The sequence below is a fragment of the Stegodyphus dumicola genome, chromosome 4, assembly GCF_044657685.1.
Source record: "Stegodyphus dumicola isolate Sdum_Otavi_A_Nest chromosome 4, ASM4465768v1".
Lineage (NCBI taxonomy): Eukaryota > Metazoa > Arthropoda > Arachnida > Araneae > Eresidae > Stegodyphus > Stegodyphus dumicola.
In genome coordinates this window covers 213,402,337-213,546,515 of record NC_140771.1, presented here as the reverse complement: position 1 = coordinate 213,546,515, position 144,179 = coordinate 213,402,337, and the positions used below count along the sequence as shown (strand labels likewise).

Sequence of the window (144,179 nt, the reverse complement as noted above, 5' to 3'; positions counted from 1 at the left end):
TAAGAAATGAATACTTGTATACAAAATACATAACCATAAACTCAGTTACGCAGAGATATACTCGAAAACTAATATCCTAAATGAAATAAATAAATAAATAAAACAATTCTCATTATTACAAAAATAGATAAAAATAACAATGTAATAAAATAAATTAAAATATTTAGAGAAATTTACGTACATTTTTTTTTCCGATAGGCTAGACATTATCAGCGTCCAACAGAAATTTTATTTACTCCAGGGTCTATATTATCACATTTTTTCCTATTTCAAAGTCTCATAACTTCAAACTTAAAGTTTATAACAGAACTACTTCAGTAAATTCAATGATTGAAAAACAGTGACAGGAAATTTTTAACGATAAAAATGTTACGAAAACTGAAACTCCAAACAGTGTTTCATGTGTAGCTAATATATTATTGCTGTGCTATCCAGTTAATAGCTAGTTGATCGTAGTTTTGCTTCAGTAAACAAGAAAATTAGAGAGAAGAAATCTAAGCTATTTGTCGGAGTTTCCTGAAACATTCAAATTATACAGCCGTTTAAAGTAAAGGATTTTTAAATTATATCTTTCAATTTTCCAAAATTTAAATCAGACTTCTTCCTTGATGTTCCCACTGTCATATTAGTATAAGTAATTAAGTTTGAGTTTTAGTATCTGTCTTCACGCTGTGGTGTTTTTTTTTAACAAGGTACTATGCTTTAAAAATTAAAATCTTTAAACGTAATTTCATTGCAACGATATTCTGCTCACAAAATTGAGGAAAAAATAGTTAAATTTGTTTTCGAGATTATTTTCTCGTTAACTTCATTGATGTTTAACCTATTATTTGATTTTCCCTCAGTGATAAGCATCATATTTGTCAAAAATTGCAAACCAGTCTACGTGCAAGGTTACATTCATATAAATTAAGAACAAGTTTTTTAAGAATATGTACGAAATTTATCATACTGAACTTATGTTATTTAAATTAATAAAAATGTTAAAGAAATAAAAATGAATTTAAAAAAAGCCTTATTTCTCTTGCCTAGAAAGTAGAGATAAAAATAATTGGAAGTTAAGCTGTTTGAAATTCGAATAATTAGAACTTTACTCTGAAAATTATAAATGTTTTTACATGGTACATATAGTCTAATCTTGTATCATGCACTTTATGGTATTACATAAATTAGTTTCCCTTGGACGTACCTTAATTGTTTGTATAAATTAGGAAAATTTTAATTAATTTCTTCAACACACTGGATATTTAAAATCACTAATATTTTTCAATAGTCCTAAAATGTTTTCTTTCTAGAAGATCACTGTTGATAATGCAATTTAAAAAGATGTTCCAGCAGGGAGATAAAAAGCCTTACATGACTACCTTTGCGTCACTATTAAGCCGTTATCAATTTAGGAAAATCAACTCGAGGGTTGTCAGCCTATGGGAAGGATGCTTTTGTGGAAGACTTTCTAAGGGAAACTGGCTCGTATCTATATTACACATCGAGGAAACAACAAAAACGTCATGCAGCCAGCCCGTTCGCCAGGGCTACCCATGTTTAGCGACTTTATCGCTTGTCCGCTAGAGAGCCCATTAAGGAGCCGGAGCAGGCATTCTTCAAGGCTCTATTATCTCATTTATAAATTTCAAAATCTGAAAACAAAAAGTTTCAATAAGTAATTATTATAAATATTTTACGCCTTAATAAGGAGTTCTTTACAAAAAAACTTAGAGAGATGCAGAGTTCAATTATTCTTTGAATCACAATACAACCATCTATGGTCGAGTTTCCTAGTAAAATTGAGTTCCTTGATCACTTTTATATTTCGTGCAACAGAAGTCCTTTTAAATACAATGTATAAAACATGAATACGCGACAAAGACAATATTTGTTTAGTTAGTTGTCTATAAATTGTAGTTTTCAAGAAAAGATTATACGATATTCTGTTATTTTAAGCAGATCACACAATTTTCGTCTTACATTTCTGACACAGAAGAGAAACACTTGAGAAAAATAACATTTGTAGAGAAAGGGAGGACCGTGATCACAATACCGTTGCCAAACCATTCACATAAGACCATCATTATAGTACCCTCTGATGTATCCTGTTCCATATACAAGTTACAGGGGGTTTCAACAACTTAAACTAAAACACAGTTGTACAAGATAAGTACCTAAAATTAATTTCTCAGTTTTCTACTTAGTTCTTCTTTACTATATAATTTCACTTAAGAGAAAAAAAAGTGACAGTTTCTAAACTATTTCTGATTGTTATCTTTCAAGTCATTATTGTCGCGTTATTGGAAACCATGCACATGTTCGTATTGCGATGCTTTAGATCAGTTCATGTGCTTCAGGTTTCGAAATAAAAAAAGTCTTTTAGGGTCCAGCTCAAGTGAATATTGTGCATAGGAAAAATCAAAATCCGCATTGCTGAATAGCAGTTTGGAAATTTGAGGCTTATGTATTGTAGCGCTGTCATGCCAAAGCAACACTTGTTTGCTGAGTGAGTTATGACATTTAACTTTTGTGGGCTTGTCAAAATTCACTCAACAAGTTATTGTAACAAACACGCGTGCTATCGCGGCATTATGCAACTTATGATCAATAATCAGTCGCTCATTTCACCTTCCAAAAACGGTGCTCAATCTACTCCACATAGTTCTGAACTTGTGAAGTAGTGACGATACTCTGGATTTCCACATTATGCTCTCTTGTCACGTTTCTGGGCCAACAAAGCAATGCTTCACCTCCAGTTACAATGGGAAATGAAATCTTTCATCAGTATCTATCATGAATAACAGCTAGAACATTCTACCCAATGTTTCTTCAAATTTCATTTCAAATTACACATCAAGGAGCTGAGTGAAAGAGGCTTCAGATGTGTTATTGAGGAATTGCAACCTATGATGCCTCCACAGTAGCCAAAGTTCATGGTATACCGCGCGTGCGGCATGCTGGGCTAGGTCTTCTCCAATCGTTGACTAGATATGTTATGCATGACACAACAGACGAGCAGCCTTTCTCCACGGTGACTGCAACTCTAATCCGACCATCATGGTATTGCAGGCAAAACTGTGATTCGTCCGAAAACACAAAGTTATGCCATACGGATGTCCATTTTCTTCGTTCAGTGCGCTGTTGTAAACGCAAAGACCTATGGCTTAAAGTTAACGGTAAGTGAAGCAATGGACGCCTAGCGGACGGTCCATTGTACTGTATTCGACGCCGAATTGTTCATGTGCTACAGACTGCTGTGTTACACACTACATTCGTTGTCATATGGCTGCGGATGCGGCAGTGTGATTCATCAGTGCGTTGAGCACAATATGTCTGTCTTCCCATGAAGTGATGCCACGAGAAGTTGCTTCTGTCCCTCAGTTATTCCCTCCTGCGTCTATCGATTCCATATTTGCTTGGCTATTGCTTGGCTACGTCCGATACAATGGCCGATTTCCCGGAAGGATAATCCGTAGTTTCTGTATGCAACGATTCTACCACGGTTGAATTTAGAAACATATTCGAATGATGCTAGTGTTTTTCTACGAGGCATACTGAGGAACAAAAGAGAACAATTTACAGTATTCAAAATGGCATCCTTTCTCCCTTTTTACACGGATTGCAAGGAGCGCTGCAGTAGCCCATTATGTGCGGGTTTGCATATTCTTTCACTGTATACCGATGAAAGTTTCATGCTGTTTGGATTCTTCCTTCATGTTGTTGTATTTTGGATAGCCAGCAGTTTATCATAATATTTTGGAAATAGTAACGCTGCTTTTGGAAATAGTAAAAAAATGTGAGCAAATCATTTTAATTACGTTTGTATAAACTTAAAAATGTTTATGTCCATTTTGAAAAAGCAAAATTTACTTCAGTTCAAGGATTTTTAATTTTTGTTGATTTGAAAATTGCTTGTATATTTTTGAACAAATTTATAAAATAAATTAGTTAAGAATTAAAGAGCTTTATTATTAGCAATATTTCCCTTTGTTTTCTATTTCAAATGGAATGCGAGTGGTTCATCTGATGCTGAATTTATCAGATTCTTTTCATAAATAATCTTCAGAGACTTTATTCAGGATAAATTTGGGGAATTTTTTTTCGTCAATATTATGTTCTATTCTTATTTTTAAGAAATCTCTTTTAAAAAAGAAAAATATTAGACCTCCTCTTTTGACAGTTGTTTTTCTTTTGTCTACGACTTTTAAAATTTCGTTGATTTCTAGAATAATGTTTTATCATAAGATTATCACTATTATTCGAGTTTAGATTCATTATAAAAAGAATAAAACAAAACTTCTACGAGTAAATACAGTACGAGATTTTCTGAACTCAAGTTGATAGGAAAAGTGGACAGCTATTAAAGAAATTTCAACAAGCAAGCCACCATTAATTAGTCTAAAGAGGCAATTTTGCCCTGAAGGATTATTAATTTCGTTTTGAAATTTTGCCTTGAAAACTTTAAAAGGCTGCATCACTTTTCAAATCGTTGCTGCCATATACTATTATCGTCATGTCTTATATTTAAATAATGAAGAATCTGGATAAATGTATGTATGTTTGTCTCATTGACGATAAAACAACGGTACCTAGAGCCATCAAAATTTGAATAACATAATCTTCTATAGAATATGGGCATCTGGAAGCCCTAATTTGAATTTGAAATTTGTTTTATTATCGATTTCCTATTTGTAAACTTTAACGAATTTTTGATTAACAAACTAAAGGAGTTCACAGCGAGCAATGGCAACGTTGTAGAGAAAAAAAAAATTTTATCTCCGCGCGCGAGGATCTGTATCGGAAATTCTAAAGATATGCTCATTTAAAAATTAATTTGCGATATTGCTGTTGACTGACTTTTATGGTTTGAGTGCGAAGAACATGATATTTAATAAATAAAGGTAACACACAAAAAGTTAAAAAAAAAAAAAAAAAAAAAAAACCGCCCCTTTGGACGTATTTAAAATCTGAAACCTTTCAGATTTTTTGCCTTTTTTTATTATTCGTTGTTATTTCTGTTCCAGGTTTCAATAAACAAAAAAATAAACTCCAGAAGAAAATAGAGAAAAATAATATTTTTTCTAAAGAGATAGCTGTTTTACTCATACACCATTGTTATTAAGATCAATTTCGTTGATGAATAGAAAATACCGATCAGATTATCAATCCTGTCATTTAAATTGTGTCTGCATTTTTCCATGATAACTATCAATGGCATCACGAAGCTACTGCTATTACATTTGATAAATGTCATATATGTCTGTGGGTGAAGGTCATAAGAAGAAAGAAAGAAAAGAAACCAGTCACTAGTAATTCTCCTTTTTAAGACTAGGGAAAGCGGAAGAGACAGAATGACGCAAGGAAACGGGAAGTTGTACTTCTGATTATGATGAGGATTTTACCTGTTCGCAGGAAACAAAATACAAGAAAACCGATGTCGGTTTAAGTAGAATTTGTTTCGTCTGATGTTAGTGTAATGGTCTCTGCAGTGTATGATTGCCGTTATTTACGCTCGATTAAAAAAGTCCATGGTCTGTGTACTATAACTTCAAACTCACATTAAAAAATTGCAACGCGAAATGGAAGAGCGAGAAAAACTACATTTGTGAGTTTATAACTACAGCTCAGTTCGGTCTACTTTATCTTTCAAATAATTAGAAAAACACTTGGATAAACAATAATTTGATGTTTAAAATATTGTATTTTAAAAAATTACTTTGGCATCCACAGAAAACAAGAAATTTCTTGCATGATAGCAGAGAACATTAAAATGTATTCTTGATTACTGAAATGCTGCTTTATCATTCTGAAAAAAAAAAAAAAAAAAGTTTACTGATTTTTTTAAAATTTTGCATAATCTTAGAATCTACATTAAAAATAAAAATTTATTTTCTGTGAAAAGCAAAGAAACAATAGATCAGTTCAGCCATGCGGCACAAAGGCATAATACATAGGCCTTTGCTGCGATATCGTTAGGCTACCGAAGATGAACCTGGCTTTGATAAACTGCTTTACTAAGTCCAATTTCTTGTATAAAAATAACACCAACTTGTTCTTCGGATGCAATAAAGACTCCCAGTTAAATATAAGAGGCTTTCTACAATGAACTGCTGCATCAACTCAGTCCACTGCGGTATACTGGAAATCCAGGGTCCTACACAGTCCACTGTGGCTTCTGGTACAAAGCCTTGCTGTCTCTGCTGCGTTAAAGACAGAAGTACACAGGAAATTTTGTGAAACATCTTTAATTCAAGAACACAAGCAATCTAAAAGTCTCTTTTGCCCTCCAAGATCTATTCATTATAAACTCTTTTGCAAAAAACTGAAGCACCATGAAGGAAGTGGTTGTTTTTGATGAAATTGAATATGTTTATAGCTCGTACACAAATAATAAAATGATTAAAAAATCAAGGTCATAGTACCTATTCGCGGCTCCTAATCACGCATTGAGTGTAAAAATTAGTAGTTGGTCGAACCGCCCCTGGTGGCAATACATGCTTGAATTCATCGAGGCAAGGAGTGGTAGAAGTTCTTAATGTCATCGTGCGACACATTCTGCCAGGCATCCATCGGTTGTCGCTCCGAATTTGCGATATTCTGTGGTGCCCGAATGGCGGCCTACCATGCCCCAGACATGCTCGATTGGTGAAAAGTCTGGTGAACTTGCTGGTCAAGGAAGAGTATCAACCTCACAGAGACAGTCCAGAGATATGAGAACGGTATGTGGCCTGGCATTATCTTGTTGTAAAATGGCCCCAGAATGACGTGCCATGAAGGGTAATGTAACCGGCCGTAGGATGTATCAACCTACCAACGATGGTATCAACCTATCGTTGAGCTGTTAAAGCTGTTCGGAGGATGTCTAAAGATGACCTTCTGTCATAAGAACTAGCGCCCCACATCATCCCACCAGGGGTTATGGCTGCATGCCTTTGTGAAACAAAGGCTGACTGGGATCGCTGGCCCGTCCCCTTTAGACACGAACACGGTAGTCATTTGCTTCAAGAGTGAAGCGGAATTCATCGCTGAACACTATACGATGCCAGTCTGACGGCAGCCATGATGATCGGCTGCGACACCACTCCAGATGACTGTGGGGTCAAAGGCAAACGTCTTAAAGGCCTCTGTAAGCGTAACTCCGCCTCAGACAAGTGCTGTGAGATTGTGGACGGTACCATGGGAGGTATAGACGTGCCTGTATTTCGTTGAATACTCGACAATGATACCGTTGGGCCGGTTCGGGCCTGGCGAACAATCATCCTATCTTGCCTCGCATTTGTGCTCCTTGGCCATCCAGAGCCTTCATTTTGTCGGCAATTTCCTTGCAGCAATCCTTGCAGCCAACATCTATGCACAGCAATGTCTATACGCTGCAGGTGGCGAACTATTGTTCGGTATGACCACCCAGCTTCACGCAACCCTACAATGTGACAACTTTCAAAGTCGTTTAGTTGTCTGTAAGGTCTTCGATATCGTCGTAATGGCATCTTTAGTTTCTTCTTTATGGAATTACAATGGCAGCAACAAAAAAAGATATAATTTTCCGCCTCTGTTACTAGTTTTAAACTTTGCGAATTGCGCACTAGAAATGCGCGCTATAATCGCAATTCCTGTTCATTTGCCTTGAAACTTTCATCATTTGCATGTTCGATCAAGATTTTTTGCATACCAAATTTCATCACGATTGCAAAAATCCTTCTTGGTGCTTCGATTTTTTTGCAAAAAAAGTGTACTTCAAAATGCAAGATTTCGAACCGTAGCCCGAAACAGGTGTTATACGCATCGCAAGTCCGGTGAGTTGCTTTCACTATGTACTTTTTGCTGTTAGATTAATAAATCTGCCGTAGGTGCCTCATTTTGCCGTAGCAAAATGAGTCTCCTAGATACTTACAGTTTAAAGATATATTTTTCACAAAGCACTGCTATATGTTTTTCGTAGGCTTCTCGTAATGAAATAAAATGAGAGAACAAGTACCTGATCAACATATTGTTGCGTGCGTACGGGTTCGTTACGAAATGAATGCACAAGTCCGATGAAAAATGAACAAAAATTTATTATTATCACAAGAAATATGCTTAAATTTCCTCAAATTATCGTGCACTATTACAATATCTCACAGTAGTTATTTTTTAACTACTCAAACATTCAATAGACCTTAATTCCAAAACAGCTAAAGAAAGCTAATCCGCGAATTCACGATAATCAACAAGAGCAGTTTTCTAAACAACAAACTAAGCAACTACTACTACGAACTGAGAGGTTTTCCTCCTTTTATAAGATTTTTAAATCGCGTGTGAGAATTTTCTGGTACTTTCTCGAAATCAAAAAGACATATTTATTTATTTAATGTTAAATGCACGTGCTCTTGTATTTTTAATTTTCCGGTTTAGCTTTCTTCTTTTAATATTCGTCACGCGCTGCACTGCGCGAGAAATAAAACCATTTAATTTATAATTGAACTAACATTAGCTTTTTAAATACCAAATTCGTAATACTGCCCCCTTCCCAAGGATTGCACGTCCCGGGCAGTACAATCCCTGGTCAGGAAGCTAAACTTACGACTGTGGCATAAATGCATTAATAAGCATTACATTACAATAATAAACAACATGAACAATAAATGCAATAAATAAAACAAATCAAATGCTATCAAATACTAAATACAAATCAAATCAAATACACATTTAAAAACAAAAAGGACCATGGTCTTATACTATTTACAATTATTTACATTACGTACTATGGCCATAGTAATGAGCTAACCTGTCGTAATGAACGACTTTAGGTTTAGAGTTCGAAGACTTACGAATCCGAACCACGACGTCATTCAGCCTGTTTAGGACTGTGTACGGGCCATCCCAAGGTGACTGTAATTTCGGACAGAGTCCTTTCCGTCGATTCGGATTCCACAACCACACCTTGTCTTCTTTGTTGGATCTATGTCCAGCTCTCGTGTTGTATCTGGTCTTCACTTTCTCCGTCGCCAAGTTCACTCGCTTTCGTGCGGAACGGTGCATCACTTCAAAACGGGCCTGGATATCTTGGATGTGTTCCTCAGGCGATGAAGGCGCATCCGTATGGCGATCAAACAGGCGGTCCCAAGGCAGACGAAGGTCTCGACCAAACAGCATCTGGGCTGAATAATAGCTGGTAGTCTTGGGTTTCTTTTCAACCCTAGTATGATTTCGGCAGCTTCCCGAGCTGGATCTTTCGGACAAAGCGTCGACATTTCCAGGTGAGGATCCCTTTTGAGGATGTATAGTCATGCCGCCAGATGCTGAAAGCAGTTTGTTGTTTTTCAAGTCTAAGGAAAAATTGTATTTCCTTAAAAAGTCCAATCCGAGTATGCATGGATCTGTGATATCCGCCACATAAGCCGTGTGATGGTAGGCGGCACTTCCAAACGTGATGCTTACGTTTAAGTTCCCAGTTATGTCGATCTTATCACCAGACGCAGTCTGAAGGGTAACACAGGATGGCATCCAAATAAGTTTATCTTTAAACTGTTCAGCTAAATCTTTCCTAATGATGGTAACATTAGCTCCTGTGTCAATGATCATATTGCAAGGAACACCATCGATATTCCCATTAATGGACAGTCCGTTACTGTTGCCACTCACTGTATAAATTTTAAGCGCTTTAAAACAAGGTTTTTCATTATCTGGCAACCTCCGTTCCTCGATTTGGTCACTAATTTGTTTACTGCTTCGTTGCTGGGAAATGGTCTTATTTTCCGTACCTCGTGGTGTTCTGCAATTTCTTCGTATGTGGCTTTCAACTCTGCAGTTCCAGCACTTTAGAACTAGTTTCTTTTCACTTCTGTTCTGTCTCAAGCCCCTGACTTGTCTGGTAAAATCATCTGCTTTATATTCCGTACCCTGGGGTGTTCTGCAATTCCGCCTTAGGTGACCTTCACTACCACATCTCCAACACCTTAGAGCCACTTTCTTCTCGCTCCTACTCCGTATCAAAGCGTCGACTTGTCTGGCTAAATCATCTAAACGAGCCATCAGTTGATCCACTGGCTCATGGACTCGCACAGCTCTAAGTGGGTGCTCATTATCTAGCAGTACTAGTTGCTTGCTGGCTCTACTAGTTGCTTGCGGGGCTGCCTCGAACTTCATGGCGTACACTAAAGCGCTTTTCAAATCCTTCACATCCGCCATTCGTATAGCTTTCTGTATTTCAGGATCCCGGATGCCATCGATAAAGTATTGCAAAGACAGGATTTCCCTTGTTTCTGTCGGGCATTCCAAAAAGGCAAGATGGGACAGCCTTTCAACATCCGTGGCGAGCTCCTGAAGTATTTCGGTAGGCTTCTGTTGACGAGATTTTAATTGGAGCCTGCTGTAGTCTTTTAAACACTTCTCGCGTTATAGTAAACAAATATAGTGAATTTTAAAGAGTGCATTTATTCTATTGTGGTTTATGCGCTGTCGACGAAGTAGATTTAATTCAATCCAATCAGTTTAAATGAAATTCAAGAAAAACTGCGTATGATTTAATATTCCGTACAAGTAAGTCATGTGGTGTACAAATCAGATTTATTTATTTATTCATTTATTTATTTATTTTTTGTTGCTAATTTTAGTCCCAGAAAAACCATTCATATCAAATTCGAAGTTCAATTTTTCTCACTTTTTTATACGTACTAGCCATGTAATAACTACTGAAATAAAATAAATAAAAATAAACGCAAAAATGCGCTTTTCTTTGATTTTATATAATTTAACTCCATTAAAGTATGAAAGTGATGCATAATGATGCAGCACCTGATAAAATAATAAAATTAATATTTACATCCATAATTTTTTGTACGAAATATTTTCATGTAAACCTGCATTCGGGGTTAACTTCTTAAGTATTTAATAATTAAGGGTTAAAATGATGTAATCTAATAATTAACACATATTCCATTCATTTGATTAAAGAAACAGGTGTTATATAGGCAATATAATAATTAGGCTAGTATGATTTGTTAATTCCATAAATCATTCACTGATCAACTGCAATAAAAAACTTTTTTTTCTAAAAATAGAAAAAATAAATGTTGAGGCATTTCACCTTTTTTCGTGAAAGAAATACTTTCGTTACAATAGAAAGTTACTTCATGTAATCCAATAAGAGTAGGTCTTCCAACAAGTGTACACTTTAATTGCCTTTGTAAAAAAACAAAAACAAAACATATGCTTTGCACTTTTTTTTCAGAATGATATATTTTTTATTCATTAACATTTGCTGAAATGAAATATAAACAAAAAATAAAAAGCCCTCTCAACGATTATGGTATATAGTATGTATTTTGCCTACAGATAATAGAAAAACAGACAAAGCAATTCCAGATTTCTATATGAGGATGGATAATTATCCCAAATGTTTGTCATTTTTGGATTTATGCTGTGACCACAGTTTTTTTTTCATTGCAAGAATCACTAAAGAACTTTATATAGTTATAATTTTAAAACGCTATAAGTAATCAACTTATTTGGCAAAATTAACAGCTCATTTTCTGCATTCTATTAATTACGCAAAGCTTAAAAATTAAGTTTCTAATTCTTCTCCTCTCCTTACACTGAGTTTGGAAAGGACATTAATAGAAGAAAACCTTTGTCTTAACATTTCTTTTCTGACATTATACCCATGGTTAAAATGTAATTATCCCACCTAGAAACAAACGATTTTTCTACCGGCAATGAAATATGCTTCCCGAGAACATGATTTCATTCTTAATCGACTTTTCACACGAAAAGTAATTCTTTTTGCTTCGTAGAAACTGCATTTGGACTTGATGTAAATTAAAAGAATAGCAATGATTTCATCTTTCTTTCGTTTAATTTAATCTAACGAAGATTGTTTCCAGCTGCGAAATATTTTCTCTTTTATTAATGTAATGCAAAAATAAAGAAAAATTGCTTTATGAAAAGCATGTGCTATCACTTTTCTCATGTAAAAATCTTTATTTATAACATTCTCCACAAAGAAAAAAAGAAACACATCAAAGATATAGACATGATATAAAAGTACTGTGCTTTTGTACCAGATTTTAAACTAAAATACGAAGTATTTATTCACTTGTATACAAGATTTGTTGATTTGAAATAAATTCGATGCTTCCAAAAATATTATTAAACATTTATATAATTCATGTATTTAATAGGTTCATTATTTTTAGAATTCTGAAATTTTTTGTTATCAGTGTTACGGAGTTCATTTTCAATCTTCAGTACTGAAAATACTAAAAATTTAAATACATAATGTATCTCAATCCGTAAATTAAAAATTCTAAAATTACATTTGAACTGTATCACTACGCTAAATCTAAATGTAAATAAATACTGATTCTTCTTTAAAAATTTTACTAATGATGGTTTTTTTTTTCTGTGATAGTAGAACAATGGACGGAAACACATCATAAATTAAATAAACACATTAAATATTAGCCAAAACTTTAGCTATGATAAACTTAAATATGATGAATATATTTTAATTATACAGACATATATATAAATAAAAAAAACATTGAAAATACATTATACAGATAAAATAGAAAATTATATTTAAAAATATAATATTAGAAATATGTTATAAAATAGAGCATTATATTTTAAAATATAACAGTTTAAAGCAAACAAGTAATATTGAAATTAACTTATCAAAATGAAACTCAAAAAGTGCTTATAGAAATTTATATTCTTCTTTAATAAGCATAAAATAACGATGCATTTTATTTAAAATACGGTAAATTTAAGCTTAAAATTTTACTTTTTAAAGATATGCTAGTGAAAAAACTGTTATTAATTATCTTAAATACTAATTAAATCTTTCATAGCTTGTTTTACAATGCAAATATAAGCTTCTGTTAAGGAATGTTAGAACTCTCTGGGGTAATTTGAATTAAGTTTCAGCTATAACAAATTTTTTTAAGATCGATAAGTTAATTTTTCATTAAACATCATCAACGCAGTTTGTGCTAGAAAGAAGAAGATGCAAATTCATGCTATTAATTTTGATATTATCAAGAAATGATGTTTGAAAGAACTCTAATTTTCTCAAGTATTTTCAGATATCTGTGTTCAAACAAATCGCAGAAATTCTTTTCTTTAAATTATATCTCGGTAAAGGGCTTTCTTATGCGCTGGAAAGTTAGAAAGAATGTTGGCATTTCTTATTTTCTTGCATTCTAGCAACTTAGCCAAGAAAGCTTCACATCTGTAATGGTGATATTATGATTTTGAATGGAAAGCTATGTCTAGCTCGAAGGGTGAAAAATAACTGCCCAGTAAATCAACTCATAGACAAAATTTTCTGAAAGTCAATTTGCAAAGAATAAAAGGCATTTTTCCCATCTGTTATTGTCATATAGTTCATCTAGCTAGCTACTGAAAGACTCGAGATCAATGCTCAGTTGTTTCACATTTGATTTCAAAAGATTTCCTGAAAAGTCTAATTCTACATTTTTTTTAAAATTTCAAAAGAAAGTAAAATTCTTGTACTTAATTTGAAGTGGTTCTTTAACACTTGTCCATTTGAAAGCTAGCCCACCGTTGTATTTTTCATTTTCTTCTCCAATTTCTTGGCAAATCTTTAAAAAGTACTAATGATTCAAAAAACTGCTTTTGTCAATGTTGGTAAATTTCATACCATGATTTTTGAGATATATATCTAGCCAGTACATATTTGAGTAATTTGCTATTAGTGGAGATGACTTCTTAATAAGAGTCGCAGGAACTCTATTAATTTATAGAAAATGAAGTATTCCTTTCAAATTTTGTTTTCTTAAAAAATTTTTACATTTCAACGGCTACAAAAAAGAATGCTATGATAGTATCAACATACATACAGTGAACATAGAGAGTTAGCTACATTAAGAGATGCTTATAATATCATCTAGTTTCATATTGAAGGGAAAAGAAAAGGCTGCGTTTCTATACATTATATGTAACATAAAAAGCGACGCACCAAGAAAGTGTTCTTCGAATGGAGTGAAATTGTGCATGCCATACCTTATGACAGAATACGCAACTAACTTTTGGCGACCAGTAACTGATTAACTTGATTGAGCGCATTGCAGCAAAACATCCGGATGCTTTATAAAACAGAGGATCTTCCAATGTCAAGGCATAACTTCCATACGAATATTGTTGCCAACGGAGACTGTACTAGTGTCTCGTAGACGGGTTTTCGAACAGTATGAGCTGATGTCATCATTTGAGAAGAAGATGTGCAATAAGGCTAAAAGTATCAAGATGGTCGTAGACTTGAACTTTGTAAGAACGATGCTACCATTCGACGACGCTAGCATTCGACGACGACCATACAGAGAATCAAAAAGGTAGCAGCGGTACGAGAGCGAAGACAGAACGAGAGGAGAGAGAGTAGCTTCTTCGTTATGCGGGGCTTACGCTTCACGCATGCGCAGTGATATGCTTCGCTAGCGTAATAGGCTGGCATCTACTATACACTATTGGCAACGTATCATAAGACTGGCGATTAAACACATGTTGTTCCGCTAAATATTGTCACGCTACGAAGTTAACCCTCACTTACCAGTTTACTTGTGTCTTATATTTAGTGTGATTATTACGGAAGAAATTTTTTTTTTGTTTGGAATGTTAGAAGTCCTATTCATTCCGACGAAATCTATGGACGCATATTATTAAGTGCCATCCTTCGAAATTAGAGGAATTAGCTTCTACATTAAGAACTGCTCGCAAATTTACACGTGATGATTGTGAGGAATTTTTTTTTTTCAAAACAAAACCTGTTTCGTGCACATAAACGCACAGAACATGGTAAAAATGAACGCCTCTGAAAAAATAAGTTTCATATTAGAAAATAATAGACCTATTAATATCAATACAACCCTACAAGAATTTACAACCTTTTCGATTGATGTTTTTCTTATACTGAGCTTTGGGAAAACAGTTTTGGTGAGGTGGCATCTTTTACCTGAATAGACAACAGGAAATTAAAATGGTCTGAAATTGAAGCTTCAAATGAAAAATTAATTAAACTGTCACAAATTATACAATAAATATGGATCAAGTTTTTGATGAATTAATGATTTCAAAAGGTTTGGTCAGCTAATTATGAAATTTAGAAAAAAAATTGTGAAAAGAAATCGATACAAAATTTCAGTCATTTCAAAGAAAAACACATTTCATAGCACAGTGCCATTTAAATGATAGAATACATTTTCAAGCATGCGAGCCACACTGGCAGCAATCAAAAGAATATTGTCGATTATAAGCATCATAAAAAAAGGGTTTGAAGAAAGATGTAAACTGGCTGAATCGACATTAAAAGCTTTACTAAGCTGCAAAATTAATAGTCAACTAAATTGCAGTGAATTTTTCGATGCTGTTAAAAGTAACAAAAAATTTTTAAACAAAGTTAACACTAGTGATGAAAACACAAGTTTAAACACTAATGCTACATACTAATGAATTGATTTACTATTGAGTTACTAAAAATTAATTTAACTCCTTGTTGTTTTTTGTTAATAATTTCTTTATTTAGCCTTTTCAATCTTTCTTTATTTTCATTTCTTCTTAATAGTTGCTTTTCAGGTTTTATTTTGTTTGTGAGTATTTTCCCAAAATTCTTCCGGTTTGAGTAAAAAAAAAATATGGTAAGCCTAGTCATTAGAGGATCGATTACGAATAAAGTGTATGTCTTTTGGATTACAAATAGATAAGATAATGTAATCAACAACAAGAGAATATAGACACATAATATAGAAAGATGTCCATAATATAATATATATATATATATAAGATATATAATATATAAGAAAATAATAGATAAATACAAAAACTGCATTAAAAATTGTAAAATGAATTTAAATTAATTGATTATGGCAAAGCACTCAATTATTTGGATGAGAGATGCCTTTGTGGAAAATATGAATTCAAATAAATTTAAAAAGAAATTTTATAACAGTAAATATAGGACGGAATATCAAACAAAAGTGCATTAGGAAATAAATATGAAATAAGGTTAAGTAAATTGATTATTAACCGTTACAGAAACCTACAGTGTTAATTCATCAGTATTAACATCAACACGGTATCTACAGTATTAACATCAACACGTCAATAAAGACCAACGTCTATTTTAAAGAAAGAACAACGTCTGTTTCCGCATAAGCTTTTAAGCAAAGAATCTGTAAGGAGTAGAGATTCTTTGCTTTTAAGTCCCGAGTAAATAAATTCCGCATTTCTGGTTTTATCTGAATAGCAAATCAGTAATTCTTAATGCAAACAGTACTGAATATTTATGAATACTTTAGGACTATGAAAACTTCTAAACATTTATTTTTGTATATGGAAAAAAGGACAGCAATTGATAATGCGTGCCTGAAGTCTACATTGCCAATCGACGAAGGTTGCCGTGTTGAAAAAATATGTATTGCGCGTGCGTGAAGCGTAAGCCCCGCAGGGCGGAGACGCTACTGGATTACCCAATCGGCGCTCGCAGCCCCTTATGCCTCCTTATACCCCTTATGCGTCTGATGTGTAACCGGTGCACCATTAATTGCAATGACAATTGACAGGCGACTTAGCGAAATAGGATTGAGATCACAGGGCACTGATTGCCCCTCACCGCCTTCACGCTGCCAGGCACATTTGCAATGGTACCAGACGTATTCGAACTAGGATTACACATATTGAAGCAGAACTGCTTTCAGCGATGTGTTCCGCTTTGAGATGAGCCCCGATGACCAGCGAAGATGTGTCTGGAGACGTCCAGAACAGCGGTTTGGTACTCACTTGATTGTCTTTCTTTCGCCACATAGTCAGACAACCGAGAATTATGGAAGCAATTCCATTTAATATCTGGGTCCCTGTAGTTGTCATGCGTGACACCCTTACAGCACGGCGATACGTCGACGGGTTTCTAGCATGGAGGTAGGAAAGGAAGGAGGGGCCAGCCGGCACTAGAAGTGAAGCACTGCTTTGAAGCTTGGGTCACCAGATGGGGTGTTCTTTGTTTACATTCAGAAGCTCGCTTGACGGAGTTCTGATAGTATTTCGACACACGACAGTTTCATACAAATCGAAAAAGGGACACTTTCGCATGAAAGAAACATTCATAGTGTAACGGATAATAGCAGTTTGTATAGTTTAGTGACATTTACGCAAAAATCACATCTTGGTTATTTTTCGATAACTAACAACAGCGATTTTGATTATGAATTTGTTTTATAAAATTCTAAGCTGTTGAACTATTCATGAATTCTAAGCTGTTGATGGGGTGTTCTTTGTTTACATTCAAAAGCTCGCTTGACGGGGTTCTGATAGTATTTCGACACACGACAGTTCCATACAAATCGAAAAAGGGACACTTTCGCATGAAAGAAACATTCATAGTGTAACGGATAATAGCAATTTGTATAGTTTAGTGACATTTACGCAAAAATCACATCTTGGTTATTTTTCGATAACTAACAACAGTGATTTTGATTATGAATTTGTTTTATAAAATTCTAAGCTGTTGAACTACAAAAATATAGATTTTAAGAAAAATGTTATGCTTAAAGAATGAAAAATACCTTACGGTACATTTAAAATTGTATACGTCTTTCGATACCCTTGATAGAGTATTCGCTACTTATATTTTATTTTCCAAACGCCAAAATGTTTTAAATAAAACAAATTTTTTTTTTCACATTCATATATTATTGTTGCATATTATTGCAAAAAGCATGTATCTGCTTTTGACAAAATACATAAATATTCATTAAATTATTTATAAATGTATTTGAAATGAAGAATTTATTCACTTATAAACAACTGTGAAAGTACTGTGAAGAAATCTAATTATTAAATGTATCTAATTTATAATGATTATAAATGTTATCTAAATATATAATAACCTTAATATTGAATTGTAAACATAAATATTGAAATCCTGTTGACAAATACGTTATAAAACTATTTAAGCAAGAATTGTTCGTATTGGAAAGCAATCTGTTAAAAGGTATTGTAAAGCAAATGCTATGAGATTCGCACTCAAGACCATAATAAAGAGTTTTGGATTATGTATTGTTGAAATGAAGGGTAAAAAAATCTGATAAGTATAATTAAAAGAATTATTCCCCTTACATTTTATAATAACTCAGTTACAAGTTTTAAATAATACTTAAAAAAAAAAAACTTATTTTATTCCCTTTCAGAAATGTTCATAGAAAGTCAAGTACTATTTAAAGTATTTCGCTAATTCCTAATAATTCTCTAATTTAAAATGAACCGAATAGAGCATTAATTATAAATTGACTTACATTTTTCGATTTAAAAGATGCCTCAGGAGCCAAAAAATCATGTCATATTTAAGAAAGTATTTTAGGAAGAAGCTCTATAAATAGAAAAGAAATAATGCATAATTTTAATATTAATAATACAATAAACTTTGATCTTAATTTTTGTACCTTAACCGAATAAAATCGAATTACCTTAATTTTTTTTTCTAATGTAATTAACGAAAACTTGTGAAAATATTTCAGTCAAATTAAACCAGTCTGAGAAAACTGTCCTGTGAAAAGTATAGCATTTAATTCCGTTCAGAATGAAATGTTTAAAAATATGTTGTTTTCATATACTTAGGACTCTGAAGTGTTGTAGAAAAAGAAAATATATACATTTATATGTATATTTACGACGTAATTACAAAATATTTACATCCGAACGCGTCAAATCCCATTGAACTCAATGGTATATGACCCAATGTTTTGGTCACCACGTAGGGATCGCCGGTGCTTCAGAGCAGGGTACGGGAGAAACTTGTTTAGGGCTACTCCATCTTACTTCCTACCTCCATGGTTTCTAGCCTCGAAGTGTTGCTCTTCCTCTCAAGGACATTTCAACAGGTTAATGCTTGCAGGGCTTACATTTCATCAGGTAAATGCTCACGTTCGGGCTTCTCCAGCACATCCTTGCCGGCGAGATCGCTAGATCTTTTCTCAGTATAGCATGTTTGGGATATTATCAGCAAGCGTCTCCAACTGATACATGGATCGCGCAGATAAACCTCGTCACTTGAAATATGTATAGCAAGCAATCTCGCAAGAGGACATCCACCAACTCTACGAGTTAACACCCAGCCGGATAACAGCTTGCATCAAGGTCACAGTATTATTGATTTTTGTTTTTGCTCTTGTAACAGTATTTTCTGAGTAAAACTTTCAATCCTTATGTTACTGTTCGCGTTTTGTTTTCAATGCATGTACCGATTTTCCTTCCATTCGGCTAACTCCTTCTTGAAGAGTTGCTTTTGTGTTATAGAGTGTATTACAAGGCATATCAGCCTACTCTGAAAGCTATTCCATTATTTAACAATAGTACTACTTTTAAATTTTTCTTGTGTTCCATTTCACAAGGCAGTTCAAACATTCAGTGCGTATGATTTTATTAAAGCTACGTCTTAATGCTATCAGGTGTGTGTTTAATTTACTCTCCAAAAATATAACTTGAATATTCCCTCCAACGTGCGAGGCTTCTTCATGCTCTGCAGTCCAGTAAAGCAGGAATGCTTTAGAAAAATGACTTCAAAAAAAGAAAATCGAGGTTTTGAAAGAATGCCTGTTTTTCAAACTGAGATTCCCCCTTTGCTCGAAGAATAAGAAATTCCCATCTTTAAATGAATTTTTAGTGTGGATGACCTGACCCAGCGTTTTTCTAGAATGGTTTTCTAGTTTCTAATTTCCTAGTTTTCTTCACACTTTCTCTTTTAATATCATTTTCATTTAGAAGACTTTGCAGTTTTTAAATATGTCGTATTTCACATGTTCACTTTCATTTAAACACCGTCATTCATTAAAGCAAATGATATCAAAATAAAAAACAGTATTTTCCTTTCCACTTCTTTTTCTTCTACATTGTCAATTAAACTGAATCTGTATAAAATGTAAAACATTTTAAATAAATATATGATTTAATTGATAGATTTTTAATACTCCTTTAGAAGTTCGTAAAATTCACTAAAATTTTAAATCTAAAATGATAAAATAATAATAAAATAATAATTACAAAATACTGCTGTAAACATATCCTTACATTTTTGTACCGCTACTCAAATACGGTTTTGTTTTTATTCTGATTAAAAAGCATAACGAAAATCTGGATTGCATAGCGAAGCTATGGCATAAAGGTGACCGGCGTTATGATAAAGAAGTCAGTCCCTTTGAAACAAATGAAAGTATGAAAAAATTATGATTAGGTACATCACCTTGAAAAAAAAATGGTGTGTCGAAAATTTTATCTATCATCGCATTAAGTGTTTGCGATTTTGACTCTACAAGTCAGTAAACTTCCTACTTTTTAAATATCGTCATTATATTTGCCCGTTTGATATGTTCTATGAGATATTTAACGCCACTTATTATTAGATTTTTCATACCTTCACAATTCCCACTTCTATTTCAACGAAGAGAAAATTGTTAACTGTGCAGTTTTCTTATGAATGCAGTACGAAGTATATACTTCTTTCAGGGATCTTCTTCTGTGATTTATGCAAAAGTTAACTAGTAAGCGTTTTCATTCTCTTTCGGTATTTGGCATTACCAGACATCATCACTGTGCAAATGAAATTGTATTTACAGAGTTTTACTGTATTATTTCAGCCCGGAACCAGTATTCACATGTCTCACGTTTAACTCGCAAAAATGAATATTTGGATGTATTGAATAAAACCAGAACATAGTCCCACTACAATGTATTACACGAATAATGAGAGTACAACACAGGAAAAACTGTTATTGTTGTTCAGCCCAAAAGAATTCTTACAGCAGTTTTTTATGAAAGATGTTAAAGAGGTGTCGATAATCAGCATTCGAACTATTGTGAAATACTTGTGTTTTATGGTTCAAGAAGTAGTTAGAAATTAAATATCTATCACGACATTCTGTAAAAATTTGATTGCTTCAATAACACAGCTCGCGGGTGAAACAATTCTTACTCAGATTATTCCAGATTTATTCACATACTTGGAAGGGGGGTGAACACGCATAATTAGAAAACACTACTGTAAAAATTTATAACGAAAACGTTCATCAAAAAACAACGGGGGGGGGGACTAGAAAAGTCGTGACATTTTATAATACATGAGAAGCCGAACCCATGTATGTTTACAATGTTTCAATAAATTACATTAAAAATGTAAGAAAGCTTTTTATATGATATGAATAGCTAAGTTCATAAACTGCATAACATTGGTCCTCAGGGACCCATGCCAGCTGAAAAATATGCGCCATTTTCTGGGAACTCAAGCCGCCCAAATGGAATTTTCAATGTTGGTCTTTAAGGAATAACGACCGAACGTGTCAACCGAACACGTCACGGAAGAAGTTAATAAACAATTACTGGATGATTTTAAGCTTGATATAAGGTAATTTAGAGCTCAGAATTTTCCCTTTATTTATTTCCATAGGAAAGGACAGTTATTAATAAAATTGGTATGACGTAAGTCAAACTTTAAAGCATTTATTCCGATTGTTTTTATTGTAAAAGCAAACTTAGTTAAATACGAAAAGCAGTAACCCATCTCTAAAATTCAAGAATATTTTGCATTAATCTTGGATATTTGTTATCGGTTTCTGTGAGACGATAAAATTTCAAAGCACAAACGAAACGGATTTGCTTTACAATTTATCATACTTTCCGTGCGTTAGTCTTTTATCTCAGCAGAAAATTCGGTTGAATTCTATTATCTGTCTGCTTGTCTGTCTATCTGTACAAAGTATTATTTGTCTATTTGTCTGCTTCTACATATCCTCTGTTTTCAACTTATGTCACATTACTTTTCGGAAAGCTTTAATTACTTCAAACAGATTAGTTCTACTATCTTAATGTAAATAATATCCTGATATTATTCGTTAAGACGAAACAATCATCTTGAAAAGTAACTGTTTTCGCCCCTTATATAAATATTGTGGATGTGAGAATATGCGTCTTAAAATAATACCATATTTTTACACAGTAACTAAATTCAGTTATAGCTAAATTCAGTTATATAGTTATATGATTTGATTGAAACGCTAACCTCGCAAAACTGGGCCATCGAACAAATAAAATATATGATTATTAATAGTTTAGTTCAGGATTCGATTAGTAATGATTGCGGGAATGTTTCCATTTTCTCTTCATGCATAATATAAATATGAAAAAGCCTTCCCGAGAGAAGTCTTCCATAAAAGACTCTTCTCTGCTCACACAAACACATTTTTGTCGATCCTAATCCAGAATATTTTTTCGAAATGATTAATTATCTTTATTTCAGGTTATAATTATTGTATAACAACTTATACATTTACTCACAAGCTGTAGAAATGTTTTTTTTAAGTAATTTATTTCAAAGAAAACTAATAATTTAATTTAAAACAAATTATAAACATATTTAATCGAGTCCCTCTAATTTCTTTTTTTAAGTGCGGGACATAATTTCATGAAAATTAAAACGAATTAACTAAAAGAAATCGAGATAATTATTTGTAATTACTTAATGATCCTCCTGTAATTAATTTTGGAAACATGTATTACACTTGAGCCAGATGACTGACTCATTGGTTTACTGAATGGAAATAAGCTGAAAAATTGCATAATATTTATTTTTCTTCTTATCTTTATAATACCTTTTATCTTATATCTTCTCTCTTCATACTTTTACCCTATATTTTCTTTCTTTCTCTTTATCCTATATTTTCTCTCTAACTTTTTATACCTTGCATCCTATATTTGCTCTCTTATTTTTTATAATACCTTGTATCCTATGTTTTCTCTCTTACTGTTTGACAGAAGAATGGATGAATAGCTTGACAGATGCTTTAAAAGATGAACAAATGATAAATTCGCAGAAAATTATAATATTTAATGCATTTCAAAACAGTATAAAATTAATTCTGTTAGCAACTGAAAAAAATCTAATGTGGGCACTTATTACTTCTTTGTGCATCTACTTAATTGTATATATTTTTTGCAGCATTTTAAATTTATTTCCTTGAATTATTCTAACTTAATTAACCAGTTCCTGAAGGCAAGTTAAAAATGATATCGTAAATTGCAAATTTTGAAAGTAAATATCTCGGTCAGTTTTTGTTGTAGGGGAGTCAAATTTTTAATAATTTTATTTTTTCATAAGGAGTATGAAACTTTTCGTTATAAGGACTGGATGATAAGAACTGGGTGTCGCATTTAAAGCTAATTTAATAAAAGTCTGGTTTGGGCTGAAAATAAAAATAAATAAATAAATAAAAATTCTGAACGCTTTCAGATTTTACATTACGCCCAAAGGGGCGCTTTTTTCACTTACATACACATACACGTTTCGAGAGCATTTAGGGTAATGTTCCTTTGGGCTAAATAAAACTAATTAAAAACTACATATCGTTAGAATTTCCGATACATACTCTCGTGCGCTGGAGATAAAAATGCTTTTTCCGTACAGTGTTGCCATTGCTTGCTTTACAATCATTGAGTTTCAAAATCAAAAATTCGTTAAAGTTTCACAAAAAAATAAATACACAATAAAACAAATTCGAAACTCTTATTTCGGGCTTCCAGGTATCCAAACTCGAGTGGAGGACTACGTTGTTTAAAATTTGACGGCTATAAATACCGTTGTTTTTTCACAAAGAATGCTACATTCATGCAAATTCTTCATCATTTAATTTCTTTAAATATAATACAGGGCGCTAATATTTAATGGCAACAGTTTAAAAAGTTAATCAGACTTTTACAGTGATTCAAAGCAAAATCCCGTTCTGAAACTATTAGCCATTCTGGGCTAACGCTCCTTTGAGCTGAAAAAAGAAAAGGGAAGAGTAATTAAAACGAAATTTACTTTGCCTAAAAAGAACGATTGATCCATTTAATATTAGTTCCGGATAATTCGACCGTGTAAAACTATATTTCTATTGTGTAAAAGTAATACGCACTATTACTTTTTCAAAGGTCTTGCGAAAATACTTCCTTCGAAGCGCAGAAAGTATCATAAAACTGTATTAATGACTTGAATATGACCATGAAGTTAAGCGTGTTAGGGAAATGTCAAGTGATATCATCGCGAAAAAAAATATTTAATTTTTATTTCCTTTGAATGATTATAAAATATAGGGATTAAAAGAAGAAATGTAACTTTTAGAGCTATTTTCTCCATATAAGTTCAAAGAGTGCAATCAGTGTAATCTGATTGGAGAGATTATTATCAAAAGTTTTCACGCAGTCCATATAAAGCTATAAGATTTTTATCTCTCTTGTTATTTACGTTTATACTCTGGATATCTCTAAGCGCAATGCGTAATTATCTAGCATATGTTCGAAAACAACATATTTCTATTTTTAGAATTACGAAAGTATCTATCAGATTTTGACTTTTGTGTGATAACAGTATTTTGTGTTCCTTATTCAGTGGTTTCCATTTCTTTATTTTATTTCAAGACTTCACATCAACAACATACAATACGTTTATCTCTGAAAAACAAAATTTGAATTCCTATGAATTGCCGACTTTCGACAAACGGGTTGGCCGCATGTAATTTTCAAAGTTTACCCATATGTAACATTAATACATTCTAGTTTAGGCCTTCCACGAAGGTATCTGTCCATTAATTCAGAATATTAACGCAAATACTCTTAACTATACTTCATTAGGCAGATAGCCCTCGAGAGCTATCTGCCTAAGGAAGTCGATTAAATACGGAAAGCTAATGAATACCTACCTGATGTGAACCGAGCCGAAAGAGTCTTCTGATTTGTCATTTATCTTATGCCTGTAACAAAATAACTTAATACTTCTTCTTCGATGTTTTGCGCGCTGCACTTTTATTTTAATTTAAGGGGACACAAAGAAAGCGTTTTATATATTGGGCTATATAAAAAGTCTCCGCGTTTTTTTGCCACTAGATGGTTTTGATGCCTATATATAAGGCAACACTCACCCGATTGTCTCAAACGAACATGTGCTTAAAAGGTGACATTCAGCTTCCATTGTTTGTGGAAACAGTTTTCTAATTCGTTGCTTTTGTAAAAAGTTATCATGATTTGAAAATGAGTGAAATATCTAACGAAATACGTTAAGTGATGCTTTTTTATTATAAAAAAGGTAAAAAGGTTAAAAAAACATGCTGAAAAATTTGTAAAGTGAAAGGGGAGAATTCTGTGAGTGAACAAAGGACCGAGGAGTGGTTTGCTCGATTCCGTTCCGGAAATTTCGATATCAAGATACATGTCGCTCTGGTCGGCAAGTCACTGAAAAAGTCGAGACAATTTTGCAACTGGTGGAGCAAGACCGGCACGTAAGCTGTACAGGAAATAGCAGAGGCACCAAACATCAACCACATAACAGTTTGGAATCATTTGAAAAGAGCAGGTTACAAAAAGAAGCTCAATGTTTGGGTGCCACATAAATTGCAACCTAGTGCAACCTGGCGAAACCATCAATTCGGACCTGTAGTGTACACAACTCGACCGTTTGAAAGGAGCAATACAGAAAGAGCGACCCGAATTGGCCAAAAAAAAAAAGAAAGGGCGTTCCATCATGACAACGAAGGTCACACACATCTTTGATGACTTGGAACAAATTAACGGAACTTGGTTGAAAAGCTTTGATGCATCCACCATATAGCTCGAACCTTGCACCGTCTGACTACTATTTTCTTCGGTCTCTGCAAAACTCTCTTGATGGTAAAAAATTGGCCGACCAAAGAGCCGCTGAAAATTACTCGCTCAAGCTTTTCGACGATAAACCACAAAAGTTCTACATCGATGGAATTATGAAGCTATCCGAAAAGCTGGCAAAAAGATAACAGATAATAATCGTCAATATGTACTTGATTAAAATTGATTTTCAATAAAGAAAATTTTTGTTCAAAAATGCGTGGAGACTTTTTATATGACCCAATAAAATATATTCTTTCAATGAAACACAGCAAATAAATCAATGTCTTTGAAAGAACAATTTCTCCAGAAAAAATATTCTTCTCCAGCTTGCAGTTTCTGTTTTTGGATGTCTCATTTGACCTTCTGAATTAAGCTAAAAATTTGCTTTTCTGTAGGCGTTCGTATAATGCGGTATCATGCAAAATAACGCCTTAATTTCATTGATTCAATATTCACAATTTATCATTCCCAAACAAGCTCTTGAAAATTAGAAACGGTTTATAAGTTAACTTGAAAACGGTTTATAAGATATAAAATGCGTACCAATTAAGATATGGACCAAAACGCGGTAGAACGTAGCACCCAAAGGCTCCGTTTATTGTCTTCCCACGAATTCCTAACTTGAGCTCAAGCAGGATATGCAGGATACTTTATTAATGCGTACTTTAATGTCAGTAAACCCTTCTTGTGCGCAGCTTATCGATTAAGCTTCTCCGAATGTTACACAAATATGGTATTATAATAATGTATAATATTTTGTATTGTAAGTGATTTCAATATCTGCGGTTTGTCACTGAAAGTATTACCAACAAATAAAGTGGTATTATCATAGATAAGTTTAAATCGCAAACAGTGGTAACAAGCAAACTAAGCTTTCAGAAATTTCTAGAAAACATGTAACGCTAAAAATATTTATTAATGAAGGCTTTATGTGCAAAACAGTCATATATTATGAAAATTTCTGACACTAGAAATATAAATAAAGGAGAAGATCTTCGATTGAGTAAACAGTAATTTTATTTGTTAGTTTTTCTTTTATTTTATAGACAAACAGACATTTATTAGGACTTTAAAAAAGATTTTTAACCAAACAAAGGAACACGAGAATTCATTTTAACTTTGTACGAATGTGAGAAGAAAAGAAATCAGTTAGATGAAAGGAAAAAGACTAAGCACGATAACATTAACAACTAAGTAAAAATAGACTCACATGGAAGATTATTAGGCTATTACTAAGAGCAAACATAACTTATTTGAATCTCATCCGCCGAAGGTAAAGATCTTAGAGATGATACTTAGTAGATAAATACCTAAGTATTTGATAAGCATTACCATCTAGAGACATTAGGATATTTTGTAAGCAGGAGAGATGAAAAATGAGCAATGCCCTCGCCGGAACTCGAACCACGGAATACGCGTCGAGCGTGCGGACCACCACACCATGAAGGTATGCTAAGAAGGTGGAAGAAATACCTTACATACTTCCCCTGTTAAAGGGCGACTGGGGATTAGGGAATCCAATCGCCAAATCCTGGTGGTGGAAAAGCATCATCCACCAACCTTTTAATTCCGGCGCCACTGTAGAGTCATTAGGAATTTTTGGAAGCAGAAGATTTGAAAAAATGCAGTGCCCTCGCCGGGACTCTAACCACGGACCTCTAGAATACGCGTCGAGCGTGCTGACCACTACACCACGAAGGCATGCTAAGAAGGCGGGAGAAATACCTTATAATCAGACTGATATCAAACATTAAATTTTGAAAGCTACTTTGAGCTAAAATTAAATCAATAATTTTTTGGAAAATACATGTGTTTGAAAACTTAAGTATATATTTAAAACAGTAAATTATATAAACGTGGTAGCTTTAAAAACTTAACTCAAAGTTTTGCCCACTGTCATTTAGTACCGCGAACATTAATGCAATTGTTCCAAATACTAGTGGAAAACTTTTGTTAACACTCAATCTAGAGGATATTTTGAATCTAACCACAGCACTTTTAAACATTCTGCCTTCATCCTTACCAAAATTTACGAGTGGACAAGTAAGTGAACAATTATATATGCAAGGAGATTTATAATTCTTCCAGGATTTCGAGTGATTGTAGTAAATAATTATATCAAATACAATAAGAAAATTACTTGTAAAAGTATCTTCAAGTTTTCACTCGTATTAAGCCCCGTCATTGTTTAAGCTCTTCTATCTCTTGATTTTAGCTCTTCGATGTCATTACTATTATTTAGCAAGAGTTACTCAATTTTTAGACTCCTTACGTAAAATAATTACGTGATTCTCCGTTTAACATGTGCAAGTGCCCCTTTTTTACCTTATCATTATATAAAAATAAATTTCTATGAACGAATTGTTTCCAAATGAAAATCTCTCGTGTGTTAATTTTTAATTTCTATCAGTCCATTCAGAATAATTTCCCCTGCTAGAGGTAATGGAGATTTCCACATGGAAGGCTGACAGGTCATAGAGAAAACATGTTCGTCATCCTTGACGATTTTATTCTAACTACATCAGCGAATATCACAGGCACTTATTCTCTATTAACATTGAAAAGCCGTAAGTACAGAAATGTTTTGTTTACCTATGGAATGCTGTTTCTCTTGGCCACGGGGGTATATAAGTTGACTTCACAGGAGTAGAGCCCTCGTTATTTCGATGGTTGTTCGGGCTTGGCAGGGACCATACTGGTATTGTTGTGTCCGTGCCTCTGGCTGGGTGGAGCTGTATGGTTTGATAAATTTGGTTGTCCGGGGGAGAAACACCCTCGTTGGTGGAGTCGGTGAGTTTAGCGAGCCTGGTGGATCGCTTGAGGTTGCCAGCGGGCGTCTGGAGCCTCAATATTGGGTTGTTCATATCCTTCCTCGAGGCTCTGTCCGGGAGACGCCTGGATGTACAAATGACATTGTTTCTCGGCGGAGTGGTGACCCGTGCCGTGTGACGACGTATGATCTTCGACTTAAGTTTTCCTCTTCCCCTCTTGATGGGGTCGTGGAATGTGAGTTTCTGCTCGCCCCGTCGACTTGGATTGCGGTGGCTCGCCGGCTTCACCGATTGGTTAGCGGCCCCATCGAGAGCCTCTGGTGGCTTTAATCTGTGTAAGGCGGTTTAGTGGAGATCGCCAGGAAACAGAGTCCTTGTTCTCTGTTGTTCCTGTGAATACACCATCGAATAATATGATGGAAGAGGGACCTAAGAAGAAATCCAGATTAGAACAACTGACCTATTAGGTGTTTTAATCTGGATTTCTTCTTAGGTTCCTCTTCCATCTATTTGAACATGGGAAAGCACACTGCGTAAGGGTCATCTGCATAAGGGATATCGTAGAGGATGTATTCACGTTAGTATGAGGAAAAACACTAAAATCAACCATGCATCAACCAGCCAGCCTCTTCATTTAGGATCAAACACTAGTCTAACTGCCAGCATTCAGTGGTCTTAACTACTCGGCTACTAGGGTCGAATTCATGCAATTATAAATTAGTACCTATTTAAAATCCTACTATAACCATGACACACCCCACAGTTTGGTACACTTAAAAAAAATATTCAACTTCTAAAATGCAACTAAAATATTTATATGGAAAGTCATGTTTTAATGAATTGCGCTATTGGTGTTGGATCAATCACTTGGATTCGACGATTTGATGTTTCACAACTGGCCTCCAAGATCACCTTAAACCACGCAATAGTTCCTTTTTGAGAGTATATTAATAAAACTCTGCTTCCTCTTCAGGCAAGACAACATCAAACCATTGTACCAGTGTTAGTGTTGTTAAGGCTGTAAATTTGTCCAATTTATTTGAATAGATCAAGAATCCGAGATCTGTCTTAAACTGAAATTTATTGAAATTTGAATCCATATTTTACCATTTTTTTGGGGGGAGGGGGGAATTGCTTACAAAGGTGTAACCGAAAAAAACCGGAAAATAAGTGTTATGTATTGCTTGCCAATATCTTCAAAAGCTAAAAAGCATAGCTTGGATGTACATTGGTACATAAAATGAAATCTAAAATATAGCTTTCAAATCTGACGAAACAGGCAGAAAAAATGGATTATAGGTGAAATATGCATTTTGTATTGTTAAAGAAATATGTCGTTCAAAAATAATAGCTAATTTCTATAACTTAATATTTTTCAAGTTCATTGTTTTTTTATGCAAAGTACGGATCATTCCATGTGATAAAGATTTTTATGTAAGTTTTAAAACAACTCAAGATATAAAAGAAAACTCTGAGATACATGTATTGTTATTGTGTACAATTTATTCCTATATTAATTTAAAAGTTTTCAGTACGCTGGCGATAGAGGCTTTTGCTTTTTACCCAGGAAAACGAATTGAGCCCTCTTCGTATGTCATACTCCGAATTCAATAATCCATTAATGTGGTTTCGAGAATCTCGAAAAAGAGAGTGAGTAATCTGATGGTAAAAAGTTCAATTTACAGCAGTTTAAAATCAGTTTTCACTTCATACTATCTTAATTTTTGTAACGTATCCCATGTTATGTATTATTATCCAAAAAATTCAAAATCTACTGTTAAATAACGCTGGCTATTGTTTTGCCAGAATTTGCTTTAAGCGTGTAAGTATTGGCAGTACAACTCTAAAATAAGGAATATATGAAAATACGCAAAGAAAAATACGGAACAGTATAACTCATTCGTTTTATATACGCTGGTCTGAATATCTTTGCATACGTTATCTCCGCATTGTCGCATTGATTCCTGTAAAGGGTATAAGTATGCTTGCATACGCCTGTGAGTATGGAAGTCTAGCCTCAAAGGCTGCAGAATTTGTTGAATATTGGTCGCAGCTGCAGTTTGTGGCTTCCGAAATGTTGATAGTTTATGTACATGCACCTTCTATTCCACCTCCTTTCCCAATACAAAGCCAAGTGGTGTCAGATCAGATAAGCAAGTCCGATCTTACCTATATAGCAATTATTTACATCACCATTACTATTCCTACTACCCGTTCATGGAGACTTTCTTCCCTTATGTTAAATTATGATTGATAAAAGTAATTTATATATATATATACGTGTGAAAAATTAAGAGAACATTCACATTATGTAATATTTCTGAAAACTTTAAGAGACAGATGTTAATGAAATTTGGTATAAATATACATTTATACCTGAGAAAGAGATGTACCATTCAAAAGTCATTTTAAGTACGTATGATTATCAATGAAGTTCATAGTGCAGGGATATCCGAAATTCAAGCTATGATATCGAATTGAAAATGAGTCTGCTCTATTATCTCCTTTCACAGCCAGACAGATCGCACAGCGTGATGGCGTGAGCGTCCCAAATATGCTCTATAGGATAACGTTCAGAAGGTCTGGCTGGCCATACCATACAACAAATATCCTCACTTTCCAAATAATCGTCGAGCTAAATCCTATGTGGACGAACGTTGTCATCCATTAACAGGAACTCAGGACTAACTGAAAAACTGAATAGTCGAACATAGGACTCTAAGATCTTCTCTCTGTATCTCATAGCAGACAAACACATGCCTTTGACAAACACATGCAGGGGTGCGCGGCCATTCAACAGAATGTCTTCCCAAACCATTACACCTCCACCACAATAATGATTCTTTTCCCTGATGAGGGAAGGATGGTATCGTATTCCGAGCTCTCTCCAGATATAATTAAGAATCAGTGCCCAAGCTGAATCTCGATTCATCTGCGAGAAGCACGGTTTTCTACTGTAGTCTAGTCCAAGGCGCATACGGTCAGTGCCATGCTAAACGCGCTTTCTTATGTACTGCAATGAGCGTGACGCAAACAGCGGGTCTTCTAGCATACAGCCCTATCTTATGAAGTCTTCGGGCAACTGTAGGCACTGAAACTCGGGTTCTAGTGGCAGCATACAGCTCACGCGAGAGCTGTGAAGCTGTAGCAGTCTTCTACCATCGCGCTATTTTGGTCGACCTTGTTCAGGACTGACTGCTCGCTATGGATACAGCGTCTTGAAACTGCTTCCATAAATTACAGACAACACGTAAGTGTTACATTGAGCACTGTAGCCACCTGCGCGTGTGATGGCTTGCATCCAATCTACTGACTGTTTGCCACCTAATTCCGTCATCCATACGTTCGTGGCTACTTACTTTACCTGGAAGCTTACGCTTATGTGTTCGACTCTGAATATTTGCATAATTCTTCGGCTGCACAATTAGAGCCTTTGGGTTGAATACTCTTCGTTAAAAATAGACATAATTTGCAAATTCTCTTAATTTTGCACAAGAGTATATAACATTTAGTTTTGAATTTTATTTGTAAATATTCTAGTGTTAATATTGTTTATTTAATGTTTACACTTTTCATAGCACTTTATTTTATTTATGCTAAAATTGTCACTGGAATAACAGTATATAAGCTACTTTTTAGCGTAAGCATTAAGAATTTTTTTTTAACTTATTTTCTAAATTTTGCAGCTCAATGCGCAAAGTTCTTGATCAAGGTCTTTTTTAGTTTGTTCTCTTTTCTTTAATTATATATATATATATATATCGATATATCGTATAACCTTTTCTTAACAATAATTATAATGTTATCACTTCCTCCCCTACGCTGCGCTGTAAACCAAAACTAGCATACTAATTTGCGTTAGAATTTTTCGAAATCACATAGGTCACGAAACGTTAGTCTTTATCTTTCTAAATATTTATTACATTTATTTCTCACTTTTGAATGCAACTTATAAATCGTTAACCCTTGTTCTTAGTACAACAACCTCACAAACTACTAAATATTTTAACAGAAAGGGGGAGAAGCATTACAGAAAATGCACGAAAGTGCATTGTATTAATAGAAGAAATAAGTTTTATTGTATTATTTTTCTTATTTTACTAATTTATATTTTAATTTCATTATGCATACGTGCAAAACTTCTATTTGACGGGTTATAATTATTGGTCTGAATAATATCTACGCGCGGATTTTAAGAATTTTGTTTTACATGTGAAAAGCAGTGTTGAACTTTAAATGCCTTGAATATGTTTTATAAACTTAAATATTTGTTTAAGATAAGCAAAAGGGATATGCGGTCACACGGATACGAAATATATGCAAAAATCTGCATTTTTCAAAGCGAATCAGAATGGCACATCTTTGAATGTATAAATCAACCTAGACACAGCAACATAAATGATTTTATACGCATATGACAAAGATACAGCAATCAAACAAAGAATAGCCTTGTGTGGGCTATTCTTTGTTTTATTTGTAGTCTTGTAGGGGTTTATTTTAATTTCCTAATAATATTTTTTTATTTTCAAACATACCTTTCTCATTACCAGAATGAGTTTTCAGGATCGCGTTTTACGTAAATGAGGTAGAACCAGTATTTAAGTGGAAGCCTCGGTTACTTCAGTAGAAGAGCTTAGAAATTAGAGCGTGTTCTGCTATCTAGCCACGTCGTTGCTTTAAGCCTAATCTTACTTCGTTCGACTGTATTGTAACGTGACAGCTAGTATTCGCCGGTGAGCTTAAAATAAAGGCCAACTCTGTTAGTTGCTTCTGTGGAGCTTCGGGTAGTTTTACTTTAGTTAATACTAGATTAGTTTCTTATTTTACGTCCTTAGTTAAAGCCCAAGTGGTGGCTTCCTGTAAGACCAAGAGGGGCCATCTATTAATCATTACTGTGTTGAATAAAAGGGTAATTTAACACTTCTTTGAACTTGTCTTTTTCATGTAAACTCAGAGAAAATTCGCTACACAGTTCATAAGCGTTGTAGCTGTCAAAGATTACAAATTTAACTAGAAAATTATAAACTTAAATCTAATCATACAGTCCAAATGAATGTCTTGTAGTTGTAAGACATCTTATTGAAAACAGAAAAAAATATAGTAGGTTAATTAATAAGTGTTAGAGAAGTATGGGAGTTTCACCTCGTTTGTTTAAGCGAATGCAATAAAGGACGCCAAAAACTGGCTGCTAAAGCAGGATACTTTCGTGAATTTTTCTATGAGAAACTGACTCGTATGCACGCACACAGAAGGAAAAACACCTCTAGAGGCAGTCTGTTTGCAGGCCTTTTTCTATCCCGCGCTAAATTAGTGGTCTTGTATGGCTACTGATGGGCAACGTGCAACATCACTTTAATATTCAACTTTAGATAATATTCAACTTTAGACCTGTTGTCCGAAAACACATTTTAAAAACTCTAATACATATCTCTTTCCATCAAAATCAAAATTATTATACGAGTAAAAAACAGAAGTGTTATTACTAGAACAGTCTTGAAGTTTTGAAGAAGAGGGTCTATCCAGGTTTATTTAACATTATCTGGCAAAAAAGTAAAGGTTGATAGAAAGTGTTTAAATAAGCAGATTTTGCAATGGAATGCGTGTGCAAAATTGACACTTGTAAGTGTTGACAGGTAAAGAAAGTATAAACGATATTTAAGTAAGAAGCGCAGGCAAAGTCAAAAGAATCATTTTAATGATTCAAATTTTTACACCCAGATGCTCAAAAGTGCACTACCAACAGTAACAGAAAATTCACAGTGCCCGTGCATGGTCTGGCATACATTAGCAAAGATCGTAGGCATTTCATGCACGTTTTTAGTAGAAAATGACAATTTGACCACTTGGTCTTCATCGGACTCAAGGTCTGTAGGTAAATAAAGTTTGGCTCTTTCCAACGCTGACATTGTTTACTTGACGTTGATTCTGTTGTGACAGAAGTGATAAAAACGAAGGCACAAATGAGTGGCTGTCTTTGAGCATGTGGCGTCGTTGTAGAGTAGTAACCTTGATCGAACTCAGTGGAACTTTCGCAGATCGTGCTCTTCATGTACCGTCAGAAGAATAAACTCACACATATCAAATATGTTGACTGTGGTGGCCAACGAACATGTCCGCCTAATACAATCTAATGGGGCAGTTCTGCGATATCTTCTCCTCATATCATGCTTGAAAGCTCGGAAAGATCTACTTTCACTCAGCTATCGGTTAATAAGCTCTAGCTATCGGTTAATAAGCTTTTGGCGATTGATTCGGTGATTGTCTACTTCTAGAGACATTAGGTATTTTTTGGAAGCAGGCATAATGAAAAATTAGCAATGCCTGTGCCGGAAATCGAACCGCGGACCTCTCAATTACGTGCTGAGCATGCAGACACTACACCACAAAGGCTCGCTAAGAAGGCGGGAGTAATACCTTATACACTCCCCCTTTTAAAGGGCGACTAGTTTTTTTTAGAGGACCCAATCGCCAAATCCTGGGTGAGGATAATCATCATCCAACACCCTTTTAGTTCGGGCGCCAAAAAACCATTTCATTAAATGCATCACTTCCGAACAATAAGATGCACTTCATATTTACCCAGGAAAATTCCAACTTAAAGAAGAATGGTAGTCTTATGTAAGAAGGAAAACAAGGGAAGTTTAAGTGAGATTTAAATAATGATTTCCTTTCTTTGAGAAAATTTCAAACTGCAGGACGTTAAATTTAATAAATTCATGTTTCTTAACAATTTTTCGCATTTTGCCATTCACATTGACAAACAGTTTCAGAAGAGACTAAGTAATACAATTAGAGCGTCAATCAGTATTCCCAACAACAGAACAAGAACAACTTACTGAAAACTTATCGGCTAAAATCTTAAAATCTCTGTTGTATTCTCTGCCATGGTTTCCAACATTACTAAAGAAGGAGTATTCCTACATCATTAACAGACCCTTAACAGCTTTGATTCCCTTTTCGACATTATTTATGTCGGCAAGATTTCAGTAGTGACAGGTATTAAACCCAAAAGTCAAAGAGACAGGATTATAGTTTTCAAACTAAAGCCAATATTCAAAGATATAATGAAGAAGTAAGAAGTAACCGTTCTACTGACTACATACTTTAATATGAAATATCTTAGAATTGTTGAAAAAATGTTTTAATAATAATTTTTATCTTCTTTAATAAGTATTTCTGATCAACTTCTTTCTCTCTCCCAAATTTTTTTAAAAATTTCAGACAATTTTTCAGCACATTTGAGAATCCGTCAGTGAAAATATGCATGTATGAAAAGATTTATTGTATCTGATTTCTAATCTTTTTGAAACCGATAGTCATATTAAGACGTAGTGGAAAAAGAAACAGTGGCTCAGAAAAGTTTGAAAATCCATAACCATATCCTTATCTTTAAAAATTCCTCGTTAAGTACGTCGAGGTAACACATTGGCTTATGGAAGTGCATGCATATGTGGCTCCAAACGGAAATAGTTCATAGACATTTTACGTGCTTGTTTATATCCATACGGAAAATATGGATATTTTCGTATACTCATGTTAACCGCACCCAAAACACTTTTATCGACTAAAGGGCAAATTTTTCCATAAATTATTTAGGTTAAAAATAATGCACGCAACATCATAAAAAAGTTAAATTCATTTCTATAGCAACAAGTTCCATAGTAGTAAACTGAAAATAATGACCGGTTTTAATTCAACCAATATCTTTGAGTGAATCAAATAACGGACACTTTCTCAAATTAGCCTTATCTGTTAAAAATTAGCAAGATGTCTTAAAAGCTTGCCTTAGGAAAATTTCCATTTTTCTAAGATATGGCAATTTTATGAATATAAAAGAGGTTAAATTCAAAGTTTTGTTTTATTTTGACCTTAAATAAATCAAGATTTTTTATAAATAAATAAATTAGATATACTATAAATTATTGCTACAAATAAATAAATTAGATTACTATATATATATTTGTATTACTATATATCTATATATAGAGAGTATAATTACAAAATAATTTTTTAAAAACAAGTTTTTGTGGAAGAGAGATTTCAATTGATTTCAGTGTTCCTCCTCCTGACGAAGTGATATTGAAGTTGAGTGAATTCCTCTTCTATTTTTTTTTCTCGTTTTTCTTTAAACTTCTTTAATTTTTTGAATTGGGGTATTGCTTGTTTGAAAAGCTTTGGTTTTTAACATTTTTTTAAAAAATCTTTATTGCATTTATTTGAATTTATTTTTTATGAATTTCCATTTTTGGTCTTTGAGAAAAATTAGTTCTAAATTTCTTATTTTATGTCTTTACTGATGTATATATATATATATATATATATATATATATATATATATATCACAGTATATATATATATATATGTATAAAGAATGGTATCCGTTTGTTTGTTTGTGTACGTGCAATTCACAGAAATCTACAGTTTTTTTCTGACCTCCATTAAAATTTGCATATTGATTTGCTACACAAGAGGAAGGTCACTATCTCATCATGTCACCCATAGCCACAATTAAGTTCCCGCTATTAGTGGAAACCATACGTGATAAGCAAGAATTTGTAATTATGTTTTTACAAACTACAATTAATATTAATGTTTCTACACAGTTTCAATTTCGCAATTACATCACCCATCTTAGTTTCTTATTATTTTTAAGAAGTGCATCTTTTGCTTTTAAATAACTTAGTTTTTAATCAATAACAGACAGATTAAATTTTGAAGTTAAATAACTTATATTTTTTCATATGGCAACCGATTCGAATGAAAAGTGAAACACTGTATTTCCAATTAACGACATTTAAGGATTAAACACACATTTCGTGCTTCGAGACTAATAGCCTTTTTGGGCTAACAAAAATAAAATAACAACATAATTCATCTTTGCATATATAGTGGATAAATTTTAAATGTGAAAAGAAATTCAACACAAAAAAGTGGAAAAAGAGAAAAGTTTTGCATCGATTTTTTTCAGTTCGTAAGCCTAAAGCCAGTTAGCTAATTTATCAGTTTCATCGGAAGCGCTTTGACTGAGATTCAGAAATTGCTTTTTATCAGAAGAAACTTAATCTTAACTGTTCTAAGTTTTATTTACTTTTTCTTTTCAACAGCTGTTTTAGGAAAAGTTAGTTATAGGGCTAATTTTCATACAATTGAAGCCATAAGCTGCTTTTTTAGAAGGTGAAACAGTAGAAGGAACATGCAAACAGAATTTCCTTCTGCTGTTATTCTGCATTTCATTAGCCCAAAGGAACGTTAGTTCAGAAGGGCTATTAATTTCGTTTTGGCATTTTGCGTTGATTCACTTTTCAAACTGCTGCCACCAAATGTTACAGCCATTTAAAGAAATTAAATAATGAAGAATCTACATAAATGTATGTATGTTTCTCACATTGTGATAAAACAACGGTATCTAGAACCGTCAAATTTTGAATAACGTAATCCTCCTTCGGATAGGGGCATCTGGAAACCCAAATTTGGAATTTGGAATTTGTTTTATTATAGATTTCCTATTTTGTAACACTTTAACGAATTTTTGATTAAGAAACTCTACGATTTCAAAGCGAATTATGGTAATACTGTACCGGAAAAAAAATTATCTCCAGCACGCGAGACTGTGCACCGGAAATTCTAAAGATATGCACATTTTTAAAATTATTTTGCGATATTGCTTTTGAATCGAGTTTTATGGTTTAAGCGAAGAACATGACATTTAATAACTATAGGTAACACAGAACACGTTAAAAAAAGCCTGGCTTTCAGATTTTCATTTTATTTTATTTTATTTTAAAGAACAATATAATTTTTCTGAAGTTTTGTCTAATTTATTTTTGTAGACGAATTAATTCCGCTCCTGTAGCGGTTTTAAAATATACTTTGGTTTTGTTATTATCTGAAAAAATAAAAACTGATATTGCATATTTATAGACGCAAATGGTTATTATCTAGCTGAGATGCATATTATATGGCGTTGGAAAAATTATTTACTAACTTTTGAGAATTAAATTCTCTCTCTTGTTCTAGATAACTGTTAACAAGAGTAGGAAAAAATTAATTCACTTGATTTTGATTGGATTTATAATTCCTTTTGAAACTTGTGGCAACAGGGAAATTGTGTTCTCGTTCTTCTTTTATCTTTTAGAGTTGGTCTTCGATTTTCCACTTTTGTTTTAAAAAAATAAGACCTTATGACGTATTTATATGAGTCTTCTTCAATAGATATTTTTAAGAAAACAAGTATTATATTGAAACAGTTTTCTTACACTGTTCTTATGTATGAATTATGAGAAAAATTATGAAATTTTGTCTAAATTTAAAAAATAAGTACATTGAACTGTATATATATATATAGAGAGAGAGAGTTATCTATATATAAATCTGAAAGTTCATTATATATGTTTATTATGTGATATAAATGAAGAAGAAAATAAAAACTGATTTGAAATCGGTGATTTAACATCAACAGCAAAATTGATGTAAATAATAATAAAATTTTTTTAAAGTTTTCAGGTTTATATTACGCCCAAAGCGACGTTTTTTTAACATTTTATGTGTTACCTTTATCAAGTTCTTTGTACGCAAACCATAAAAAATTCAACAACAATATCGCAGAATAAATTTAAAATTAGCATATTTTTAGAATTTCCGATACACAGTTTCGCACGCTGGAGATAAAAATATTTTTTTTTCGTATAATGTTGCCATTGCTTGGTTTGAAATCACTGAGTTTGTTAATCAAAAATTAGTTAAAGTTTTACAAAATATGAAATCGATAATAAAACAAATTTCAAATTCAAATTAGGGCTTCCACGTGCCCATATTTTATAGAAGATAGAAGATTACGTTATTCAAATTTTGATGGCTCTAGGTACCGTAGTTTTATCGCCAATGCGAGAAACATATATACATTTATGCCAGTTCTTCATTATTTAATTTCTTTAATGTAGGGCGATAATATTTGGTGACAACAATTTGAAGGGTGATTCGCCGTTTATAGTGAATCGACGCAAAATGCCAAAACGAAATTAATAGCCTTTCTGGGCTAACCCCCTTTAGGGTAAAAATTGTAAGTTAACTGCATTATATAACTTTCGTAATTACTTCAAGATTTGTTTAAAGGTCAGCATACTTTATTACTGACCTTTAAACAAATTTTGAAGAGACACACTCTTCTTAAATTGCTCATGTTTTACATTGATAAGTAGTGTACTGAGAGCATTTGAACACAGGAAATGACATAAAAATGTAAAGAAAAATTACATATATTACTTTATTCTCCCAGTTTGGTACATTGATAAGCTGTAATTTTAAAAATAAAAATTCTTGGAATGGTTTAGTATCACAGAAATGAAAATATGGAATGCACTGTGGATTATTAATGCTATGGTAGCTTAACATCCTTAATGTAATAGGATATGAAAATACGAATAAATTATAGATGTTTGTAATCTCAGTATTTTTTACTCTTATAATTCAAATGATGGAACTTTCACTTTCTAGCATTAAAGTTTACATTATGTTTTTATCATAGAACTGAGAAAGGAGATTGGTTCACGCGTTAAACTAAGACTTAAAAAAGACTTAAAAAACTAAGACTTAAAAAACATCGGTACTATTTTTTTCTTATGAGAAACAGGCAAGTGAATAAGGAATTATTCGAACATTATGGAAATGTTATTTATTAATATTACGCAAAAACATAAAACGTGATCAGGCAAATTTTTAGTTTTCAAAGGCTTAACAACAGAACTATTTTTAAACGCCTGTTGCAGTTAAAACAGTTAAAAGAAGAAAATCAAATTATCTTACGAAAAAAAATAGATAAAATTATAGATTCGCTGTTTTTTCCATGGACGGAACTTTTGGCCTTATCTAAATTTTCAAACTATATATAGTGTTTCAAGAGTTTTAAGGAGTTTGTATAATAAAGCAAGTTTCTTTAATTATTATTAATTTTAACGGCTTTCTCGGTTTCAAGTTTTTCGGCACTTATGTCCTTTCTTTCTCAGAAAATTACTTTTATAACCTTTCATAAATATATTTTAAATCTAATAATGTGTATAAACATTTATCAACTTATACAAAAATATATTTCCAAAAATCAAACTCTAAAAAGATTGGTGTGTAGAGAAGAGGAGAGAGAAAGAGAGTAGAAAATTATTTTTTATTTCTTTAAGTAAAATTTAGTTAATTATGATTTAAATCAGCTAATTTTAGCGAATAAAACTTATTTTATTTAATTATTTACAGCTTAACGTGAACGTTTACTGCAAAAATATTAATCTTGAAGCGATAATAGTAAGAGCAAACAAAGAAGTAATACGCTGAAGGTGTTTACATTCTTAAAATATTAAATGAGATATGCATCAAATTTGGCTACATTTTTTTCATTTAAAAAAGAAGAACGGCATGTTTTAAGGTCTTTAGAAATTAGCAAAGGAGTGCGTTATATAGAAATTAGCAAAGGACTGCGTTATATAGAAATTAGCAAAGGAGTGCGTTATATGAGTTCCTTCCTTAACTGAACTTTTCTGAGAACTTGCCATGCTTGCTGGAAAGTATACTTTACGAGTAATGTTAATCCATCTTAACAACGCATGTTTGGAATGCATGAAAAATTCACTGTGTCTACTCCAGAATGGGAAACAAATTTTCAGTTAAGCCGCAGTGTTATATTGGCCACTACACCATACAGGAACAATGTGTTTTAATTCTTTACGTTTTCCCCATCAGAACATAAGGGCGACTATTGGAAGGAAGCAGCACCCAGTCAACTAATCCAAGCTAATGACTAGTACTTTCTACATCGTTTTTAGCTCGATCTTACAGGGGCATAAGAATTTTTGGAGCAGTGAATTCTTGAAAACATTCTTAGTCTCTTTCTGAGAATCGAACCTAATATTTCAGTAAAAATATTTCTTATACTGAGCATTACTTCACAATAGCACACAAAAAGAAACTTCCTGATTCCTTACATTCTCCTTAACACCACCTAAATGACTGCGGAAAGGAAAAGGTATCCGAAATTGACTAAGTTCATAAAGGATTATTATCAATCCTTGTTTTAGTTCCGGATCCCTTGTAGACATTTCAAGATTTTAGAAACGAAGTCTTAAACAGTCTGAGGGGGATGAGATCCGCTGCCGCCCTATTTAAGTTCATGAATAATTATTGTCCACCACCTTTTTTGGGTTCGGGTCACATTCAGAATTTCTAAAAATAAAAAAATTGTTGTACCCTTACTTGGAATCGAAACTATGTCTTCAGTAGAGCACAAGGGTATGCTGCTAATTAAACCGTGCCTTTAATTCCTTACAAAATTAAGTAAAATCTCGCATACATTTGTAAAACATATGAGTGTTTAGAAAAATTGTAAGGAAATGCACAGTGTTTGCTACTTTATGTTATTCTATTAAAACAATCTTAAATTTGATTAGTTTTTGACTTATTAGCATTTTATTCCACTCAACGATTAATTTTTAATAACTTTAAGAGTTCCATATCCTATTTTTCTCCACTATTAAAATTATTCAGAATGATCAGAGAGCTCTAGAAACCTATTTCTACATTCGCTGTCATTTCAGCAAAGATTTTATTGTCTCATCTTGTAAAGCAGAAAAAAATATTACTCCTAATTCTATATAACACCCTACTTTATAAGCGACAAATCTACCATTTTATTATCTGGAGACCAAGGCCTCAAGAGACTCTCTTGTATAAAAGAGACTTAGTCCGGTGTACCATTTTGTTAGCGTATATTTCCATTGATTCGAAGTTTGGTAATTGCCATAATCAACTTCCAAGGGCGTGTCAAGCGATGCACCCCACCTACACACACTTCTCCCCTGTATTCGACGATCATGTCATGAAGTTTCGTGAATCAAGGGCTGGTAGCCATGGAAACGTCAGAATTTGCCTTTTTTTATGTATGCCTTGCATAAAACTCCAGCGAATTGTTTTGCGAATGCGAGTTAGTTAGAATCGTTAGTTTGAAGAACCGAAACTGTCAGACTTTTTTGTCGAAATAATCTCACAGTTGCAGCTGCTACCAAGTTGAAAAGCTGTTGGTGATGTTACTGACTTAATGTGAGTATGGGAAAAATTATTTTTGATCTAATCATTTAAATTTTAGTTCTTATTAATTTGTTAATTTTTTATTCAATGCATGCACTTTCTCTTTAGGTAACTTATTCTTCTTTTTATTTAAATAGATTGCCAGTTAATTATTTTTTATTGTGGAGATATTTAGCTTCATATACGTAAGAAACTTCTCAAAAACTTTAATAAAGTAAGACAAATGTGGAGCCGTGAAATCAAGTGTTACTGTACTAAAAAAGGTATACTCTAAATCTGAGTGCAAATAATTCTAAAAATAAAATAATTTCAGTTAATTTAAAAATCGGTGTTAATTATATTTTATGAAACGCATGAAACTGAAAAATCTGTAAAAAAGAATATTATACATTACTTTTACTTTAATTAATTTTATAGTAGCGTTTTTATTTTTTGCTGATGATACTCAAACTTTTCTTGAAGATTTAAATACAGAGCTATGCAATAGATCACAATAAGTCGAAACTGAAGAAAGCATAAAAAAAATCACTCTTCAAGAATTCGAGCTGATGAAGCAACTAACAAATTCTGCTTAAAAAATCATATATCCCTAAGATATCTATATACTATATTAACAAAACAAGCTAGAAATTACTACGCACAAAAATGATAAAAGGATTTTGTTGCATAAGAATTACTGAGAATAAAGCAATTTACTTTTTAAGATCGTATTTGCATTTAGAAAATGCTGTAAAAATGGTTCAGTATCACGTGGTCCTATTGTAGATGCCATGCGTTCATCTGTAAGCATTTATGAAAATTAATGAAATGTTTCCTTTGTTTTCTTAGCATAAACTTTTCTTCAATAACAGTGAGCAATACAACGAAAACAATATGATAAAACCCAGAGCAGATTACTTTCAGATTTCTTAAGAGAATGCGTTAAATAATCCAAAATGTAAAATAAAATTACAGAATGTCGAAAAATCTAATGAGGATCTCATATATCCGAATTATTTAAGAACATGGTTTGCATTTATAAAATAATTTTCAAAAAGTACATTTTAAAATGCTCCGAAGGGCAAGAGTGCAGATGCTTAAGGAGATGGCTTAATGATTTAATAAAACCACGAAAGTATGGATTTCCTTTCATTTAACGTCCTTACGTCCTTATTAAAAATGCTGGTGCTAAACTTGATTTAATAATTTTGGAAGGACTGATCAAGAAATCGAGATACCACACTAATCGAGAAAAAAAATGTAAAGAAACCTGTTTCAGCATCTTTCGAAATTTTATTCTTAAAATTTACAATTATCGAATATTTCCATTCAAGGAATACAGAAGTTAATAAAATTAAACTTATCGAAAAAAATTATCTCTAATTTGAAATACATTTCACCTCGGGGAAACTTCGACTGAGCAATATTTTCGAATCATCGGAGTTCATCTAATAAGGAAGAGAAATTGGTTTTCCAAAATTTAAATGTACACATTAAACTCGGTTAATTAACTGTTACAGATAATGTAATTCCACCCCAAATTCACCTAAATTTAATTTATTATAAATATTTATAGCTGAAAAAATCATTAATAACCAATCGTATTTTAGAAAATATCTTGAAATAAGTGAAATATATTTTCTTTAGAAATGTGTGGCATAAAATAGGGCATAAAATAGTCTATGGTATACATAACATATTCGTATACATATATATTATTCTTGTTTTGTATACATACATTTTCGGAAGTATCAAGGTATTATCGTTACAATAACATTGAATTATGTCACCTTAATCGCACAAAGAGGTTTCAACAAAATAAAGTTCATTAAGGAATTTCGTTCATAATTCTCTTTTTCCTGCAGAATTGGGAATACTTAACACTTCCAAAAACTGAAATATATAATAAATTTTCTTCGTAAAATACATTCAGCTGTTTTTCCACGAAATCTTATACATAAAAGAAAAAAAAATCAACAATTTAAATTAAATAAACGGAAATTTAAATAATTGAAAAACAAAGATTTAATTTTTTTTTTTGGTGAAGTACATATCCATTCTATGCAAGGAAAAAATAGGTATAAATATTACTAACACCAAAAAAAGTCAATATTAAGGGAAAATTCCTCTCTGGAAATTTATAAGTAATCAGAACGTATTTAAATATAATAAGAAAATTAAGTAAAATACATTTATTAATAAAAATTCGTTGATTTTTCACATTTAGTTTTCTAGAATATTTAAAAAATCAGTGAAATAAAATTAAGTTTTGAAAAATGTTTCCTAAATTATTATTATTATTATCATTTCTTTTTGTAATAACTGTGATACCGTTACAAGTTTACTGAAGAGATAAAAGCAGTCATTACATGCTATTAGTTTATTGGAATTAATTATTTTTATTTATTATTATCATCTTTTTGCCAGCATTAATTTTTGCTTTTTAAAACAGTAGTCTATATTGACTAAAAAACTGTTATTAACGTAAACTCTTAGGTTTTTCTTTATAGTTTCAAAATTACCCAAACAGTAAATCTGTAGTTTACAACTGCATCAGAATTAGAACTAAAATTACTAAATCATTAGATTATCATAATTAAATATTTTTGGAGTTCGTCCTGGTTATTAATTAACAATGATTGATCTAAATTTCATAAAACCAAAGTTTAGATATACTCGCATTTATGGTTTTTTATGTTTCATTATAAAATTAACCCCTTCGAGCCGGGTAGCGAAAACGCTCGCTTATCGCTGAGGCCGGCAGTGGAGCGTCTCTCCAGGGCCGGGGGCTTTTTTGCTACTAAGCCTAAATCCATGAAATTTCCGAAGTATCAATTCATTGTTTATTAATGCTCTATAGAGTATTTAAACGGCTTATGCTTTATAAATATTTTTATATATATACTTTAATTACCTTATTTCTTGTTTAAATGCATATTTTACACATTTTATTTTAATTACTCACCATTTTATGAATTTTAACATTATACATCTGAAAACTAAATATATTACTTAAAATTCTCTTTTCGTATGAAAAATTTGAAAACAGAGATCTACACACAGTCCTACGTTACATTCCTTGCACTCGTAATAACTCATTTGCCGTTTTGGAGGATTTTTCCGGGAATGTGAACAAACGAAGCATCGTCGTCACATTTTCTTATCAGTCTCTTCTGAACAAAGTTTTGGAAAATGTCTTTCAGTTAATCTTTCAAAATCAATATCAGAATATCAGAATTTCAGAATCAATATCTGAAATATTTTGCATCATTTCTGCTATTTCATGCTCTGTTAAACATTTTCGACGCTTCAACATTGCAACGGTAAAAACAAAGAATTCACGTCTAACAAGATCTAATTATTTTCTAAAACCTGAACTGCAAACCGAAATACCCAACGCTTTAGAGCAGATAAAACTTCTCTACTTACAGTAAACAACTACCACGTGCGAATAAAGTGCGATTTAAAGAGACGTCATAAATCACGCCATTCGGAAACATTTATTTCCCCGTTTGTTTATATAATCAAAAACATGTGTATGTGAGTCATGCTTCTCTCATTTCGAGTAGAAGGTCTAATTTACATGTATCTGAAACCATATGGACATACAGTGCCATCTTGTGGCAGAAATTATAGTTTGAAAAACGTTCCAAAGTACTGGCACAAATACGTGACAGTCGGTAGAGAATGGAACAATCCTCTGGCACGCCTGCGTGTCGGCCGGTAGGTAAGTGCGTTCGTTGCTGGCACGTATACGTGACAGTCGGCGCGAAGGGGTTAAAGAAGCACATAGTTCCGTAACTTAAACTTTCAATTATTCCCATTTCATTTGCCTAATCAAACTTTACGACCAGTTCAATTTTGTTAAAAGAATTATTAATAGCAAAATGTTTGATATATGCTAATATTTAAGAAAACAAATCAAGTGATTGAAGATAAAATATGAATTTACGATACAATTATATTATTCAAGTATTAGAATTATTCAGTCTTAATATTTAATTTATGTCCAGGCATTTTTTAACCATTAGCATTACCATTTTTGACGTTTATTTCATTTTCTATCTTTTAAGGAAAAATTTGGATGACTTTTCACAAGGCTAAATTTTTACATTTGTCAAATTTTTATCACAAAATATGATTATAAGCTAATTAAAGTGCTCTTATTTTGATTAAACCTCATACTCAAAGCCGTATTTTTTTAAACTTTTGATGCTATAGTCCTTACCATATATATGAAAGAAGAAATGATGCTAGTTAAAGAGCAAGCAATAGGACATATTGCGTACTACATTTTGTCTCAACAACAGTATTTGCACTGATTTTAAAAGAGCCACTTTGACAACCGATATACATTTCATGTGGTACAAAAACAAGTCTTCTATTAGTATTCATTAGCTGCATATTTGTTATACAGGTAGAAATATATAGTATATATTTCATCTACACATAATTCAGAAATAGGGCTCTGTTGAAAACTTTTTTCAACTTTTATTTCAGTTTTGCTTTAAAAGTGTTTGGAGTATTTAAATTATTTTATATTTTACTATTGGTAAGTTTACTAGTATAAAAAGATACTAATTTTGTATAATTTAACACTATCTTGATTATGCAATTATAGTGTCCAAGAATTTTATGCGTCATTAATAATAATTATTAATTAATTGTTTCAAGTTTCTGATCTATAATATATATATACATATATATATAGTGGCATGTTGTAAATGTATGACGATATGCTCTTCAATTTAATAACATAAAAGTATATGGTATGCTTAAAATCTTACGTAAAGTATTTAAGTCACTAATTCATATCATGCCCATTCATCTAGAGTACTTTAAGCTTCGTAAAAATAAATTTATGCAGTCCTTAAGTTCAGTAAAATCTCAATTACCCGAAGTAACTGGGATAGTAACAATCTCACGTAATCGAAACTAGGTAAAAACTAAATTTTAAATCATTGCAGTTTTGCTTTTGACAAGATTTCATAAATTTTTTTGTTTGAAATTCTAAAAAAAAGTGCATAAAAGCTAATATTTAATGATAATTTTATTAATTAGTAAATAAAATTTATTTCTTTCAATAATCTACACAAAATTTTATTTCGGAACAAGAATATTCATGAAACAAAAAAGAATAAATAATATCCATCAAAATTCACGAATTTGAAATCTTGCGAAGTTCGTGCACGCTTCTTATGAGACAATTTTGTTTTTGGATAAAGTCTGTTACCCTTTCCTGTGGCAACCTCATAATTCTATTAGCTACTGTATCATCCCTTCGCATTTCTATCCACAAAAAATCCATGGCAGCGTAAGGACGTTGCTCTAAAAATCCAACGGCTTTGCCGAAGGTTTTGTCATAGCTAATTTTCTCACTGTCCGTTTCCGTTTCATTGTCATCCTCAACATCATTCGCATCATTTCAGTTTTTATTGTTCTCCAGATCTACAGCAGGAATAATTTCTTCGTCACTCTAAACTTGAAAACTTGATTTGTAGTTTTCTACATTTATTCATTCTGAAACGTCATCTTGAGAGATGCCTTCGGATCTTTTTTATCTTTTAAAATGTGCTTACGAATTAATTGTCACTTAGAGTCTCACTGCTGCTGCTTTCGTCTTTAACTCGTGTAAACCACATCTTTTATGGTTACGCACAATAAATTACAGAATAATAGGAATGAATAGGAAGCTGTTGCACAATAGGAAGCCGTTGAATGATTCATCGGTGATTTAAAAAGAAAAGGCCAACAAGTAAAAGAATTCACGAATATTACAGAATTTAATTGCATCCATTTTCTGCTACTACATTGTAACAATAATTTCTTTAAATTGACTGCTTGTTCGGTTAGTAGAAATTTCGGTTGGTATAGACCTGGTTAATAAAGATTCTGCTGTATGTATTAATGTATTATTTAAATAATGCCGTATCTATACTATTATTGTAATAATGCTGTATTTATTATGCTGCGTGCATTATTTTACCAAAAGTAGTATTTTTATTATCTTGATATTGTGACTCAAATTAGATAAAAAAATAATAAATCTAATGTGCTTTATATATATTCTTATATATAAATATATATAAGAAGAGAAAAGATTTAGACTTTTGACTTTAAGCCTTGTGTGTATTCTATTCAATTATCAATTGAGCATAAATACATATTTTAATATAAATTTGAGAAAATAATTGGTAAAGGGATTATGGTCACATCGAAGTTATTTTACTGCTCCGAAAAGTATTCCAACTTCAAAATTTTTAATTTATATTATTCCTCTTAATTACCATGAAGGAATTTAAACAGCCCTTTTGCAAAAAAGTAATTAAAATAAAGGCGAAGCTTGAAAGTTGAAACTCATTTATTGCTGCACTTTCACTGGGAAACATTTTATTAAATTGTCGGAACGTTTGAAATGTAATATTACTTAAGAAAAGCCAATATTTTGAACTAATTTATTGCAAGAAAAATATGATAATATATATATTTTTGTAGCGAATTAGTATTCTCGAGTCCGAAAGAATTCGGAAATATAGCAATAAACCTCAACAAAACTCACAAACTTTCCAATTAAAAAGATAAAAAAAAAAGAAAGAAAGGAACAGTTTCAAGGAAAGAAAAACGAATTCAGGGAAGTTCCTCCCTCCTAATTTCATGTGGAATGAAAACTAAACCTACATTTCACGAATATAGGAAGTGAAAACAATATCATGAACGCTGTGGGTAATATTAAAAGGGGTACTTAATGAAGCGAATTAAAGTTATTATTCACAACAGAGTGATTACACAGGAGAAAATACCGTCAGCTTAAAATAAATATATAATAAAATAGACTGACAGTTCCCAATTAAAATGAGCAAAGTAAACAAAAATGAGCTCAAGTTATTTAAGGTAGGATCTTCAGGCAAAGTTATTTTAATAAAAGAATGCTTTGGCATTATTTCATACTTCTGAGTTCCACGTGTCAACATAATTTCGCTGATTCTACCTCAGTATAACAGAACGACAGTTTTCAGTTATAATACCAAACTAAAAATTAATAACTTTAAATAAGCTGTAGTCTTTATGAATACCATTGTATAAAACGAACGTGGAAAAATTTCAAAATGTAAATGAAATAAAAAGAATTTTGCGAAAGGATCATGATCTAGAATCATAATTTTTCTTCGCATTAAACTGTTTGAAAGATACGTTAATTTAGCAGATGTAGAGACTTATTTCTTCCAGTTTATTTGCAAATAAAACAAGTATGAAGTGCTAATGAATAAATTCGATATAATATTGTAACTCAAATATACAAGAAGACATACACCTTAAGAGAAGCAGTAACTTATCTTACAATATTAATGGGTATGTTATAAATTAAAAGTTCTACATCATTCTCCCAAGAGAATAAGATATTATCGTATCGTAGCACTGATGCTGTAATCAATGAAATTGGTATATGCAGTGGCAAGATGCACTTAATAAAAATTCGAAATTCAAATCTTCATTCATCCCTATGAGTTATTTCTCGTCACAGTGAGCGTAAGATTACTTTCATCTTAATAAACCTCAACTGGCTATTTACTTAAACTCCTTATATTTTTAATACTAATTTAATTTCGATTATCAAATGAAAAGTTTCAAAATCTTTGCTCAGTAAATGCTATGAAATTCATTTTCGTAATATTTAAACTTTTGCGCACTAAGCAAAAATTTTAAAAGTATTTATGGACATCATTTTTCTTAATGTTAATTAAGTGTCTCCTACTGCTAAAAAAAGTCCATTATTTAATTTATTTTTGACAAGCAGCGGAATGCACTATCCAAAAATGGATCGGAATTTCATGCTCTTAATCCCATTTAGGTCAATGACGTTACTCTACTTGCTTGGCCCGAGGGAAATGAAAGAAATTTGGGGTCACGAAACGGAAAAGGAGAAATCATCTTGCGTGTTTTTGATTTTACTTCTTTTCAACTTGTTTCACTTATGCATAGTAAGAGTGTATTTGAATTGTTTTACGCATTCCAAATACCGTAGATAAAGGATTACTGCGTTTGTTCAATATGACACTGATACCGTTAACTTCGGTGGCATATCATAATTTGAGGAATTAGCGCAAATATTTCCCGAAAATCTATACCTCTTTCCGTCTCCCTTTTATTGCTATTATTACCTGCATTTTCTTCTTTTGTATTATCTTCACCAGAAAGCTATGCCGAAACTGTTCTGATAATATAGATGTATAGATTGGGTTAAATACACATTGCAAATAAGGATTTTCCTTTTCTATGGAACACGAAGTGTGACTTCCTTTATATTAGGCAGTAATTAAAGGTTAAGCGAAGTCATAAAAGTTTCATTTTCATCAAAATTAACAAGAAAAATTGTTATTGCATTGGTTTTTTTGCATTGGTTGCATTGGTTGGCAAAATTGCATTGGTTTTTTTGTCTAAACGGTTATAAGGTATTTCTCCCACCTTCTTGGCATGCCTTCGTGGTGTGGTGGTCTGCACGCTGGTCGGTATTCCAGAGGTCCGTGGTTCGATTCCCGGCAAAAGCGTTTGCTAATTTTTCATCTCTCTTGCTTCCAAAAAATACCTAATGTCTCTACACGGTAAATGCTAGAATGAATTTTTAATGAAAAGTTAATAAACCGATTATAACTTTCTTGCAGTTTTAGCCCAAAAGGGCTATTAATTTCCTTTTGGAATTTCTACGTTGCTTCACTATAAGTGGCGAATCACCTTTTTAAATTGTTGCCACTAAATATTGCCCTGGATTATATTAAAAGAAATTAAATAATGAAGAATCTGCATAAATGGTTGTATGTTTCTGGAATTGTGATAAAACAAAGGTACCTAGAGCTATCAAATTTCGAATAACGTACGTCTCCACCCGAATATGGGCATCTGGAAGACCAAATTTGGAATTTTGAATTTGTTTTATTATCTATTTCATTTTTGTAAAACATTTATGAGTTTTCGATTAAGAAACTCGAAGATTTCAAAGCGAGCAATGGCAATACTGTAGGGGGGGACATTGTTATCTACAGCGCGCGAGAATGTGAATGGGAAATTTTAAAGATATGCTCTTTTAAATATTTTGTGATATTGCTGTGGAATTTTATGGTTTAATTGCGAAGAACATGATATTTAATAAATAAAGGTAACACACAAAACGTTAAAAAAACGCCCCTTTAGGAGTAATATAAAAACTGAAAGCTTTCAGACTTTTCTTTTATTTTTATTTATTTATTTTTTCCTGTGAAAAAATATCCTGATAATAACAAAGTCATTTGTTTCTTATTGTATATGCTGGTGGAAATAAAACTTATTATCGAAACAAATTTTCTCCTTAAGTGAAAGCGTTTTCTTTTTTTGTCGTGTAGTTTAAATTGTACGTATCTTTCTTGAATCTAAATACATAATGTGAGTTAAACATTTTTACCTTTATGAACACGTGGTACTTTGAATAAATAATTTTATTTAATTGTTTGTTTATATATTATTTAATACTATGGGACTTTAAATGCTAAAATTAATTGAGTTAGCGTTATTCTTTAAAAGGGTCTCATGAATACATATATTGCACTGCTTCTCAGCAATCAGATATAGCCCATATTTTAAATCTTGTATTATATGTACAACTCTGAAATGTTTAGACGGTAGGAAAAGTATTTCATAAATAAATAAATATGGACCAAATTCTGTCATAAATATGTGGATGAAAGGGAAAGCTAGTCCCAAAATTTCAACAAATTATGAATTGAATATCTTTTTTTTATAATTACTGTTTTTGTACTGAACATTTTTAGTTTTTCACTTATCAGTTTGTTGATTTACCTTTCCGAATGATTAGCTATTTTTAAACATGTTTGGTACATATATTTTGCTTTAATAATCAAGAACGTTAAGACAGTTGCTTTGACTTCAAATACACAGATACTCTAAATTCCCATTATATGGTATTCCAAATATTTTTCTAATTCTCCTCAAACTATACGTATTTTCACTGACATTGTTAGTTTTTCACTTATCAGTTTGTTGATTTACCTTTCCGAATGATTAGCTATTTTTAAACATGTTTGGTACATATATTTTGCTTTAATAATCAAGAACGTTAAGACAGTTGCTTTGACTTCAAATACACAGATACTCTAAATTCCCATTATATGGTATTCCAAATATTTTTCTAATTCTCCTCAAACTATACGTATTTTCACTGACATTGTTAGTTTTTCACTTATCAGTTTGTTGATTTACCTTTCCGAATGATTAGCTATTTTTAAACATGTTTGGTACATATATTTTGCTTTAATAATCAAGAACGTTAAGACAGTTGCTTTGACTTCAAATACACAGATACTCTAAATTCCCATTATACGGTATTCCAAATATTTTTCTAATTCTCCTCAAACTATACGTATTTTCACTGACATTGTTAGTTTTTCACTTATCAGTTTGTTGATTTACCTTTCCGAATGATTAGCTATTTTTAAACATGTTTGGTACATATATTTTGCTTTAATAATCAAGAACGTTAAGACAGTTGCTTTGACTTCAAATACACAGATACTCTAAATTCCCATTATATGGTATTCCAAATATTTTTCTAATTCTCCTCAAACTATACGTATTTTCACTGACATTGTTAGTTTTTCACTTATCAGTTTGTTGATTTACCTTTCCGAATGATTAGCTATTTTTAAACATGTTTGGTACATATATTTTGCTTTAATAATCAAGAACGTTAAGACAGTTGCTTTGACTTCAAATACACAGATACTCTAAATTCCCATTATACGGTATTCCAAATATTTTTCTAATTCTCCTCAAACTATACGTATTTTCACTGACATTGTTAGTTTTTCACTTATCAGTTTGTTGATTTACCTTTCCGAATGATTAGCTATTTTTAAACATGTTTGGTACATATATTTTGCTTTAATAATCAAGAACGTTAAGACAGTTGCTTTGACTTCAAATACACAGATACTCTAAATTCCCATTATATGGTATTCCAAATATTTTTCTAATTCTCCTCAAACTATACGTATTTTCACTGACATTGTTAGTTTTTCACTTATCAGTTTGTTGATTTACCTTTCCGAATGATTAGCTATTTTTAAACATGTTTGGTACATATATTTTGCTTTAATAATCAAGAACGTTAAGACAGTTGCTTTGACTTCAAATACACAGATACTCTAAATTCCCATTATATGGTATTCCAAATATTTTTCTAATTCTCCTCAAACTATACGTATTTTCACTGACATTGTTAGTTTTTCACTTATCAGTTTGTTGATTTACCTTTCCGAATGATTAGCTATTTTTAAACATGTTTGGTACATATATTTTGCTTTAATAATCAAGAACGTTAAGACAGTTGCTTTGCCTTCAAATACACAGATACTCTAAATTCCCATTATATGGTATTCCAAATATTTTTCTAATTCTCCTCAAACTATACGTATTTTCACTGACATTGTTAGTTTTTCACTTATCAGTTTGTTGATTTACCTTTCCGAATGATTAGCTATTTTTAAACATGTTTGGTACATATATTTTGCTTTAATAATCAAGAACGTTAAGACAGTTGCTTTGCCTTCAAATACACAGATACTCTAAATTCCCATTATATGGTATTCCAAATATTTTTCTAATTCTCCTCAAACTATACGTATTTTCACTGACATTGTTAGTTTTTCACTTATCAGTTTGTTGATTTACCTTTCCGAATGATTAGCTATTTTTAAACATGTTTGGTACATATATTTTGCTTTAATAATCAAGAACGTTAAGACAGTTGCTTTGACTTCAAATACACAGATACTCTAAATTCCCATTATATGGTATTCCAAATATTTTTCTAATTCTCCTCAAACTATACGTATTTTCACTGACATTGTTAGTTTTTCACTTATCAGTTTGTTGATTTACCTTTCCGAATGATTAGCTATTTTTAAACATGTTTGGTACATATATTTTGCTTTAATAATCAAGAACGTTAAGACAGTTGCTTTGCCTTCAAATACACAGATACTCTAAATTCCCATTATATGGTATTCCAAATATTTTTCTAATTCTCCTCAAACTATACGTATTTTCACTGACATTGTTAGTTTTTCACTTATCAGTTTGTTGATTTACCTTTCCGAATGATTAGCTATTTTTAAACATGTTTGGTACATATATTTTGCTTTAATAATCAAGAACGTTAAGACAGTTGCTTTGACTTCAAATACACAGATACTCTAAATTCCCATTATATGGTATTCCAAATATTTTTCTAATTCTCCTCAAACTATACGTATTTTCACTGACATTGTTAGTTTTTCACTTATCAGTTTGTTGATTTACCTTTCCGAATGATTAGCTATTTTTAAACATGTTTGGTACATATATTTTGCTTTAATAATCAAGAACGTTAAGACAGTTGCTTTGACTTCAAATACACAGATACTCTAAATTCCCATTATATGGTATTCCAAATATTTTTCTAATTCTCCTCAAACTATACGTATTTTCACTGACATTGTTAGTTTTTCACTTATCAGTTTGTTGATTTACCTTTCCGAATGATTAGCTATTTTTAAACATGTTTGGTACATATATTTTGCTTTAATAATCAAGAACGTTAAGACAGTTGCTTTGACTTCAAATACACAGATACTCTAAATTCCCATTATATGGTATTCCAAATATTTTTCTAATTCTCCTCAAACTATACGTATTTTCACTGACATTGTTAGTTTTTCACTTATCAGTTTGTTGATTTACCTTTCCGAATGATTAGCTATTTTTAAACATGTTTGGTACATATATTTTGCTTTAATAATCAAGAACGTTAAGACAGTTGCTTTGACTTCAAATACACAGATACTCTAAATTCCCATTATATGGTATTCCAAATATTTTTCTAATTCTCCTCAAACTATACGTATTTTCACTGACATTGTTAGTTTTTCACTTATCAGTTTGTTGATTTACCTTTCCGAATGATTAGCTATTTTTAAACATGTTTGGTACATATATTTTGCTTTAATAATCAAGAACGTTAAGACAGTTGCTTTGCCTTCAAATACACAGATACTCTAAATTCCCATTATATGGTATTCCAAATATTTTTCTAATTCTCCTCAAACTATACGTATTTTCACTGACATTGTTAGTTTTTCACTTATCAGTTTGTTGATTTACCTTTCCGAATGATTAGCTATTTTTAAACATGTTTGGTACATATATTTTGCTTTAATAATCAAGAACGTTAAGACAGTTGCTTTGACTTCAAATACACAGATACTCTAAATTCCCATTATATGGTATTCCAAATATTTTTCTAATTCTCCTCAAACTATACGTATTTTCACTGACATTGTTAGTTTTTCACTTATCAGTTTGTTGATTTACCTTTCCGAATGATTAGCTATTTTTAAACATGTTTGGTACATATATTTTGCTTTAATAATCAAGAACGTTAAGACAGTTGCTTTGACTTCAAATACACAGATACTCTAAATTCCCATTATATGGTATTCCAAATATTTTTCTAATTCTCCTCAAACTATACGTATTTTCACTGACATTGTTAGTTTTTCACTTATCAGTTTGTTGATTTACCTTTCCGAATGATTAGCTATTTTTAAACATGTTTGGTACATATATTTTGCTTTAATAATCAAGAACGTTAAGACAGTTGCTTTGCCTTCAAATACACAGATACTCTAAATTCCCATTATATGGTATTCCAAATATTTTTCTAATTCTCCTCAAACTATACGTATTTTCACTGACATTGTTAAAAGTCATTACATAAGTCTTAACCTTTTAACTGTCATGCCCGAGATATGGTGTTCGAAAATGTCACGCCCGAGTATTTCTCGGGGTAATTATTTTTTTTTTTTTTTTGTTTTTTTTTTTTGAGTGCATCGTATTGTCATACCCGAATATATATCGGGAGATGTTTATTTCGGCTACATTTGGTTTTTCCAATAAAAAAATTTAACAATTTGTGTACTCAAATCATCAAAATAACTTGACAGTTAAAGGGTTAAATGACTATACTCTGTTACTTTAAAATAGGCATTTCAAGGTTGTAACTACTCTGTCTCATTCAGCATTATAACGTGCGTTGCCATCACCGATAAAAGGGAATTAGATTACTTAAGCAAATTAGAAGGCCGAACCTTTTGTCCGCAGCAGTCGTTACCATAGTTATGAGCCATGTTCTGGGGAGAAATGACCTTGAAATATCTGTTCTGAAGCAACAGACTATAGTGGTTTCGATATCTTGTGAATTCATGCGTAAAAAGTAAGACATGCAAGTTTTAACAAAAATTGAGACATTGTTACTTCGTATTTGAAAAATGGGAACATCCGTTTCGAACACTGCCTATCAGTGGTTGACTGGCTAAAGTCGAGATTGATATTTCTTCTCAATATCAGATCCCAGTAACCAAACATAAAAGATACTTAGGTTACACAATTTTTCTCGAGAGTAATAAAAATATAAGCCACTTCGGTTAGGAAAAAACAACTACCAAGGCATCGTTTATTAATGAGTAAACAGCCCTCGGAAGGGAAGTTTTACCGTAATAAGGTTATCTAACTACATTCGGATATTGTCCTCAGGTTTATTTTCTTTGGATCTATCATTTGGATTTTTGTCCCAGTTCATTGCAATCAATAACTCATAAAACTTAGCTAGCTTCCATTTCTCATGAATTTTTATCTCTTTTCCAGCATGATGAACCTCATTCCATCAAGATGAACTCGATACCGATCTCGATTACAGTATGAAATATATTTAATATAAAAAAGGACTAATAATCCTTCAGAATGTAGAATAAATTAATTTTTTTATATCACAGACAAAACCCTTGTTTTCTCTTCTTTTCCTTTTCACACTTATCTGCCTGAGTTCAGTATCCAAGGCAGTCTTCCAGAAAAGATAAAATTGAAATTATCGGACATAAAAACAATTTTGTTTTTCTCTTAAAAAATCGATTCTTCGCTATACAAAGCTTAGGTTTCTGACTACTGTTTCAAAAGATTGTAGCTTTGATTCAGCCTTTTTTTTCTTTCGCGTTTATTAATGTTTTGTTCTTATCACAGTTCTTCCATACGAAATGCTTAAATTATTTATACCATTTCTCAGGAAAAGCTCACTGCTTTATTTCCATTTACGGCTCTACATGTACCAGAATTCTCTTTCATAAAAAAGAACTGAGAATATAATATATATTCATCGCTGTGACGAACTCAACGATTGCCTATCTGTTCCGTGACAGAACAGAGGAAACGCCTACGGAGATGTTGGCACTACTCCAACGACCTTTCTTTAAATTAACGGCTTGTGGTCTCGACAAATGGGATCAAGATCATGCTTGAGACCATTGGCCGACATACGTTCGGTTCCTATGCTTTTCAAGGTGATTCACTAAGCTGAGGTCGATTTGCCCGCCTACGCAGAGAATGCAGATTCCGACCGTTTCCTGACGCAACGGTAGTCAAATCTATCATCTACAGTGAAAGTTGTTATAATCTAGGTGTGCGTGAAAATAGTTCCTGTAAATGATGATTATTGAGCTAATGATGCCAAAGAAACTTTTCACGTTACACCAGCTCGTTATGTTTTATTTGGGTTATATTAACAATTTGATTCGAAATCTTGGTAAACTGAAATGGATATTGCTATGTCTGCTCATTTTTAATTTAAACTGTACTGCAAGAAATTCCTGTATTAAGGTCAGAGTCACACCTCATTTTAAATGACGATTAATTTGTATCTATTAAATAAGCAAGAACTAAAATTATTTGTCTACACATTATGCCCTTTACATAAGGCATAATACATTCGCCTTTCATAATATATTGATTAGGCCTGGTAAAGATTGCGCCAATTCTACTTCAGCCATTTCTGCGAAAGACTGCAAAAAGCGGTAAATTATTGAAATTAAAGATAAATATTTTTGAAATTAAAGATTTTTTGAAATTAAAAAAATAATTTTAAAATCATGAAATAGGCTTAAGTTTTGACTTGAAATCTTTGAAAGTTCTGATGAATTCTAGAAAATCTGCATTTAATATCGGTGGAAGGACGGGGGAAAAAGAAAGCAAAGCTTTCATAAGATTTTGATAGATAAAATTCTTTTATCTGATTACCATTTTTAAAATTTAAGAAGTAATTTGATTCTCGTATTTCAGATACTTTAAATCATATATACAGTAAGCTTATGGTCTTTTTTTTCCACCCGTGTACAGGTAGACACTTGAATCACTTGTAGTGGAACATAATTTAATGTTTTATATAATTATTAAGATTTTTTAATTGGCAACATGACGTAATGTTTTTGCATAGTTATTAAGATTCGTTGTGTGAGAGCAACGAATTGACTTAAAAACGTTTTTACTCGGAGTGTTCCATGATAAGCTTATTTCTTGAAAAGCTTGCTGTGTTATTTTTATCTCAAAACAGTAACTAATATGTTGCAAATAAGTATGAAAATTATAAAAATAAATATCTTATTTCTTTTTAAACCAAAATGAGCATTTATTTAAATTATGAAATGCTCTGGGTGTTTAGTTTCGATTTCGTTTTTCCATCAATACCCACATTGAAAGACTGGTGACCCCGGTATTCTGCTACAAATCTATTAAACATAAAATTCTCTGCTTGATGGTACACATGCAGTACAATTTGTAGTAGCACTTTCTAATCTTTGGAACTCATTCCGTTTCTTGCCCACCATAATTCCATAAGAAAGATATTTCGAAATGAAAACTTTGCTTTTACCCCTGAATCTTAAACCCTGTTCCAGTTTCCGCGGTTTCTTTTAACGATGGTTTAACATAATTAAAACTATATTGAAAATTAAAGAAATAAATGATTAATATATACGACAAGTGTGGGCAAAAGCTTTCCGGCGGACCAAATGCGGCTTAATCCGTAATGAAATCCTATATTACGACATATTCATCTCTTTTTTTCCTCGATTTTGTACGCAAACTAGCTAAATCAGGAATACGAGTGAGCATCTATTATTACACTGTGCATGGGTATACACATACATGACTATACTAACGGCAATCTATGTTGAGAACACCAAATATCCAAAAAAAGCATACACATCCTCCGAAGAATATAGCTCTATCATTTCTAGTAAATTTAATTCAAAAATTACCTCAATGAAATATTAATATTGATGAGATAAAAAGATTGCTCAGAAAAGAGAGCTTAGGAAAAGAACATTTCCACTTTCACTAAATTTTTATTGAATTTTTCTTACTGTTGTTGTTTTGCTTTAGATGAGATACAATGCAATTGAAACAAGGCAGAATTAATATTTATTGGTGGCATAGGCAATAAATTATAAACTAACGAGGAAGTGTTGTTGTTTGACTTCTAAATTAATAACGAGGAACTGATTAATATGTAGTCAAAAATCATAACATTTATGACAATACTTAATTTATATGTTAAAAATTTAAAAGAGAAACAGTTAAATCGCTTTCCAGCATTGGAATCACGACAAGAGAATTTGAGAAATTATTATTTTGTTCAGTGTAGAAAAACAATGGAAAAGTTACATGCTAAATCTGGTAAATGATTTTAAGATTTTGAAAATATTGAAAAATATTGTCATTTATAAATATGCCATTTAATTTTAATTTGCAGTATGTTCCAGTTCAGATTTTACTAGAACTTATTGATTTGCAGCCAGATAATTAATTGTTAAAATGAATTAATGGTCATTCAAGTGACTTAACGATATTTTACGGTTCCTTGAACGCGGATAAATTGAAAAATAATTTTCTGGATTATAACAAAAAGTATTTAGCTTTTTTTTTGGCTCCACATATTCACGTGGAACAACGTTTTCGTTAATGAAGCACACGACAAATAAATATCGATAACAAATTAATGATGAAAATTTACATTCCATATTAGATTGCTGCAAGTGAGTCGTCACCAAAATTTGACTGAAATAATCGCGAACGAACAGTCAAGATTTCAAATCTCACATTAAGTATGCATTAATTAATTACTGTTTTGATAAAACAGTACTCGCAATAAAAATAAAAATGCATAAAAATGTATGCTTAGTTATAAATCAATATGTTTTTTTCTTAATATTCTCTGAATATGTAGAAAAGTACCTGCATATTTTATATTCATTGGTTGGCCTTCATACAAACCCGTTGCGACCTCGTGTTCTTTGTCTATGGCTTATTTAAAGTAAAAAAATACGAAATAAACTGTAAAAGATATTTTAAATTTCAATTTGTTAAAAAATTTCCCTTAATCCCATCGCATGCTGATAAACAATATGGGTACCATCACACAAGCACCATCGCATCTTGCGAAGGCACTGCCGGCATCATGAGCTTAACAAATCCTTTCCGGCCTGTTATTAAAGTATTTGCTCATCTTTGACACATGATAACTATAACACAATGAAATACAACGATGCCCACTAATAATAACCTTGGAGTGATTCAAGATCGTTATGCAGGAATCGCGCGAATAACGGAAAGAATCGAAAGAGCAATGGGATCGGAAGAATCAATTCAACTGAACCGCTAGAATACTGAACTGATTTCTTTTAGCTGTAGTTCTGAAATTCCCCAAAATCTCCTTTCTACACAGAACCAACTATAAAATTTTAGAATAAAGGAATGTTAAACAACTTGGGAAGTGATAAATATTAAACTCGCTCTTAAGATAGGAAAACAAAGATTTTTTTTCTCTCCAAAAACAGGAACTGAACTTTCAAGGCGAGTTTTCAATAGCAGCTCTCGCGGGGTGAGTTCTAAAACAGCTGCCGCTCTTTTTTGACAAATCAGCATCTATTCGCTCAGAAAAGTGAATCTGTTCTTTTAACGAGTTCGCTAATGAATAGGTCACCTTTAATCCGGACCATGAAAACGTATACGCATGGGCAAATTAGTATAATGTTTTATTGCTTATACAGACCTATGAAAAAAACGTGTGATCCCTTCTTTCTCCGCAAAAGTGCTCATGATACTACAAACCACAACTACGCTACTTTTGTGTACTTGCACGTCCGTTGAGACCTAAGCTGAAACGTCAAAATTCTTTCATTTCATAATATGAAAAGACAAAGGAAACGTACCTTGCATATTAATTTACAAAGCAACACTTTATTATAACATATTATTAATGACAATAACATTGTAATTTGTGCGATTTATCAATTATATTATATAATATTTACTTATGCATATTTCACGAATATCGTTTGAATATCCTGTATCATTCTTGAATTCCCATAACCACAATAGGTAGGGAAGATCCAGATACGGGAGCACTGTTTTACTTTTTAAGCAATTTATTATAACGCATTGCTCTCACCAGGCTCTAACATTCCCCGCATCATGTCAGAAACACTTTAAAATTAAGTTCACCACACACATGATAACTATAACACAATGAAATACAACGATGCCCACTAATAATAACCTTGGAGTGATTCAAGATCGTTATGCAGGAATCGCGCGAATAACGGAAAGAATCGAAAGAGCAATGGGATCGGAAGAATCAATTCAACTGAACCGCTAGAATACTGAACTGATTTCTTTTAGCTGTAGTTCTGAAATTCCCCAAAATCTCCTTTCTACACAGAACCAACTATAAAATTTTAGAATAAAGGAATGTTAAACAACTTGGGAAGTGATAAATATTAAACTCGCTCTTAAGATAGGAAAACAAAGAATAAGTGTATGTATGCATGCTAAATAAGTGTATCTAAATCGAAAGAAATTTAAATCGTTAAGTAAAACGACTTGTTTAATATAAACCTGTTTCAGGTTTAAAAATTAAACATGAACAAATTGACGCACTGCAGGTTGTAATTAAATCACACACGGAAACAGAAACAACTATTCTTAAAATTATAATATTAAGAATCACCTAGAAATTTAAAAGCTATATTGCTGTCTTTATACAAAGTTAAATCCTTAACACTTAACTGAATATAAGTTGCAGGAAAGAAACCAAATTGTTAATCGTGATCGAAACTACTTTCTTCAAGTCTGGCTTACCAGCAGCTGGAAAAGAAATCGATAGCCTCAAACCTCATATTAGTTCTTCTATTCACTATATCTGGCGTTTTTTCAGTTAGAATGAGGTACAGAATCGAAAATGGACAGAAAGGAAACATGAATGATTAATTAATAAGAAAAATTAATATTAACATTACAAGCTAGAAACCAGAAAATATTCATTAATAACTGTATTTTAAGTGTTTAAAAGGTAACATTAAACAGCATAAGTTATTTCAGAATATTTGAAAAATCTCATAAATATTGTTCCGTGTGTACGGGTTCGTAATAAATTGAATACGCAAGTCCGATGAAAAGTGAATAAAATTTATTCTTATCACAGCGAATATAAACAAAATGCTGAAATTTCCTCAGAGATATTAATTAGTACAATATCGCAATATCTCACAGTAGTTATATTTTAAACTACTAAAACGTCATATAGAATTCAATTCAAAACGGAGAAACTGAGAAAGCTAATACGATCTCATCGCGAATTCGCTACAGTAAATAACAACAGTTTTCTAAACAACTGAACAGAGATGTTTTCCTCCAGCTTTTATAAGCTTTTTAATCCTGCACGAGAATATTCTCGTATTTTCTCGATTTTTCTGGATAGCAAAAGGGTACAATTACGAGATATCTATTTATTAAAATGTTAAATGCGCGTGCTCCTGTATTTTAATTTTTCCGGCGTAGCTTTCTCTTCGAATAAGTCTCGTGCTGCATTGCACGGGAATATAAAAGAATTTTAATTACAAATTCTACTAAAAATAGCTAAATAAATATAAAAACCGTAACAATATAATTAAATAGATATAGAAAATTAAATATATTACGAGTCATGCAGTTTTTCAGACTTCAAATTTTATATAACATCTGGTAGCATTTTCACCCGTTTTATGCCGACGTTTTCTTTTCAGGGTAAGCCCCCCTTTTTTTTTGTTTCCCTATTACGCTTACCTCGCATACTCTAAATTTTGTGTTGTGTGATAAGAACGTTCTAATTTTCACAAAATAGAAAAAAGGAAAATATTTTGCAGTGAAAAAAAAATCTTAATTTATTTTCGTAGATTTAAACCAATATCTAATAATATTTTCAAGACTACCGCCTCATTTCGAGATATTAAATCCTCAGTCTATTCTTCTTTATTCCCTCTCGCAAAGTGATCGCCATCGTTCAGAGCATTTTTGTAACAAAATTTTAAAGTACAAACGAACTAATATTAGTTTTCTGTGCTTTACTACAGCTGTTCGATTAACATTTTAGAAACAAATATGGAAATGCTGTCAACTTGAATTACAGCTATCTCGATCATTTATATCAAAAATGCGTGTGAAATACACATCAAACAAATTCATCATCAGTGACTGTAAATCGTAAATTTTAGTAATCATCATCAGTGACTGTAATCGTAAGTAAGTAGGATTTGTCACTGATTTCAAGTGAAAGAATTGACTACATTTCAAAATACAACTGATGATCTTTCAAAATGCCGTTTAGGTTTTAAATTACTATAAAAAAAAGAATAAAATTTTACCATTTTAACAGTTACCTCACAATTTTTTTCAAACACTTCTTTGAAAATAAAAATTTCTTTAAGAGCGACTGATGATTTTTCAATGATTTCTTTTCGAAAGCAATTTGTTTTTACGTCTAACATTAAGGGGACTCATACACCTTAAAACCCATAAGATGTTCGAATAGGTGACTGTTGCAAGAATTGGGATAATTTATTTATTTTAAAAGCAATTACTACCAACTTTTTACAGCTGTTTACATAATATAGCTGCTTTCTGAAATAGTCATCAGAAAGTTTGTGTTGCCACAAATATTTTTATAATTTAATCCTCTTTGTGACAACATTTTTCATCATGTTTCCAACTTGCGCGCACGGTTTAAAACATTATGTTTCGTAATTTAATTCCATATTTAATATATAGCTTTTATAACATTTGGAAACTACTGTGAACCTAAAATTCTAAAAATTTCATGTTAAATTTTTATTTTATTTTGAGTTGAGTTTATAAAATGTATTTTATTAAAAGAATTTGTAATGTTTTCGTTCATAAAATTTATTTTTCTATATTAAAATATTCATCAGATTGTCGGTTCAGTTAGAAAATAGTGCCCCTATAAAGAATTCCATCATCAAATTTCAAGTATGTACCATTAGCCATTTTTAAAATATCATGCGCGCAAGGTGGAAACATGGCGAAATATTTTGTCACAAAGAGGATTAAATTACAAAAATATTTGTGGCAACACAAACTTTCTGGTTACTAGTTTCCAAAGCAGCTATATTATGTTGTCAGCTGTAAAAAGTTGGAAGTAATTGCTTTTAAAATAAATAAAACATCCCAATTTTTGCAACAGGCACATATTCGAAGATCATGAGGTGTTTAAGGTGTATGAGTCCTCTTAAGCACACACATCAAAAGCATCTGCATAAATTATAAAACTTGAGAAAAATACAAGTATAAGCAAAAAAATTCTAAAAATTCCAGTTTTCAATGCGAAATTGTTTCGTTGCTTTTGAAATGTATCCATATTATACACGGATTGCATGTAAAATACTTCTTCCTCCTATGTTATCCAGTGCATCTGCATTTCAAAAGGATTACGTCATCTTACTGGTTGCTTTAAGCGACATTCAAATGCACAATGTTACTGATGCATGTCATGGATCATTTGCTTTCTGGCAATGAGAGTGCATGGGAAATGTTTCACCATGAGCCATCCTGTTACACATTAAAAGTGCAGGGGCGGCGAATTTGTGTCATTACACTTCGTTGTATTTCTCACAATCAAATGCTTTTACTTTTTCAAAGACGCTTGAACGTAACATTTTTAGGGTAATTCGAATACCTATTTTTGGAAAGAAACTAAATATATATATATATATATTTTTTTTTTTTGTTTGTTTGTTTTTGTTTTACGTTTTACAAGTTAAACTCGGTAACAGCTTGGAGTAGCTAGCTGACTTCGTATTGATTTGAAGATCACTCATAAAGCTATTAATAAAAGAATAATACTCTTGACTATAACTGGCAGAACTGAGTTATTGTCCTTGTAGAACTGAGTTATTGTAGCTGTTATTTTTTCAAATGGCCGCACACCTGCAACTTAATGCATTCGTCGAAAAAGGCCAACATTCATTCGTCATTTTCGCCTTAATTTCTAAAAGTAGAAGTGCCGGAGTCTTATGGAAGACCACCAGGAAAGAGGAACAACAGTTAAATAAATAAATAAAATGACTATTAAAATCATTAATAATTTTAAAATCCTATAGTTAATGAGTATCAAATTAATAATTAATTACTTAATTAGTATTATTAATTATTAATTAATATTTTTAATTATTATTTATTTAATTAATTAATTGTTATTTATTGAATAATTAAAGATTAAACTCATTAAATGATTAAAAATTAAATAAAATATAAAGAGATAAGTTAAAATATAATAAGCGATTTTTAATATATCGTAATTTTATTGCTAAAAATAAGATTTTCGAGATCAAATTTTTACTCAAATAATTGTTCAGTTACATAAAAGAAGTGCTGGAGCTTTCTTATTCAGGACTCCGGTGCGCTCCGGCTAGATTTGAATATGTCCCAGAAACCAAAAAGTACCAGAGCCGGGCTCCGGCGCAATTTAAGTTCTGGGAAGTTCCATTCCAATTTGGGTGCATGAGAAGAATCCGAAGATCTCCAACCCTCTTTCATAATCAACAAAACTCTTGAGAAGGCTTTTGGTTCACCAGTGTTTGGTTCTCCAAAGACACTATGCACTTATAAATAACCAACGCCTTCTGCGGGATTCAAACCCAAGTTCAGTGATACAAGAGCCAGAAGTGCTAACCACTATACGCTCAAGGCGGTAATGACCTCAGTGTTCTCAAACTACTAACCAATAATTTACCATTAAATTTGAAGAATATGTTAGTGTGGAAATTACAAGAAAAAAATTAATAGGCTACATTTTTCATCAGTAAACATTCATTCCTAAATTAAATTTAGAAAATCATTATTCATCAGATACTGGAGATTATCAGTTCACAGACAATTAATCTTTATTTTACTACTCTGCATATTTCACTCTTTTCTTTACGTTCTTTGAAGTACATTAAGGTTTACACCTTTTCACTATTGAGCTTATAGAGACATTAGGTATTTTTTCAAAGCAGGAGAGATGAAAAAGGAGCAATCCCCTCGCTGGGACTCGAATCACGGAGCTCTGGAATACGCACCAAGTGTGCTGGCCATTACACCACGAAGGCATGCTAAGAAGGCAGCAGAAATACCTTGTAAGCTTATTATCCATAAAATACAACATAATTACTCAAACGTTTTTCAAAAACGCAGCAAAATTATTCCAAGCATTTTAAGTTCTTTTTCAAATGAATCCGACAGAGTTTGAGTCAATTTATGTGTAGAAATTTGACCAAGCCACATATAGAATACGAACTTTAGTTTAAGAGTAAGAGATCCTAAAAAGCACGTTGTTTGTTTATCTGATTGAATGCAGTAAAATACATGACAACTGTCTACATAAAGGAAAGGATGTTTTCGTCGGGGAAATGGTGAACTTTCTAAGAAAACTAGCTCTAATTTACGTTACGCATGAAGAAAACCAGAAAACTGTACAGAAAGAATAACCCAAAATGTTAGTAGCTACAACAGAATTGAAAGATTATAAATCTAGGTAACTTTGATAACAAAGTATACCAGCTATATCTGCCTTTTAAAACGCAATATGTATTTTAATTTTTTTCATAAATCAAACATGCTCAAAAAATAATTTAGTTTCAAAACAGAAGAGAAACACACTAAAATGAAATACAAAATTAGCAAAGCGGAAACCTTGTGTTTGGCGTAGACTTAGTCAAGAACTTAATCGATTTCGAATGCTAACAGGTACAGGTCCCCCTTCATCAGGATCAAAAAAATTTGCAAGGCTGAGTCTTGCAAAAATAAATAACAAATAAAAGTTTTATAAAATGAGCTTCAACTAACTAAAACTCAAAGAATAATTAACGAACTAAAAAGGAGAAAAATAATTTAGCAGATAGTTTAATAGAAATAAGAGATTTAATAATTCTCTTTAAAAAATTCGTTTAAAATTTTATATCAAGAATAAAACAGGAGGCGCCTTTGATAAATTTATAAAGATTATAGCTAATAGTTTCTATAAAGCAATTCAATTATTAGATCTTGTTATTTAGGCGGCCAGGTGTTTATTATTCATGATTTAAAATTTTAGATGAAGATTTTGCAAAGAGAATTATTAAATCTTTTGTTCCCACTAAACTATATAATAAAAATTTTTTCTCCTTATTTTCTCCTTCTTCCCTCTTTTATGCATGCCTTCGCGGTGTAATGGTTAACACAGTCGGCGCGTATTCGAGAGGTCAAGGTTCGAGTCCTGGCCAGGGTATTGCATATTTTTCGCCTCTTTGCCAGGTTCATTAATTATTTCATGATTTGTACTTAAAATTTTATTTTATAAAAACTTTAACCGTTTGCTTATTTATTTATACATGTTCTTCCTTTTATTATCGACGAAACGTTGCGAATAAAATTATTCAATTGAAGAATAGTTTTTTTCAGCAAAACATAATCACTCTTTTACTTCTAACAATTCTATTATTATTGTCAAGCTCATAATAAAGTGTATTATTTCTAATTTTAAACTAATTTTTTTTTTGTATATTACCTGCGATATGTAAGTTCGTGTATTTGACTTAACTGTAAACTGTTTTAGCCTAAAAATCAGATATTATATTGAAATTTTCATTTAAACTTCATTTATTAGATTCTTTTCCTCTATGCAATACTTCAAAAAGTTAAGTTCTGATGTTTTAATTTATTATTAATTAAACTAAGCTATGTGAGAGAAATCGTTTCAACATTAAATTTATAATATCTCAAACAGAATTTTAAAAATATCTCTTCACCGCATTGTATTGTCAGCACAAATAGCGTAAAGTTTGAGCTTGTTTATTTATTAGGATATTACTTAAAAATCGATGGAAAAGTTTTGACTGATACGACAAATACCATGAGCGAATTAACTAAGAGCTTATTAAAATATTCCTGCAGAAGCTATTACATATACAATTCGCACTTGTTTTACGAGGCACGTTATTTATACAAATTTATTCTTTTCTAAATTTTCATAAATAAACCTTACTTTTTTCCCCTCATCGACAGAACATCTGGTCCACTGGGTTAGGTGCTCGTCAGCCTTTTGGATCCCGTCGAACGAATTAAAAAAAAAAGAGGGAGAGAAATGTTGTTGTTGCTTACGTTCAAAATGTCTGACGTAGTCAGCTCAAACCCACGAAATTCCTCGCGGAGAGGGTTAGATTACGTCTTGTCGTTGGCAACAGCCTTGAGCATCTAACAGCTGACAGTGCGATTTGGCTCAGTGCAGCCTCCAATTTTGATGGAGGGGGGGACGGATCTGAGGGTCGCTCACCCCTCTTCCCTTCCACCAAACAACACGAGAGGACTTTCGCCTCGCCGTATATTTAGAGTGCCGCCATGCCGCGCCGACACTACGCATTTACAAACATCCATGCCTTCTCCGGGATTCGAACCCGAACCCTTCAGCACGGCAGTCAGTAACGTTAACCACTATACCGTTTGGGTTTAATGTTTATGACTGTATAACATCTGTGACTGTTTTAAATTTGGAAAAATTGTTAAATTTTGCTAAATTTAGTAAATTAAAAATTTCAAAGGAACATTTGGAAAAATGTTTTCCAGTCTATCAGATGTTGTAAAATTCTAATTTCCATGACGATTAATTCCATCGTTTAGCAAAAATATGTGAGAAAAATCTGCAAACTACTGCTTCGAATTTAAGAAAAATTAACAAATCTGTGTTACGGTTTAATAATTCGTATTTTCACCGATAATTCCTTGTGGAATAATTATTTTTAATGAATAATGCCTATAAAACATGAATAAAAGAAAATGAGGCAGTGAAAACTGACATTCGAAAGCATCTTGCCATTATTAAGACCTCCTTTCGCAGGCATTTTCCTTACTAGGGAACCCATACTTGTGCCATTCGATGGCTTAAAAGGAAAAGTTATTCAAAGATGCTAATAAGCTATTCGTCATAAAAAAAAAGGTGCAGAATTATTTGTAGAATATTTTCCGGCTTCCTACGCGTGCATAACTTTTATGCCCTTCAAGGACACGTGAAAGGATATGCATATTGAAATATGGATTAAGTATTATAAGGTTATTCTTAACTGAATTAAAAGCTGAAAGAAAAATTTAAACTGTGTAACGAAGTTGCGCAATATATGAACATAGATACATTTTTTATTACTTATAGTATAAGGTTTAATGAAACCTTTTGGTAACGAAGAGTTTCAATTATGTATTATAGAAGCGTTTACTACTTTTAAAATACCTCATTTTGTCACTGTTGATACTTTGATACCTTCTAAAAGATATCTGGAAGACCTTACATCGCATGTATTTGAAATCTGTAGGGATGGGAATGAAAGTCTGAGAGTACATGAGTTGGCAATTCGCTAGACTGCATAAATAATTAATGTAGTGACCAAAAATAACTGGATGATTATGTGGTAGCGTAACAAGGCAACGTGTAACTGGTGAGAAAAATGGGAAGATCAGGCTATAAATAATCAGGCTAATAACTTCAAAATAAAATTCGAATAGTATGATATATTTAGGAGAAAGTTGATTTATTTGATTGTATAGAAATTCCTTCCATTAACTGAAATTCAATTTAATTGCGTAATATATGTTACTGATATAAAAAATTAAAAGCCTTTCTAAATATAATAAAGAGATTTTATATTTCTTCTTTAATAAGATTAGAAGATTATTTCTTCTTTAATAAGATAATAAGATTAGAAGATTCGTGTGGTAATACACTCTCACCTTTATGTTCCTAATCGAAATTAATTTTTCCTACTTCAGAAACACGTCTAGTCTTATCGTTTTTAGCGTCATGTCACGTGCCACTGCTTCATAATAACACTAATCATCCACTAGGCCTTGTGAATTATCAGTACTAAGAGTTGTAATTATCTTGCGGTATATCTTTAATTTGTCTTTTACAGCAAACTACTAGCTCAGCAGCTCTGAAATTTGTTGCCAGTCTTGTTCTAAAAGATTTATAGTTGTACCTGCACCTGGTGTAGCAATTTTAATGGCTCGCAGTGTACCTTTTGATGGGGAGTTAGTTCATTTAATTTTGAAAATATATCTGAAAGTTATGTCAATGCACTTAGCCACATGTCATCGGCAAGAAATAATGTAAAATCTTTGTTAGCATTGCTTACAAATATTAAAACTTATTTTAAGGAGCCTTGTGAGTATCCTAACACGTGAAAGTGAGCAAACTTATAAAGAAGCAGTTTGTGCTCACTACCATGTTCTCACGAAGTAATAATATTTTGTTGTTCAGAGGCACAATTTCAAAGTTAGATGACATGCATTTGGCCACCAAGGCTTTCCTGTGAGAAAAACCATGGCTTCAGGTAATAATAATTGCCACAACTTTAGCTGCAACACCACTATGCATACCATTGAGCGCAAGAGCAAAAGCATAAAAAAAACTGCAAATTTTTTCCAGTGAATTTCATGCTCTTTCTAGTACTTATATAGGACTAAAGATTTGTTATCCACTGTACAAATTAGTAAATTCTTCGAAATTAACATGTCTTCATGAATATCACTGTAAAATTGGGATGATCTCCGGTTGGATTACGTATGCGCACCAAATGCGCAACGAAAGAATGGCATTTTGAAGCACCAAAGTCTTCCTTAAATTCCTCTTTTGTTGCTAAGACTAGAATGGAAAGTCGCAGGATTAACTTCGGGATTGAGGAAAAATCTGAATTTAGAATCGACTACAGTTCTTATATTTAACAGCTTGCTACATTGTATCAACTTTTACTGTGTATAACTAGCTTCATAATAAAGGTCTTTGTTCTAAAATTGTCAGAAATTTTTATAGTCTTGATATTTCGTCACACTAGAAAGAGATTGAACTGCAGCTCTTGAAACAATGTAAACCAATTGAAGGCTCCATAGCTGAGTTCAAATGTTTGCTGTGAAGTATTTTTGGGGACATTGAATATAGTACAGTACTAGGCATCCGTTAATTATCTCAGCAACATATTCTACAGATAGCTTCTCGACAAGTTACACTTACATCTTAGAAGACATTTCTTTAATTGGATTCTTAGTCTCTTCCTATCATAAGAGTACCACCAGACAGAATATCCACAGCTATCTGTCGTCGTTGGAAGAAGAACTAACCTACATTCATGGGGTGTCTTGGAAAAGTGCATTTAAATTCATATTTTTATGCACTTAATAAGGAATTGACGATATAACGTTTTGATTTTTGCTTTACGATTAAGATACACTTTATAATATAATTTTGCTTTGTCGTTCCCGCTGCAAACGTTCACCAAAAACAAAATTACAATAAATCTTTCACCTAATTATACGTGAAATATATACGGATTGCTGTATAGTGACCACCTCCAGTTTGACATCTTGAGACATAAAGTAATCTCGTGTTAGACAATCATTATACCAATATGTGATGACAAATGGAAACCTTATCGCTGTCACATAGACGATAACATAAATCACAGGGCGAGTCAAATAGTCTTGTCGCCAGATTACATCTATCATACATAAAACTCGTCTAGCATAGCCCCCTAGCTTTATATATAGAGGAGAGAATACTATGTAAAGGAAAACCATTGTATGCATGGATAGAGTAAATTAATTTCTGGATTTAAAAAAGTTTGAGTTAGGTGGTGCATTCTAAATAAGGAAATGCACGCTCGAGAAAAAATGACAAATGAAATGGACAATTTTCATTGATGTTTGACTATCGATAGTTTATAATTAAACGGAGGATATTGTTAACAAGTTTTGCTAAGATAATTATTAAAAATATATGTAACTTTATAACTGCACGGTAACCAAATCAATTCGTTACGTTGCAACAATCTAGGCTTCCTCTAAGAATCCTACATAATACCTCCCTGGCACCTCAACTATGCAGAGCTGATGGCTATCTATAATTCTTTCTTCCTTCGACATTAAGGGATAAAAAAGCTAAAGCCCTATCAACTAGCTTTTGTTTTCAAAATCTATTAGCTGCTACAATATTTACAAGACCCGTCTCTTAAACCCACTTAACTTCTAAAATTAAAAAACAGTGTAATTATTATCCTAATTCTAGTGCTTCAGTCAATGATCTCTCCCATTTAGGTGGATCTACCAACAACTAAGCTACTTCTGTCACATGAATAGGTTCTAGTTACTCCTCAGTTTCATGACAGTTGACCTGGACTGATTAAAAATACATCATTTTGTGTTTGCATGCGCCTGTCATTCTCTCACTTTTGTTGAGACAGAAGGTGTCTTGACCATTTAATGAAAGCTTCCTATAATTTTCCAAGTGTTGCTACTATTTAGAATACAACTATAACGACATGAGATAACTAGGATTTGAACCTAGAACTTCCTTTTCTCTGATATTTACTTTTGCTATTACAGTCATATCCGGATAATTAACGATAATATCAGTGTGATTTGATCTTGATTGACTGATTTGATCACGATGCGACAATAGAAGTAACTGCTTCTTCCCGTAAACTTTTCTTGTATAACTAGTAGCACTTTCGGCTAGCAGTTGCGGCAGTCCATGGCTCGAATCCTGGCGAATACGTAGCTAATATTTCGGGCTTGTCACTCCTTGGAAATTAATAATAATAAAAATAATACAACAAAATTACAACAAAATCTGCTTTTTGTAGGAGTTAAAGAAACAAGAATTAGAGTAATATTCATAAATTTGCAGGACTTATTTCGAAGGTTTAAATATAGGAACTTCTTCAGCTGTAGAAGTGCAAATGACGAAAGAGAAGTCAGTGGATAAGACAAGGCCTAAGAATAAGAGGACGGAAGTTTAACTCCTTCATTAATCGTTATTCGGCGTGGTATTTTAAGTGGAACAAAGTCTGCTGTTTATGATGTACTCAATGGATTAATAAATGTTTCATACGTGAAATAAAAGCTGTATTTCAGTAAACAAATAGATAGCTATATATAATCAATGCTGAGATTACTTTTGTATTCAAAGTAACAATGTGAAAAGAATGATGACAAGAAGACTTCTCGAGTATCACGAGTGATAGAAAACTAAGCTTCTTGCGTCAAATAAGCGGAGTTGTGAACAAAGGAAACATTTTCTGGAACGAAATCAAAAACGCGACTTAGCAAACATACACTTGATGACAAACAGAAACAGACTTGTTGCTTTAAGTATGTGCCATATAAAAGTAACTTTTATATAAACTGTGCAACTAAAATACGAGTATTACAGGGATTCATTTGATAGCATCGAATGAATCCGACGAACATGCGATATTTCGAAGTATGCCTAAATGCAGTTATGAAATAGAACTTCATATTTTGTTTTGCGCAACCAATGTACTGAAATGAATTAATGAATTTGTCTTAATTAACGTTAATTACAAAATTAGTTCAAAGATGTGGAGTAAATCAAACGATTCTCTCTCTCCCAAATACATAATATACGACTTCAAAAATGTCTCTTCTTAATTATAATAATATATTGTAATGCAAGTGAATTTATATCAATTACATATGCCATCAAAAGTAAAATAAGGATTTAAACTGCAAAAGGAAGCTTTTGTTATTTTTAATCGTTCAGTTTAAGTAATTAGAGATGGGAATAAGAACGATAATTAATTATCTTGTCTCTCGAGGTTCTTCGGCGTTTGAAGCCTATGCAGTGAAGCTACGCAGTCTGTGCGCTGATGGTTCCTTTATTCAATGGTTATCGGAATTGAGATTTTGTGTCACGGTAATATATGGCCGAGTCTTCCGAGATAACGATCATTCAAGGCTCTTTATCCTTTGCAGTTTGTCTCATTTTTCTTTGAATTATTTTCAGTCTGTACATGCAAACTGTATTTATATGCAATCTACAAGTAATGTAGGTATATTTATTGAAATGTACAGCTAAAAACTGTAACTGTACACAAAAGTAATTCAACGCAATGTAAGATTAATGTAATTTAGGTAATGCATATGCATTGTATGCCGGAAATGAGAGACAAAATCAGTATGTAACTCTGTAAATCACGTTATCCATAGAATATGTTAACCAGCAAACAAGAATGTAATACTAAATATTAACAGCCCTTGTATGGCCATGTAATTGCTCTTTTGAAAGACTCAAGGTTCAACTCTAGATATTGGTGGACGTGGCGCTACACCAATTAACCGACGGTAAAGGGGTGGTGCCCACATCCCCCCGTCGCATGTCGCATGTACTTTGGCTACTAACGCTGTAGAATGAGAGAACTCCAGTTCTTGAACTATTTCTGAAATTAATGACCCATGCATGGAGCTCCTATTATTTGACTTAGATCGTAGGTGTTTAAATAGCAAGTTTTACCTATTACGTTGCTTTTATAAATTCCATAGAAAGAGCAACCTTCCAGTTATATATAATATATATATAGGCCGCCCAGACGGTATAATGGTTAGGGGAGGTAAACCGCTGAGTTGGCTTCCGACCCAGGTATAGATATATCCATGCAGAATTGGTTACTAACTCGGCGGGAGTCAACCACTAGCTACCAGGCCACAGCCCTGGGCAGCCCCGCGATACCAAAGGGCCCGAGTTCGAATCCCGGAGAAGGCATGGATGCAAAATTGTCTGTCCCTTCATAAGAGGTAACGGTGACTACCTATTAGGTGCCTCCACAATAAAATGGTCACTTCTGGCGTAAGTAGTGGCCAATGCCGATATAGGCAAGTGCCCGCCATTTGTAAAATAATAATAATAATAATAATAATAATATATCTTACAGTAGCTTCCTCTCACGTGGAGAAATACAACAGCAGCACCGCAATACTTGCATACGCCGTGAATCCTTAATTCAATTATACTTCAGTGTATATAATAATATATATGCACACATACACGCATAGTTTTAAGTAGCTAACCTGACTTAAACATCTCAGCTTTAAGAAAAACGCCATCGTCAAGGACATAACATGCACACAACTACTTCGTTCCAGTACTGGAATTCAAATTTAGGCCCTAACTAACTGCATTCAATCATGATGTTTAACGCTTAGCGGTTTCAGTGAGACATCTCACCTACTAAAGTAGCTTTCAAACCAGTGGTCTGTAACTCCACAATTTGCTGAATCTGTGCTGTTAGATTCTAAGCGGTTTTCATATCTTTTGCAGCCTATCGAAGCATTGTCTATATAATCACAGAAGTAGTGTCTATTTTGTCAACATAAAAACTTACATTTCACCCTCTTGCGCAGCGGCAGAATTATTTTGGTGTGATTTAAGACCTGTAATGGTGCTTCGTCACAATTCGGTTTTGTAAATAAAGTCTCCATGTCATTCTTCCACAGCTGTTACTTCGGGGTTTGGGATATATTTTAACTTGGAGTATGAAATGTTATTTCGTGTTCCATTCGGAACAATAAAATTCAGACTATTACGTAAAGTAAGGCGATCCAGACAAATTTTCAGACAAATCTAAGTAGAATCTCAACTCTCTTGATTGCATGACCAAATTTGGTGTGCAGCAATTTTTCTGTTTTTTTTAATTAATAAAAGCTAAGCATTCAGTTTAAGAAGCGTAATGAATATGCAATCTTGATCTTTGAAGATGGATTTCCCCCATCTGCTAAGTGACAGATATATATTTATGTATCTGTATCATCATATTTTTATATAAGAATTACGCATGTGATTTACATAGATTAATCTGTTTTTTTCTTTAGAAAGTTCATAAATTCTTCTTTTTCAGATGCTAAATCATCTATTTCCTGTTGTTTACGTTTTCGAAATCTGCCATTTTGTAAATGGCATAAATGGCATGAATCCTAACTTAACAGGCGGAAAGCAGACACACTTTGTTTTTTTTGGGGGGGAGGAGGGAGAAATTTTATTGCGTGTCTGGTGTTTATCAAGACTGATTTGCATGCCACGCACATTTAAGCGTTTTGTCGATTACCAAATCAATTGAGTGGACTCTAGATAATTTGCTTTCGTAATTCAACATCTAAGGATCTTTGCATAAAATAAATGAATTGACAAGCTTTCCGTGCTATTCTTAGAAAGAATTTTCAAAAGGTGAGCAATATTTTGCATAGCTGATTATATGTTCTATCGTGTTGTAAATGCATGTTTTAATTTTTCATTACTTCTTTCATTGAAGTCACTGAATTACGAATTATTCTTTTGCTTCAAGTGATAAAAATAGGAGTAGAAACCAACTTTATATGAAACGTAATTTTGTGTTTATATCCAATCGGCGTAGCACATTTAATCTAAGAATACTGAAAATAAAAATAGACGAAGTCTTTGAACCTTATATCGAATTTTAGAATAATAATATTTATAAATTTACAGTTTTCCTGCCTGGTTGGAAATGAAGATCATTGCAAATTTGCTTTGAATCTCAAGAATGAATATGATAAACTTACCATTATTTAATTACTACAATAAAGAAGATAAGTTACTATTAAAAGTTTTATTATTATTATTATATATACATGTAAGATATAACAAAATACGATAGCTGCTTTAAGAATATTTGCCGACCTCAAAATTAACTACTCTAGATTTTATGTTCTCCCCGCCCCTTAAATTCATCTGTTCTCCTAAATTCGAGATCTTTCCCAGTTACATACCACTGCTTGAAAAAGGTAACTAAAACTAAAATTAACCAATCACAGCTTAGAGTAAGCATCTACCTGGTATAAATACTATTTGCAAAATAACTACATCATCTTCCTTTTCCTAGCTTCTACCCTGCAAACAACTCTGCACCGCTTATGCTGTCCTGTCCAAAATGCTTACGTCGTACTTTTAAAACCCGTGTACAGTGTTAGTGGAAAGTATTGTGTTTTCATTATGATTAAAAAATATCTTGTCCGCAAAAGAATGATTTTTGATTTATGCGCGAAAATAAAGATTGGTGATATCCAGTTTTGTTACCTTCGTCTGCATGCCTTTAACCATTAGCCATGACGGATATCGAAAGCTGCTGAAAGTACCATTGGCATCTACGCACTTAAAATACTACATACATATGACCACTGTAATATCATAAATCGAAAATATTATAGCATTTCTTTAGAAGACTGATTCGGTTTGGTTAATTAATTACACAGAAAATTTACACAGAAAAGCTGTTTGTTAAGAAAGAGACGCCTTCACGGATGAGCGCTCATAGTTAAGTTCCACGAAGAATAAAACCATCTAAGTAGTCAGCTCACTGAATCGTGGGAATTCGATCTCACAATAAATTATCACTGTTCCGCAACTTTAGCAATTGGCTATCATATTCCAGGATGACAACTAAAAATGATTTATCTATTACCTAATATTGCTTTACCTTATCTGTTGGTCTGGTTATGACTCAATCACTTATAGATTTATTTTGCAGCAGGAAACATAAAAAAGCAGCAATGACCTCAGCGAAATCCGAACTGTGGAACTTACAATTACTAACCGGACGAGTTTCCGACTATGTTACAAAGGCACGCGATGATGAAGGAGAAAGCTCCTTATAAGATGAAATAAATAACAAAATGTTATTCCAAAAACTTCTGTCATACATCATTAATTAATGTTGATGGAGATAAAAGGACCTTAATTAATCTTTCCTAGCTGTTCAATAAATCCCGTTTGGGTTAAGATTTGAAAGTGATTGATGGATGATTGAGTATTACAGATTCATTTGACTGCTTCTCTACCCACGTTATTGCCATATAGGAAAATCGTCATACGATATTAGAGTATATGTTTGTCATTGAGCAGGAATTTGCATTGTAACCTCTGAAGGTGTCTAGCTACTTAATTAAACTACTTATTCCTAACGGATAACCTTTAGAAGTAAACTTTTTAGTTGGCAAGTTTTTGACTTTCTTACTGCTTCCCATGAGCACAAGGTACAACTCTAAAATTAAATTTAATGTAGAATTTTATTTCTCGCAACTAGCAGGATTTGCACTTAACATCAAGTTATTGAATTTTTTATTGATAGCTAATAGCTGAAACTCAAAAATATATTGTCTGGGTCACAATTATAGCAACTCTGTGGGAAGCTACAACTTGTGTGTGGTTGGACGGAAGGCTGAATCGACTTTCGCACCTAACCAATGTGGCAACATCAGATATTAATATCAACTCGGACGAACTGCTCTCTAGGCAAGCAGCAGAACCAACAGTCAAATGTCTACAAGGAGTCATATCAGTTATGATTTTCTTCTAGCTTTAGCCTACCCCGTTTGGTTGTCTCCTAGCTTAAACTTTTGGAGTAAAATTTGCATAAACCCGTTGACTGAGCGAGTATGTGACGAAACGAGACATAAAACTGACTGTTAGGAAAACTTAAATCAAATGTCACAAGAGTAGTTTTAGCTGTAAGGGATATTTTTTTTCATAAACTTAATTACAGGTACATCTTTGACCAATCACGTACCATTTCCTTCCTCCCCCGCGAGACAGACAAACGATATAATAACTAACTATCAGCTTTCATAATCCCTCCAGCAGAAATACATATCTCTTCGTTAATAACTCTGAATCCAATATAACGCATTATGATACAAATGCAATACAGTATAAAACCTCACTGTATATATTATGTCTACAACAGCGAAAGCAGAGCGGAAATGCAATAACTCCTTGTAAAGTCTTGAGCACACACAATGGGGGGGGGAGGAAGGTATGCGCATTGTATCGTTTTTTTGATATCGCAAAATAATGCGGCGATGCTGCATTTAGCTAAAACATAAATGTAATTCAAAAAGCCTAATTTTGGGGGAACATGATAGAAAGTAAAGAATTATGGCATATATTTAAATGTATAACAGAAAGAAGAACATTAATTGGCAAAGAGGAGGGGGCATTTTTTCTGATGTCTCTTCATCGGCAATGAGTTAAAATAATTGGAGAGAAGATAAATTTTTTCGGATGTGGGAGGAGCAGTTAAAAAATTCTCTTCTGCTGAAGATCCATCTTCACTCCACTTCCCTTCTGGAAATTACACCTCAAGAAGTATGCTGCATAGAAACCCAACAAGCCGTATAAAACGTCTCCTAATCAATAATTTTCTGCTTGTTTATTAAAAGTTTTTCGCCTTATCATCCTCCATCGATCACATAAATAATACCTGTCTAGCCCTATTCATATCAAAATTCTGCCTTCTCATCTATTTAGCCTCAGAAGCCGCACTTTTCTCCTTCTTTAAGAACATACCACTTTCATGTGACGTTTCTCTTCTTTTGTCTTTCTTGAACATTCTTCGCAAAACAATGAAACATCGTTTCTCCTGTCAGTTGGAAAGTTTAACAAAGTGTCTTGGATCTTCTAGCTGTAACTTGATCTTTAAACTCGTTTGCAAATTGTTACTCTTTTTGTTAAGGGCAGAGAAATCCACTGGTGAGAAGGTTCCTAAATTTGATATATGTATAAAAATACATTTTAATAATTTTTGTGATGTGTTCGTGCGCATGTATTGTTATGCATACATTTAGTTGTTAAAGCTCTTTTCCATTGTATGAACGATGTTAAAAAATGGGACAAAGAAAGACGAAGGAAAATGTGTGAATTCAACATTTTAATTGAAATACGTTTCTACCCTGACTGATAATTAATAATTCACATAATTATGCATATATCTGTTATTCCATGCGAAACAATCCATAGTAGTCTATCCATAGTATACTATCGATAGTCGATTATAAAAAAAAATGCATTCTCCATCCATAGCCTGTTATTCCACATGAAAACATTTAAGTACATGCGAGTGAAAATGAACACAATATATAGCAGATACTTCTTAAAAGAGCTGCCGGTTATTTATAATCTACTTATCTATCTTTTATTAATGACATGCAATATATATGCATGAGTATAATTATTTGAAAAACTCTTTGTTCATTGAGTTAACGTTTTTTTACTTGGATTAGTTTGCTTAACTGAAATTGAAAGTTTTTTTTCTTACTGTCATTAAAATTAATTGCCAAATCTGTCACTGTTGATCTAGTTGTTAAAAAGTAGTATTTTACGTATTTCATCATTAAAATTACTTTTTCACTGGGCTAATAACTGATATAAGAACACTCCAGCACATGAATTTAGTGGAGTATAAACAAAGCTTAATTTCTAAAATTTAGAAGTGTTGTAACTATGTAAGAACCAGTTATAAATAATGAGAGATTAAATAAATAAATAAATAAGTGATAATAAATTTATGGTAATGATAAACTTCCTTACAACACTGGAAATTAATTATATAACAAAACACCGGAGCTTATATTATTTGGGACGCCGGATGGAATGATGATTTCTGAGAAGTGCTGAAGCCGGGCTATGATGGACTCATGATGAAGTCTTGAGTATAAATAATACCTGAAATGCAATGATAAAACTCCGTTGCATTTTTCACTCAATATTTGCTTGATACACATTTGCAATTAAAGGTTAAGCAGAAATTCTTCCACTGCATAATTAAACAGCTTTTCATATACGAAAAATTCTTTTAGCCTGGGGTTAAGGCTTCAAAAATGCTGCTAAAATTTTGGTTTTGATTCGAAAAATATACCTACTGAAAATGCATTTTAGATTGGATCTACACAGGAAATATATGATAGAGCTTGTTGCTATTTGAGATTTAAATAATGTGGTATGGTGTATTTAATTATGGCATAAGGTGTATTTAATTATGGCAAAGCACACTAGGACTATCTGCCTAAGAGGAGGGATGCCTTCGTGGAGGACTTTCTAAGGGAAACTGGTTCGTATACACGTTACACATGGGGAAAAGCAAGAAAACACCCATGCAGCCCGCCCGGTCGCGGGAATCGAACCTCGGACCGAACTACCAGTGTTCAGCGACTTTACCGCTCGGCCGCTGGTGGGCTTAATGACTTAAAGAAAGTGTAACTTTCTCAGACAAAAGCTCTTTTCGTAGTGGGGCTGAATTTGTTTAAATTGCATTCGCAAGCGCGCCGTAAAAACTGATTTCCAAAGCTATTTACTTTCAGAAAACAGTAGCTGATGAAAATTATTTTCGCCCATAGAAAGAAAAATAAACTGAAATTTGAGGTTTACTATTAAAGTTTCAATATATTAGAAGATTATAATTAAAAAATAGAAAAATCATAGGATTAAAAAGAAATGCAATCTGACCTTCCCAAGTGGATTTCAGCTAAGCACTTGAAATAATTCCAATCTACACACTAATAGCAAGCCTAATATTCATTATGGAAGCCATTTCATTATGGAAGCACCTGATAGGTGGCCACTGTTGCCTTCTATGAAGGGACGGACAGTTGCAACCATGCCTTCTGCGGGATTCGAACCCAAGCTACGGCAGTCAACCAGTCAATTTGTATAGACTGGAATTGTATAACAAATCTGTCGTTTTTCACAATTTAGAATTGTTTTGAAAAAATTTAAGAATTAGTTTTCTTTCCTTCTTTTTTTTTTTTTTTTTAATCATCTGGGAGCCAAGTTATTGTTTTATTTACAAAACATTTGATCCTGTGGATAATAGTAAAATAGTGTACATATTTCTATGAGCTTCCCAACTGCAATTTCTTGATTACTTTGTGGATAACTGCAACACAGCGTGCAAATTGCTATGGACACACATAATGATTTGTGCAAACTGCTAAGGACACAAAGTTATGATGTATCGAAGTGGACAAGTGTTTATGTGAACAATGAACTTAATGAAAGTGTACTTTGAATTTATCAAAAGTTAACTCCGAATCCAGTTTATATAAACATAGAATAATCTACACAACATCATAAACTTTGGGCTATGGAACTATCAACAGTCTGAACTGATGTGACTGGCCTACTCTGTGGGTAACTGGAGGTGTGTAACTGATAAGAATATGAAGTTATGACGTATTGAAGTAGACATATGTTTAGAGACTGGTTAGTTCCTGGTTAGTTTAGAGACTGGTTAGAATATAAGTTCCACACTCCACAGCATAGATCCTATTCATGACAATGTAATGATTGATTGATTGTATATTTATTTTTCATACGGATTAATATATAACAATTATTGTAAAGATGACATTGTCAATTTGGCATTGTAATATTATTATCATTGATTCGGTGAATGCCACCGGCGGTGGATGGTAGATTCTTTTCCGTCGCATGGACATAACTCTGATTGCTGTAGAACCTTAGGTCGGAGGTCCATGCAACGGCGTTTCGGTCACTAACCATTATACAGGCTGTGCGGCATTTCGATAAGAATTAGTCTCCCAGAAATTAAAAACGTAGAATAAAAAAGTGTTATATTTTAAGTATGCTGTTCGAAATCACAAAGTCAAATGGTTGACGAAACAATAGAAATTGTCTGCCAATAAATTCACGTCATATGAACACTTCGGCACTTATTTAAAAAAAAACTTATTTATTCAAAACGTTACTCTACAATTAGCTTATACAAAGTTTGCAAAAATATTTCTCTTAAAGGATAATACTTTCAACTGCTTACTTTCCCTCGAAGAAGTTTTACTCTGAGGTGTTTAAAAGCATTTCATCTAATATCAAATTAACTCTTCTTCCTACCTGTCACTAGAACACTTCATTGAATATCAAAAATGATATTATTCACTAATTGTAAACCAGGAACATAACGGCGAAGCACATAAAGCTTTCCTGGAAGCAATTTTGCTTAAAAGCAACATTAGTGTACATTCATCAAGTAAATTTAGTACTTATTTAATACTAAACTTACATTTCGAAATTGTTTTGGCTTTATTTTAAACGGGTCGCATTAAAGCCTCTTAGGGCCAACAAAAGTTCCGTTTAAAAATTGCAACATATATCAGAGGTGCTTGATTGGAAAATCAAAACTTGTAAGATATTTTCGCCGAATGGATTACAAAAGATATATTATCTGAAAATTTAGAAATTTCAAAAACTACTTTTTATAGAGCCCGCTCAAGAAATATGTCACGAGGCATATTTAGCCAGGGAGTTACAGTTTCTCATTCTCTGAAACAAAGCCTTACATCATTGTTTTGATGCCTGCTAAAATACGAACGTTCAGAACCGTTAAACATAATTTAATAATTGATACTATACTTACTTTTTATCACTTAAAACTGAATGAACTGAACGTATTAGTTTGAAAAGTTTTCTCGAGATAAGGAAAATATACCATATTTTACAGAGTAAACACTAGTGTATAATTTGGACAATTTACGCAGTTTGTAACTTCCAAAATTCTTCTTCTCCCTTTTGCATCTATCTGTGAAATAAAAAACTGCAGTCTGTCATGCACTGTTAAATACATTAAACAGCTGTCAACTGTAAATACGCTACTTTGGCGCACCTGAATTCCACTTTATGTGAAAAAAACATTTTCTGCTTTGTTTACCGAACGAGACAGATGAGAAGTTTACACTCCTTTAAACAACGTTGAATATTGCTTTTCTTTTCCATCCTTCATTCCACCTACAACAAAATGGGAATTTTAGTGCATTTCTCAAACTGGGAGTGATTTTCCCAGATTTGTGGATTTTAATTCATCTCTCGCTTGAATAACTTAACTTTCTTCGTAAACTTCCTGCTTATAGAATCAATCTTCCTGCCACATTTTATTCACCTACATTGGCCTCAGAATATATGATCTTGATACGTAGATAGACCTGTGTATTGAAATTTTGAAACCACAGAACAACAAAATTCAAAAAATTATTTTTACTTTTACATTTTTTTTTTACTTTATTTATTTAATTTTGGTAGTGTAATTTGAAAAATATTTCAATTGTTTTTATGTTTATTTGATGCTTTATTATTTTTTATCCTGTCTGACTCTTTTATATTTATTCTTTCTCCCTGTGTTTAGAAGCAATACGAGTAAATTTAGACAAAGAACTGAATTGTGGAAATTTTCTTATAAATTACGACCAGTGTCAGGGTGAGCAAAAGTCCGCTAATGGGTGGAATCAACAGAAGCCCAACCACCAGGTTGCCTTAAGAAGGTGTTGGTAGAGAGCAGTCTTTAAAATTTCTTAATCCTGTCCGTTATGAAATCATGCGCAATTCATCTCTCTCATTTTGTACACAAACTACCCAAAATCAGTAGCACAAATGCGCTTCTACACTGAAGGTCTTTACACAGATTTAGGACGAATTCTGCGTCGTTTAATTAAAGTTTAATATATAAAAAGTATTTCTTTTAATGTTCAATCTAATACCTATTTTCTGGACTATGTAGTTTTCATCGTGATTTTCATCATGGAAGGGCTTTTCCCAAAATTTCCAAGGGCATTCATTTCCATTCCTCTTCCACTACTTTCCAAAGTTCTTTGCAAGAATACGTTGAAAAGGTAAGAAGGCGAAAGGGTCAACCATTTTCAGAAACTGATAATTCTCTAATTTTCTCAGCTTTTAGCAAAGTAAATAGCAAAACTATACGAATACTACTGACAACTTTAGAGGAAAGTATTGTAGAGACATTATGTATTTTTTTAGAAGCAAGCAAGATGAAAAATTAGCAACGCCTTCGCTAGGAATCGAACCGCGGACATCTGAAATACGCGCCCAGCGTGCAGACCACCACACCACGAAGGCATGCCAAGAAGGTAGGAGAAACACCTTATATACTCCCTCTTTAAAGAGCGACTGGAGTTTTTAGGGGACCCAATCGCCAAATCCCGGGTGTGGAGAACATCATCCAACAACCTTTTAGTTTGGGCGTCACTGTAGAGATATTAGGTATTTTTGGAAGCAGGCAATAGGAAAAATGAGCAACGCTTCGCCGGGAATCAAACCGCGGACCTCTGGAACACGCGCCCAGCGTGCAGAACACCACAGCACGAAGGCATCCAAGAAGGTGGGAGAAATACCTTATACTATAAAGGCTAACGTAAATAAAAATTTAAAATTAAAAAAAAAAAAAAAAAAAAATGAAAATTTTCAGATTTTATATTAGGTCTAAAGGAATTTTTTTTAACGTTTTGTGTTTTGCCTTTACCTATTTAATATCATGTTTTTCGCACTTAAACCATGAAATTAAATTCAACAGTAATATCACGAAATAATTTAAAAAGAGCACATCTTTAGAATTTCCGATACACAGTCTCGCGCGCTAGCGATAATTTTTTTTTCCATACAGTGTTGCCATTGCTCGCTTTGAAATCGTTGAGTTTCTTAATCAAAAACTCATAAATGCTTTACAGAATATGAAATAGATAATAGAACAAATTCCAACTTCCAAATTTGGGCTTCCAGATGCCCATATTTGGGTGGAGACGTAAGTTATTCAGAATTTGATGGCTATAGGTACCGTTGTTTTGTCACAATGCGAGAAATATACATACATTTATGCAGATTCTTCATTATTTAATTTCTTTAAATATTATACAGGGCTCTAATATTTGGTGGTAACAATTTGAAAAGTGAAGCGCCACAAAATGCCGAAACGACATTAATAGCTCTTCTCGACTAACGCCCTTTGAGCTAAAAATTCTGATGAAGCGATTTCTGATATTTGGGCAAGAGGTTCTTAGGAAATTTTTGAAATAGAAAGAAATTTCCCAGCAACACAATACAAAAAAGTCAAGATTTTTTAAACAAGGTGGCCAAACTCAGCCAGTTTCCTACAAAATGAGAAATACCATTGCTCACCAACCTCTCCCGTAGTTCATTCTTTGTTACAATCGTTACTCAGCAATTTTTCATTCAACTTAGTCCCATTTAATAACAGAAGCACAAAACATCTGTTATCTATCACTCTCAGCATATATGTAAGATGCATAAATGATGAAGATACTGCTTAATTTTGGTACAGAATGCCAAATCAAAAATGGTAGTTCACATCAGAATTAGCTTATGCTAGAAGCCTTAAAGCTATATGTGAAAGAACAACTATAATCTTGTCCTTAAAGAATTGCCATCCGCCATCCTGATAACATTACCGTATTCTATTTTGATGTTTCCAGATAAAGGAAAAGAAATGTCCCAACACTTTTGCCTGCTGTAACAGAGACTGTTCGCATAATTTTTAGACGGTTTTGCTATAAAGAAAAATCGCCTGCTTGAAAAAAAAAATTAACTGTAACTATATTTTTGAAATTGTAAATTACTTTTTGCTGATTGACAATTCTGTTTTCATGCAATTGGCGTTTTTAAAGAAGCAATAAACGGAAGGCTAAGTTTGCGTTCTTTCCGAAGAAAATTATTAGTATCTAGTTATTAAAAATGCTGTGAAAGCTATGATTTTTCGGTATGTAATGTAATGATAGATAATATTGTCAAAACGAAAGGAAAACAACGTCAAAATTTGGCTTCAACAAGAAAAATTGTTGAAAATACATATCCAAGGAGAAAACAGAATGTTTTGAATATTGCAAAAGTAAGAAATTAATGTTTTAAAGAAAATCAGCGAAGTCAAAGGACAGTTGCATAATCATCAAAATGCTCAGTATCCACTGAAAATGATTAATGCTGATTTGAATCTTAAAAACGGCGAAAAAACATAATATGCATCGTCTTTCTAAATGGCATACCTCCGAAAGCAGAAAGCCCTACAGAATGCTCTATGAGAAACAATTATTCGGAAAATAATGGAAAAAATGTTGTTGCAAGAGATAAATTTTATTTAAATGAGATTAAATGATTATAATGTATATTTAAATGACCACAATAAAAAAGATGCATTTATTATTATCAAAGAGCAGAAAAAAATCTGAGAACATGGTTCAAGGAATTTAAAGAAAGTTTTCCAAAGGAATTTATGATTGTTGCTTATATATATATATATATATATACAACGGCAAATAAAAATTAAAGAGAGTGAAGAAAAATATTAAGATCAACTTCACATATTATCAGTAACATATTTTATACCCACTTTTCAAATATTAAATGCCTTCTGTTTACCCACAGTGCTAACAATCAGTAGAACTGAATGAAGACTAAACAAGAAGCCGCGTATTAGAATCCACTGTTAATTTCCTAGAAAAAATGGAACAAGAAACGGGTGTCAAAGCCATACTCTTCACTCATATGCCTACTAAATCTTCTGATGTGGTGTCATCCACGGATGTTTGGCTTTTGAAATTTTATAAAGCGAATTGTCCAAACCTCGACCTACAACTCTCCTTGAACTCTGGAAAGCTTTTCAGGCTTTCCTTTTTTTCCTTTTTTTTTAGTGTCTTAGAAAAGATAGTGAAGATAGTGTGGAAAGAAAGTGAAGATTAAGGGTCATCAAATGGAACATTTAAAACGCAAAAACTTTAGGTTAAATATTTCTGTAAATACAATGAAAATCGTCTAAAATATGTGCAAGGCAGCCTCTGTATGTTTTCTTCCTAATTCGTATTCAAAAGAATGTCCCATCATATAATGATTTTTGACGCTTGTACTGCTTCCGAAACCTGTAAAATCCAGTTGTCTCTTGGGTCTCGACCCTGTGTGCCACATTAACTAAATGGAATTACTTACATATCTTTCCATTTGAAATAATGTACCCGGAAGCAAACACGACGTGTTCCGAACGACCAAACAAAAATCTTTTTTCACTTAAATGCCTAACAACTCTTCTATGCAAACTATGCTATCGTCTCTTCTATTTAATTTGAACGTAGTCAGAGCTGAGAGAATCCCTTGTGTAAATTAGGAAATTAATGACCTCAAAAAAGAGTTTCTCCTCTGAAAGCTCGTATGGGGAAGACCAAAAACCTCATTATGATTCAGTCCTACTGGTCCCCAAATATGGCCCCTACCTCTTTTTGTTCCCGCCTTTCTTTGCATACTTTTTTAATTATTTTTTTTAATGAAAGAATTGTTTGCCTTTCATAACTTGCTGTTCCTGAATCCTTAGTGAAGGATTCCGAGTATGCTTATCTGTATAATCATCATTTTCCTTAATTTTGAATATCCTGCATAAGCAATTTAATTTCACTAGCATTTATATGCATGTGTGTCATCACCAAAGAGGCAGAGTAAAGTGTTTATTTGACGTTGCTATGCGTATTGATTCGTAAAATAGGACTTGGCAACGGTGTGAAGCGTCACGGGACCTGACAAAAGATGGTACAATGAAAAGGGAATCGGGTTTTCAGCTAAATAAATGAAGGGCTTTCGTCGCTGTTTATTGCAGATCAACAAAATAACCTTCAAGGACGCCTTCGATAACTGGTTATTCCGAAAACATTTCGTGCTGTTGGGGATAAAAAATTAATAGAACTTTTTTGCAAGTTTATAGCTTGTTGATGCAATAATAATAGCATTGTATTAGAATACAGCCTACTAAAAATGAAAAAAATCTTGTCAAAACAGTGGGTTGAGATTACGTCTTTTATTCAATCATTTCTACTTCTTCGAATATCTAAAAGAAAACTGTAGTTTTTGCATTAAAAATTATACCGATATGAAAGCGAAATTATGTGTATTTGGCAGACTTCTTTCAATATCTAATTCTATGTAAATACTTCCACAAATATGAATGAATTACAAGCTAAAAGTGCTCTCGAAAGAGTTTATACAAATTCATTACACATATATAATTTACTCATATAAAGGTATATTATATAACTTCTTTTGTGAAAAATGCTTATAAATTTTTATTTAAAGATATAGTATATATCCTAGCAAAAATGCATTTATTTTTATCTGTTTATCTAAAAGACTTGGACAGAATGACTGTTATGTATAATATGCTCATTAAAACCGAAGAGAATTATTACAATGTTGGCAGGAAAATCATGCCCAAGCAAAATAAGGAGCTACTGACAATTCAAGTGGCATAAAGTCCGCCCTCTGTCTTTAAATTGTAACGGTACAATGCTTACCAATGTAACAAACTGATCCTTTAAAACAAAGAGCATATTAAATCTTTGAAATACGCGAGAAAAAGTTGTAGCTCCAAAGCCACGTATATTTTTTTACTTTTCAACACTTAATAATTAATAACCGGCAGATAAATAGAAGCATAAATATAGATTAATGCATATAATGTGTGTTTATACGCACTACAAGTTGCATAATTAATAAAAATTAAGGTAAAGAAAGAGAGGCCCAGGGCGTAATGGGCTAGCGCGTTGCGTAGCAGCACCACAGGTCCGGGGTTCGATCCCAGACCCGGACTGGGCAAGATTGTCTCAGCCTTTCATCCCTGGAGTGGGTCGACAAATTGAGCATCAAGTTCGCTGGGGTACTAAACATCGGGAGTTCTGCGACAAGCTGACCACTTGTCCAGGCTGAGATGCACAAGCACCCCCGGAGTCCACGGTCTAGATAGCAGATGAGGGCATTGCCGGCCATGACTCTCTAAGGGCTGTTTGTGCAGCCGAGTTGAGTTTAGTTTAGTTTAGGGAAAAGAAAATATGCATGAGAAATAGCATCGTAAGAAATGGAATATCCATCTATATAAATACTGCAATGCATTCATTCGTATCGTTAAGCTTAGATCATGTTTTTAAGATGAATGCCTCCGTTACCACTTATATTAATATTATCCTGGCACCAAAAGTGGTCGAGTAATTAACACCACTCAATACTGGATTTCGACCTCGGTTCCATTCCAGATGAACGAGATTGGTTGCATGGTTGGTTTTCGTGTTTCATTTCTTCCATGTGTAACGAGAATACAAGCTAGTTTCCATTAAATAGTCCTTTACAGAGGTATTTATTCCTGCAGAGAATTATCGAGTGCTTTGTCATATACAAAAAAACTAACATAATATTATCTTACAGGTTGTAAGAAATTATTACTGAACTAGGTATCAAAAATGAAAAATGCTGTAACAAACAAAACGCTTAAAAATTTATGGTACATAATAAGAAATTCAACTCTCCCTTCGGAATGGCGCAAACTTTTCTCTGCTTCTCTAGAGTAATGTCAATATAATGCTTTTCGGATATTAATTGTTGTGTTATTTAAGACTTACAGTAATATACTACTTCATACAAAAAAATTCATGAAAATTAAACGAGAATTAATGTAGTTTTATTGAAATGGTTCAGTTTACGGAAATATGACGTTTCAAGCGCAGGTGACGAGCGTAACAGAGAGCATTTTAAACAGATACTCAAAATGTTTAAGCAAACCTTAGTATTATAGTCCGTTACTTCAGAACAAGAACTTCAAGGCCGTTTCTTTTTAAAACAATAGATTATAACAGCAGAAGATATGCTTCAGAATTATTTCAATATAAAAACGTAGTGAATGTTTCTCTTCCGTTTACTTGTATTTCATTCATCGCCAGAAGCCAAATATGCTGCACATATGCTAATATGTTCTGAACTTTTTAACTCTTTATAATAAATTTGAGTTTATTTTAAGAATAAAATAGTCAAAGAATGTCTATGTGTCATGCATTCATGACAGAGTTGACTATCTCAAGTTTTTTGTTGAATAAATATATATATGCGTGTGTGTAAAATATAAAAAAATAGGACGGCTTTGCTCTATGCGAACCAGCAACCTTTAATTAATTTTCTGCAATTCAGAATCTTTTCCCTAGACCAGTACTTTTCAGAACATTCGAGCTTATTACGTAACCGCTTTTTTAAACAGAGAATTCGCGCCATTTTGCATTAGAAGCTCCTCTCTCCCTCTAGTAAGATCTATGCTGCTGCGCTTCTCATCTTCCCTTTGTTGGAATAAGTTATGACGTCAAAAGCCTACATTTTATCGTATTCAGTTTAAAACACTATTTGATATGTAATTTGGAGAAGTTAATATAAAAGAATAACAATCTGCCGCTCAAATGGAATAAAGATGTGGAATTAAAAGCTAAATCCTTCTGTGTCATCATTTTTGCTGTATTCCACAGCCACAGCAATGCCCGGACTTTGATGCCAAGCCTCGTCATTCATGTCCACGACTGCTAAAATATCACACACACGCATATATATATATATATTTGTAAACTACGTTATTTATCAGTTAGTTTTTCAAATACTTCTAAGCCTCCAAAACATTTTGCGGTACATTTACTGAAAAAAATTCCGCGTGTAAACAAAATTAGCAGTTTAAATCCATGCAATTCAAAAGTCTGTCAATACAAACCAGATAATTAATATAGAACGGTTGTTGTCTGAACAGTTAGTTCCATGCTGTGATTTCACGGTAATCTACAAAAGAATGTTTATATTTCATGAGGATCATTATTTTATAAACATTTATACATTAACATTACATTACGCATTCTTGGTTATATGCTGTTTCGTTTTCTCACTTCTACACTTTGGGTTGCATTATGAATAAAATATGTCAATAGGAATGGAGTTCTGCATACTACAGAGGGGGTTCACACATTTTTGTAACGATTTTGATTTTCTCCATGAATTTAAATTTATTAATTTAAAATACAAACGTGACTGGCTTTCAATTGGAATAAGATTTAGTTATCGTCTGCAGTATTAAAAATACTCTTGTCTTTAAAATGTTGCTGAGGAATAAACAATGAATTGAAGGCTATATTTTTGCGCTGTGCGAAGAGAAATACTCTTATTCAATTATTAAAAAAAGATTCAAAAAGCGTGGTTTTTATATTTCTACACGTAAAATAAGTGACATAATTAATATGAAAAGAACAAAACGTCAAAGTTCATATCTGACTGGGGAAAAAGGCAAAAAATGCATATCCAACAAAGGTACCTACAGCTCTTACTAAATCTAAAATCATATCTCATGTTTTAAAGGATAATCGAGCCCTAAAAATAGCTATTTTAAAATCTTTAAATATCTATGTATTAACTGTGAACGAAATTATAAAATCTGATTTAAAGCTAATCAAAACAAAAAAAAAAAAAAAAAAAAAAAACCTGATGCTCATCGCCTAACGTCGAGTTATTGGGTTATTCAGTTACGGCAAAGCACACGAGAGCTATCTGCCTAAAGGGAGGGATGCCTTCGTGGAGGACTTTCTAAGGGAAACTGGCTCGTATACACGTTACACATGGGGAAAACCACGAAAACGCCCATGCAGCTAGCACGTTCGCAGGATTCGAAACTTGGACCGAACTACCAGTGTTCAGCGTCTTTAACGGTCGGCCACTGGTGGGCGCCTAACGTCGAAACATGTTTCTTAGGGTAAGACTATATGCAGATTGTTGTATGAAAATTATTTGGCAGGTGAAAAATGGAAATAGATAGTCACAACTGATAAAGCTTGGATATACGAGTACTTATCTGACTGCAATAGAAAAACATAGATTTACTAACGAAAAATATGAGAAAAAGACTTAACATGTTGGTTTAGAGAAAAGAATGAAAGTTTTTTTAAAGGTTTTATTGCTATTACTGGATTCTCTTACAACGGAAAACTTGAAATAAGGAAAGTAGAAAAAAATGCCAAAACTAATTTGGATTACTATCAGAAATATGTTTCAACACCTTTTTTAAAAGAAGAAATTCTATCTCTTTATCCAAACAATCTCCACTACGTTAAGTTCCATCAGGATAAGGCTCCAAGCCATACCTCTAAATCTACTACTCTATTTGTTTTAAAAAAAATGAGAAATGAAACGGGAATTGGAGGTATTCCCTTTACACTAATCCCACCCAAGTCCTCTGATGTGTCTCCTATGGATTACTGTGCATTTGGACTTTTAAAACAAGCTCTTTATAAGTGGCTTTTCAAAAGAGAAGTGAAATAAAATCAACTTTGACGTTTTAAGAAAAGGACTTTTATCTCGGAAATCATGATGTAATATGGTAGCTCAACAAAAGGGCTACCAGACTGAACATATTAGAAAATAAATTCTAAGGTTTGCTTACATATAAATCTTGGCAAAATCGTTAAAATATATGTAAACACCCTCTGTATACTGAATACAACTTCTCGTACTGTTCTTTCTTCACCTATAGGCTATCACTGGTGGAATGGATAAGAGAGTTAACCTTCATTAATCTGACTCAGATTCGAAACCTGAAGAACAGGGTGACTAGATAAGCCTTTTACAGTTTTTTCCCTATGTAATAATTTAATATCAGCCAGTTTCTTCCAGAAACATTTCTATAGAAGCATCCCTCATCTTAGACAATAACTCGCTTGCTTTGCCATATTTGATTAATTTTAATAAAAAGCAGATGTTTGGTTTCGTTGCACAGCAATAATCCGCATTGTTTATGTTTACAAAATACAAGAGAAGCGTTCGTATCGTTTCTTACCATTTTATGTTTTAATAAAATTTAGATTATAATATTATAAATGGAACCGCCAAAAGAACTCGTTCCCATAGAGGGCAAAAATTAACAAGAGTTATTGTAATGTAAGTAAAAGGTATAGTACTATAGTTTTGAAATCAAACTGTACCTTCCCTTCTTCAGCAGTGAGTGCGAAACTATACTAGCGTACATCTTATTTGCTGTTGATGGAATGAATTCCTCTATACTTAATCTAGGTCAGGTCCACCAATCTGCAATGTCCTAAAAGACCAAAGGGTTACACTTTAGTTGGGCAAGGTCTTGTGCAACTTATAGATAACAGAACTACGAGTGTGACAGCTTTGTTATAATTTTGATGGAGTACATCCTGGAAGGCAAATCCAATGGTCTCCTATCTTTCTTCCCCTAATGCCAGCTTCTCAAAGGGCTTTTGCTTTAAGACAGTTCAAGTTGCTGCCCCAACGGAAAAACGTTATACGTTTACTAATACCCATGCTTTCACCGGGAGATTCGAACCTGAACCTAACGTTACGGCGGCCAGCACCTCTAACCATTAGATCTAGCAAAGGTGGCTCACATTTTTACTGACGCAACAGTAATATATGTCAGTTATTTTTATCCTCAATAGTTTCCCGTTTTGGAACTATAAAATTTATTTAACTTACATACCCCATATCACCACGAGTAAATATTCCTAGCTTTTAAGTTACATTTCGATTTAGATAGACTCGGACGTTTTATAGTGCAAGGATGTGCCATCAGCCTGTTGTTGCTTATATGCCTTCAGGCTCCAGTTAAACACCTGAAGAGTTAAGCCTAGTATCTGAATGAAGATACGGAGCTTCTTTCTTCCTCAACGCCCTTTAAATGTTCCGTAGCATTTAAACAGAAAAATTCTTCTATAAAATAAGTAAACAAATAGGCATTTATTGTCTTCTTGGGAGATTAGAATATACAAATGGAAGTAGAAACTGAGCGAAATTTATAATATTCGTTGTTTTTATCCCAGTGTTACGGTTGGGCGCCTGCAATAAATGAAATGCACGCTCTGTATGCAGTTGTGGTAAATATAAAAAAAGGCTCAAATTTAAAAAAAAAAAAAAAAAAAAAAAAAAAAAAATTAAGCTCTTAACAAATTTTACTTTTTCCGTCGCATATATGGAGAACTTATTTTTTTTTAAAATTCCTTTTTGAAGAGCTTGTATTTTTTGAAACAGTCAATTTAAAGACATAAAAGTTGAGCATGATTGGAGCGTTGAGAAGTTTTACTCAGGCTTGACTTAATATGTCTAAATTGACCTTCATGACGAAAATCTTCTTTAGCGACCGACAAAAATCTTTGCGTCGAATTTATTTTCCCTCAGTTTTTTATTTAGAAAATATTTTCATTTTTAAATTAGACTGAACAACACTTTGTACAAAATCCTAATAAGAAATGAAGATAACATAGTTTTTAAAATAAAATACCTTTTATACTTATGAGAAACAGCCTTAGTATTTAGTACCTTACGGATATATTATATGTGTGTAAAACCTATGGCCTAATTGAGTCACCACTCCCTCAGTAAAGATTTGCCTGAAAAGCTACGACTCTGAAGTTCGATGAGATGAATGCTCCAAAAACACCGTAATGAAAGATAAATGGAATTTTAGAACTTTGATTTGGGAACAGCTTCTGATCTGTATTTGTGTCGAACAAAATCTGCTAAAAGAAAACAATAACACCCCATCGAGGTATTACTCAAGATAACAACATCCTTTCGAGGGGTTAACTAATTTCTTCTGAAGCAAACGTCTATTTTGATTTATTGAAAACTTCGAATAATCGAAGTTATACTGAATTAGATTATTTAGTTGATTACGGCAAAGCATAGTAGAGCTATCTGCTTAAGGGTAGAGATACCTTCGTGGAGGACTTTCTAAGAGAAAGTGGCTCTTACATACGTTACGTATAGGGAGAAACAAGAAAACGCCCATGCAGCCAGCCCGTTTGTCTGGAATCGAACCTAGAGCGAAACTATCAGTGTTCAGCAATTTTACCACTCGGCCGCTGGTGTGCCTATTATTGATTTAGAAACATACTGTGCTGCACTTACATGTTTCTTTCTGACTAGACACAAAAGCTGTGATACTGCTATTTTTTATTTTTAGCGCAAAGGAGCGTTAGCTCAGAAGGGCTATTAATTTCGCTTTGGCATTTTGCGCAGATTCACTGTAAATCTCCGTATCATTTTTCAAAATGTTGCCATCAAATATCATCGCCCTGTGTTATATTTAAAGAAATTAAATAATGAAGAACCTTGCAATGTGATAAAACAACGGCGCCATCAAATTTTGATATACTACGCGATATGAGCATTTGGAATTTGGAATTTGTTTTATTATCGATTTCAGATTTCGAATTTTTTATTAACAAACTCAACTATTTCAAAGCGAGCAATGGCAACACTGTACGAAGAAAAGAATTTTGTCTTTAGCGCGCGAGACTGTATATCTCAAATTCTAAAGATACGCTCTTTTTAAAGATTTTGTGATATTGTTTTCGAACTGAATTTTATGGTTTAAGTGGGAAAAACATGATATTTAAAAAATAAATGTAACACAGAAAACGTTAAAAAACCGCCCCTTTGGGTGGAATGTAAAATCTGAAAGATTTCAGATTTTTTATTTATTTATGTATTTTTTGTTTGCATTGAAGCAAAGAAATTACAGCATTCTCATAATTGTTTGTGATAATTAATGGGAAAATATTCGTAATAATAAAATAATAATGAAACTTCGTGGTGTAATAAGAGATAGAAAACGATTTCTGTTTACAAATTTATGCTCATAAATTGAAATTCTCTATATCCAGAACACGTGGACATCCGAAAAATTACAAAAAATTCCAAATAACAAGACTGTTTTTTTATTTATCTTTTTTTATTTTATTTAGCTTGTATTTCTTTATTTATTGGCGTTAGGTACGTTTTTCGCAGATAACATTATTAACTTTCGAAAATTTGAGAAAAATGTATCTCAAAATTTCGAAATTTTTTTGACGATTGCCAAAATTTCCGACGGTACGTTACTGTATATATATGATATGATTCTTTCGCTATGGAAACTACCACTACACGGAGCATAAGGTTTTTAATCTATCTTGTGCGGGACTTTTCTCGTGATCAATTCTCAGAGAGGGGGCTGCCATTCGACAAAATAAATAAATCTTTTTTCATGTTTAATCAGCTTTGTAGTTACTTAGCAAATCAAGGGATTTAAAGCATTAAATGTATTTCTTGTTAAGATGAGTATTTTACTACTTTAGTAAGGTACTCAAATGATAAAAATTAAAATACTGTAGTTAGTTTACAATATATCCAACTGATAATTTTAATGAATGTTTCCAGAATCACTGTAATAACACTTCAGGAACGGGGTACACCAACTGGTGTCTTAAACAAAACTTACGTTATCTACGGAAAACGCCAGTTGACATTTCATGTTAACGGGGGCATTTTTTAGGACAGGAAGGAAAACGGAAAATCTCAGTTTTTTATAAGCTTTTATTCAAATTTCGCTCACATACCACTGTTTGTGAATGAAAATACAATGTGATAAAATGGCATTTTCGAAATTAGTTTTAGATTTTTTTAAATTCAATATTGAAACTATTTCTTGCACGTATCTTCATTTAATGAACAAATTAAAGCTCTAAGAGTTTTACTGTTTGTGCCCTCTGATAGAGCAGAGAAAATATTTTAAATGAAATACGTATGAGTTTTGCCTGCCAACAGCAGAGCGGTGAAGTTGCTGAACACTGGTAGTTGGATGCGAGGTTCGAAACCCGGAGTACCGGCTGGTTGCATGGGCGTTTTAATGTTTTTCCCTATCAGCAGCGTATATACGAGCAAGTTTCCCTGAAAACGTCCTCTGGGAAGGCAACCCTTCTGTTAAGCAGATAGCCTTCGAATGAATTGTGATAAGTAAATAAACCAAACTAATCATATGAGATTTTTAACGTAATTTTTGAACACGTAATGAACAACGTAATTTTGCGAACTTGTACAACGTAATTTTGCGAATTTTCGAAAACTGGTCTGTAGGGTTTATATTTATTTTAACTAACATTTATTTTAAGTTATCTTTCCTGTCAAGCCTTTACTTTCCCTTGGAACTGCCAATGCCAGAGTATGTAAATTTTAGTAGAACGCGCAGAGTATTCAAATTTTTAGCAGAAGTAATTTTGAGTTAAATAGAAGGCAAACGAGTTTATAAGTGTGCTTTCTTGATTCACGAGCGTGAAGGTTGCTAGGTAGAAATTTAAGAACCGCGCGTTTCGACCTGTGTGCCTACTCCGGCAGTTAGTTGAATCTTTCAACTTCTTATTCAGAAAGATTGCTGAAATCTCAGCTGTATCTTAGAACGCGGTTAAGTTAGTCACGTTTATAGAGCCTCGTAGATAGTGACTTCGTTAGTTATGCATCTTGTTATTTATTTTTAGTTGTACTTTTCTATTTTTATTTAACCGCCGGGTCGGCGTAGTTTGTGAGCGTCAAGTGAACGCATCTGTAACTTCTAAAGTGGAATTAAACGGGAGTTAAACCCTTCTTAAGAGTTTGTGTAATTTCCAGTTCTTAGCAGTCACTACTACTGTTGCGGGCAAGTTGGGGGCCACGCAACACCACAGGTCTATTTTTCGAGCATCTGATATATCAGAATTCTTGGAAGCGAAGGAGAAAAAATACTTATATTGTGGAAAAACAGAGCGATTTTTCAATTGAATAATTTTAATGGTAATGCGTAACTGAGACTGAAAAAAAGAAAATAAAAGATTTAAAAAACCTATTTTAAAGTTTCTTATAAATTAAGGTTTTGTTTAAAAACCACAAAATAATTAACGATTTTAAAGGAGAAAACTAATTTATCATGTACATGTACGACATTAAATATTTTTTTAAAAAAATTCATCACATTCTTATCAATAATAATAAATGTGTGGGTGCCTAAATAACGAAATCCAATAACCGAGTTGCAAATGACCCGGTTTTGTCAAAATTATAATCCATTATTTTTATAGGTTTATCAAGGCCATTTTTTTATTTCGGATATAAAATTACAGATGTATTTTGTCAAGACTATTATTTAATCTCTCGTTATCATTAAAATATATAATAAATTATTGACAACAATGGTACCATTATTTTCGCAACTTTTTTTTTTTTTCGTATCACGTTTGTGCGCGAATCGCTTTTCAAATTATTGCCACCAAATGTTGTCGCGATATGTTACTTAAGAAAAAAATTAAATAATGAGGAGTATGTGTGTGTGTATGTATGTTTCTCGCATTGTGGAAAAACGACGGAACGTAGAGACACCAAATTTTTAATACACATAGTCCTCCACCCGAATATGGGCACCTCGAAACCCGAATATGAATTTCGAAAAGGTTTTCGATTTATTTCATACTTTGTACAAATTTAAAGAATTTTTGTTTAGCAAACTCAGCGATAAGAAAGCAAAAATTGGCAACACTGCTCGAAACAAAACATTTTGTAACCAGGGCTCCAGACTGTTACCATTCGGCAAAATGTATGGTATTTACATTTCAATTTTAACCAACAAATTCGGCTGTTTGAAAGCTATGTGTTGCCACTTCATCAAATGGAAAACTTAGTATTATCTCCACGCACCAGCGTGTTGCCGTTCAGTAAATCGTAAGATATTTAACTTTCAGATTTAAATTCTCGGTTACAGAGTAGCAAACTAAATGATTGAACATAGCGAATAGAAAAAAGTGTATGGCAACCCTTGGGAATACTAAATGCATGCTGTTTTTAAATATTTTGTGATTTTGCTCTTGAATTGTATGCGGCGTAAGAGCGAAGAAATAACTGCATAATAATAAAGCTAAAAAGACAAAAATCATTTACGTTTGCGGGAGTGAATCCAAAAGCAGTAGGTAATTTGCGATGATGAGAGTACAAAAACTTTAACAAATACTATGATTCGACGTTAAAATCTGAATCTTTTCGGATTTTCGTTTTTTCTTTTAATTACTTTTTTCTGAGTTCATTAATTATTTCATAAGTTTTAAACAAAAGCTTATTTTATAAAAACTTTATTTATTTATTTATTTCACTTATTGTAGATGTTATATTAAGCGAAATATTGATTTAAATACGGAAAAGCACATTTCTGAAAAAGCGAAAGCGCTTTCAATGTTTATATGCCATAATTTCATTTTTCCACAAAAAACTCTTAGTGTTCCTCATTGCTAAAGTTTAATTTTTTATTTAGGACTCCACTTGACGTGCCATATTGTTAAAATGAAAATGAAAAGTACTTTCTACTGATATATACTATTATATATGACTATTAGATATGAACTGCTTTAGATCTCTGTGCAATCGCATAGATTCCTGCACAGGAGCCCTGGAAACACCCTCGTTCTTGATATGGTGAGAACGGTATTATTTGCTACAATGAGAGATCTCTTCTTCAAGTAGCGGTAGACGTTGACAAGGGAGAGAGCCACTGAGAGCCTGCTTTATGGCTGGCCACCAAACAGTATCGAATATGCTGGATATCAATGGAAATGAAGGCGGTATGTAGCTGTTGATTTTTGTTGTTGTGCTGAATTTCTGCGCCTGCGCTTTTGTTGTTGATGTGCCGGCGTACTTCCTACAGAACATGTAATCTAAATAGACCAGAACGAAATCCAAATTGTTGACGGCTAAAGTGTCCACTTGTAGGGGGTGATTAAGTTGCTGTACAAGGATTTTTTCATATATTTTTCCCAGGCTGAGAGAAGGAAGATGGGATGGAGTGATTGCGGATTCTGTTCGTCTCTGTTCCTTTTGGCAAGGAAGATTACTTGACCATTTTTGGAAACCTTTAGAAAAAGTTAATGTTTGAACAGAAGATTAAAATATTGTAGAAAGAAATTAGAGCGCGAGTTGACGGCTAGTTTAAGGTTGTTATAATCTAATCCGCCAGTACCAGAGGTATTTTTCTTGGGAAGTGGGCGAAGACCTGGTTGATTCCTTGAACATTAAAAGGAAAATCATTATTGATGGTAGGAGCAGAACTGTCCTCTAGGATGGCTGTCTGCTGAGGATTATCATATGCTTTATATTCTGCTGAAAAAATGGTGCTCATGATAATTGTCGTCGTACGAGATGCATGGTCGGCATAGAGACTTGAAATATCATATTTAAAAATAAAATTGGTTTGGCCGGAAAGTTTTGTTGTTGAAGTTCTGTGGAGGATTCTGCAGTGAGGTGGTAGTTATTCGGGTTACCATTAAAGGTGCAGAAGGTTTTTTACCTTGTGATTTTGACTGTTATTATGCTTATAATTCGCTCTCTCTTATCTATAAGCCGACAGAAAATCAGCCTTCTCTATATCAGATATTACATTAGCGAGTCTCCTTCGCAGTGTTCTGCACTTCTGCCTCTGTTGACAGAGGTCTTTGGTCCATCACGAGATCCATTTCAGTGTTTTGGCAGTAGGTATGGAAAAGCTGAAGTCGCAGCAATGCTTTAGTTTTTTGGTTAGCCGGATGGTGAAATTTTTTAAATCCGTTTCATCTTCACAACTGTTCAGGCATCTCTCTTCGACAGTCAAAAGGTTAGTTAGCTGTCTTTCAGCGGACTTATTTTATTGCCCGGGAGCTTATAACGTCTAAGGATAGTCATGGAGGTGCGTTTATTGATGATAAAGTGAATGTACTTATAATCAGAAGAGCTTTCAGCATCAGATACTTCCCAATTCTGAAGAAATTGGGTTGCGTTACAGCTGAAGATTTTGAGGTCCGGCCAACCGATGTTGAAAGTGTTGTAGAAGGTGAGCGATGCGTCTGTTGGATTGTGAATACGTAGGTTGCGGGACCAACACACCCTGGTCTTATTCTTTGTTGTTGGTGGTGGGGTAAATCCAGATACTATGGTGATCATTGATGTCTCCTTCTTTAATGTGAGGCGTGGAGGGACATTTAGAGTTTAGATTAACCAAGGTTATAGTAGTATCTGCAATAGGATCACTAGGAGGGGAGTAGAATGAGCTGAACATTATTGTGAAGTTGTTAATGTTTAGTAGGATGGTTATTTGATCTCGATCAGTGGTGATATTAATGGGAAATAACACTGGTTGCAGGAAACTATGGCAGTTCGAGGGATATGTTCATTGCTGAGGTTTCGAGCCTGTGTAATTAATTCTCCATGAGAAGAAGAAGCTACCACTTCTCCTTCTGTGCAGTATGGTTCTTGCCCTAGAAGAAAATCTGCTTCCTGTTGTACGGTATGCGTTACTGCTTGTGTTGTCGCTGCCTATCCCAGCTGGAAATTAATTTGAATGCATCGTATCGAACAACCCCAGTGTTTTACTGAGATGTTGATATCTTGTGAATAGAAAGACGAGGAAGTTGAAGAGTTAGCAGAATGTTGTGCTTAGTCGTACTCGTTCGACGTATTTGGCGTGTATTAGGCACATTACGTTGTATGCTGAGTGATTGCAAGGGGTATTGGCATCTGTACGGTGATTGTAGTCTGCGCAGTTGTTAAATGTGGGACGTCTTGCATTATAGTCTTTCATATTGTATACTTCTCAGAACGGGCAGGCAGTGACATAGTCATCTGGATGGCCGCATTACCTGCAGACACATGCATCTGCATCTACGATTGCAAACCTAAAGGAAAAGAACCATGCCCACTGATCTGGTGAGTAAGTTGCTGAACAAAGTAGAACTGGGACTTGGTGACTCTAGGAATGTAGATGTAAATTCCTCTTCCGCGCTCGCTGGTGTTCCCTTCATTTTGCCATTTAACGAACAATTGCCATTCCAGTCTGTATTTTCAGATAGGAACACGAGGCTGCAAAAGGTGTTGAAATGCATTGCAGTTGCTAACTGCCTGACCTTATAAATGACAATTTTGGGAATTATTGTGTTTCAACAATTTTTTGAATCACTACCATTAACCAATTATTCATTAAGTATGAAAAATATTGCCACTGTATGAAACATAAGATGTTTAAGTGACATTTTACGCATCTTTCGCATAACCATTTCTGTGAGTGTTTATTTGGCAGGATATACAATTTATCTTTCGAGTTTCACCAATCTACACTTGCTCAGCAAATGAGTTCTCCTGAGAGGCTGATGGTGGGGCAAAAGAGTTGAGAGATCTTCGGACCGTCACTCGGCATGTTCTTCCTCAAAATTGAGGCAGAAGCTTAACAGTAGCAAGGTTCAAGAATACCTCAATAATCTATGGCACTACAGATATATGCTGGCCTAGCTTCTACCTGTACCTGCTTAACACATAAAAGAATTGTAAACAGATAAAGTATTTCTTAGCAATTTAACTCTTCATTTTATTTATTAATAATATACCAAATAAATGTGAAGTATAATACATTAAAATATATCATCGAAGTTAATAATATTTCTAATGATATGCATTGCGTACCTTGTAGTACACAGTCGTTTGCTTTTTGTTGAAAATTATCCTTAAGAATTTGTTATTAAAGAGTAATTATTAATGCATTCGTGATGAAATAATTTTATTTGTTTATTTATTTACTGTAACGTAAGCTGGAAATTGTCTTCCTTTATTTTATCTTTTTTAAAGATTGTGTAATTTAAAAAATTAACGTCTCATGCCATTCTACAGAAATGCAAAACACACTTTTTTCAGCAAAATTAAGCATTAGTTCCTGCTTAGTTAATTAGTTCCTGCTTGTCTAAATACATTACGTAATTCTACTGAACAGAATTTCGATAAACATTGGAAATGAAATAACGTCACTGCGACATTTTTAATTCATTTCGAAGAAAATCAGCATTTATTAGGGCTAAGCAAAGACTCAAGGGGAGGACAGAGGGATAAATAAGTAAATAAAAACGAATAGGAAAAGTAAGCATATAGTAATAAACGTAATTTCTCTTTTATTAATTTGGCTAACATTATAGACTGAGCTACCTGGCGTACGCTTTCATCTAAATTTACATAATCATAGTTTAAAAATATATGAGGCTGCTTTCTGCGTTATTTAAATCAAGAAAAAGTAAAGGTGCATAAATAAACTATTAATCAGCTTAGTTAAGGTAAGAATGAATAACAAATGATACGGATGATTAGAGATCTAGATTTTATGATTCCGGAACAGTTTAATTATTTCTGTATTTAATTACTTCGTTATTAAAAAACTCACACTGTGTTTGTGTTGAAATGGTTAACAAAATTTTAATTAATAAATGGTTCACAGAATTTTCACACTTACTACATCTATAGCATTATTTTTAAATGCGAATTTTAAGCAGTTACTTAACTTTTATAAAAGGAAGTAAAATTGGCCGTTTTCCTGCAAACATGGTCGATGATTTTCTAAACAGTGCTATGGAAAGTACAAAATAAAGAAATGACATCAAATAGGTTTTATTTTATTTTGTACAAACAATGAATGTTCTGTTCAGTGAGTTCGCTGTTAATCAGACTGTTGACATGTCTGCATCATCGTCATTCGCCTTGAAACAAAGAGTCTCAGTATATTCCTTTCATCTCAGGGCATTTTGGTTTTGATTTTTTTTCCACTTTTCTTCACTTAGTTAATGTGACATATGATATGCATGATGAAGTTGTTATGGTAGTCATATCCCAATACCAATAATTCAGATAAGATTCGGAAGTTTTCTTCATTTCATACTTATGTTGTTTCTAATGAAATGATAAATGGTATTTATTATTATATCTCTTTTCACATGCATTTTCTGTAATTTCACCAAATGCGCTATCCTGTTTAAAGCGTTCTGAATAGAGTCCGATCTTCTTATGTGCTTAATAGATGATTTTTTTCGAATTTTCGTCATGACCAGCATTAAATAATTGCCAGTTTTCTTTATAAATCTTCCACAAACGAATGTCTTCCCTCAAGTTCTTTGAGATAATTAATTAATAAGCAGTCGAAATAAATGCAATTAATCCGAATTTATCAAAATTTACCTCATTCTTACCAATAAGAGCGAGACCACGTGTGATATCCTGTTCTGAACTTTGCAAACAGAAAACATAGCGGATGAAAACGTCGCAGAGAAAACTACGCAAGGGTAAATTATCGTCTTACCTTCACAGAAGAAAACAAAGCAAGGAGAAAACATCACAGTGGTGCCAAAATGCCATGTTATTACATTCAAATTCTTAATGATCTTTTGAAAGAACTTTATACTAAGTTTGTAAAACCGTCCGTTGTGAAAACATCATAGTAGGAAATAAAGCTATGCAAAAACATCGCAGTTTTAAATAGTCGCGTTGTGGTAAAAAATAAAGCACTTGCAATTCATCGCATGACGATAGCATAGCAAACATGTGCTTTCAGACTTCAAATGCATGTTCTCACAAACACTTGAGCGCAAGAAGCGATGAGCAATATTTTTACCTCTATATTCCATGTTTTTGAATTAACTAACGAATTTTTATTGAAAAAGGAAACTCAAGCATTTAAAAGTTGTTAATATTGGTAACCTCATGCAGTTACTCATCTTTCTTTATCTGATCTTTTTTATACAGTGTGTTTCAAAAAGAATACGCGTATTTCGAATGCATATATTTATTAAACAGTATGACATACGAATATGAAACTTTATACACATAATGTACGAACCTCTCCAGATTACAGATGTTCAATATGTCCTCCATCAGCGACACGAACAATATCTCATCGATACTCAAATTTGTACCCATACTCGGGCAAGCATGTCCGTCGACACTGATGTTATGACGGTACGGATCCGGTTCTTCACCTCTTCAGCTGCGTTCCCACTGGGGTTTATCTGAGCTAACGAACACAATTGACGTAGCCGACCCATCTCCAAAACCAGTTTTTCCCCATAGGGCGGCAAGTTGAAAAATCTGAACTGCAAGCACAGCGGAGCTAGTCGACACATGGAACTGACTCCGTTAGCTCAGATAAACCCCAGTGGGAACGGGCCTTCTCCAGGTTCTGTGGGAGTGTTGGTACGTAAATGTTGTCTTTAATGAAACTCCACAGGAAGAAGTCACAGGGTGACCGTGGAGGACCAATTGCATCCGGTGATCCTGGAGGGGCTAAGTCATGCTAAGTCGCCAGCTCCTTCACGACCAATCCAACGGTTCGGTAGTTTCATTCAGATAATCACGCACTTGGCGACGCCAGTGAAGGAGTGCCCCGTCTTGTTGAAAAATGAAGTTGTCTTCGTGCAGCCTCGGAAACAACCATTTTTGTAACACAGCGAGAAACTGCTGACTGTTAACCGTGTTTCCATTAAAGAAGAATGGGCCGTAAACAGATAACCGGGATATCGCACAAAACACATTCATTTTGGGCAAATCTCGTACATGTTCAATGGCTGCATGTGGGATCTGTAGCCCCCAAATTCGAACATTATGTTTGTTTACATGACCACTAACATGAAAAGTCGCTTCATCACTGAACCCGATGCGTTGTGCGAAAGTATTATCATTGTCAATAGCATCAATAATCTCGTTACAAAATGCCACACCTTTGCGTTTGTCATCAGGACGCAGAGCCTGTAACAAATGTAACTTGTACATTTGGGTCTTCATAACCAACCGACGCCTCAAAATACGCCAAATTGTTGTTGTAGGCAGTTGTAACTTCCGACTGACACGACTAGTTGATTTTGAAGAACTACCGTTGGAAAGCAGTTTGAATTCGTGCAACATATTCGTCGGAGACAGAGCACTCTTTCCTTTACATAAACATGCTGTATTTACAAATTGTCGATACCATCTGCAAATGTTCCACCAATTCGGAGGATCACTTTGGTACCTCAACTTGAAACGTCTTTGCCCTGTCATCACGGAATTGCACTTCGCAATCTCGAGAACACAAAATGATTTCTGCTGCGGAGTAGCTCATTTTAAACATGTGACGGTTACCATGCGAAACAGAAGACAAGTAACATCTAGCGGCTATTAATATAAATTAGACTATGTATGCGTTTCGCCAATAACCGAGCCGAGGCGCAGTGATCGATAGTTTGGACAAAATAACATTTGTAATACGTATATTCTTTTTGAGCGCTAGTAATGACACTTTATAAAACTTAAAATTTAAATAATGGTATTTAATAGTTAAGTTCTTAAGTTAAAAATTATATTTACTACTGTAAGTAGCATTAATTTTCTACTAATTTTTAGTTTTTGAATGCTTAAGTTTAATTAATTTTATAAGCAGAAGCACTTTCAGGGATTGAGCGTCATCACCTTCAACTAGCGGTGCCACCTCTTGGCTGTCAAAATCAGGGAGAGGAAAAAAGGTTTCTGGGAGAAGAAAAAAAAAAAATTTTTTTTCAATCGCAACTGAAAAAAAACCTCCGCCTCCTTGATCTCATTTAAAAGTATTTTTTGAGCTGTAGGAGCAAGCACACTCTCGCAAATACTTGTACATTTTGTTCTACCACAAGAAATCGTTTTTTCCAGAGAAGAGTCTGGAAATTGAGTGTTATAACAATTTGTGCAATCCCAGTTATTAAAAGTGTAATGGTGTTTAATCTTATGATAGACTGAAGTAATTTCAATTGCTGATATATTGTCCTGTTTTTCTGAAGATTTCTTCACGAAAAAGTTCGAAACCGATTGCGATGAATCCCTATTCAATATTAACGACTGGTGTTTCTTGCTTTGGGAATGTACAGTTAAAGCTCTAACATCCTCGTTCTTAATATTAGCCGTTTTCCGACATACTTCACATTTTCCGTTAAAGTTGTCTCTCTTCATAAGCTAATCAAATTGAGTTAACCACTTGTCTTAAAACGACGTCGAATAGTTTGTCTTTTTTTGTGCCATTTGCAGAGTCGTAGCTAGGGTTTACAGCGCCCAGGGACAAATGAAGATTTCGCGCCCCCTACTGCTTGCCAAGGATGGAAAACATTTAATTCTAAAATGTCGTAACATCAGTTTGGCGCCCCTTGGATTCTGCGCTAGGGGACAAATGCCCCTCCTTGCTCCCCTCTAGCTACGCCCCTGGGCATCACTTGCAGAATCAGAATCGTTTTTCTTTTGACTAGACGTTATTATGAAAGCATTTAAATAATTTCAAAATACGCACTTGTTTGTGGATAGCTAGCTAACTGCAGACTAAATGAAAGAATGGATTGAAAATGAGAGGGTGACGGGAGATGAGGGCGCGTGCGCGCGATACGCCGGCATGAAACCACTCCTCATCCCGTAAGGCGCTTACTCATCGCTCACCCTAGATCGCTGCTGCAAAGAATATGTGTATTGACATAGACGTTCTTTGGCTGCTGTGCGCGGTCGTGTGATTTTCGATGCCATCAACCATTCCGTAAGTGCGCATTGTGCGTTATTTTCGAGAAACTTGATATTCCAAGAGAGTAATATTTATTTTAAATTCCTTCCGGGAGCCGGGAGATTTTAATTTCCACGACTCAATTCCAGGAGAATCCCGGAATTCTAGGAGAGATGGGAAACCTACCTTCAACCGAAGCTAGAGAAGGTCGCAGTTTTAGTCTCTATAGTCTTTGTTTAATCTTTATTAATCTAAAAAATAAAATGTACGTCAATTACCGCGGTTTCGCTTACACTTATTTTCATTTGGCATGTCATTCTTGTTTTTGACCAGGTTTCAAAATTATTTGGGAGCTTTCGTAATTAATTTTACGCTACTTTTGTGGCATCTCATTAAAAATGTGTGATATTTAAATTTTCATGAAGATTTCATACAGATAAAGTATTGACGAGAAAAGTAATTTTCATTGCGAGTTTAATCAAAAACATTCCATCCTTGTACGATCAAAATTACTTGACATTTATTAAAAAACATTCATTTAGAAGCATTGGTGTTAAACTACCATTTGTAGAAATTATAAATCATGAAGTTTTGTATTTAGATTTATTGAGCACTTACTTTCCTGCTTTTTTCCCCAGTAAAAGTGGGTTAAGTCAGATAAATTTGTTATTTGCTGCTCTTTTCACATTCCCCGAAATGTTTCATTTAAATACTTGAAAAGTGGGTATTACTGCAGAAATCAAAAATTACTGTACTATAACATTACGATATACCACAAAATGAAATGACTCCAAGAAAGTATGGCAATGAAAGATTATTTATTCATAAATTAATTCGACTTAGGTCAGTGCTCTTCCAAACAGAACTCTGGGGCTCCACACAACTTCTCTAGAGGTTCTGCAAATCAAAACCCAAATTCTAAAGCACTTTTGAGTACCATCGCAAAACTAAACACTTTAATTAATAATAATAATAATACGCCATACCAAACTAAACCATTAAATCCGGAGAATTGAACCCGGGGCGAACTGTTACAGGTTTTAGCCACTCGATCACAAGTACGCAGATCCATACAAAGACTTAATTGCTCAGATTCATAAGCAATTTTCTCAGATACAGAAAATTTTAAGAACTAAAAATAAACAAAAAAACTAAAAATCTCTCTACATATTTTCGACAAATAGTTCGAAGAGACATTTTATATTTGTTATACTAGGAGATTCTTAAATTATTATTGAAAAATACTGAATTCAACTGATTTGAGTTTGTCTTCTTACATAAGATTTATATATATATAAAACTGCCGTCTATTATAAATGTATCTATTTAAATTTATTCAAGTCTTAATGAGTACCACGTAGTTAAACTAATTAGCGTTATGTGCATTATTAAGTTAATGAGCATTCCTTAAAATCTGAGAAAAAAGTCGTTTAAAAAAAGCCTTGAAAACTCATAACTCTTTTCATGCATTATATTTATTTTCTTTATTTTATGTCCTAGCAAATCGCTATCAATAAGAACAGCAACATTTAGATAAAGTAAACTTTTTCTTTTTCTATTTAAGCTCTTCATCTTATTTGTGTTTTAAACAGTGAAAAATTTAATTGAATATTAAATAACTATTCGACGCCTTGAATAAGATAAAGTATATAAAATTTTGTTTATAAAATTAATTGCGCAATATCACTCTTTAAGGCTCCTATGTATAATGTAAATAAAGACAATTTTCTTTAAAACCACGATGTTGTCGCATCCTTCGCAGATAACTCTTGCAAGCTTTGTCTTAGTAATTGAATCAATCAACCAACACGCTAGCGACGATAAATTAAAAGCTCTTCATCATATTTGATTTAGAGTAATTTACTTAACATTATTTTAATCCATAAATGATATTTTTGTGTATTCTTTGTAAACTGATATAATTGAGTTTAAAAAAATCATTTTATTTTTTAAATGATAATTATAAATCATTTAAAATTAATTTTTTTAAATGACAAATTAATTAAATTCCCACGTCAACGATCTTTTCACTTTAAGGTTTAATTTAACAAAAACCTATTTCCGAAATAGGAGAAAGTTCTATTAAACTTGGAAACATGTTAGCAAAAGATCTCGAATGTTCCGCTTACCCTTTTCTTAAACTTGGAACATCTTGAACCTAAAAGTCTAATAAATAATGATGCTCTTCTGTCGGTTTCTAGAACAATTGAAAAAAAAAAAAAAAAAGGATTGTTACGCTATGTTCGATACCTAAATGTTTTCAGGAAAAACATAAAAAGCACAGGAAATTAGATAATCATTTATCGTCATCAAATAACCTTTACGTTTGTTAACTAGTTATACGGATTCCTTCAGATAATGTTCCTCCCCATTTCATGATTTGCAATGGATAAATTTTCAAATTCTATTCTATGCACAGGAACTTCAAGCGTTAATATCCCATTTCAGCCTTTCCCACTTCAGACATTTTTTTCACTCTACAGGTATTTGAAGTGAGGACATCAAAAATCGTGTCATTTCCGCCTTTTTTTCGTATTATGGGAGAACTTTCACTTCTTCCTTAAAAAAAATAATAATTACCAATAAAAAGGTCAAAGTACGTCATAGTATAAATTTCTGAAATTTCGAAATATTGGCAAATTTTTTAGTATTCCGAAAATTTAATAACTAGGATTTTAAAATGCCCGAAAAGTCCATTTTTGGGCCTTCCGTATACAAAAAACATTTATTACTGTTGATAAAGTCAGATAAAATATCCAAAATTAGTTTGCCATACACACTTTCATAATCCGAAGTATTTATGCATAAGTAAAAGCATCTTTTAGTAGTTTCAATGATGCTGGAATGATGATTTCAATAATGATTATTAATTTCAATGATGAAATACAATTATCTATTAGACTTATTACAAATTAAAGGCAAAATTTTTTTCAATAATATATTTACTGATGTTATAAATTATACCAATAGATATATTAACAAAAAGATGTATTTTTCGAGTCTGAGAAAGGCAGACGGATGGAACGGTGAAAGCAGTGATGAAAATGGAGTCTGGCAGTGGTAAAAAGAGTACATAGGGCTACATAGGTTGAGAACCGCTATTATAGGTGAAGCGATTACGATAGAATTTTATTTTCTACATAACGATTTATATACAGAAAAGATAACAGAGGAAAATAGGTTTCACTTTTTAATTTTATTTCGTATATGATGACATTTATGTATAGAAAAGATAACAGAAGAAAATATATTTTACTTTATTCTTTTTCACATCGGATTCGATCAGAGAAACTCAGAGCAAAAAAGCAAAACTTTTTCCCGATATTTCTGTTCATATATATTGTATATTCATTGGGTCTCTCTCTTCCTTCCCCCTTTGTAATATATAATAGTCATTAAAAAATATAATCTTAACTCCTCAACTACATTTATCTCCGTTAGTGAAATTGTTACTGCAGTTCCCCCCCCCCGTCTTGTTACAAAAGCGAATGTGCTACAGAATAGGTTCCTTTAAAATAATACGTACTTTTAAATATTTTCTTCTTCTACAGCGTTTACAGTCTGAATGAATTACAGTAACATTATCAACTTCAAATAATACTGCGGCGTCTATAATTATAATACCACGTGACGTGTTCTTAATAGTTTTCCAAATAGTAATAATCCAACGGAAACGGCAGAGCCCGAAAGAACAAAAGAATAAACAAAGAAAAAAAATTGTTGCACACAAGCGCATGCGTGAAGAGGTAGACAGAATCAATGGCTGCCACTCGTTCTTCGCGAGAGATCGGGGTGAAGAACCTCTGAAAACTGACGTCACCATTCCCCTTTCATTGCGTAATTCGGGAAGGCGAATACCGTCTGTAGACACTGAATGCTTTCTCCTCGTTAAAGGAAAGCAAGGGCTGTTTTTTTTTTTTTTTTTCTTTTTCTTTTCGTTTAATGCTACTTCTTAGCTCGTCCTTCTGCTCGAAGGAACGCGATATGAGGCGTTTGAAAAGGTTGCAAGTCGTTTGGCGACAACCATTCGGCGAAAATTTATATGATGTCAATCTTGTTGCTTCTTCTTTGTACCTACGTGTTTTGTGTGTCCGTGCGGTTTTTATCTGATGCAGTGCATTGAAATTTTGGAATAGGAAAACTGCAAAAATGCATAATTTGATAATCCAAAACGATAAGAAAGAGACTATCTTACTTGCAACAAATAAATAAAATAATTCTTTTCATACGTTGATGAATTTCAGACGCGCTGTGCATCCTCATGTAGTTTTTTTTCCCCTTTCTTCAAAGGTAGAACAGCAACTTGACACGACTAGTCTGCTTGGAAAACACTTAACTGGAAAGTATGCATGGATCTCGTCGAATAGAATCTTGGATTTTAGTATTCCCACCCGCCTGAATATTTTAAACACTTCAAAGATGTTCCTTAAGCAGATTTTATGTCCTGGCAAAATAATAATAAAAAAGTATAGCCGCTTGAAGGGAATATTTGTTATAAACTAGCCAGGGAAATAAATGCATAGCTATATCTTGAATAATTAAGTCTTTTCTGTATTAAACAAGCGCATTTTTAAATTTCCACGTTTCTTACGATGAAATAACTGTATAGCAAATTTTCCCACTGCCATTCTGATACTGTTATTTTTTCAACCCGTTTTAAATATATGATTTTATGTTTTATATTTTGAAGATTTGGGAGATTAAGCTAATCTTAAGTTCATGGCTCAAAGACGAACTACAATCAGCAACTTAAACTATAATCAGTATATGATCAGATTGCAGTTTTTTTTAATTCTATAGTTTTTTATGTATATTTAAAAAATTGTAAACACTTTTTTTAACACTTTAATGGCAAACGCTTTGAGGTGTTAGATTACAATCTGAAGATTTACGTAGCAATTTATACGTTTTTTTTGGGGGGGGGGGCAAATAAGTAAATTTAAAAAGTTACTTCAAGATTTTTCACAGAATGTTGGTCATTCATCAACACAACGTAGTCGTGTGTATTTAAAACGCAACCAGAACAGGATTTATAAGAATAGCGCTATCACGATTCTGAGAAACCTTGATTTCTAAAGGGCTGCCAAATTATTAAATATTTTTTTAAATAATAAATATATCCTATGTTTTTAAGATGAGAGGCGTACAAAAGTACAGATAATACAGACCTCCCACTTAAAATCCGTCACTGAATGTAATTTTCTTTCATCAAAAAAACTTTCAGACCATGATTTCAATCTAATAACATTTAGATTTGCTTCAAAGCAACCATAATGGTATTCGAATTACTGCTATTCTCTAAAAAGTCCATACAGAACAGTGTAGCAGGCATGACTGCAGTCTAATAGCATTTTAATTTCCTTAGAATCTATCGACGATTGATTTTACATTGCAGATAAAAATTGGTATAAAAAAAGAAGCCTTATAAAAATAAGAATTCTAAGCGCGTTCCCTTCCTATATTTTTCATTGTAATTGAATGTCCTTTTCTCCCTCCCCCTGGCACAGGTTTTTCATTTTGTTCCAGCAATGGCGACCGCGACCTTGTTTCAAACCTCTAAGATGATGATACCTTGACTGCCCAACAGTTTATGGTAATCTAAGAAGAATCCGTTGGCCAGACAGGAAACTCGCTATACGCTCTGTGACTTCCAAATCAGGAAGCACGACATGATAATCTGATTGCCTTATCCGAAGCGTATATTAATTAGACACTGGTGGTTCACCGCACTTATACTGAAGGCATCTCAGAAGGCTACAATAGCTTCAACGTGTGCAGTCAGATGTGCATACATACTATTTGAAATCTGCCACATTTAGTGCGCATCAATAAAACGGGCAACATGCTTAAGATAGTTAATTTTATCGCCATACGAATTTTCACAAATTTTGGAAGATTATGATATTTCAGGAGCATAAAATGTTCCGGCAAATGCCAGATAGATCCGTAAATTTCTGAATATTTTCCACGTGCTTTTATAACTGATAGATTATTTTTCATATTTATTTTAATACTGCTTACATAAGAATATATGCCAAAAATATACCGGAAAAAGTAGTTCTAACGAAAATTTCAAACTGGATTTCAGTTCGCATGCAGTGAATTGAAGAATATTCCTATCAAAGCCAATAGACAAACAATGACAGACAACAACAAGCTATTCGCAATGCTGACATCACAAGAGAGAGAAACAAAGACACAAAGGCAGTAGTTGCTTTTGAGCAGACTATGAGTCAGTGACGACACACAAGAGCGTAACCTTGTATTGCAAATAATTCTTGGTTCCTATGTTTTATCGTGATTTTTACAGTCGGTTATCGGTGTAAGGCCAAGCAGCCGCCATGTTGCCGATTGCTCAACTATTTTAACATGGAAAACTCCTCACAAAAAATTTATAGATATTATTCTTTAATTTAAAAAAGAGGAGGAAAGAAATATATATATATTTGAAAGACACAAGCAGTATATCAAGAGAGCATTGTACTTAAAAAAAACTATATATATATATATATATATATATATATTTTAATACATGCAAAAGGCTGTCCACATAAACTGAAATCTTAATTTCATGTGATATCGTTGATAATAATGCTCCGATGTGATTGGTTTATAAATAGAATTATTCAATAAAAAATACGTATACGTTTTGACGGTTAGTTATTTGTATTACTACAGTAGATTATTGGAGATAGTCAGGCACCGTAACTGTGTCGAATAACCTAAAATACGGTTAATAGAAATGAAATTTTTAAGTATGCCAATTCCCTCCCCCTTCCGACAATAATGTCCTAAAATTATTTATTTGAAATTCTAACAGTAAGTGTACAAATGCTGCTCTTAATATTTTAACAAACACTTTTATTTATATATAAAATGTACTTCTTTCAATTAAACAAATAATTCCTACATGATTTTATTTCGAAATAAAAATATTAATGAAAAAAACGGAATAAACAAATTCCATCAAAATTTACCCAAATTGCAAAATTTTGTTGAATATCTTACATGAATTTTTGTTAACTATTATTATTAGTAGTAGTAGTAACAAAATAGCAGTATTGAAACAATTTGCTACTTTTCTTTGTAGTTGTCCTATAACTCTCTCAGCAGCACTATCACGTCAGTTTTTATTTAATGAAAGATCAAGAAGAAAAGCATCAAGGATGATGGGGATTTTCTCCATACGTAACATGAATACCAGCCAATTGTCTTTAAAAGTCCTCCACGAAGGCTACTTTATCTTTAGGTAGACAGCTTTTTTGTGTTTGCCACAACAGTAATAATAATAACAATAATAAACAAAACCCAAAAAAAAAAAAAAAAAAAAAAAAAGACTTCCAAGCATGGCTGAATTTTTCGCTTCATCGTATCGACTGTTTTTATGGTCCTCCGATACATTCAGCGAGTAATTTCTTCTTCACTCAAAATTTCAAAACATTGTTTGGTCACTCAAAACTTTAAAACTCGCTGTTTATTTATGTTATTTACTCATTCCGAAACCTCATCCTTTTATTCTCTGTAACATATCTACTAATTCAATTCCAGTTAGTGTTGCTTTTATTTGTAAGACCTATAATTTGTAAGAGAAATTAAAATGAAGCTCAAATTCACCAAGCGTGGGTACCCTGCTTGGTACTTACGTATTTCTCGACAGCCCTGAAAGCAGGGAAAGTGTTTTTGTCAATTTCTACTGTTTTATTAGGCTTTCTAATTTCATCGAAAGCTCCGTTTAGATCTATATGAATACAAATTGCTGCAGGTGATTGTTCCAGTGTATTACTGTTTTGTCAACCATATCCAGCTGTTCTTTTCTCTCCATTCAAGAAATGTTAATTCTCTCGGCCAGCTGTAAATGAACCAGAATGCAATCACAAACGTGATTCTATAATTCTCGATTTTTTTCCCCAAAGAGGAAGAAAAATATAATGAAGGAATAATAGTTAACTTACATCCTTATTCATAAAAACAAAAGCTGATTTTAGCGCTAAGTCGCTAAACCGAACTGCTTGGCGACAGTTTCATAGTTGACGGGATAATACTTTTCAGTATACCCTATGCTCTTTTAGAGGAAGTTCTTCATTTACTCGTGGTGTCTGGTATTTGAGAAGCATTAACGTTTGGTAACCAAAAATATAGTGTCTTCAAAATTCAGGCCAGAAAGAATAGAATTTCTCTAACCTCATATTTTATTACTATGATCAAATAAAGGAACCTGAGAAGTCCAACAAAATTTTGCAAACTTACCTGAGTTATTCTTGTCTCCCATCTGTTCCAAAGTCATCGTCTTCTTCATTTATGCATCAGTTTCAGTGCTTGAGCTACGCTTGGAATTATACCCAATATTCTTTTTATTGAAATCTGTATGCTATACTCTGAGATTCGGTCTTAATATCCTGTCCATAACATAGTCAAAATGGCAGCTTTATACCCTGAAATGCTTCCTGAGGAAGAAAAAATTATATGATGCCACATATTGCAAAGAGGCATAATGACCCACTGCGAATTTCATTTCCACTAAAAGTTGTTACGTCTTCAAGATATTTGTGGCTTGGTGTGTGCTGTTATGAAGAAGCAGCCATTTCTAAACTTTCCATTGGCAAAATCTTTTGGGATGTAGCTCAGAGCTGTATAAGAATAGAAGATAAATTTCCGCAACAGCATGCTGAAAAGGATATTTCCAAGTATTTTATTCACATAGCTAAGTTACCTCGTAGGTAGTTAGAGTCAGATATGAACTAGATGCATTTCTTTGTCACATTGGCGGAAGCCAGCTCTCGGTCTTCGTCTACCTTTCTTGCTATTGATTAAGCTACAATCAACAAAAATATTTTGGATCTCAGAGTAAAATGCAAACCTTTTACCCTTAAAGTTGGTACTTGCGTAGTGCGTTTTGAGAAACGTTTTGCGTCATTTCTCGCATTCTTCAGGCTCACGGGACTTTTAAATATTGTCACGAAATGTACACGCGTGGTAAGATCGCTTCCCCGCAAAGCAGTTTTAGGGTTGCCATAAAATGGCAAGGGAAGGCAGAATTGCCACATTTGGCGACAAAATTGGCGATAAGCTATGGACGGATGGAGAACCTTGTGGAACGAATTCTTACCGGTTTAGTCCAGAATGTTCTCGAACACAAGCCGAAAGCTATATAAACCCTGCTGGTCTACAGTCAGTGAGTGTGTGCCTCATCTAGCGAGCTGATAGTCAGTCATTGAGCGAGTGTCTCGAAGTCTAGCGCCGAGTTGGTCGTCGAGTGCACCGAGCAGGGGCGTAATCAGAGTTTCCGCCGCCAAGGGACAACTGAAGAATTTGCTCCCCTTTCTGTGTGCCAAGAATGGAAAACATTTCATTAAAAAATTTCGTAGCATCAATTTCGCGCCCCTTGGATGCTGCGCCCGGGGACAGGTGTCCCCCTTGCCCTACCCTAGCTACGCCACTGGCATCGAGAGAGTCTTTTAGTGCATCGTCGAATTTTGTCTTAGACTGTGCTGAGTCGAGAACTAAACTCTTGTGTATCGTCGAGTGCATCGCGAGTTGTAGCGTGGAGAGTCTCGAGAGTACACCGAGTTCCGAGAACGACCAAGCAGAGTCGGGAGCTGTACTCTGGTGCATTGCAGTGAAGATGTCTCCACCGTTATTGCCTGACAGTATGAAGGCTGTGTCGCTGAACGTGTCAGCGTGTTTATAACAGTTCGACGACTGTAAAAGTGATTTTGGAGCTATTTGATTAATATTGGTAAATAAAGTGTGTTTCGATACTTCATCAAGTGTCGTCGTTATTCACTCCAAATCTACAAACCCCGTACGAACGTGAAGGAAGAAAATAACGTAACAACTGGTATCAGAAAAAAACGCAACAATATCTCGAAACATCGAAATAAAACGTTTTCTCAGCCATCTGACTTCAAATGGGAAATTCTTATTATATTAGTTACAGTATCTTCTTTATTGAAAAAATTATCAAACTTTTCCATTGTACTACTAGTTTTTCTTGCTTTCTCTAATCTTAGAAAATTTGGGATCCTTTACTACGAAGTACTAATGTTTTCACTCGATGCACGATTTATGGCGCAAACTCTCGTTCTGTGTAAGGCCTGTAAGACATATTTTCAGGCTGAATCACGGAAAATAACAGGCACACTTTAATTAAAACGTTATGAGAGCATTCCAGTCCACTACCTTGGAAAGGATGTAGATTATATTTCGTTCAAGGAAGCTGTAAAATTTTTTTTTTTGTTTTAATACCTTTCTTTTTGATCAGCCTAATACTTGACTGAAGAGCTGACGATCGCCTTGCCTGCCATAAAGTCAACTAATTGATTAACTTTATGCCGCTGTTTTCTTTTCTTTTATTTAAATATGTTTTTCAATGCATCAAATTCTGAAGTCGACGCAAGAAATGTTTATCTTATTTATTTATATTACTATTATACCTATATCTTCCCTGTAAAAGCATTTTCTCCTTAATTATATTATTTATGTAAGAATACTATAAAGGCTTTAGCAATTATGTTTTGTCAGGATTATTTATCAGACTCTAATTCAGAACTTAACAGTTCTGAATACGACTTTAATCTAGTGGCTAATAGCATTTTTAATGATTGTCTAGACAACATTACTAACCATAGGGACTACATTAATAAACAATATAATGATGGTATCAAAATCATCAAACTTAGAAAAAATCGAAAGTACGTCATACCACAAAGATTGTAAGAAGAACTAATTACAATTCTTGATAACCTGAAAAATGCAGATCTACATAATACGGAAATTGCAGATAAAGTGGATACATCTGAATAAGCCAAAGTTTCAACTACCAATTCCTATGCACAAGTTTTGTACTATAAAAATTAATAAGAAGATATTTGTTTGTTTCATAGCTTGCTTTACTATTGTATTTTTTGTTAATATTTTTGTCTTGTTTTTTTCTTTTTTTCTTCTCTCTCTCTCTCTCTTTTTTTTTTTTTTTTTTTTTTTTGTGCGTGTGTGTGTGTGTGTGTTGTATAATTCAATTGTGTGTGTGTTGTAATTTCAATGGGCGCAGTTCCTTCGTGTCATAAGACGAGTTTCGCTCGTCAGGCGAGCCGGACTGCATCCTAAATACATAAATTCTGAAGTTGCAAATTCGTAATCTAGAGAATTTTGTTTTGCTTCAGGGTTTCTGTGGATATGGCAAAGGAAGATGAAGCCAATCGCAAAGGAAAAGAGAATAAAAAGCCAAGCAACCCAGAAATGAATCCCAAAGATGAAATCAGCCCTCCAGTGTTGAACAAAAACGTGAGTTATTCAAGTAATATTCTCAACGTTTCATTCTAATGATTAATGCCGAATATTCTCTAAAATGTCATGGAAACTTTTACGAGATGTTAAACTTAACGTTCCATACAAAGTATAAAAGTTTTAATTAAAAAATATGTAGGCTAAAATTTAACAATCTTAAGGTGTCCCTCTATAATGTGTTCGAAAAAAATTATTTAAATAGTGAGCATAGGCAAATGCTTCCAATAACGACGTCTTTTTACATATGGTAAAGAGTGTTTTAAAGCACTTTCAGCATTAAAGGTATAAGCCTTTGTAAATAAAACATTTAACATTTTTAATAATAGTGGTAAAGCAAACATATAAAAAAAAATCACGATATTTCTATACATTGAATTCTTAGCAACGGAATGGCTAAGGTTACAAAGCAAATGTAGTATTACTGTTGTCTTGGGTTCGATCTTGTGCTACTGTTAAAACTACTACTGAACAGAAATTTCGTAATTTTCCACATATGGGACGTATAAATGCAAATCAGTTTCCGCTTAAAGGGCCTCTGCGAAAGTCTTTCTCCTTAAAGATTTGTTTTCTATAATTGATAACCAACCAAGACTAATTAAAAATAAACTTAACAGAACTTTCTCACTTAATAATAACAATATTTCCATCTCAAGCACATGTAATAGAAGACAATAATAGAATTATTCCTAGAAATCTTTGTGCAGTTTTGAATTCGAATATTTCAAATGCGGTAGACGATTAATAATTTATGAGCCGATATTTCGCAAAGCTTCAATAACCTTTCAATGTAATTCCAAACGATTAATAACATCAGATTTCTAAAATATGTTACATAATGTGGCACAAAATACAATATAAAGTAATATGACGTAAAACATAAGCCATTAAAAATGTAACACCTGGAAGAATATAAGCTATGTCTCAGATATTATATTATATGAACATGAAATGACAGAAGAGTAACTAATTAACGTAACTCACATATGCAAATTATATTTGATAACAACGTGACCTGAAAGTAATATAAAACAGGGTAATACTAACGCACTTAGATTCCGCATTGGAAAGATATTAGAGTTATGTTTATGCATAGGCCTTAACTTGAGAAAGAACCTAATACGCGCTTTCGAAGAACACGGCAGCGAATCGATTAATCACAAAGTCTAATCGAGGAAGAATTGTGAGACTACGAAACATATGAATATTCCTAATTAGACATAGCGCTCATGTTGCATGGAACTGAAGCATAATGGTAAGACTATTTCTTTGACCAAAGAAACGACTGACTCATTGAACGGCGTTGGGTTAGTTGCAAATTGTACAGCCATATTATATCCAAGAGGATAATAATTGCTCCTCATTACCTTAACAACCAGTGTCCACACCTATGATGAAATAATATCTACGTCATTAAAGCAATAGCTTTTCAAGCAGCTCTTGCGTTGGCTAACTGTCTTTAACTGTTTAGTACAAGGGTCTGAAATTGTAACAGTAATAGGAGCACTGAACAATTCCTTGCCGCATCGTAATTTCAGACAAATTTCATCTCTGGGTCTGGGCGTAAGTGTAATATTATAAAGGACAAATTCGTACCTGGAGGTACCGCAGCCAAAAGCTCAATGCAAGTTGCATCATACACCAGCTTCTAAATTCTGTGACTGATATGCGAATCTGCTGCATTCCATTTCCATTCATAACTTCTTCGCATTATCGAGATTTTGAATACTTAGCAGCACATTGCTTAGAAGATGAACCCTGTTTGTGGAACCTGATGTACAGGGAATCTTTGGAGTAATTTACAAAGATCCAGCAAATATTGTGCAGTTATTATGCTCCACTAATGCCAAGGGCAGCGCTCATTTCCACCAAACTCCTTGCCAGTGTTCACCCAAAGACCAGTACCCGTAAACCTGATAAACTCTGGTGGTGTCGCATTAGAAAAGCTGCTGTACACACTGCACAAAAAAGAAGGGAGCAGTTCTGTATCTCAAGATCTACTTCGTCGATTGACGAAATTTGTGTTTTTTATGTCTCGAAAGCACGACATACGATATATACCAGATTCATACATAGCATTGTTCAAACATAGGCATTTTGACACAAAACCGGACTTTTCCTTCAATTCTACAAGTCAAATTATGCCAAACTTTTAAGTTTTTTCAAAATTGCAAGGGTAGTTTTTTCAAAAATTACTTTCAAAATTTAGGCTCTGTCCAAATAAAATTTGCAGATATTTTCTGATTTATTTTTAAAATGTTTTAGTAATTTTTATAGATTTTTCGAAACACTTTTTGTCTAACCTATAACATTTTTACATAACTTTAAAGTAGATGTATTTCTTGGTATACCTGCAAAAAATTGGACTTTCTTTATTCAAAATTTCGGAAGATATATGTGAATTTATGTATTGGCGTATTTTGAAATTTGTCATATTTGCTATAAGAGATAATAACGCGAAATGTAGTTTACACACTTTGTGGAAATTATTCAGAAGAATGAACGACGCACCTTTCTTCCAGTCGTGCACAATGAAAGGGAAAGGAAAATATGTTACCATAAATTAAAATTTCGCCAAGTGAATTCTTGGCGCAAACTGAAAAAGTGCGCCAACATAAATTTTTTAATTTCTGAGCGGGTTTCTCACCAAATTTTACAAGATTTAATATTTAGGCATAATTTGGGTCGTATAATCGAAACATGGAAAAAAATCGGTATGTCATTTCAGAAAAATTCCGATTTTGTGTTAAAATACCTAGGTTAGAACAATGCTGTATAAATCTAATATATATTCTAAAGAGGTTATCACACATGGCTACAGTCCCTGCTAGAAGGGACTCAGAGAAACGAGATTCTGGTAGCACTAGTTTAAACGAGAGGATTCCTAGAATAAAGAGTCCCGCCTAGCTTTGGAAACAATGTTGCGGCTACGCGGGATTTTATCAAACCTCACCGAAAATGTCTCTGCTGGACTTCCGTCCCTGGTAGAGACAACCAATCAGACGAAAGTTCCGCTTCTGAAGCCTCACGTGATCCCAATCTGAGCGATAATCGCTTAGTGTTTGGCGTTCAAGTCTTTGTAGTAAGTGAAAATGGTAACCTAGCTACGTGGATTTCCTGGAATTGTGCGGAAGTCAAGTCTCGCGTAGCCGAAACATAATGTGATTGGGACTTTAGTCGAGAAATGAAAACGCAAATTAAATTTCATCAGTTTCGTTAATCAGCCCAGTAGAATGGGAAATGTAGAACTACCTCTTCTTCTTCTTCAGAACGTACGCTTTACTAAGTAAGATTACACGAATGTTTTATTGTAAGACTAGTAAGGGATTTTCTTACCCATGCATGATTTGAATTCTTAATTTTAAAGAATTTCTGTGTGTTAGATTAAGATGTTTTTTACTCAATGCGGGCTTAACATAACTCGCTGAGAAAATAATTTTCACTTTCTCTCATACAAAATTTTTAATAATGAAACTAGCCATATAATCATAATAGGAACATATTTACGTAGAAAAATGAAATAAAAATTTGATGTAGTAATTATAGTACTTTTAAAATTGTTTTATGCGCTGTTTCTTGCATAAATGATCTTTGTAATCTTATTATTATTTTCGGGTGGGGAAATCAAGAAGGGAAAGGAAAGGAAGAATCCATATATCTTTAATTTAGATTCATTAGCATATCGACTTTTAGAAAATTAATGAAACGAAATATCTGAATATTATAAGTTCCTAAGCATAAAAACGTGCAAATACATTAATGGAGGAGATAGGAGAGATGATTTGCGATTCAACTAATTTTCTATGACTTCTTTCTTCACAGACAGTGAGCGAAGATACGGTCAAAGAAGACACATTGTCTCTTCCACTTCTGCCTGGAACGCCAGAGATGCCTTCGAAGTGTAGCAATTCGTCAGAAAATCGCAAGCGCAGTCCTGTTCGTTTTCCGACATTGTTAATACCTGGACCAGACAAGGTAAATATTATCAGAACCGTCGAAGCGCTTCGTTGCATACATATCAATCTCTTAATAGATTGATAGTCTATTAAGAGAAACCATTTTGTTCATTTCAAAAATCTGTTTCACTCAACTAATGGATAAATTAATGGAATTGATCATCCTAAAGCAGCTCCAATATTACAAAAAAGAAACATAGCCTTTATTGTTATCATTGTTTCTAGCAATATAATTTTTAAATAAAAAATGATTCTTTGATTAATCAAATCCCCCAAATTAAAAAATACAACAATTCTATTATACTGCCTTATTGAAGCGATTTATATACAGGTCAGAGATTTGAAGGCCTAGTTTTTTGTATTTAAAAAGGATTTGTAATTATTCAAACTTTCTATTTAAACACGAAATTATTATTTAATAATTAATATTTTATAGGGAGAATGAAGTGCAGCAGTAACCAACCGGTGGTCCGGGATAACCTTTTTGGTGGTCCGCAGAAAAATTGGGACATTATTTATATTTTTATGAAGATTCAGTTTAAACAATGACGAGTAACTAAACCTATTATGGAATATGGATTATACTTTAATTTTAGCTACTACTTTTAGCGAAATTCCTTCTGAATTTAGCGAATTTTTAGCTACTTTTGCAAGTGTATCTAGCGACATCTGAAAGTGAGAGTTGGCATCCATGGGTATGCTGCTGTTATCAATATTAGCGCGAACTGGAATTCTCTTTCCTTTTGAATTACATACATATGCTATTGTAATCTAATAACACAGTCGTACATTATTATACCGTACATTATTGACAGTACTGTAGTCGTTAACATTTTCTCCGTGTCAATAGGCAACTTGATGGATTTTTATGGAATCATAAACAAGAATGCAGATGATTCATTCGCATTCTTGTTTATAATTGCATCACTGGAAGTTTCTGTTTTTGTTTTGTCTAACTGTTAATCGATGGCGATATTGCTGAGTAAGTTATTATGTTTACAATAATTAAACACTGGCGGCATAGCACTATCAGTTTATTGATATTGCTTTGCGTTTGCCAATTTATTCTTGCTTTTCGTGAAGTTCCTTTTCAATGATATGGAAATGTGTAGCTTTCTGTACAAAAAGGTAAGATTTTTGTACTTTTCATGTAATTTTTCAATGTAAACGAAATATGCGTAGTTTGCTGATTATTATTGCATAAATATATTTACCTTTGTTTTGTAATTCATATTAGTGGTCCGCCAAACATAAAATTGTATATGCAGTGGTCCGTGAAATTCTAAGGGTTGACGACCGCTGGTGTATCAAATATATTTCTATAAAGTAAATGGTATATATAGGAAAATGAATGGTATATATAGGAAACATACCTGTGATTGCTGTGATGAATTTATTTCATTACTACAATATAATAATAAAGAGTGACTTTCCGATTTCCATGTGGCAGCATTGAAAATTTCGCCGTTTTTACCGTTTTTAAAACACTCAACACAGACATTGACGTTCATTCATTGATAAACGTTGTTGAGATACATTTCTGAATAAATTTGCTAAAGAAGCATACTGTCGTTACATCACAATGCGGTCAAAATTTCTTCAACAGATGCATTGATCATTTCAGTATAAACTGCAAAACAATCATCCGTCAGCAATGAAATAGTAAAAAACATTTATGAGACTTACAAATGAAACCCCAGCAAGTCATGCCAGCAGACAACTTTATGTGCTGTAAACAACAGATTGCGCGGTTATTCAAAAGTCTGCAGTTCAACCATTATAAACATTACCATTTTACACGATACAGGCGGGGAAAACTGCAGATAAATATAAAACGAGTAGTTCCGTATGGATTTATAAATACAGTTAGAAGAGGATGCTCTCACGGACAGATTCGTATTGACTAAAGGAGATACATTTCCAGTTATGTGGCAAAGTGATAATCTGATATTTTTAATCATGCCTCATTTGAACATGAACGTGGTTCTTCGAAGTTAAACATTTTCTGCAATGTAACCAGCTACCTTTTAGCAACATCTGAACCTTTCTTCTCCATGAAATTTGCCATTACAGGATTCAGCTGTCTCGATATGCTGTCTAACAGTTGTTGCTCCAGCTGAAATAAAAAAAGCTCAACTTCATTGCACTAGCATAGAAATTTATATGATTAACTTCAACCAGTATCTCCTGGAACTCTTGATTGGCTATAATGATTCGAATGATGTGCCTATGTTTTTGTACCCCAGACACAAAATGCAACGCTTTGTGATTTTTTTTTCATTTGGGGATATGTGAAGGACTAGTTGTTACTACTGCCACTTCTTAAGCAAAGGACAGGCGATCCGATCGACTCAATTAATTTAACTATACTGGCACACATATAATGAGTCCTGTGAAAAAAGCACCAGAGCTAGATTAACTACTAAGCCAAGTAAGCAAGTGCTTAGGGAAACACCACATAAAGGTTCTCAGAAACTGAAGGAAATTGGGCACCACAAAAAATTCTCATTATTGATTTTACCATGAAGATGACGCAGCTAAATTAAGACCGAGAAAAAAGGAATGGGGGAAAGCAGTCGTAAATGTATGGCGTAAATGCGGTAAAAATTTGGTAAATTAATCTTTCATATTACATTTGCATTTGATAAATAAATTCATTACAGCAGGTATAAATAACTTTCTTTTCTATATTATTTATTTTGAATTAATTTGTATTACTCCCTAAAGCTTATTACCATATAATCCATACTTAAATTATTGCTACCATAATAGGTTACATCCATGCATAATTTGTTAGATACAGTCTTTACCATCTTTTCAATGGAATCTACTAGAACATTTTCTTACATTTATAATCTCGCTTTTCTTGATTTTCAAATGTGTAAATTGTTGAAGGTATAAGGTTAGAGAATGATGATACTCCATGTCATGCAGTGTAGAATATAATCCGACAAAAGCCTGAAAGACAATTATACCATTTTCACTCAGACATACTCACATTCGAGTCACAATGGGATAAATGCCTGATTATTCCCAGATCTTCCATCGCAGCATTGTTATTCATTCGTCAGCTTTTTTTCTTAATTTCTTTCTGTGTCGTATATAACAGTAACAACAGAACAAGCCCCTCGAAATGCTTCGTGGCAAGATTGCACCAGTCGTTGGCTACAGCCTTGAGTACAACACAGGTGACAGTATGACTTCGCTCAAACCCATCAAAATTTCAATTTTATACAGCAAGTTTTTTTATAAAAATTTATGTTTGGTAAAATTATTGAAAAGGGAATTGATGTTTTATATATGTATCCTAAAGTATCTTTTATTTTCTGATTTTCAGGTGTCAAATCCAAGACCTACGGTTGCTGGAATATTATTTCTACCGTCTATTTTGTAATTATTTGGGACGTCACGTGCGGGGGATTGTATTCATTTTACTCATTTTTGTAGTAAATATCAATACGATTTTGCTAATAGAATGAAAATAAATTTCTTCCGTTTCTCATATTCATATTATAATACAATTAAATATCAGTGCTCATTTAAACAATTGTTTTTTTCCCTTTTTTTGACACGAGATTCACAAGAGATTTTATTGCGTATTATGCATGCAATGAAACACAATACAAATGCTTAATAATTAAACTCGCATTTGCAAAACATTTTACACCCTCCATAGGTAGTCTGTACTGTTTCAGCTAAAAACACGATGCCCTAAATTAAATTTACATATATTTTTTTCCCGCATTTCTTGGAATCATGATTCTTTATCGATCCGAACGAAAAGTAGAGAAGTCAAATATTGAAATCATCATAAAAAAGATATGAAGTAAGGAACTTCATCTTCCAATGGGGAAAGAAAAGAAATTGAACAATTTGTTATCATGTTCCATCGTCTGTGGGAATCACATTCCATTAGATTGTTTTGTTTGATTTATTCATGAAGCAAAGAAATATGACATCATACAACGAAAATTTTAAACAAAAAATCTCTGCAGTGACAAAAATGCATGAAAATGTAACCATGAATTTCAAATATCGAGAACAACTCGATATCTGGAACTTCCCGAAGGAATTGGGAAATTCCTTTGTTCGAGTTGTTCTCGATTGTTTCCGCAAAAGTAACCTGTCGTCTAGGTTCTTTAGAGTTATAGGTTGCTACGCATTTGGGAATTATCGGGAATAGAGAAACATCTTTTTAAATTTTTATTTATTATAATTTAACTAGATTTCTCTATGTAAATAGAAAATATTATGTAATTATTGTGGTTTTTTTGTTAGAAAATATCAAGTCTTTTCATTAATCAATGCGGAATACTTTTTTTTTATAAATGCATAGTTTTTTTTAAAGATGCCTATTTTGAATGATAAATAATTATAGATATCTTAAAATTTACGAAAATTACATCTTCTCTCAAACGGAGAAGTGAAAAACTTCGTGTAATCAAAGGGTTTAAGTAACTCTGTTGCAGATTATAGGAGTGTGTACAGTTCCTGTGAAATGTTGGGAATAGAGTAAAGTTCCAACTTTCCATGATTATCAATATATTGCTAAACGGAAAATACAAATAAGCTGAGAAATGCCCCATAACTTTAAAAAAAAAGTAGATTCTGAAGAGACTTTTAAGGAAACGCTATCTAGCTTACTGTAAGCAGAATTTAAATAAAAATAATAATAAAATTAGTTCAATTATTAAAAAATGACAATAATTACCCATATTTTTAGTTTTTCTTCTGGAAAATCTCAGTTATATAAGTTTACAGTGAATACTGCCAATATCTCCTAAGAAAATATTGATACCACTTCAATCTATGATGTCATTAAAAATCTAGCTAATATTAATTTAATGGCTTAACTACACATTTATCTTCACTATCTTCTACTGGCTGTTCTTACGAATCTGCATGCGGAATAACTCAGGCTTATGAAATCCTAGACTTTATAGGTCTCGGCTTTATATAATAACTCTTTCAAGTTTTCTCCATTTACATTTCGAAAAACTTGAAAAATAGGAATAATTGGTATATAATCCCCCATGAATATTTTTATCCCCCGTCACATACCACCATAGCTGATGCAAGGGCCTCGCAATACCCGCTTTGGAACGGCGCTCCAAATTTTAGACAAACCCCCTTCATACATAATTATTATAAATAGTACAGGTTGAATTTTCCTATGAAATAATATGCCTATTCTTTAAAACTTTTAATCTTGTAAGCATTGAAATTTCAGTTAAACATCCGATACGCATCGATCCCAAAGGACGCCTTCATAGCGGTACCCATACTTCAGAGAGGTGTTGCACCTTTATGCAGGTTGACCACTGTTCGAAAAGAAAAAAAAAAAAAAAATCTTCACAGTGCTGTCGCGGCATACGGGAGTATGCACAAATCGAAGATTATTTTCTTGCTTGAAAATGATCGTCAGCACCCTTTTGCCAATCCGGCATTTTTCATAAAGGTGCGTGCACCCTTATTGCACTATTGCACTTTTAAGATGCCTATGAAATCTCTCAATCAGCCCGTTGGTCTGAAGATGCTAAGCAGTAGTTCTAATGCGACGTCTACCCAAAACCTTCATTGAATCCTTAAATAAGTGAGATTCAAAATTTCGTCCTTCATCAGTTGTTATTGATACGGACAGCCCAAATCTAGTTATTCAGTTATGCAAGAACACTTTGCAAGCAGCCTGAGCTGACATGTCGGCAGTAGCTATAACTTCTGGCAATTTGGAAAAGCGTTCAATAATTGTCTTGCAATAACAGTTACCTTCAGACGGTGGATGAGGACCTATGAATATGTGCAAATCTTGCATCAGGCAAGGAAAAGGTACCCAATGGGTGATTTTTGAATGTCTATGAATTTTAGAACGTTGGCACTGTAGGCCAAATTGAACAGCAGTTTTAATAAATTTCATCATATTAGTCCAAAGATATCACTTAGTGATTTTTGTTGAGACTGAAGTACCAGCATGAGAAAGACAGTGAATGTGCTGAAAAATGTTAGAGCGAAAGATTCAGGAATGAACGGACGAGGTATATCTATGCCCATAATGCAGTAAAGATACTGGTATGTGAAATGATTGTGTGCAGTAAAATTTCAGGTCCTGACCTGAGAAATATTATGCGAAGGGAAGCACTATGATGTAAGTATAATAGATAGAACTTAATTGATGAAGTAACCAAGATAGGAGCCGACGAATCCGGGAGAAACAGGATGGGATATAATGATTGGCTGGCGTCAGTGACGTAGGTGGTCAGCCTTCCAAGAACTGAACGCGCTAGTGCTGCGTGAGCAGTAAAGAATAACATCTTCTAAAGGAAAATAATATTTTTCTAGTTTATAAAATGGTGAAGATTGAGATAGAGAATTTTGAATTTCGGAGTCCTGAAGTTGTGCTTCGGATAACTTGTTATAATCAATTTGCTGATTATCAGATACTGCATCTATTTCTACTCTGGGTAAGGCTTCAACAACGATATTGTTATGACCTTTGATGTATCGTATGTCAGTGGAAAATTGGCCAATAAAACCAAGATGACGAAGTTGTACAGCTTTTGCTTATATTAAGCATATATTTAGGGCTTTTGATCTGTGTAGATTGTAAAGGCCCTGCCTTCAAGCATGTGCCGAAATTTCCTAATTGCTAATATAGCCAAAAGTTCTCGATCAGAAGTTGAACATTTCCTTTGACTTTTGCTGAGTTTAACGGAAAGAAACGCAATGGGTTCCCAAACTGAATTATGCAATTGCATTAATGAACTACCAACCGCTACGTCCGATGCATTAGTACAAAGTTTCAAGATAGCACCAGGAACTGGGTTTCTGAGAAGAGTTGCCTCAGCAATTGCCTTTTTTGCACTGGCGAATGCTTTCTCAGCCTTGTCGTCCCATTGCTTTATTTTGCTTGGTTGTGAAGGTTTCTTTTTATTAATGCGGCCTTTCAATAGCCTATTCAAGAGAGCTAAAACATGCGAAGCTCTTAGGACAAAACTTCTGTAAAAATTTTAAATGCCGAGAAATTTACTTAAATGACTTAAAGAACTGAGTTAACTGGTTTAGGGAAATTCTGAATGGCTTTGTCGGGTTAAGATTTTAAACCCTGTTAAGATATGTGAAAACCTAAAATCTCCAAAGATGTTAAACTAAAACTGCATTTAGATACATTAATTCTTAAGCCATAATTACTTTATCTTTCAAAAAGAGCTATAAATAATGCATTTATAGAAACTAAATCAGTTTGTTACAGGTATTCAGTTTCATCCACTTAAGCAATCTGCAACAGATTTCTAATAACGATACTAACTAATTTATCGGAGACATTAAACTGAGAATCGATCCATACAGCCAAGGTAATGGCAGATTTTCTATTTTACTCAGAAATTGCATATAACAATAAAAACTTTAGGAACTTACGTATTATCCCGTCGACCATGAATGTTGACAAAGATCCCGCCATATTTGCGCCAAACATTCTAGCGGAAATTTCAAATTACAAATCGTTCTTTATTAGTTGCATTTTATTAATAAACAGATACAAGTTAGGAATATAGCATATAAAACATGAGCTTCAAATATTAGCTTTGAGACAATCTCACATACAAATTAATTAAAACTTCTGTTAGTGATTCCAACCGACCCAAATCCCTAATAGTATTTAACAGAACAACAAAATAACCATCTTCCTTGCAAAGTCAGCGCCACATAGATTTGTTTAAATACTCATCTAAATGATGATATGCGGTTCTTTTTATTGCGTCATTTTGCCGAATGCGTATGTGCGCCAGTAAAACTAATTCCGTAACTTATAAAACCAGAGCGAAGATCTTAAGTGTCGGGACATAGCGCTCGTCCATTATTGGCGCTACACTGTACTGTTTGGTAACAATTATTATTTGTAAAAATAATAATTGCTACCAAGTTAGCCAACCTTCAAAATATTCAGCAAGAAAATACGTAATTACCAGACTCTAAACTTAAAAATACTGACAAGGCGGCACAGAAGTACTGATGACTTATATTGCGCGGAGCCCACGGAAGCCCGAGTCAGGTATTTCTTAATTTTTTAAATAAATCGCAGTTTTAACAGAAACGCACCATAGCCAAGTTTCCGGCACTTCTTTTATGCAACGAAACCACGATTTCAGTGTTAATTTATTTTGATCTAAAAATTTTGTTTTAATAATAAAATTAAATTGAAAGTCGATTCTAACTTCAGAAATCAGCCATCTTTTTTCCTGGGAAACAAGCCCTTGGACGGAAATTGAGGTATTTAAGTAAAGAAAACCCTCCACCTACATGTCAAAGGCTTATTTTCTAGGAAGTACAGTGAATTTATAGCAGTGAAGCATTTTTCGTTCCAATGCTAGTGTCTTTCGGCGGAAAAGAGAACCGCAAACTTTTCGAAAACGATATAGCCATTTATGAGATACGAAAATTGTCATTCTGTTCTCAGCTAACTCTCGGATTCGAGTAAAATTTGTTCCTCCCTGTACCACTCTGCTTGACAGTTGACAGAGGATGATGATCAGAAAGTGCTAGACTCTTCTCTCATTGTTCTCATACTTACACATCCTCCGCTAAAATTTCCTGCATATTCTATTACTGTTTATAGCATTCTCTCTATACCCCTTTGTGACGCTTTAACAGTTTTAATATTTTTCACGGGTGGGCTGGAAAACAGAATGGTCTTTGCTTCTATCATGCCTTGAACTAATACATGACAATGTACATTTGGGGCTTTAATTCAGCCGGAGTTCAGATGAGCTGTTTCTTAATTTTTGAGTGAAACTGTAATTCCAGCCGGAGCCGCGAATAAGACAAGGTCCAGTGCTTTATTCCATTATTTAATTATTTACCATGTATTATTTTATTAAATATTTTATTTAATTCATAAATTTTATTGAATTTTAATTTTAATTATTTGTTTATTTATTTTGTTCCTCTTTCCTGGTGGTTTTCTATAGGGCTCGGGCTATTCTAATTTTAGAAATTCCCCCCTCTTGATAGCTTGGATGCTCGAAAATGTCTGAACAAAATTATAAAACTTAAAACTTGCTGTTAATGCTCTAAAAGATCGGAAATTTCATTTATGTATTTCATTTACGGTTCTCAAGACGTTCATTAGTGTCTCCCATTTAGGAAAAACAGATCCTCACTCAAACGTATCATTTCCGACTGGTGAAAATAAACGTCGTCGGATGCATATTTAAACACTTAATTATTTTTGTTGACAAACATTCCGCTTACATGATAATGAACTAATTTAAATTTGATATCATTGATAAATATTCATGCTATTGTGAGCTACAGTATCTGAAATTATATATAAACATATCATACGCTTTTTGTTAAAAACAGTATGTGCTTAGTAAAGATTCCGCAAGATGTAAACGAATTTTGCAATCGAGTGTGTTTCCTCTAAAATTGCAACTTAGTCGAAGATGTTCACCGAGTATCATAATTTTTCGTTTTTTAATTGCATCACGAAGAGTAATTAATATTCTACACTATCCTTAAGGAAGTACGCCTGAGAATTTGTACATGAAATCACTATCACTCGGAAAGGAAATGTTATAAATTTTAACCGTGCTATCTTTTACTATTGTTTTGTCTTAAAACTGCAGATAAATCCATTTCCCCTTTTATCTCTAACCGCAAAATGAAAGATATGTTATCTGTTATCAACTCATTGCTTCCTTTCCTAAAGTGCTTGCTTTATAATAAATTAACTAAAACATAAATGGCAAATATAATCATACTTCACCTTACGAAACCTCATAATTCCTGTTTTGAAAATAAAAATTAAATAAAAATTTGAAGAGGAAAATTCGAAAACTATTCAGTCTCCTCCTCCGGCTCAACATGAAAATGATCATTTGGTACCATATCTTTGCCATAAGATCGCCAAATCAGAGATAACTTTCGAACTAATAACTACTTTACTTTGAGAATTTTCGGTACTTTTCCGTTTTGCCGGCGCAAGCGATAAAGTCGCCAATAATGGTACAACCGATGCCAAACGGAATATTCTCGCTGGTAACCTTTTAGGCCTCATTTTCAAAACAAGTCGCAGCTTTTTCTTATCATATTGATTGTTTCTTTCAATACTGGCATATAATTACATAGAATTTTTATCAGATAGTTCAGTTTTATGCCTAAGGCCATTTTCGGTAATTATGTCAATTAGGATGCAATCACAGCGCTTACCCGAAGCCGAAAATATAGAAAAGGTAAAGTCAAAGATTAAATTCATCAATTCTAATGAGAATGCATTAGCGAAGTAAAGCACTGCAGTTTTACATAATTTCTGAGTAAGCTATTCGTACGCATTGAAATATTTCTTGCATTTAAACTTGTGTTCCAAATTAAGATTTAACTTGAAATTAATGTAGATAATTACTGAGAGCATTAGATTTTTGTAGAATAGTTTGTGTGAGAGGAGATCGCTTGGGGTCACGTGATATGAACCGACGAATCAGGATGTTGAACCATGAAAGCATAGTAAATTCTTAAATTAATGTCTTTTTACAAATTTATTGTCTTTATTTATTGGCTTTTTATAAAATTTTAAGCGATATTAAAATGCTTATGCCTCCAAAATAAAAAATTCTTAGAACTAAAATTTTTTAAATATTTTTTATGTGTATACTGTATGTTGTCGCCAATAAAGTCTGCTTGGCGAGATTTGCGCCGGCGAAACGGAAAAGTACCGAATTTTCTATTAATAACACAAAGTTTATATTTTTTAAAATTCTATTTTAAACTTATAGAACTAATTCTGGAAAGCGAATTCTTGTAATTTATGTTTAGTTTCACTACTTCATAACTAATCTACGTTGCTGTAGATTAATTAAATTGTTCTCGAAGAGTTTAGAATTAAATTTGCAAGCTTGAATAAAAACTTAATGCAAGATATTCTAGACTTAAATAACATAAACTTATTTAAATGTAGAATGCATTATCTATCATTTAATTTGTTACTAAGAAATGGTGGCAGGATCTACAGTGGAAGCCTAATTATCGTCCATAAAGACGGTCAGAATCATGATTAAAGTATAAACTACCGTCTCTCTAGAAATAAAAATTGTGCTCGCTAATCAGACTGAATGACAGCGGCTGCTATTGAAACAAGGCTCCTACATTTTGAGCAGGGTTGATTTCGATGGAAATTTTATTTTTATTTTGCTCTTGGTGAAGGCGGCTGGAATAAGAGAGTTCAGCTTCTTGATTTTGTTCCAGCTCCGCGTGTTTTCTCAGTTGCTTATCTTACTTTTAGTTGCATTTGTTTCGATTATTACTTTGTTCTTTTGAAGTTTAATAAATTTTGTTAGTTCCCCTCCTTCCAATGGAAGTCACTAGTAGCCGAATAAAATAAGACTGCCCAACACTTATATTTCGAACTCCTCACAGCGAAACGGAATGGTTACTTGGGTGTCTTAAAGGTGTATCAGGAATACGAGATAGTTTCCCATACAAGATAGCTTTATGTGTTCTATCATAATCAAATAATCCAAGCCAATCAGGCAGTTTTTGTTCTTTAGACATTTTATTGGTTCCTCATCTACAAGCTTTGTAAACAGTTTTTTGAGATGACTGGAATATCTATAACTACAGTTTGAATATAAATACTGGTCAATTGGCCTTGTAAAACAGTCTACGAAGGGATCCTTTCCGGGTTATGTCCCATATCAGGCTTTCGCAGTTGACTTTTCTTTTAATCGTGCCATTTCAGCCTCTCTTAATCGGGTAGGTTTACATTTCAGGTTTTTCATTCAGGATTAACCCAAATTCTGAGAGCGCGAAAGAAAAATCACGTGACGGTGAAGTATGTACATCTCCTTTTAGACACTGCTTAAATAAAATATTAATAATATTGGTAGTTATACCCAATACAGAAAATAAGATGTTTTTAAAATTTGATTACAATACAGTATTATTAGTTTCTTGGAACAAAATGCAAAAAATAAGAGCCACATTCAAAGATAAAAATAAAAACTTTTGAGGATTTGGCTAGCATTAAATATGCATTAAAAATATAATGTTCTAAAGAATCATGAAAATCGTGAGTGGTATTATTATAACAAATTTTAATAAAATAGGTTTATTATTTGACTTTTAAAACTGTGGCTTTGATCACAGAGAGTTAAACTATATACAGAGAAATGAATTTTTTACGACCATCTGCGCAGCAGAGTTAACGTGGAGTATTCAAACAAAAGGTATTTCCTTTCCTGTGTTTTAATTTAGCCCAGCCTGTTTCTTTGAATGCTTGCTTTTCCCTTTCGAATGTTTTCCCACCAACTCTAATGAAAGAGTAAAACAGAAAGGCCGAAATGGAATGATTTTCGGTGTTCTCATTCAGAACACCTGCAGAAGGCGGGAAAAAAGGCCTGAAATGGCATGATTCTCGTTGCCAAGCCTGAATAAGAAAAGCCTCAAATGGGACATTACGTCCTTGTCCACTGCAGATATCCCTACGAACTTTCCCAAAATCAGATCTAGTTACTTTAGCTTAATATTTTCTTCCGTCTCGTTAAGGTAACCAGTTTTAATTTTGTTTGGACTGGATTGGATTATTTACATAACAACAACACTTCACCCTTGAGTACTTTGCTGAGGTCTGTTTCGACCATATTAGGAGCCATGAATGGAAATAATAAAGGAACCATGAAACTTCTCCTGCAGCCATCCTGTATGCCGGGATCTGAACTGGGCCAAATTACGAATGTCCATCGATTTTACCACTCGGTCGATGATGGGTCTAATTTTGTTTGAATCATTGGTTTAGTGAAAAAAATATTATATGAAAAAATTACTTATTACGAACATTGTAAATAAACATTTCTACTTTCAAAATGACCTCTTTTAGGCTTAATAATGATTTTAAAAAAATTATTGGAATCTAAGCGAAAAGATGAAAAAGTTATAAAATATAAGAAAAAGAATTAAATAAGCGTAATTAAGTTGCTCTGAATGCAATAATAATATAAGGAATGAAAAAAAAAATATAAGAAATACATCTGCACTTCCTCATTAAATGTCCTCACTACGGCAACATTAGGAACTGGACTATGGGTAAGAAGAATTCTCATGGTACACAGAATGTACGCATACTTGGGCAATCCTTTATGGAATGCATGTTGTTGTTACAAGGAAACTGGTTACAAGGTAACGAATTTCGCTGCAGTAATGCAGATACTTGTTGAAAAGCCACCTGGGACAGATAACCAAGGTACGAGAAGACAATAAATGTGTGAAATGTGTCACAAAAGGGAATATGGATATTAGACACGATGATCATGATAAGTTAAGTACGCCTATGCGATAGCATGTTGCTTGAGAAATACAATTAACGGCATCAGAAGCCAAAGTTCCATATTACTACATACACACACCGCAGTGTTTAAAATTTTGTGATTAGAAATCTGCTGGTGAGACGATTTCTATGCTTAACAATGAGGGTATTCAGTCAATAATGCCTAACACGATAACATCCAAGTAGCGCCTTGACCATCGAATTCGCGAAATTAGCAGTATTGCGCGGCGTCTAAGCACAGACAGCGACTATGGGCATTCTGTAATATCCGTCTGTATAACTGCTGTATACTAATTTTGCGAAACAAGGATATAATTAATCGATATATGCACCTCATACAGGATTTGTATTTTCGAAGTGACGTAATGAGAATTTGGAACACGTACATCTAGAATTAGATACCCAATCAAAAATCACTTTCGGATATAAATTTCTATAAAAAAATCGTTGACTGTATTTATTGTACTGTTTTTTTTAATATCTTTACATATACTCTTAACATAGAAAATACAAGTGAGGAGGTTTCCTAACAGTTCCCGAGGAATACAAATAAGGAACCTTTCAGTTTTTTTCAACAACATATACATTAAAATAACTAACTTCTTTATTACTGATTTTGTTCCGGTTGTGTTTTTTGTTGTATCAATAAATATGGCAAACGCACTTTTCTTGGGAGAAAAATTATCTAGTGTCAGTTTTGTTACGTGGCGCAAGGAACGCTATAGTTGCTAGCGGAAGCTGACCCCTAGCTTGAAATGAAGGGTATGGGTTCGGTTCTTATGGGAAGTTTGAAGGTATATACCCTTTTCCTTATTTTTTGTCAGGTGTACCACACCCTGGGTAAGGTTCTCGGTGATGAGACGGCTGAATGACAGATTGTTTCGACCATTATCAATAAATGTTTTAAAGAAGTGTATTTATTTATTTATTATTATTCCGTCTGCTTCACCTCTCAATGGGCACTACAGGTCAATCATGTTACCCCGATCGTTACACCAGCAACCTTTTTTTTGGTTGTTTAGCTTTTTAACAGATTTAAGGTTAGTGTATTAGTATTGTTGGGTGCTCAACCTTACACTGTTTTGGCTATGTTAGTATGAAATTAGCAAAAAGGGTTAGTTAGTTTAGAGATATAAGAATAGAGGCTTGCTGCCTTTACATTTCGTCAGGTGCTTAGACCTGGTTATCTGCTATGATTATGTTTCTCTTAGAATAGGCATATTCTATGATGGTTCTGACGCCCCGCAGCCCGTAGTAATCCTGAAGAAGGTCTTTGAGGCTATGTATCCCTGGAACTAAGGAAGAGAAGCTGTGATGGGAGAAGTGAGTGAACAGTCGTGGATGTAATATGAGACGTCTGCTGAAGAAGCTGAGGCATCGCAGCCGCATTTGACGTTTTGATGACAGAATCTGCTGAGGTACGCGGGAAATCTTCCGTGATTTGTGAAAGCTTGTTTTAGATAGAAGTCTATTTTGAACCTCTTGGTAGAGACCACGGGAAAGATGGAGTAGGTGTGTCGACCGATGTTTTCTGAGTCGTTCCAGCGAGCTTGCCAGATGGAAATGGAAGGCGCAGAAGATCTTGTATTTAGCAGCGACTATAAAGAGTGGGATTTCTGAGTCAAAGGAAAAGTGACTCGTGGTTTGTTTAGCTTAAGATTAGGCCCTTTCGTTACCTTTGGTACCTTGATGACTACGTACCCAGCATAGATACCCTTGTCTGGAAGAATACAGGGTAATAAGCACATCCTTTAATGAGAAGATGTCAAAGACTTGCATGCCGTTCTTGTTCAGAGCCTATAGGACACTCAGAAGCCGTGCAGAAGCTGATGGATAGAAAACTGGTGTTGCCAGCCCAGAGATCTACCTTCATTAAGCCTGGAAAACCAAGGCGTGATCGCTAAGTCTGAACTGTGCTGAGTGAATTTCTGTATTATTGCGTTTTGTTCATGAGGTGGTTTTTCTCCAGGTGGAAAATGAGAATGTCTGGTTTGTTTGTCTAAGGCTTTTCCCCAGGCGGAGAGGAAACATAGAGGTCTATACGCGTTCGAATGCTTGCTGTATTTGCCCTCTTTCTGGAAAAGAACAAGCTCGGCATTCTTCCAGGCATCTGAAAAATAGCCTTTTTGAAAGGATGCATTAAAGAGATATGTTTAGTTGATCTTCGTTTGCAATTCTCAAACTCTTCGACGAAGTTTGTTCAAGCCTGGGACTTTGCCCCTTTTGATAGTTTCTATGATCTTTTCGAGTTTCTGTGGTAGTGAAGGGGGATCAAAAGAAGTGTATGGCCATTCAATTACAAATCAGCAAAAAGTCCCGCTTTTCTAGATTCTGCATTTTGGCGAGAAGCAAAATCAGTTTTTTTTTTATGACAATGCTCTAAACACTTTTACGTAACTAAGCAGAAGGGGAGAAAAAAAAGAGAAAAATAAATAAAACGAAAATTAAATTAATGGATGCATAATTAGGTTTCTCGAAAAATATTTTACACGCATCACAAAAGTACAAAACAAAATAATACAAACTAAAATATTATGCTCATAGTATTGACTTTGACTAAAGAAACTAAAAGTTTCAGAAGAAATCTATCCAGTCTAATCGAGTCATACATAAACTCACCGAGGAAACTAAAATTTAACACATTCTCTGTTTGCATCGACGACAGAAATAAAAGGATTTCAAGATAAAAAAAACATAAGCCCCTACTATTTGATTAGTTTACTTTTTCTTTTCGCCTACGCAACACATGTTGCAATTTTTATAACATGTTGACTTGCCAACGGCTTTATAATGGTAAGTTTCAAAGCACACAGGAAGGGGAAAATTTTCTTTAGATTCCATGCCTAAGCCATTCGCTTACGTACTCTGAAAATACATACTAAAAGTACTGACAACGAAGATCGTCAGCGAAAAGAAAAAGTTGGCATATCATCAAAACGTTTCCTACATCGGATCTGCTTTTAGAAAGTCATTTTGCTTTCTGGAATGGGAATACTACCTCATATGACGTCGGCTTTCATTTGATGTCAAATCACTCTTAAAATGGGTTGCTAGTTAAATAAAATACGATAGCGTAAAAAATGCGAAATTTAGCTTCAGATGAACTAAATGAAGACTAATGAATAAATGAACTAAATGAAGAATGAATTAAAATAAATTAAATTTGCTGTTTACTTTTGTTATCATGATAAAAGCAGTATAAAATGCAAAATTCAATGAACAACCTAAAGATATGTGGGTGGGACGGAAGACTTGCAAATCAGGGAAAGAAAAATGCAATTACATACAAAAATCTGAGTCAAAATTTCCAACTACAAAATAAAATTTTTAAATGCACAGTAATGCTACTAACCGCTTTTTTCTCTTTTATCACATTTATGCCCTTCAATGAACCATTGTTTTCAGTTCTAATAGGCAAATTCTGTTCTGGTGAAACTGATAAATGAGAAGAATGAAATAACCTAGAAATATCATCTGGAAAAGTATTGCTACCTCGCAAAATAAATGTTTATTTTATTTTTCATATTCCCTTGCGCACAGCAGATTCGCATGGTGTTGCTATTCGGCAAATCAATGAAGTCAAATAAAAAATAAAAAAAAAAAACTTGCGTATATTTTGAATAAAATTCTGTCGATTTGAAGGTGATTGAACAAAGATCCCTGTTCTTCAGGAGCAAAAAATAAAACTATTGATTTCGAGGGCGATCAAAGTGAAGGTATTTCTTCTACAAGAGCAGTTTTTTTCCCTTCTGAAGAAAAAAAGATTTACGTCTTATAACCCATAAAATCGATACAGTTTTACTGAAAATCTATCTACGCCAAATTAAGGTTTCTTTTTTTCGCCTAATTTTAAATTAAAAAGCATGAGGCCTTTAGTTTATTTCTCTAATGCAAGTCCTGTTAGTGATTAAAAGCTACGCTTTTAAATGCAATAAACGTAATTCTTAGTACTTTAAATCTTTATTTTACTTTTTAATAAAATACTTAAATGATATAAAGTAAAATAAACTCAATTTATAACATACAAATGATAAAAGTTATGGATATTTGTCGTTTTGTTGTAATCAATGTTTATAACTTCATAAATTATATATTATTAACATCTTTCATTGATTTTGCACCAGTTACTTACGTTATAAAACTGGTAAAGAATAATTTTTTAAACATTTTATGCTATTTTACATTTTTTAAACATTTAAAAATACTTTGATCTTTTTAATCGTAAATTATTATATTAAGCTGCAATCTGAAACCTCAAACTGCAATTGTTATTATTAGGATTATCCCTTTTAAGAAAAGAATATTGTCAATTAAATTTAACTCGGCAATTAAGAATTAGTTTCAGACAATAAATATTATGCAATTGCATTTTCAAAATCTACACAAAGTGATGTAAATTCTGTTCGGAGGTATATAATATATATATAGGAGGTATATATCAGTTATCTGGTTCTACATTGAAACAACAATTCTTTAAGAACCATCTTAACGACATTTCTAAAACAAAATTACGATTAAAATGTAAATTATGAAATGCTATGCCCACTATTTGAAATATGTCTTTTAAAACGTGCTCCAGTAAAGAAAATTTTGAGAAGAGGTACATTTACATTTGAAGAGAACATGCATTCGTTTTCCTTTCTTCAAAAGGGTTAAAAACAAATGTTTTATTAGAGTAAAAAAGTGAGACACACAGAAATCATTCTCCTTATGTCAAAGTTGAATATTTTCAGTTTTATTTAAAAAATTGAAAAAATTCCGATAACTAATCTGTTAATTACAGGAATTACGACTTTTCTTATGCTGCAACATCATTTTCTTTAGCATAAAAATCGTAGTAACTAATTTTCAGCTTCGATTTTCTTAAATTGGGGAAACTCATCTTCACTTTAAAAATTTAAAATGAAGGCTATGAAAAAATGAAAAAAAAAAAAAAAAAATCTGTTTTGTCATTCTATGGAGGGGGGGGGGGAATCTGTTTTGTCATTCTATAGAGGGGGGGGGGGGGAAAGGAAGCTTTCAGATTTTAATAAAAGATAATCATAAAAGCTAAAAAGACCAAATAATAATAATAAGTGAGTGAATGTGTTTAATAGTGGATTAAGAAAAAGTAAAAAAAAAGGAAATTTTCAGATTTTAAATTACTTCCAAAGAGGCGTATTTTTAACGTTTTGTGTGTTACCTTTATTTATTAAATAGCATGATGTTTAGGTACCGTTGTTTAGTCACAATGCGAGAAACATACATATATGCAGATTCTTCATTATTTAATTTCTTCAAATATAATGAAGTACTCTAACATTTGGTGGCAACAATTTGAAAAGTGATAAACAGTTTATAGTGATTCGACGCAAAATCGCAAAACGAAAACAATAGTCGTTCAGGGACAAAGCCCCTTTGGACTAATAAAAAAAAAACCTGTTTGGTTACTATTTATAAATATAGAAATTAAACCAATGTTTTAATAAAAGTTAAATTGAGCTTTCTTAATTTAACTTTTATTAAAACATTGGTGGTTTTCTGTGGAGTTTGTCGTCTTAAAAGGAATAAATGCATTACCAATGTTTGTTTACGTTCTCAGAAATAATGGTTAGTCTGTTAGAGCTGGTCCGCAAGAGAGCGTTCACTATATTCAAATTCGCCTTTACATGTAAAGGGAAGCGAAATTATAATAGAAATGCATTTATCTGACATAACTGGGGCACAGCAGTCTTAGACAGCGCACGATCAGAGTTGCTGTCATAAAAAATTAAATTCGCTCTTTTTTTTCCCCGCACCTTATTTTTTAAATTGTTGTTTTTAAATATATTCAGAACAAACGAAACTTCAAAATCATCCTCCCCTCCCGAAATTTATTTGATTCATAATAAGGGAATAATATACATCGGTATCTGCCATATGGTATTAAAGCATACAAATTTTATGCAAAACTAAGATAAGTAGCATTTTGCAGCGATAGATAGGCGCCATTCCTCACAGAATGGGGAACATTAACTTACATCGCAAGGTTTTTCATATCAATTTAACTACATTATGGAACAATCCGATTCCACATAATAAAGCATTTCCTTATTCAAATGATCAAACTGCAGTAGAGTTAAAATTAAGAATTTCAGTACATTCGATTTGCCTTCAAATATTTTTCGTTAGCCTAGAAATAACTTAAAACAGAATTTAAAATTGTTCATCTTCTCCAAGACTAACGCTTCGAAAGGCTTAATCAGCTACATTACTCTATTAACAGCTACGTTTACTGAAGTTCTCTGTAATTCAGCATTTTCCTTCCGCTTTTAAAAATTCCATCTCTTCCACATGAATTCTACAGTCCAAGTTCAGTGCTTCGACATTCGCGATTTTCACGACCTGCGATAGTCAACATATTCATCTATCATTTTACATACCGATTCCGATCACGAAAGGCTTTTAGTATCTTTTACTTTTGAATACGCTACTTCCCCAAATCTGCAACAGAAATGGGACAAAATTCTTCGGCACGCTCCATTGCATGAATATCATTCAAAAGATACTGTTTTCCACACAGTACGCTAAATATCGGATATTCCGCCAGAACATTTCTACATATTTAGTGACAAGAAGAGAAAATAATTAAATTATAGAAAAACATTTTCGTGCGCGACGCAAATTACTGGTAGAAAGTGCTTCATTTGATACTTCTCTACAAGGTACCCCCCACAGCAAAAAAGAGTATGTGTCTATGTGTCCTTATAAACAGCTTTTTATGCAGTTATTATTCAACTCAAAAGAGAGTGCTAATGCTTCATAAATATTTAATACTGCACATTGAAAGATCAAAATTTAATACTGTTAATGAAGCCATAAGCAGGGGTAATGAAGAACAAATTTCAATTCCTATTTTAAACACAGCTTTTTTGCACTGATATCATTTAAGAAATTTTTTTTATTTAATATTTCTTCCGGAAACCAGTCTAATTTCTTTAACGAAGAATACCATGGATTTATAATAGCATAATATTTCTTAGAACAAAGTTTTAATTGATTTTCTTCGTTATTTGCCGTTGATATATCCATCACTAAGAATCTTAAAATAGTCCATTATCATTTTAGGAATTTAATTTTTCATTATCCTTACAGTATTTTTACGAGTACTTTTTGAAAAATACGTAAATTTTTCGACGGTAAGTCTATACCGGTATTTTCTCTCACAATATACACTGAAGTGGCAAAAGTCATGGGATACATCCTAATATTTTGTCGGTCCTCCTTTTGCCTGGCGAAGTGCAGCAACTCGACGTGGCATGGACTCAACAAGTCGTTGAAAGTCCCCTGCAGGGATATTGAGCCATGCTGCCTCTATAGACGTCCATAATTGTGAAAGTGTTGACGGTGCAGGGTTTTGAGCACGAACTGACCTTTCGATGATGCCCCATAAATGTTCGATGGGATTCATGTCGGGCGATCTAGGTGGCCAGATCATTCGCTGTAATTGTCCAGAATGTTCTTCTAACCAATCGCGAACAATTGTGGCCTGGTGACATGGCGCATTGTTATCCATAAAAATCCCATCGTTGTTTGAGTACGTGAAGTCCCTGAATGGCTGTAAGTG

The 144,179-nt window shown here is 33.1% G+C and overlaps 1 protein-coding gene across 3 annotated transcripts; it reads left to right on the top strand.

The window, feature by feature from the left end:
• Window positions 1-42,332: 42,332 nt before the first annotated feature.
• LOC118192733 (uncharacterized) lies at window positions 42,333-126,781 on the top strand. 3 transcript variants are annotated; one of them, XM_035363740.2, is made up of 4 exons: window positions 42,333-42,488; window positions 119,203-119,323; window positions 123,146-123,298; window positions 126,617-126,781. In XM_035363740.2, coding segments are annotated over exons 1-4 (333 nt in total). In that variant the 5' UTR covers window positions 42,333-42,486; the 3' UTR covers window positions 126,674-126,781. The 3 variants fall into 3 exon arrangements, with proteins under 3 accessions (XP_035219631.1, XP_035219629.1, XP_035219628.2); XM_035363738.2 differs by lacking the exon at window positions 42,333-42,488 and adding an exon at window positions 108,048-108,079; XM_035363737.2 differs by lacking the exon at window positions 42,333-42,488 and adding an exon at window positions 115,222-115,292.
• Window positions 126,782-144,179: the final 17,398 nt, after the last annotated feature.

Bases quoted from the DNA above. Each gene is read 5' to 3' on its own strand.
- LOC118192733 (XM_035363737.2), top strand. From the start codon at position 115,237: ATGAATACCAGCCAATTGTCTTTAAAAGTCCTCCACGAAGGCTACTTT. The intron at 119,324-123,145 runs GTGAGTTATTCA...CTTTCTTCACAG, and splicing joins CTCCAGTGTTGAACAAAAAC to ACAGTGAGCGAAGATACGGT. The intron at 123,299-126,616 runs GTAAATATTATC...TCTGATTTTCAG, and splicing joins TAATACCTGGACCAGACAAG to GTGTCAAATCCAAGACCTAC.